General features: G+C 36.4%; 8 protein-coding genes and 2 long non-coding RNA genes across 11 annotated transcripts; 7 read left to right on the top strand and 3 right to left on the bottom strand.

The window, feature by feature from the left end:
• Positions 1-7,890: 7,890 nt before the first annotated feature.
• LOC123871039 lies at positions 7,891-9,711 on the top strand. Its single transcript, XR_006797197.1, has 3 exons — positions 7,891-8,308; positions 8,426-8,545; positions 9,220-9,711. It is a non-coding gene; the product is annotated as an uncharacterized LOC123871039 (long non-coding RNA).
• Positions 9,712-15,796: 6,085 nt separating this feature from the next.
• On the top strand, positions 15,797-20,961 carry LOC123870979 (acyl-coenzyme A diphosphatase NUDT19-like). Its single transcript, XM_045914499.1, has 5 exons — positions 15,797-16,196; positions 18,777-18,921; positions 19,918-20,115; positions 20,444-20,651; positions 20,747-20,961. Exons 1-5 carry the CDS (start codon positions 15,886-15,888, stop codon positions 20,959-20,961), a joined length of 1,077 nt encoding a protein of 358 aa, XP_045770455.1. The 5' UTR covers positions 15,797-15,885.
• An 83-nt stretch (positions 20,962-21,044) lies between these two features.
• On the top strand, positions 21,045-23,673 carry LOC123870914 (STE20/SPS1-related proline-alanine-rich protein kinase). The gene has a single exon (XM_045914414.1). It carries the CDS (start codon positions 21,045-21,047, stop codon positions 22,512-22,514), a length of 1,470 nt encoding a protein of 489 aa, XP_045770370.1. The 3' UTR covers positions 22,515-23,673.
• A 13,920-nt stretch (positions 23,674-37,593) lies between these two features.
• On the bottom strand, positions 37,594-46,374 carry LOC123870886 (FERM domain-containing protein 5). The gene is made up of 12 exons (XM_045914379.1): positions 46,044-46,374; positions 45,642-45,746; positions 44,364-44,406; positions 44,076-44,252; positions 42,813-42,913; positions 42,536-42,676; positions 41,514-41,666; positions 40,809-40,897; positions 40,052-40,187; positions 39,749-39,830; positions 39,053-39,223; positions 37,594-38,550 (listed from the first exon to the last, which is right to left on the bottom strand). The coding sequence occupies exons 1-12, from the start codon at positions 46,131-46,133 to the stop codon at positions 38,207-38,209; spliced, it is 1,632 nt and encodes a 543-aa protein (XP_045770335.1). The 5' UTR covers positions 46,134-46,374; the 3' UTR covers positions 37,594-38,206.
• A 933-nt stretch (positions 46,375-47,307) lies between these two features.
• Positions 47,308-49,723, top strand: LOC123870938 (elongation factor 1-alpha). Of its 2 annotated transcripts, none has more exons than XM_045914449.1 (2): positions 47,308-47,442; positions 48,073-49,723. In XM_045914449.1, the coding sequence occupies exon 2, from the start codon at positions 48,084-48,086 to the stop codon at positions 49,473-49,475; it is 1,392 nt and encodes a 463-aa protein (XP_045770405.1). In that variant the 5' UTR covers positions 47,308-47,442; positions 48,073-48,083; the 3' UTR covers positions 49,476-49,723. The 2 variants fall into 2 exon arrangements, with proteins under 2 accessions (XP_045770405.1, XP_045770414.1); XM_045914458.1 differs by having other exon boundaries at positions 47,366-47,516.
• A 3,006-nt stretch (positions 49,724-52,729) lies between these two features.
• LOC123871010 (adenylate kinase isoenzyme 6 homolog) lies at positions 52,730-53,968 on the top strand. The gene is made up of 4 exons (XM_045914532.1): positions 52,730-52,910; positions 53,011-53,162; positions 53,361-53,506; positions 53,766-53,968. Exons 1-4 carry the CDS (start codon positions 52,868-52,870, stop codon positions 53,953-53,955), a joined length of 531 nt encoding a protein of 176 aa, XP_045770488.1. The 5' UTR covers positions 52,730-52,867; the 3' UTR covers positions 53,956-53,968.
• A 745-nt stretch (positions 53,969-54,713) lies between these two features.
• LOC123870922 (protein disulfide-isomerase A3) lies at positions 54,714-62,683 on the bottom strand. Its single transcript, XM_045914427.1, has 9 exons — positions 62,417-62,683; positions 62,129-62,337; positions 61,187-61,415; positions 58,592-58,699; positions 58,318-58,450; positions 57,685-57,845; positions 56,011-56,242; positions 55,489-55,626; positions 54,714-55,244 (listed from the first exon to the last, which is right to left on the bottom strand). Exons 1-9 carry the CDS (start codon positions 62,563-62,565, stop codon positions 55,140-55,142), a joined length of 1,464 nt encoding a protein of 487 aa, XP_045770383.1. The 5' UTR covers positions 62,566-62,683; the 3' UTR covers positions 54,714-55,139.
• Positions 62,684-63,030: 347 nt separating this feature from the next.
• On the top strand, positions 63,031-114,554 carry LOC123871028 (glucose-6-phosphate 1-epimerase). Its single transcript, XM_045914568.1, has 8 exons — positions 63,031-63,121; positions 64,771-64,822; positions 105,995-106,053; positions 106,886-107,042; positions 109,328-109,508; positions 110,008-110,164; positions 110,548-110,699; positions 111,229-114,554. Exons 1-8 carry the CDS (start codon positions 63,055-63,057, stop codon positions 111,235-111,237), a joined length of 834 nt encoding a protein of 277 aa, XP_045770524.1. The 5' UTR covers positions 63,031-63,054; the 3' UTR covers positions 111,238-114,554.
• On the top strand, positions 68,467-87,184 carry LOC123871062. Its single transcript, XR_006797207.1, has 3 exons — positions 68,467-68,479; positions 84,228-84,230; positions 87,110-87,184. It is a non-coding gene; the product is annotated as an uncharacterized LOC123871062 (long non-coding RNA).
• A 578-nt stretch (positions 114,555-115,132) lies between the features above and the next one.
• Positions 115,133-120,364, bottom strand: LOC123870969 (28S ribosomal protein S31, mitochondrial). Its single transcript, XM_045914489.1, has 6 exons — positions 120,246-120,364; positions 119,878-120,158; positions 119,456-119,579; positions 118,385-118,564; positions 117,731-117,951; positions 115,133-115,452 (listed from the first exon to the last, which is right to left on the bottom strand). The coding sequence occupies exons 1-6, from the start codon at positions 120,254-120,256 to the stop codon at positions 115,184-115,186; spliced, it is 1,086 nt and encodes a 361-aa protein (XP_045770445.1). The 5' UTR covers positions 120,257-120,364; the 3' UTR covers positions 115,133-115,183.
• Positions 120,365-121,896: the final 1,532 nt, after the last annotated feature.

The following is a 121,896-nucleotide window of genomic DNA, read 5'->3' on the forward strand; positions in this document are numbered from 1 at the left end:
TAACGAGTATTAAAAATACCTAGTATTGAGAAGTGATAGTCGCACTACAATTTCAGGTAAATCGTAAATAATCCGATAACAATTGCTAAGCAAACAAGCGTTACGTCCGTTCTCGGAGAGGCCTCGGCCGATACTAATTTCCTAGTTCAATTTACTATTGCTTGTTGCACGGTTTTGTAGTGTGTTTCAAGATTATTTTTTGGAAACAAATATTAATTAAATTTAATTTTTTTTTCTGTTTATATTGCAAATATGTTCTTCTTTAATGAGTACTTAGTTTTATTTATAAATGAAGAAAAATAACCCACCTAAATGACAGTTTTATGTGTCTGTAGTTTTATGAAATTATGACTTTTTTGTTTGAATTTTTATAATGTAAAAAATGCCAAACGAAAGATTTGGTTCTGTCATCTTATTAGTTCAGGACCTTTTCTTTGGTAAATATATCTCTTTGTGAGAATCGACCAAGTAACTTTTGATGTAGTGAACGTCAAAGATGACACGAAATCCAAAATTCAGTAATAGTCTTTTGGTATTTTAGGCAATAAAAGATAAACTATGAATAAATTGCAAAATGTTGTCTGTCAATTTAATAAAACAGGAAATATTCTACAAAGTAGTATATACATGTTTTACATAAATGCAGTGTTTAATAAAATATAGGGGGGCAAAATGGCTTAAGAATAGCTCATGCCGGTTCAACACTCTTATATACCTATTACCTACCAATACAAAATATTGTACTAGGGTTTTTTTCACCCACGAGTTTTATCCAAAACGCAGCGACTATGGAGAAAATGTAATTGACTCTGACGTACTTAACTTTAAGTAAAAGTTTTGGCATTTAAAACTTTACTGTGAAAGATTAAAAATACATTCGGCTATACCTATTCCATGTAGTTTACAGCCTGATTTGGGATTTAACTTGCATGATCTGGCGGCCCTCTAGATTTGAGACCTGGGGCGAACCATACTCTCTGTCTAACCCTGAATCCGCCAATGTTTAGAGGGATATTGTGTTTTGCACGCAGTGTTCACGAATCACGGGCAGAATTCACAGCCACGATTTACGCGCGAGTGTAGAGCGGTCTTAATAAATAATATACCAGTAGGTACAAAATACTGTACTGAGGCTTTTTCTTTCACCCATGAGTCTTATCTTGAACGCAGCGATTGTGGGGAAAATGTAATCGGATTACTCACGTACTTAACTTCACGTAAAAGCTTTGGCATTTAACGCTGTACCGTGAAAGATAAACACAGCCTACTAGTTGCACGAAAAAGTTTCTTTCAGTAAAATTTCGTATATAAATGAGCTTATAACGCTGTAAAAACGAAGCACGTGGAATCATTTCGGTGTCAGTCTGTATTTCATCTGATGACTGCTACGGCTGGATTTTACATCATCATTATAATCAGCATCATGATCAACCCATTGCCAGCCCACTACTGAGAATGGGTCTCAGAATGAGAAGAGTTTAGGCCATAGTCTGCCACGCGGGCCTAGTGCGGATGCAGACTTCTCACACATTTGAGAACATGATTATTGACGGCTTCCTTCTGGGAAAGACTAAGACACAGTACTAACTCCATCTTATGTGCTGTTAACGAAGATCTGAGTAATCCTTTTTCTAAAAATTGGTCAAACCTGCATCGGTGCGACAACAACAGCTTTATTTAGATTAGTTTATATTATGTATATCTACATTAAGCTGTATATTATTTTGTGTTTTTTCTTTTTCTTTTTGTTTGAGGGTTGTCTTGTGACTTATATTGCCTGAAATAAAAAAAAATATTATTATTATTATTATTAACAGAGACAAGTAAAAGTCTTAGATCCAGCTTAACTTTCACTAGAAAATCCTAGGATTTGCCCTCGTTCGGGCTTTAACAATTGTTGAGATTAGAATCATATTGAAATCTAATATAAACCTTGGAAGTTATAATTGAGTGCAAATACAAACGCAGATCACTTTGTTTCAAGCGATTTTAGACAAGAGACAAAGCACCCAATTCATTTCATGAAAAGTCTCAGAAACCGTTTTAAAGAAACCACTGTAAATAATGAGCTACTTACAATAAGAGTGCTTATAACTAAGGCTCTTACGGCTTGAGAGTTCTTGAGGCCGGCAATTTAGAAAAATACTCTTGTTAGTAGGTATAGCAGGTATAATAATTTATTCATCATGGATGGATGTAGAAAGTAATACCTAAGTACTCGTAATTCTTACTTGACAGTAACGTATCGCCAAAATATTACGGATAGATAGAATAATAGGAACCAGACGTGAAACAACAAAACCAAAAAACTGGTCTAACGAACTGGGCACACGAAGGGTTCCGTATCATCGTAGGTACCTAAGTGTAATTATTTTTTAATTCACATGGCGGCCAAATTTTTATTATTAGTAATTATAATGGCAATAGAAATTATCTCTGTGAAGACTTCAACTGTACCTATTACAGTCCATAAGACACAGCCCGCTACCAAACAGGCAGACAGACAAACGGACGGACAGTGGAGGCTTAATGTTAGGGTCCCGCGTTGGCAACCTTTGGAATAGACAGAATCCTTAAAACGATTGGGATTCTTCTGTGTATGAAACTTTTATTCCTAAATCACATACTAAGGAATTTTTTAAGTATTTTTATAGCTTGTCGAACTAGAGCACTCCCAAGTTTTTCCTTTGCTTAAGTCGTAAGCACTCTTGTTACAAGGAGATTCTTATAAGCGCTGTTTTAAACGGTGCCTCTCAATTTTTACTACTATCATTAGGCACTGGCTTGCTTGGTTTCCGCTTTTATTTTCCACTTTTAAGTGGCCTAATACTGAAACGAATCTTAAAACATAAGACCGTTCTAAACGCTGACTGTTTTTAAACATTTTTAAGGTTCCGTACCTCAAAATGAAAAACGGAACCCTTATAGGATGACTTTGTTGTCTGTCTGTCTGTCCATCTGTCGCGTCTGTTAAAAAAACTTCCGGTTGACTTAGAATCATGAAATTTGGCAGATAGGTAGCTCTTAAGTGCCCACGCACTCGAACTGAACTGCTCGTCGCGGCAGCGCCCCGCACGATATTACGCGCGTCGCGGCTGGAGAGAATATCAGTTCGAGTGCGTGGGCACCTTTATAGCACAAGTAGGAAAAATCCGAAAACCGTAAAGTGGTTACATTAAAAATATATATGTTTATGAACAAATAGTTATTATTATTAGTATTTTCAATTTTCAAAGTAAAATAACTTAAGGGCTTCACCGGTACACATTCTGAAACAGATTTTTATTTTTATGCATATTACCTACTTTTTTTTTTTTTTGGTATAGACAACATCAAAATCAGGGAGACAGCATCAAGACCAGGAGCCGCAGCAGAAATGGTTGAAACTTGTAATCCGCGTAAGTATGGCTCTTTTATCAAGAGTTACTTACATTTTTGTTCCGTTTGCCGTGGAGACCCTGTGGCCATGGAGACTGCTAAAATTTTTACGAGACGCGGTTAGTTGCCTCATCTGGTGATCTCGAGACATTCTACGCGGGCATGATTTGAAGGTACAGTAATTAGATGAGGCTAGCTTTTAATTTTATTGTAATATTTTCAACTTCAGAACCATACAAAAATGTATAAACAATCCAATTAAGTATGTATTTCTAAAAATTCATACCTAAACATAAGCAATAGAATACGTCACTGATAGGCTACTAATAGGTAGGTACCTACACGACGGAGTTATAGGAAACAGTAATTTGGGCATAACTTGACACAGATTCAGATTGACGAAGGTTTCTATTCTATGTTATTTTGATGATAGAAATACCTACTTGTTATATCGCAAATGGAAATTTTATTGATCAGTGAATTTGAAAATTGATTATGCATATTAAACATGTTGGTGACTGATAATAATTGGGTACCTTAAATAACTTTTTGTAAGTACTTAATAGGTACATAACAAAACTTTAAAAGCTTTTTTTTTCAGATGCAAGTTATCCTGGTGGTAAGTGATGATCCAGTCTAAGATGGTAGCGGGCTAACCGCGAAGGGCTATGGAAGTTTTATTAAGCCCATACCCCATTGGTTTTTAGGGTTCCGTACCTCAAAAGGAAAAACGGAACCCTTATAGGATCACTTTGTTGTCTGTCTGTCAAGAAACCTATAAGGTACTTCCCGTTGTCCTAGAATCATGAAATTTAGCAGGTAGGTAGGTCTTATAGCACAGATACTGAATCTGAAAACCACGAATTTGTGGTTACATCATTTAAAAAATGTGTTTCAATTTTCATAGTAAGATAACTATACCAAGTGGGGTATCATATGAAAGGGCTTTACATGTACATCCTAAAAAAGATTTTTATTTATTTTTATGTATAATAGGTTTTGATTTATCGTGCAAAATGTTCGAAATAATACCCGTGTACGAAACCCTCAGTGCGCGAATCTGACTCGAACTTGGCCGGTTTTTTTTATACGTCCATGGTTAACCATGGACGTATAAAAAAAACCGTTAATGGACGTGTAAAAACGTATACGTGTAAACGTAAAATAGTAGAAATAACTCGTTTATCTCTACTGAGCTGCGTAGAGAAATATTGTGCGTTTTAAAATTTTTGACCCGAATTTTATACACCTGTGTATGCAATGTGCACCAATTCGCGCCCCGTTGAACGATTTCCATGCCGCCTACCTGTCGGAAATGACGGCTCAGAGTTGTTTCATCAATATACCGAGTACTTTAACTGCAATTGTTAAATTAGCTTATGTAGCTACCAGAATTTTACCGAATTTCACGGTGAAGCAAAATATTGTGGTATTATATAAGTAATACACGTCTTATAGGTAGATATACTTCCACATATTAAATGTACCCCAGATCACTCCGAGCATAGCTGCTCTCTCCCTGCCTGCAAAATTCCGTCAAAATCAGTTCAACCGTTTCAAAGACTAGTCCAAAATGAGAACAGGAAAATGAGTGTTTGTACTTCACATAGAAACCCATAAAGACGATTGTTTTCAAATTCAGACAGATTTCATCATCATTATCATCTCAGCCCATGGTGAGCTGAGCACGGCTTAGAATGAGAAGGATTTAGGCCATGATAGTCCGCTATGCTGACCAAGTGCGGATTTGCTGACTTCGGACACCTTTGAGAAGTTGCAAACATTATGGAGATATCTTAAAAATGCCGGTTTCCTCGTGATGTTTTCCTTCACTGTTAGAGGAAGTGATATTTAATTGCTTAAAAAAAAGCAGATTTAATGCAATGTTATTTGTTGGAATAGATCTAACTATAGATAAATAAATAAATCATACAGCATACCTACATCAGTGATCGCACATGGAATGAATGCCTCGCCGGAAATTGCGATCGTGAGCGATTACGTCACACCTGGAAATGACGTAGCAGCTATGTATACAGAAATCCATACTAATGTTATAAATGCAAAAGCTTTTAACAATAACCTCTTCGAAATTCCCCACATTAAATCAAACCATCACTGATATTTCGTAGATAAGACGAAATTAGCTTACTTACTTACCTACTTAGGAAAGCGCGTGCGACGCATATTATTTGGTATTCCCAAGTTTTAATTTGGAATTTATAAAATGATATTGACGGGATCATTATAAAATACTTAAACCCAATCAGATAAACACAACTGTTAAATGCTAGGTATACCATAAATCATAATATAATAATATATACTGTCCGTAGTCGGGTAATAAACAGAGTGGTCCAACATCCCAGAACCGGCAGAGTTACTTTACTTCTGAAAAACGAAATGTGTGGGATAGCGTTCCTGTAGTGTTAGTAGGTACTTTTAAAGTACTATGTAAAAGTGGATAAGTACCTATTATCACTTGTATTGCATGAATTAATTAATTAATTAAAATGCAGATTTTTTGAGTAGGTATTATAATATTATAAAATAACTCAGATTATAAGATTAAAATATATTATTTCCGCCGGCAGGAAGGTCTGGCAGGAAGTAGGTATTAAATATTAATTATTACCAATATTCTGTAAAATATACAAAAAATATGCACTCAGACTTCAAAAAAACTGAGTAGGTAGGTAATGTTTTTACGTTTTTATAGCTGTAAAGCTGATTCCTATAAATTGGCAGTCAAGTGTCGGCACAAGCTAGCAGACATCCGTATGTGAAGTACACACACACTAACACTTCACACACATTAATTTAATTCAATATATTTGTTATCTTAAATATTTGCACACTAATAATTTAGTAGAAAGTTAAGGCCTCTATTCATGAATTTCAATCTTATTGTACCAACTTTCTTGCAAATAAATTATCTTATCTTCTCTATCTCACACAATGTGTTTTCCAGTAAATAAGTAACGTCTGGTGGTCGTGGGATATGCTCCAGAGACTTTTGATGTCTCTGGGAACTGGAAATTAAGTAGGTATGTCAAGTGGCGGTCAGGCTCAGGTTGTGACAGCAATTTGTCTGCCTCGTCTCCCTCATGCCTGGCCGAACAGATAAGGAGTTTATGAAGTTTCTCTATTAATTTTCATCAACTACCTAACCTGAAAGTAAGTAATTGCCTATAGTTACGTAGGTACATTAATTAAACTCGCATTATTTGCCTGATTCATTCGAAATTATCAATTTTTTTTCTTTTAATATTAGGTTTACTTATGATATATTATTTAGTCAAAAACAGTAAAGTAATAATCGACATTTAGAATTACGCCTAGTTCTTCAAAAGAAAACATATTTTACATAAAGACATTTGAAGTAATTATAAAGTAAAGTGTGACATGCAGTTGTTAATTTTTTAAATTTGTAGTTTTGTAGGTATATAGTTTATTTACGCTCGAAGTTGCCTCAATATTTGCCCTAAAATAGAGATTTTTTCAACTTTTAAAATAACTACAGTTTTAGTACAATAATTATTGTAGGGCATAGACAATGGAGATATAAATCGATATATGGCTTAGTTATAAATCTAGACAAAGAATAAAATAATAGGCATACTTAATACGTTTGTATGGAGAAGCGCGTAAAGAAGTGTAGATTGACTACCAATCACAGCAATTTATTTTTAAAGTTGTGACTTCACCTACATAGATACCTATTTACTGATCTAGATCGACTCCTCGATCTACGAAACTTACCTAAACAACTGGGGCCTACTTGATTATAACATCGGTGTAAATGGGTCGTCATTTCCATGTCACTTTCATGACACTTGGGTACTGAACGGTGAACCTATTAAAAGGCGAGGGAGCAATATAAAGGCTCAGGAGCTCGAGGAAAATATTCCGAGGTTTAATAGAATAGCCTTTGTAGGGTCCGTCACCTAGTTTTTGACGTGACAACGTCTTATAATTCGATACAGCCGGCTGCACGCACGAAAAAACATGACGCATGCGGCGTTACCTCGCCGCAGGCGAGGTAACGCCGCGATCGGCCTTTGTTGTCACGTTCAACTATCGTCAGTAAACCGACTTTACAGACAACCAATTTTTTTAGTATAATTTAATAGTTTAGAGACTACAATCGTGACTTTGAATTAATTTTACATGTGGCGGTTGCTCACACCGAGACCGCTGCCGCGCGTGAGGTGGGACCACACCTCGCGCCATCCCTTCTTGCCCCGCGCTCCGCACCGGACCGCGGCGCGGCGCGCGCGCATCGTGTCTCGACTCTCGAGTAGTCTCTCGCCATACCACCAAATACTACGGGAGTTTCCAGAAATCACGCGGAAGATGTGGCGGTTGCTCACACCGAGACCGCTGCCGCGCGTGAGGTGGGACCACACCTCGCGCCATCCCTTCTTGCCCCGCGCTCCGCACCGGACCGCGGCGCGGCGCGCGCGCATCGTGTCTCGACTCTCGAGTAGTCTCTCGCCGTACCCAGGCCCGTGACACCTTTAGTTCTTTCTTAGCCGCAAAGCGCTAGTATCGCAACAAGCTGCAGCCATATTCTTTTTTCTAGTCGATGGCCATATACATAGACTCTGTGGCATACTATTCTCTCGTTAGAGAGTAGTATGTACCTTGCTCTGTGGTATATATACTGGGAAGCCATATTGTTTATTGTTGTTGTCTCCAAAGGTTAATAATTAATTATGGGAATTGTGGTGATCCCAATTAATTCCTGTAAATATAGGACTCAGTGCTTTGCCGAAGGCTCAATTGTTGAACAGACACGTATGCCAGAAACACTTCGATAGACATCAGTTCGACAGTATGGGGTGGTATGGGTACCCGACGTACGCATGGTTATCTCTACTTGTTTACTGAAAAGGAAAATACTTCACGGAATTCCTGAGCTCATTAGGTAAGTTGATTTCATGTTAAAGATGTATTAAGCACTAGGCATTCCCTAACATAGTTTTTACTTAGTGCTTTCATACCATATTTCATGTGAATAAACTGTGTAAAATTCTTTTTTCAGCTGAACATGATTTCAGTGATCACAATTTTATTATGCTTTACAACCAACTTCAGATCAACAGAATTCAACATTCAGAAGATTCAACAGTATCCACTCAAAGTACAATAATAATAATTAGTGGTGAGTTAGTACAAAATTATCTGTTCTGTGTCTAGTAACTATTTTATTTATTCTTTGCTAACATTGCCTTAATTATGGCTAAAGTCTTATATGCAATACAAATATTGATGTGATGGTCTCCACGGAACCACTACTTTAACACTGTACTGATGTCCATACAGTAGATTTTATCCATACTTCCATACTAATATTATAAATGCGAAAGTGTGTCTGTCTGTCTGTCTGCTACCTTTTCATAGCCTAACAGTTTAACCTATATTGACGAAATTTGGTACAGAGTTAGCCTATATTCTGGGAATCAACATAGGCTACGTTTTATCCCAGAAAATCAAAGAGTTCCCACGGGATTCCATAAAACCCATCATCCTCTTAGCCGATTTGTATGAGATTTGGTACTGAGGTAGCTTGCATCTAGTAATTGACATAGGCAACTTTTTATCCCTAAAAATCAAACACTTCCCACTGGATCTTTAAAAATCCTCCTAGTCCTCTAGTTTTAGTTTAGTTTATAGCTGTATTTTTTAATCAATCGGTTATATTATTATTAGACCAATTTTAATATGTAGGTACCAACTATCAGTCGTCTCATTAAGAATCCATGTAGTTTTTCATACATAATTTCTTGTTTATATAATTTAATTTTTCATTAATAAAATAATATTATTCCTTTACAGCCAATTTGACAACCAAGTGCAGGTATTTTATTAAAAGAATAAAAGAAATGTTTATCAAAGAAAACAAGAAGCAAAGGCTATTTTCAGAAGGATCCTCAAAGATGACTTTTGGTAAATATATAAAGTGTATAGATTAAGAAGCAAGAAATATAAAACTGAATTTGATAAGTTGTTTTATTTTACACCTAAATATATGCAAAAAAAATAAAATTATAGAGGTACCCCGTTTCAACATTGTCATGGGACATCACTATGCTATCGATATCGACATCGACACAAGGTCGGATTGTGTCCCAACACTTTTTGCGACACTAGCGCTATGCGGCTACAACGGAACTAACCGTTTACTTTTGCACTGTCCTATCTGTCTTTAGACTGTATATAGTGATCTGTGGCCGTACCTACCTACCTACACGCGCTTGTTCCGCGTGCGCTTGCGTTTGCCTATTGTGACCGTTACTCATTGTAAATATAAATAATAATAAAAGTAAATTGTGTGTGTCAATATTTTACCACATACAATTTGCTTTACATACTAATTACTCTTGCCGCTTGCGTTATTGAATATAGAGTAAACTGAAACTTTGAACTTTTATTCAGAGCTTGCTGGAATATTCTCACTAGCCCTCAGGCTATGAGAGCAACACCCGCGAGTAACAGGCACCGATCTGATCAATGAGGCTGCCCCACAACCCGCGCCCACCTATATTGCAATTCTAGCGTGCATTTCCTTAATAAACTGAAACTTTAGCTATTACTAAGAGCCTTCTCAAATTTCCCCAACAGCTTTCCAGCTATGAGAGCAACACCGAGCAACAGGAAACAGTCTGATCAATGATACTGTCCCGCAACCCGCGGCCTCCTATATTGCACGAATAACGTGTATTCCCCTAGTAAACTGAAACTTTTAGCAATCACTAAGAGCCTTCTCAAATGTTCCCACCAGCTCTCTGGCTATGAGAGCAACACCGAGCAACAGGCGCTGGTCTGATCAATGAGACTGCCCCGCAACCCGCGCCCGCCTGCGCCACACTTGTTGCGCGCATTTCCTAAATAAAATTGAAAATATGAACACTATATAATAATTATATTATAGCTTTATTGGAAAATCTATAAAATAAGTTTGTTTTCTTCTACTGTTATTTTCGGCGTAACTACTGAAATGTGTCCGAAGTGAAGTGCCGGACAGGACGTTGGGACACGTAAATATTATTTTGACAAACCCAACGTCCGATGCAGCAAAACATTTGTACAGGATAGCCCGTAGAAATATAAGTCTTAGAAGTAATTTTTAATAGTATGTAGATAATAATTATAGTTTTAAGTGTTAGAATAAGATAGAATGGACCTACCAGAGCCACATGGTCGCACTAGTGGCCCAGCTCTTTAAATGAGAAAAAAAAACCACTGAATAAATAAATGTGTAAAACTTTAATGAACTCATTAACTAGTATTTATTATAACATGTAGCTACTATAAGTACTAAGTATAACATACCCTAATCTGAAGATTAGGGTAAATGTTTATTATAACCACGGTAAATGTGTCTACTTTCTAGTAAATTGTGAGGTACCTATCTGAGTTATATAATCATGGGTTTTTATTATGGTTTTTGGTATTAGATAACTAGATAATATTATTTATTAAATGTAATAATTACGTTATCTACTATTTAATTGGGTATTTATTTTATGCCCATTTCAATGAATCATCATGTGTTTGTGTAGGTAATGATAGTAAATTATAATTAATAACAAAAGCACAGATTTTTATATAAAAGGCAACGATTTATCGTTTTCATTCAGTCATTTCTTTGCTGTTGAGAGCAATCTCGTCTTAATTACTTTCTTATAATTTCCAGTATTTTATAAATATGGCGAGAGTGTGGGTACTATCGTGTCTACTTGTTTTGTGTTTGACAGTAGAATTACACGCATCGCCCGGCTGGTCCAGCCTAAATGGTAAGAATAGGTACCATAAATTTTCATTACTAAACCTACCTATCCCCATATTATCCCGGTCACATTAACAGCCAACAACGATGTTCAACGGCTCGAGCGTCAATGCCCAACAACGCCATAATTATCACGATAATCAACGCGTTAGTTAAGCTGACCGCCAAACTGCACAAATATATTATTATTTATATTTATTTATAATATTACTTCCACTTCAATTTTTTCATGTTTTCATCACCCATCATCGGCTCACTACTGAGCACGGGTGTCCTCTAAGAATGAAAAGGGTTTGGTCATAGTTCACAACGCTGCTGCTCAAGTGCGGATTGGCATACTCCACTTGTTAACCGACTTCGAAAAAAGGAGGAGGTTCTCAATTCGTCGGAATCTTTTTTTAGTAGACCGATATTAGTAGATATACGCTCAATAACATTGATTTACTGGAGTTGTATGAATTTTATTGAAAACTAGCTGTGCCCGCGACTTCGTTCGCGTGGAATGGCTTTCAGCGCACTTTATATAGCCACGGACGCTCAGGCGCGAGGCGTGTAGTACGTACTCTGTACGTTAAAAATGTTCGCCGTGATTCTTTAAATTGACATAACTTTTTTATTTATGAACCGATTGACATGAAATAAACACTAAATGTTAAGTGAAGCTTACTACAATATATTAGTGAAAACCGCATCTAAATCGAATAAGCCGTTTCTGATATTAGCGTGCACAAACACACAGACAAACAGACAAAAAAATTAATTACAATTTCGAGTTCGGCATCGATATAATAACAACCCCTGCTACTTTTTTTTATATATTTCCATTGTACAGACACCACTTTTCTACAAATTTATTATATGTAATAGATTACTTGGATGAAGTTGTTAATTGTGTAAAACAGTTAGTAGTGTAAGGTTACTTTTAAAAATTGAATTGAATTGTCAACAATAATATAAAATTGTTAAGTTATCTAATGAAGGTAGTTTGATAAAATCTATATTTGGCTCATTCGATGTCATATGATCTGTTGCTAGGAGGGCAACAAGATTGAACTTGCATAAATACGGGTGTTTTGAAGGTTTTAGTTTAGTCTCCATCAGAGATTCGATTTATTTTATTTTAGATTAAAACTCTCGGATAACCTCTACACATTGAACCTGTGTTTTTTGTGTAGGTTTTGGGAGGACATTCTAATATTTAAATAATACCTGCTTTTCTGAGTGACGCCAATAGTAGGTATATTGTGACGGGCAACTACGGATCCCTACACTGCTCGTGGCTCGACAAGCACTTGATTTGGTTTTTCATTTTTTATTTAAGGTTTTGAACATTCTTGCACTTCAAGTAGAGGGTCTGGCGTTTGCAAACGTGCATCAGAATGTCCGTACAATCAGCGCATTATCCCATTTGATAATTTTGACATAGACTACGTAAGTACTACCTTCCATTAAAATAGTAATAGTATGTGCTGCATCTATTGGTTGAGTACCCACTTAATAAGCTATGCTGATGCAGCCATTATAAGTACGGACAGAATGTCTCTCAGGTACCTACCGAAGAAACTTTCTGTAACGATTCGACTTTTACGTATATTATTTCTGCAACGATTCGACTTTTGTTACGACGCAATTCAGATCGCACAGCGCTGTGGCCACCCCGTGACCTAAGATTTATCAAACGAAATTCTATAAAAACCTAGCTCTTAAATTCCTCAAATCCAGTGACCAAGCCATAGTCTAGTTTTATTTTATTCAATAAAGTAACTAGTACCTAATCAAAGTAAAGTGGCGTTCATGAAACTGGGAATCAGCATAGCTTATTAGCTAGTAATTTAGATATGGCCGGTCAACTACTGAGCACTGGTCTCCATAGTGTACCATGTTGGCCCAGTGCGGCAGTGGGGAGTGGCGGAGTTCGCTTATCTTTTGAAAACATTGTAGAGAACTCTCAGGCATGCAAATTTCCTCACGATGTTTTTCTTCACTTAGTGAATGATATATTTAATTGCTTAGTAACGTACCTTCGTTAACTCCCAAAAAGGGTGCGTGCCTGGGATCGAGCCTCCGACCTCCCAAAATAAAGTAGGTAACAGATATAACGAAACCTGACCTTAGACTACTAGTGTCCTACTAGTGGGCGCTAACATAAATAATACGGACATATTATAGACTAGCTGTGCCCGCGACTTCGTTCGCGTGGAATAGTGACTTTTCGGGCAGCATATACTCTGTACGTTAAAAATGTTCGCCGTGATTCTTTAAATTAACATAACTTTTTTATTTATGAACCGATTGACATGAAATAAACACTAAATGTTAAGTGAAGCTTATTACAATATATTAGTGAAAACCGTATCTAAATCGAATAAGCCGTTTCTGATATTAGCGTGCACAAACACACAGACAAACAGACAAAAAAATTAATTACAATTTCGGGTTCGGCATCGATATAATAACAACCCCTGCTACTTTTTTTTATATATTTCCATTGTACAGACACCACTTTTCTACAATTTTATTATATGTATAGATATATGTAATATAGACTAGGAACATAGGACGCTTGAGCAAAAGTGACTTTGTTCTACAACGATAAGTGATGTGGTACATCAGTCAACCTTTTGCTTTACGCAATGAACTGGAACGTACACAGAAAGTACCTACAGAACTCATTCGCATGAATGAGACAACGACTCATGTTTTCCACTGCCATCCAGACCTTTTTCTGCCTGTTAGCATCAACTGGTAGGTACCTGTAAGCATAGGTATACAAAACGAACACGATGTATCTCGCAAGATTCCTCAATGAAATCATCATATTATCTAGGTACTAATTATGTATTGAAACCAACTTGCCTGAACTCTGTATTTATTTTATTTTTGCAGGACTGCGACCAGGAGGGGTCGTCATACGGCTTGATAGGGCATTTTGGAACAAATCAGTATGTTTGCTGCAAAAGAGGTAGCTGGTTGATTAATTGATTGATGCTGAGATTAATATTTTTTTTTAAGTACAAGTAATTATCTACAATAATATAGGTAGGTACATACTAAGATACTTATTAAATATAAAATTAAATTTTTGTTTTATATTTTTTGTCCCTTCCCGTGTGACCATATTGCTCGTTTCCTATTCAAAATTAGCAGGAAATTCCTCTTAAATCAGATGGACCAGACATTAGGTAGGGATAGTTGATGTTCTATTCCACGATGACCGCTAAACCTTGGTTGTAGTAGTGAGTGTAGCGATAAGCGTTTACACATTTGTGGTAGTTAACGTAAAACACGTCACGGTCAAAAGTCGAAACTGAACGCCATCGCACACTACAACAAGTAGTAGGTACCACGTATGCACATACAAACATAGCCAAATTATGATTCTGATCACTGATCGATTTCTACGCGGCATCGTACCGGAACGCTAAAGGTGCCCACGCACTCGAACTGAACTGCAACTGCGGGGCGCTGACGCGACGCGCAGTTCAGCTGCAGTTCAGTTCAAGTGCGTGGGCACCTTAAATCGCTTGGCGGCACGACTTGACCGGTAGGCTCCCGTCAGGGTTGTATTCTCTGAGTAGGTACCTATTACCTACCTATCCTATCCTAGCTTTTACAATTAAGTAAGGCTTGTGGGTTATGCACAAAAAGAATAGATGTTAATGAAAGAATCCTGTGGAAAAACTCTATAAGTAGTACATAATACTTAATAAGTCCATAAATAAGACTTTAAATGTTTTTCTGTTATTCTTTATGTATGTTCCCCGATTACTCCAAGACCCCTGGACCAATTTGGATTTTTTTTTGTTTGAAAGGGTATACTGTGCAGGTGGTCTCATATAAATTTGGTGAAGATCTGATTAATATCTTCGGAGATGGAGAACAGAACTCTTCAATGGATAAGAGCAAATTGCTCGCGATCAGTGTAAACAGTATGGTATTAACTGGAAAACTTTAAACTAAAAATTATTTTTTACTTTTTAATGTTTGTGGTTTTTGAAGTCGGTTTTATTTTTCTTTTTACACGTTTACAATATTACCTATAAATAATGTTACCCGTGATGACTGTATAATTCTTTGGTCCTAGAGCTGGATCTTGATTGTTTACTCTGTACTGTGACCTGTGTGAAATATAGTCTGTGGTTGAGTTTTCGACCGTGTTGGTGTTGGCTGGCGGGCGTGCTCTGCCTTTTTGGAGTGTTTTTTTTTGTTGAAAATGACTGGAAAGCGCTCTAAGGGGGTGCCGTGCGTATGTCGGCGAGCGTCGGCACAGACGGGGTCCATACTTGTATAGTTTAACTAACTTGTTACAAATAACTACAAACTTGACATTGGCTAGTCTTTGTAAAGCCTGACGAGAGAGGAAAAAAAAGGAGTCTGTGGTTAATGTCATCCATTTGTCATTGGCCGTTGTCAAGTTGTCAACCATTAGTCGTTTGTCATGTCAAGTGTCAAACGTGATGTCAATTTTTTTTATTACCTACACTTGATTCATTTCGTTATCACTTGGTTTCATCCAAATTTGATTAATTAAAATAGACTAAAGCAAAAACAAACCTATCTACCGCATTAGATAAGGTAAGAGATATTTGGTACAGTAATCTCGAGAACTCAATACGTAAGTTTCGGCCTTGTATAATAACCCCTAGACCGCTAAACTGAAACTTTTTTACTGTTCTATTTGGTGATAAAACGAAAGTGACATTGGTGGAATCATGAAAAGAGCAATCGGAAAGTGCTGGCGTGAATCAGCATCGTTGATAGTGCTTGCTAAGCGTAATGTGGACGTTTCATCGAGTAGGAACGCAGGGGGCAGTAACTATGATATTTTATTGCAGACTCGGACACATAACGCTTCGTTCTCGAACGGTGTAGTGTTTCCGGGCGGTGTGAGTGAGGAGGCGGATGCGAGTGAGCATTGGTTGCACCTCCTCAGCTCTTTCGGCTTCGGCCAGAACGATTTCGAGGCTCTACATCGTTCTAGAGCACTTGCATCACCTATATTTGCCAGTAACCCCATCCGAAGGTAAGGACTGCTTATAAAATTTATAAGGTACAACTAACCACTAAGTTTCTTGCTTGTTCTTTTTGATAGGAGAGATAATATGAACCAGTGCAAAATGGTAGATTCACTACCATAATTTTATTATTTAGAAATACCTTACGTGCAATAATAGTTACTTTCTGTAACTTAATATTTAAAGTATCTTAAATTACATCATCAGAATTCGATATATCAATTTTTGTCTTTCAAGCAAAAAGTTCAATTGTGATTATGTCATACAATTCATTGTAATTCAATATTTATACACTCAAAATTATAACATATAAGTGTTCTGTAAACCTTTAAGACTTGGTCAAACAAGCATAATGGAAATGGTAATGGTGCACAACGAGAATGTGTCCAATGCTTTAATAAAACCTTAGTCGGCTATCAGAATCTAGATGCCCACAAATTTCTCTACGTAAGTTTCTGTTTTTTAAAATTCAGTGGGAACCCTTTGATTCCAGAATAAAATAATATTTATCTTATTCCTTTATATCTATCCATATCCATCTCTGAGATACAAGCTATCTCAGTACCAAACCAAAGAGATGATGCTGCGATGCTGCGACTTGTTACCATGGATTTAGGTTTAAAAATAACACAGATGGATAAACACACTTTCCCATTTATAATATTAGTATGGATAAAATATGATAAAATTTCTGAAAATATGCGGCCAACCTTACTATGCTTATAGATGCCTCTACAGTGTGATGTTTCATACAGCATCTTGCATCATAAAACATGTATGTGAAATCTGTTCACTAACATAGTGTCGCTAGTCGCTACACCTGCAGGCACACCTATTATTTTGCTTTTAATATATTATTTTTCACTTTTGTTAAATAAATGTTTTCTATTCTGAAAATTAAATAGAATACTATATTGTTCTTATGGTTATTGTAATAAAATACGAATATAAATAATAAACACAAGTTGGGTAGCGACACTATGTTAGTGAACAGACTTTACACATGTTTGACATTCTGCTATTATGCTTGCTATTGCTGTTGTACTCTATGTCTGTTCAGAGGTACCACCATAGTTTAATTTTTATGAGCCAATTTGTAGGAAACTTTTACATAAGGGAAATACCCCCCAGTATTTCCCTTAAGTAAAAGTTTGTTGTTTGTTTGAGAGTGCAAATAAAACTTGGCCGATAGGATTCATATCTAGATATCTTGGTATCTAATATCTGTGAAGATAATTTATGATGTAAGTTGGTAGAGAAATTGATAATGCATTTGCTTGGTTTATTGCGATGTTTTAGCTGGGAAAAGAAATATTTCATACACCCAATATTATATTATTATGATGGTCGTAGTTATGTGCGAAACCCTAAAAGAACGAGTCCCGACTCGCACTTGACCGATTTATATTCAATTACTATGTACTTAGCACCAACAACTTCCATACAATTTTACAAGAATCTACTCAGCTATATGCTATGCCCTTGGCATAGAGTAAAAATAAGACTTACTCTGGAGTTAACATACAAGTACAGTAACAAATGTTTGAGCTGTTAGTGTAAGTTTTCAGTAGACAAATAATTCCAGAGACAAACAATTACGAGACACAAGCTGATAGTTTGTTAAGCTTCAAAATTAATTTGCAACATTGTGCAATTTAAAACAGTGGCATGTTACATTGATTTAATAGATTTTTTACCGGCAATGCAATCAAGCGGCCAACTGTGGAGCAAATCAATTTGTCTCCTACATTTAAGTGATTATTCGCCTTAACCTTGACCTTGTGCTGGCCTTTTCAAATACCTTAGATGTGAAACAAGATTTGTATTTAAAAATAAACCAATCTGCTAAAATATACATTTTAATTGATAACGATCGACAAGGCGCTTTGTAATTAAACACTTTTAATTTTAATAAAATTCACTTTATTTAGGTGAAAACTAACAAATATATAGAATTAAGTAGTAGTAGTAGAACTAAGTCATCCTTATAAAACAACGAGTTACATTGGGGGGCCACTGCAAGGGGTGCGAAAGGAAACTAATTTTATTGCTAAAATTTACATATACATACTAACTATTACATAAAATTGTTCTAATGGCTCCTATAGCTTCTATAACTAATTGTGCTGTTGGTGCCCAGTCCTCGCGATTTCTGCCGCGTCAGGTTTCAGTTTCCGCAGTGACTGGGTATGCTAAGCAGGCACGCCTAGTATTGCGGCCTGGCTATGCTTGCTTAACAAACGTCTTACCGTGACCTGAAAACAATAATACTAATAAAAACAACAATACTTAATAATAATAATTTTTTTCAGCCCTAGCACAGACTACGGTCTATTTGGGCTGCAAATTGCAAACACCGGTCTCAGTTTTTATTAAGTATTTAATTAAATTAAATAAATTAGGAACATACAGTTTGTTCCTCCTTCCAAGTCCAAGTACTATATACTACTTGGATAAGTATAATTTAATAGTTATCAGTCTTAGAATAAACGCGATAATTTTGTTTGTAATCAACTTACATGTGGTTACGTCACAAAATAATTGAAAATTGTTATTTTTTGGTAACTGGTTTTTAACTTTGTCAACAGACACATAGCATTGAGGATAAGTGCAATAAGGGAGACTTTTGAGGAGCTCGGCCTCCTTATATGCAGCTCCAAACATAAAGCAGACAGAAGTGGCAAATGGGCAGATGTATTAGCTGATGTTGATGTCAAATATTGGCAGAGTCGGGTAAGAAATATTAGTAACGTAACATTAATCAACCAATTATTATTAGAAATAGAAAGATAAAAGATTTTTTAATAAACATTTACAAGTGCTTTTGAATTATCAACTGAATCTACTTTTGACTGGCTCGTTTTTTTAAGGTTCGGTCTCAGAAGGTTGGAAAGGTCAACAGGGCTGTATTGCTAAGCCTCCACTGCCGTCCGTCCGTCCGTCTGTCTGTCTATCAGCGGGATTGTATCTCATGGACCATTATAGGTAGAGAGTTGAAAAAATGAAAAGTGCATAATCTTGTACAGTGATACAAAACCCTTTAGTATGCGAGTCCAGCTCACATTTGACCGGTTTTAGTGAATTAATTATGTATAGGTATTTAAATTTTTGTGTAATTCTAAACGCCATACTCCAAACTGGCACATGAGCTCGTTCACACAGGCTGCGTGAGCGTTGACGTAGCGCGTACCATTGCGTTGTAATGTATGGAACTGTGTAAAACATGGCATACCGCTTGCGTGGCGTGAACGTTCACGTGGACGTAACGTAATGCGCGCAGTTACGCCTACGGGTTCACGCGCGTCACTACGGACGTATCACGTGTACGTGCTGCATACGCGATTGGTATAAATCGGCCAAAAGGTTTGACAGTTCTAATCTTAAATAACTTTGTCCACCCTTTTCTTATTAAATTGGGAGGAAAAAGTTGTTAATACACTAAAATTTACTTGGTACTGACTAAGTACCATTGATGATGTAGTTCAAATAAATAAAAGGTGACTGACTGATTGACTGATCTATCAACACACAGATCAAACTACGGGACAGATCTGCCTGAAATTTGGTATGCAGATAGCTATAATGGTGTAGAATGTAGACGTTTGCTAAAAAAAATTGAAAATTCAACCCCTAAGGGGCTAAAATAGGGGGTTGATGCAAATGGGGGGAGAGGTGTAGACCATGTATTCTAAGATGCAAGTATAAGCTAGTAAATGATAAATTTTGCAGGTGAGTAAAGATCCTGCTGAGCTTTTCAACCTCTGCAAGCAGTACAGCTGTTATCCGGACATATGGGCGCTTCACTACTGGAGCAACTGGCTGACTCCCTCTAAGGCACGGGTGCGGTTCGACACTGCGTTCTTTGTGACCGCCTTGAAGGAACAACCGACTGGGATTCAAGCCAACAGCGAAGTAGTGAAAGCTGAGGTAGGGTAGTATCAAAATATCCCTCTTTGCTTAAAAAAAAATACACCAGCCAGAAATGAATCTTTTTATTCTTACGGTTTAAGAAATGTGGTTCTACCTGACCTAATTAGAATCAGAATCACCAGATTTAATTTTTTTTAACTGTTCAACTGCTAATCACACTCGCACACGAAGGGTTCCATACCATTGTACAGGAAATGTCAAACCAGTATAATTAAAATAAAAAACCGGTATCAAAAAACATGTCTCGAATCTTGGTATCATCAAAATATATTATGTTATTCTTGCTCTGTTTTCTTTTGCACCTAAAAAATTGTATTTTTTACAGTGGGAAACTCCATTGAATATTTTGGCAAGAAATAGTAGAAAGGAAGTGCAATTGTACCCACCACAGGGCTATGAGTTCCATCGACTGTCCAAATTCAATGACATAGAGGAATTGGTACAATTTGCAAAGGAAATAAGCTGCAAGGGTAATGAACTCTTCTACCCTGTTCATGTGCAAGCAAAGGATGGTGCTATACATCTTTTGCCAGGTAACAATTGCTATAGTTGCTAAAGAATAGTTCCTTAAAAAAATAAACTTTTTTATTAGTATTTTTACACTGAAAGTTGCGTTTTGTCGTTCCAGGCGACTACAGCTACCCATCAAATGTAGACCTCGATGACGTGTCGGTGCTAAAAGAAGAAAAGACTATACTAGAACTAAGAGACACTAAGCAAACACTTCACCGCTTCGAAATATCGAAAGAAGAAGTGGTATTAGTTACACAAAATTATACACCCAAAAACCATATCACCATGGACAATCAAGTCGTGCCTCTTAATGTTGTTACAATACATTAAAAAGTCCTATCGCATCGGTGTTTGCCTTAATAGGATATAAATTGTAATAGTTTTTAGTGTAAAATCGTAGGGGGTAGGGCGAGATGGCGAGCTCGGGGCACTCGTGGCCCAACAGCCAGGACGAGTACGAGCTGCTGGAGGTGATCGGCGTGGGCGCCACGGCCGTGGTGCACGCCGCCTTCTGCCGCGCGCGCGGTGAGAAGTGCGCCATCAAGCGTATCAACCTCGAGAAGTGGAACACCTCCATGGACGAGCTGCTCAAGGAGATCCAGGCCATGTCCAGCTGCAACCACGAGAACGTCGTCACCTACTACACCAGCTTCGTGGTGAGGGAGGAGCTGTGGCTCGTGCTGCGCCTGCTGGAGGGCGGCAGCCTGCTGGACATCATCAAGCACAAGCTGCGCGCCGCCAACTGCAAGCACGGCGTGTTCGACGAGGCCACCATCGCCACCGTGCTCAAGGAGGTGCTGCGCGGCCTCGAGTACTTCCACCAGAACGGCCAGATCCACCGCGACATCAAGGCCGGCAACATCCTGCTGGGCGACGACGGCACCGTGCAGATCGCGGACTTCGGCGTGTCGGCCTGGCTCGCCACCGGCCGCGACCTGTCGCGCCAGAAGGTGCGCCACACCTTCGTGGGCACGCCGTGCTGGATGGCGCCCGAGGTCATGGAGCAGAACCACGGCTACGACTTCAAGGCCGACATCTGGTCCTTCGGCATCACGGCCATCGAGATGGCGACCGGCACGGCGCCCTACCACAAGTACCCGCCCATGAAGGTGCTCATGCTCACGCTGCAAAACGACCCGCCCACGCTCGACACGGGCGCCGAGGAGAAGGACCAGTACAAGGCGTACGGCAAGACGTTCCGCAAGATGATCGCCGAGTGCCTGCAGAAGGACCCCACCAAGCGGCCCTCGGCCACCGAGCTGCTCAAGCACTCGTTCTTCAAGAAGGCCAAGGACCGCAAGTACCTCGTGCAGACGCTAGTGAGCATCGGGCCCAGCATGGAGACGCGCGTGCACAAGGCCAGCAAGCGCCAGCCCGGCACGTCGGGCCGCCTGCACCGCATGGAGACGGGCGAGTGGGTGTGGGAGAGCGACGAGGACGAGGACGAGGACGACGGCGACGCGGGCCGCGAGCGCCCCATGAACACGCTGCTGCGCGCCGCCTCCTCCGACAGCGACAGCGACGCCGAGCCGCGCGCCGGCTTCCGCATCGGCGGCGCCGAGCCCGAGGACGCGCCGCAGATCGACCTCGTGCTGCGCATGCGCAACGCGCGCAACGAGCTCAACGACATCCGCTTCGAGTTTGCGCCCGGCAAGGACTCCGCCGACGGCATCGCCACCGAGCTGGTGGGCGCGGGACTGGTGGCGGGCGCGGACGGTGAAGCCATCGCCACGCAGCTGCAGGTGCTGGTGGACGCGCAGCTGTTCCCGGGCGACGCGCCCGCGCCGCGCTCCGTCACCTTTCGCCTGGCGTCCGCCGACCCCGCGTTGCCGGCCGACGAGAAGGGGCTCGTCGGCTACGCGCAGCTCTCCATCGTAGACTGAGCGCGCCGGCGACCCCCGCATGGACAATAAATATTATGAGTAGCTAATGTTAACGCTGTGTAATCGAATTTAGATTAGGTAGAAAGCGTAGGTTTCCCAAGTTGACGATAATGACGCAAAGAGAACACAAATGTGAAATCACTGCATATTTTGTGGGTTTGGCGCCCATTTTCGGGAACCTATGGCATAAACTATTTTAGTCGCCTGGTGGGCAGCTCGCGAGCCACTACAATGTAGAGCACAAACTAGGGTCATATGTTACTACAGCGAGTAGGCTCGCTTAGGTCGCATGCGGACTGGCTTTCGGTCGAAATCATCTAGAGTCTAGACTAACACCCATATTCACAATCATTACTGTGTCACGTCCATTTTCTGTAATCTGATTCGTGGAGACCACACTTGCGTTCGAGCGCACTCTGAGACCTCATAGTAATGATTGTGAATACGGATGTCAATTGATTCGTTCCGTCAATTCGTGTGATTGTAGCCAACTCTTACATAGGGAGACCAAAAAACTATTTTCAATTCCTACATGCCCCATCGCTGGAGAAAACTGATTTTCAACAACTCGACGAATTTTATGTGCAATTAGTTACGTCCTTGTTGAAAACTGATCCTTCCCGTTGGCTTACAATAGGGATGATGCCTAATAGTCAAATCAGCAACTTTTTATCACCATCGGAACGCTCGCTTAGTATGGGAGGTTGTATGAAATACATTCACGTGATGTCATAAACATTTAACGTACTTTTTTAGTTAAAACAATTATTTAAAAAGGTTTGCAAACTTTAAACTAACAATAGATGTAGATCTTACGAATTTTGGAAGACCTATTTATTAATTATGTACTAAGAAATAATTTTCGACATAGGCACCATCCCAATTGTCATCACTTGAAAAGTTGACTCGTCACGCTTCTCGAGGAGAACCGTTCATATAATTTTGGTACGCTATCGTGCGCTATAATGATCCATAGCTTCGTAATTCTAAGTGCTATTTTATCGTATTACGCTGTGTTCTAAGTACCCACATAGTTTATGGGTAAATGACCTAATCCTTTGAATATTGAACTACCGTCGAAAAACAGAAGGGTTCTGTTACTTGTCTGTTACATATCCTTGATCTGTCAACTCCATGTATATTAAATGTTAATTTTCATTATTAAGAGCGTTGAAGCATGAGCCTGGAACACAAGTTTAGGTATTTACCCGAGGTTCTTTGTTTGTTTCCGTGAACGGACGTACCCAGCGCAGTTTAGTTTATAACAAACCGTTTTGATCCTAGACGATTTTCAAACAGATTATTTTTTCAATATTTTTAAGTATGTGGTGTTAGTTTGTCGTTTTTTTCAAAACAATGATGTTTTTTAAAACAGTGTATTGTCTTTATAGATTAAGTACGAGTGAATAAAACTTATAATTGTAGTCAGTACTTAATACTAATCTTTTATATACTTGTTTAAGTATAAGAGAGTCAAGAAATTATACAAAATTCAACTTTCCTTATACATATTTACGAAAATATGGTTCCCTTATCATGCACAGTATAAATAGTTACACCTACTATAATAATTTTCACACATATATTTATAAAGGCTAAAATAAATGTGAAATCCGTCTAAAATTTAAACAGTCTTAAATATTTAATTTGCAAAATTATCAAAAATATAATGCAATGCTAATACTCATAAAGACATTGAGCATTTTTTATTTATTTATGGTCCTTTACAATCTTTTCAAATTTTATTGTTAGTACTAAATCGTATTTACCGTAAGCGCAAGACAATGGACAGTACAATGAAAGGGATTAACAGGTACAAAAATGCAGATGTTACACTTGAGTAGGTATTTATTCATCAAAAATAAGTGCATTGCTACACGAGTAAGCTAGGGATACAAAAACAAAATAAGATAAAGTTCAAAACTAAAAGTACAAAAACCCACCTACTACTTTTAAAGACTTCACCGCAGATGATTGATTTATATTTGAATATGTATAAATTATTATATACATGTATTCGAAATTTTCATAGTAACTGCTATGATTTGATATCAAACTCGATCCATCTATTTCAAGTTTATTTTTTCTCGATATACATTTCTTTTTCATGTCATGTGTAGGTAAACCAATTTCAATATACTTTTTGGGTTTTGTAGGTTATATCTCTTACATTCGTTTTAATTATGATAAGTTCTTTTATGACATATCGGAAAATTTTATGACATATGACAATATAGCCTCTAACACACGGAATGGTAAAGCGAAGCGAAAGAGAGATCTCATTTATCAAAATTTAATGTGCAGTTTGGCAGTAATAAGTGAATCGATGAGCCAATAAACAAACAAATACGCAACCCAACACGTGACAGGTTGTGATGGCAATCAGGGTGAGGACGCCCCGCACACCCACACATTCCCTGGGCTAATCCGGTGCGGGATAGCGCGGGTGACGTGCGGGTGTGCAGAACGTCCCCCGCCTCATACCTCGATTGCCATCTTGACCTGTCACGTACTATACATAGCTCCCGAAAACTCAGTCCTCTCTTAGTTGGATAAAGTATTGTTTTATACTGTATACTATAATATTATAAATGCGAAAGTGTGTCTGTCTGTCTGTCTGTCTGTCTGTCTGTCTGTCTGCTACGCTTTCATGGCTCAACCGCTGAACCGATTTTGATGAAATTTGGTACCAACTTAGGATATTTTCCGGGAAAGGACATAGGCTACTTTTTATCCCGGAAAAACAAACAATTCCCCCGGGATAGCACGCTGTATTTCACGCATTTGTCGTTCAATAACGCCGCAACAGAGCTACGGTTTGATGGCATTTTTTGCACAGACATAATTGAAGACATAACAAGTGATACAAAATACTTTTTTTCCAAAATAAACAAACAGTTCCCAAGGGACAGCACGCTATTTTTCACGCATTTGTCCTACAATAACGCCGCAACAGAGCTACGGATTGACGGCATTTTTTTGCGTAAACATAGTTGAAGACCTTGCAAGTGATATATGCTACTTTTTCCAGAAAAAACAAACAGTTCCCACGGGATAGCATACTATTTTCTCGTATATTTGTCGTTCAATAACGCCACAACAGAGCTATTCATTAACGTCAATTTTTTGGATTGACATAGTGGAGGATCTAAAAAGTGAAATAAGCAACTTTTCTCTCTAAAAATCAAACAGTTCCTGCAGGATAGCATGCTATCGTTCAGACATTCGTCATTCATTAACGCCGCAACAGAGCTACAGATTGACGCTTTTTTTGCAAAGACATAGCTGAGAACCTAATAAGTAATAAATGCAACTTTTTTTTCCCGAAAAATATTATATGAACACTTCTCGCGGGATAGCATACTATTTTTCACGCATTTGTCATTTAATAACGCCACAACAGAGCTATGAATTGACGTCATTTTTTTAGGGTTCAAGCAAAAACGGAACCCATATAGGATCACTTTGTTGTCTGTCTGTCTGTCTGTCTTTCCGTCGTGTCTGTCAAGAAACCTATAGGGTACTTCCCGTTGACCTAGAATCATGAAATTTGGCAGGTAGGTAGGTCTTACAGCACAAGTACAGGAATAAATCTGAAAACTGCGAATTAAAAAAAAAATGTTTCAATTTTCAAACTAAGGCAACTATACCAAGTGGGGTATCATATGAAAGGACTTTACCTGTACATTCTAAAACAGGTTTTTATTTATTTTTATGCATAATAGTTTTTGACTTATCGTGCAAAATGTTGGAAAAAATAGCCGAGTACGGAACTCTTAGTGCGCGAGTGTGACTCGCACTTGGCCGGTTGTTTTGCATAGACATAGTCGAGGAAAAAGTATTATAGACTACTTTTCCTTTCAAAAAAAACAAATATCCGCAGGATAGCATGCTAAAACACATGATAAAATAACTTAGGCATTGCATAAAATATTGTAACAAACCTCAATTATTATTAAAACCTTGGATCACGCGAGCGTGCCGCGGGTAATAGCTAGTTCAAAAATAAAACCATCATAAAGATCCACGAGGGATGACCACGTGCAAATGATAGTAATTATCCTATTGTTTCAGGTGTTATGGTAGAGTGTACAATGTATACAACCAAAATCTAAATACAAAATACCGTACTAATGCTGTAAAAGACAATAAACTAATGCTATTATGCAAATGAAAAAAAAGAATTCATAATGGAATACAAGAAACCGCGCTAATGCCATAAAAGGACGATGAATCATCAAAATTTTATTTAGCGGCAAGGACAAATAGCAAGGCTATTGGGATATAGCATTGTCAGCCGGTAATAACTGTAAAACTATAAGCCTTTAAGAATATTTGATTCTGAAAAATTATAATTCTAGTCAATAACTAATTATACAAAGTTCAACTTTCCGTTTATTTAAAAACATGGTTTTCCTTATCACAAACGGTATAATGAAACCTTGAGTATTGAGTTTTACATATTTATAAAAGCTCTTGAAATAAATGTGAAACCCATGTAAAATTTAAACAGTTAAAAATTTATTTTTTAGAAATTATTAAAAATATAGATCAATGCCACTGCTCTGATAGGCATTGATCTATTCTCTACCGAAATCGCGTTTTACAATTTTTTTCAAATTTTGAAAATTAAATTGTTCCCTTTCAATGACAGGGAACAATAGATACCAATGCAGCTATTTGCTCGAGGCAATACTTATTTATTAACTAGCTGATGCCCGCAGCTTCACCCGCGTGGATTTAGGTTTCTAAAAATCCCGTGGGAACTTTTGATTTTCCAGGACAAAAGTAGCCTATCCGTAATAGCCCGTCCCCGGGATGCAACGCATTTCTGTACCACGTAAAAAACATCTAAACGGATGATCCTTTAAAAATCCCGAGGGATCACCAGGATTTAGGAATGCAATTCCTTACAGCATCATATAAACACAATTTAAAAATATACAAAAAGTTTTAATGTATCTTTAAGAAAAAATAGCGAGTATTAAAAATACCTAGTATTGAGAAGTGATAGTCGCACTACAATTTCAGGTAAATCGTAAATAATCCGATAACAATTGCTAAGCAAACAAGCGTTACGTCCGTTCTCGGAGAGGCCTCGGCCGATACTAATTTCCTAGTTCAATTTACTATTGCTTGTTGCACGGTTTTGTAGTGTGTTTCAAGATTATTTTTTGGAAACAAATATTAATTAAATTTAAATTTTTTTTTCTGTTTATATTGCAAATATGTTCTTCTTTAATGAGTACTTAGTTTTATTTATAAATGAAGAAAAATAACCCACCTAAATGACAGTTTTATGTGTCTGTAGTTTTATGAAATTATGACTTTTTTGTTTGAATTTTTATAATGTAAAAAATGCCAAACGAAAGATTTGGTTCTGTCATCTTATTAGTTCAGGACCTTTTCTTTGGTAAATATATCTCTTTGTGAGAATCGACCAAGTAACTTTTGATGTAGTGAACGTCAAAGATGACACGAAATCCAAAATTCAGTAATAGTCTTTTGGTATTTTAGGCAATAAAAGATAAACTATGAATAAATTGCAAAATGTTGTCTGTCAATTTAATAAAACAGGAAATATTCTACAAAGTAGTATATACATGTTTTACATAAATGCAGTGTTTAATAAAATATAGGGGGGCAAAATGGCTTAAGAATAACTCATGCCGGTTCAACACTCTTCTCAGCTGACAAAAACATCCTGCGGGCCAGAACTCTATCCATCGTCCTAATCTAAAGTTACGCCCGATAGTTTACACTGTTCAGTGTACATTTTAATATCCAGATACCTAAAAGTCGCGCCTATAATATAATAGCATATATTTCATAGCACAACAATATCGCGCACCATACATTACTATGAACACGTTCACACTTCACTGTGCGATATATTATCAACGTGTCCATAATTATGTATGTTGCGCGATATTGTTGTGATATGCAAGCAAATAAACACTTCTTATTCTTATTCTTATGAACCATATGCTATTATATTATAGCGTAGTCTGAAAAGAGCTTTTCTTGTTTGATTTTACGTCACCACAGCGTAATATTCGAGATATCGTTGATTCAGGATCAGAGTTGAGAAAGAGAGAGAGAGGGAGAGTTCTTTAACTCTAGTTCACTCCGCTAAAACCTATGAGGCGAATTGCAAATTGACGGTAGTTCAACATACAAATATAATAAAATTATTTTTAAGGGCGTAAGGAATTCTTTTAATGTTAATATTATTTATAGTTCAAGCTGATAAGAAATTTTTAATTGTAAGTACGAATCTGAATTTATAAGTTTTTTATTATACTTCGTGTTTATGCGCCGCTCTATAATTGAAAGTGAAACACTGTAAATGATGTATTCGTAATTTTTTATTTATCGTCGCTCAAACTATTATACTGGAATTAGGGTTAGGCTCGACTGTTTTGTATGTATGATGCGATTAAAGTAAGAATATGAAAGTCAATCGTTCTGTCAACTGTTTCTTGAAAAGTATGCGAGAAAAATAATTTGCCCATTCAAGAATCATTTTAGTCTGTGGACAGGGTTAGTGTTACAAAATCAGATTGAAAATACATTGGTAGCTTACGGCCGAAATTTAAATTCCATATCATTATTATTAGGTAATTTAATATCAATCCTATTTTTAATCTGCCAATAAGTTATCTTTTTTGACAAAAAACAAAGTTGCTAATTATCCTATCGACAGATTACAGATAGAATTGATTAATAATTTCGGTTGTAAATCGTCACAACATTTATTCTTAGTTTAAGGCTGCCTTGGAATTAAAAATTGTTAAAGCGCTTTTTGTATGCAATCCTTAAGTGCCTTTTCATACGTTCCGGTTGGATACGCCGGGTTAATTACCCCGCTAAAGCGATCACGCCTATTCATTTCTTTACCAGATAAAGGCAACCGGAATGTATGAAAAGACATTAAGATTTAAGTACTTTTCCTTAGAAATAAATCAAGAATTTTGATGGCATTGTACGATCTGGAGACAAATGAATTTTGAATTTGTATAACATCCGTTTTCTATACTCAATCTATCTGTAATCTGTGGGTAAGTTACTTAGCAACGTTATTATTTATTTAAAAAAAACTGTATGGTCTTTTACGACAAATAACAATATTGCTAAGTAACTCTTATTTAGAGGCTACATATAGATTGAAAATTCAAAGTGGAAAGTATTATATGCAAATACTGATTGAAAAGTTGTGAGTAGTGATTTCGGAGGTCGATTGTGGTAAAATGACAACTACAGTATGACGCTCGCAATCACCTCTGATTGGCTGACACACCCTCGCTATTTGCTACAAGAATACCATAAATTCAGCCAATCACAACAATTATTACAATCGCAATTCGAACTCTGATTGGCTGAAACTTTCTTACTTATGGATTACAATGCAATGTTGAAGCAAAAATATCATCCGGAAATTCAGTCAATCCCAATTGAAATCGTAGCATGCTGCTTTCTGTAATCGACCAATGGGACATGATCCAAATGATGTTAATACGTAAAACCGCACTGAAATCTGTTTAGAATTTGTAAGGGTATACATAGACAAACATAGCGATTGTTTTATACTAGTTAGAGATGTAAAGAACCAGTCGAATAGAACATTCTCACATTTGTAACGCTACAATGAGTTTTGGAAACGTTTACTAGCTTTAGTTCCACACTTAGTCGCTTGGAGCGCTGAGTAATTTATTTAAATATTGTTAGACTTCGTCCGCATGGAATTGTGTTTATAAATCCCATGGGTAGATTTTCCGGGACAAAAAGTAGCCTATACCCGACTCCGGGATAAATACCAAATTTCTTCAAAATCGGGGTTAAATGGATGTGGCTCGAAAAGGTAACACACAGAAGATAGAAACACTTCGCAATATTTGCGTGGAATTTACTCAAGTCTGTCAGTAAACGCTCGAAAAACTTGTAATAGCCCTACTGAGATAGGAAGGTGGTTATCAAATAAGGTTCCGTTAGGTATTGAAGTCCTTAGTGCGTGCCATATTTAGATTTTCTAAATATGAATAAAAAAGAATTTATGTACTACAAACTAATAAAAATAATTATACTTACCTACCTAAGGAGTTGTTTAAACAATGCCGGCTATCAGTTTCGTAAGTTAATTTTGGCAAAAGTTATATAACATTTTATACCAAACTATTGTGGCTAATTCTGTTGTACTAAACTAAAATGATAGGCCTAAATCTAGTGCCATCCTTTTTCGCAGGGAGCATTGTGAAAGGGACAACAACATGTATATTTTAGACAATTGGCGTAGATTTTGATGTTTTTCTCTAGATTAAATTTAGAGTATCGGCACCTTTTTCTTTTTCAAATTGATGGAAAATGAATTTTAAATTAAATAGGTACCTACTCTTAATTTTAGTGGAACTCTACTATAAACACTATGCTCAAGATGACACCTGCAGTCATGATTTTGAGTTTAAAATCAAATTGAGTTTCTTGAATCTGTCTTTTTCTTATTAAATGGTAAGAAAAAGATGTGAATGATCTATAGTTTAGTTACAAGCAGAATTAGTACTGGTGTCATTTTAGTTTAGAGATTGGGTACTACAGAATTAGCCACAATTTTATAGTAAAAATAAATATTGAGTATAATAGAATTATTCAATTTATATTATTTTCATACCATATTATTATTACCTAAGTTGTGTGAATAAGCTACTTACTAAAATTGAAAAGTTTTACACTGAGACTAATTTATCAAATTGCAAAAAATATAGCTTATAGCTAATTATGTTATACAATGTTATAAAACTTTTGTGAAGCACCATGAAATGATAAAAGTATACTGGTGCGGTGTAATTATTATTTAACCCTGTTTAATCAATGAGCCTAAAACTTAGCATTTTAAAGTTTTAATTAGAGAAAGCGCAACATTACAGTGTTACTGCAAGCAGATGTATGAATATATTAATTAAATATTTTTACGTTGTTATTTGTTTGTTGCTTATTATGGAATTATTTTTTGAAATAATAAAATATTAAATCCGATATTTGCTTTTTTTTATTGCTCTTTAGAATGATCGTATATTTGTACTGACCGCACAACTAATTTGTAAAGAGTTTCTCATGCTTTGATGAGCATGTCACTAACTTTTTTTATATTTTCAAAAAATTAATGCGTAACGTACGGTCCGAACAAGTATGCGTTCATCTTAATCCATAGTTTGACGCATAGAGAGTGTTAACTAAAAGAAAAGAAAATTAAGATTATATTTTTTATTTAGTAATTACAATTTGTGCTTAATTCAATATTACAAAGGTATCACTACGAGTTGTTATGTGTGAATACCTACAAAAAATTACAAAAGCGGGATGGCATAATATCCTTGGACTGTAATGTGTCGAGGCGGCGAACACCGAGCGGGCTCACTTCGCTCGCATACTGCCACTTTTCCAGCAGTAATAGCGATGGAGAAGAACATTTGCTCGACCATGGTCGAGGTTGAAGTGAACTGGAGTTCAAGTTACATATTAGTCCATATTACTATTTACAACTCTATTTAAATATTATAAGGACAATGTTTGAAAAATCTGCGAGAAAAGTGCTCATGCATGCTCATGCTCAAGCATGCTCATGCTCAAGAAGTTAGTTAGCGCTCTCTGGTACGTAATCCCATACAAATAATACGAGGCAAAAATCTCAGTAGGCGATAACCATTTGAAGCCACAGACAAAACTGTTTTTAATAGAATTGCGAATGTTTTTTTAAAAACGTTTTCCGATTGAATTTCGAATATTTCTTGAAAACGTGTTTGTGACTCAATGGTTAACGCCCACTGAGATTATTGTCGAGAACGCGCTATACAAATTTTTTTCCGCGGATAAAGTAGGTTCCGCTCGGTCTGCGCTGACTCTAAGAACGATCATACAAAAAGTCTAAAACAATTTGGCCTCTGCTTCTACACTGCAGTCAGTCCTTACAAAAATACGGTCACACGAGTTCTGCTACCTCATTACAAACTAGACTAGAAATATCTTACAATAGTCTAGAATTAACTTTTATTAGGAGTAAACGTAATAAAAAAATAAAATTTAAACAGGTACAAATTAATTAAATACATAATGTTGATCCACTGAGAGAGCATGGCAGCACTGAGAAAGTTACGCCAATTCACTTGTACACAATGTCTTTAGAATTCTTACGTAGGTTCTTTGATGCGTATTCGAACGCAACGCATACCTACTCAGTACGTAGGTAATATGCTAAACGCAGCGTTAATGTTACGCAACGTACCTACACTCTTGTGCTCTCCAAACCACATCAATCTCAATAGTATTCGACTTTTACGTTTGTCCTTTCATGCAAGCGTTGCGTTTATACGCAGCAATGAATCCCGAGCTTTACTAATAAAAATTTGTACGCAAAAAAATTCAATTGTGTATTTTTTATGAGAAAATCTTCGTTTATAGGTAAATTAACAAGTCATGATGGTGGTTGGCAAGTTGTCCTTTTAATAACGTTGACTTCGCAAATTAACTGCTTGATTATTTATTAGTATTTCAATTTAGCTAGATACTTGATATTTTAAAAGCGGCTATCCATCACCTATGGAGCATTAGATAGATAGATAAAATCTTTATTGCACACAAAAACATGAAAAGGAACACAAGACAAAAGGAAGAAACAGAAAAAAACTATTGTGTGCAAAGGCGGCCTTATTGCTTAAAGCATTTTGAGGTAAGTACGTCTTATGATCCGCATGACAACTCTACACAACTTAAAAGAAGTGTTAAAATATGCATGTTTGAGATTACCTCGAAAAATGAGTTTTGTTCGCCGTGCGACTTGTCCTAAGGTAATGTGTGATTTGCATTATGCACTATTGCTGACAAAGAAACTTAATTTTCTAATTCTGTACAGTATAAACAATCAACTCGTCACCTAAACTTCTAATTTGTGCAAAAATACATAAATAACTATTTAGCGTAAAGCTCTTAGTAAATACTTAAAGGAATAGCGATTTCTATATAGGTACCTATCGTCGTGCATTATTGAGCGAAGCTTCTGTTAACTCTTTTGTGGCTTAGGGCTTTAGGCTATAGCACCAACTCAATTTGAAACTTTAAAAGCGAGGATCGTTATAGGTTTGAGTAGGTACAAAGAGGTGGTCTAAAATTGTAGTACAACGTTACATTCGCATCGAGCGCGTTAAGCCAGGTCCAGATATGTCCGATCTGTAACGTGGGACGTACAATATCAAGCTTCGTACTCTTATCAACAGTTTACAGATAGAAAGATTTTCGGCCAATAATATCAAGTTTACCGTAGTCTATCTTGGAATACAAGCGACTGAATTGGGGAGTGACGTACTTTTTTACAGCTTTCATAGCTATTTCGGTACTCTTTACAACTTCCATAGCTGTTTCGGTAGTCTTTACAGCTTTCGTAGCTAATTTGATAGTCTTTACAGCTTTCATAGCTGTTTCGGTAGTCTTTACAGCTTTCATAGCTGTTTCGGTAGTCTTTACAGATTTCATAGCTAGCTGTTTCGATAGTCTCTACAGTTTTCGTAGCTAACTCGATAGTTTTTACAGCTGTTTCGGTAGTCATTTACATAGGTACCCTACTTCATTTATAATTGGGTTTATGAATAAACAAACATAACATTTATTTAAAACACACATTTATCTGGATCTCACGATGTCCTCATTCATTTTTTTTTTTGCTAAAAGAACAATATAATATATTACACGGTTTACCTACTTAATAATCTCGGAAAAACTCGAGATTCACAACATACGGTTTCCTTATAATTCTAATTTTATTTATAATATAATTAAATGCTCCGGATTGAGGTATATCTTATGTTTGTAAAATTATGTGTAGATTTTTAAAGATAGGTACACATAATTAGTCCAAAAAGCTAAAACTGCATTCAAAATGTTATCAAGTTTCGTAAAACCTGAGAGTCGAAATCTCGTTCTCTTAGTCGAGATGTATGCGGAAGGGTCTGGGAACTCATCGCATTATAATCCCAAGAGAACTCCTACCATCATATGGTTAATGGAAATGAGCCACGACCCTCAGCAATGAGGAATACGACTATATAGAGAGTCTCTATAAGAGACTCCGACCCGCCACAAAAGCTTCGATGAAATAAAGAAATATACAGGTACATACATATACCAGTAGTGTGTACGGAATAAAATTCTGAATTACACTAGATAATAATTAGAAGGGGTAAGTCCCATATGTTCTATAGAACTTGACGTCATCGAACACAATGAGACAATTTTATCCTAAATTGTTCCAGAGAACAATTATTGAGATTTTTCTTTCTTTAATTATTATTTATTTTACCTACTATAGAACAAAGTAAACAAACTTTATTTTTTCGTGGCGGAATGTCATCAAAATCATTTTTTGGTTCGATTACGGAACCCTAACAATGATCCTGAGAAGTTTGTTATGATGAGTCAAAGAAAAGCCTGTTCGAGCTGAAATGCTAGTATGTAGTTCCACGGAACAAATTAGGATGAAATTGTCTCATTTTGTCCGATGACGTCAAGTTATGGAACAAATGGGACTTACCCTAGAAGAACTATATACAAAGTGACTAGGCAGAAAGCGTCTTAGGCTAACGTGTTAGTAACACACCCTAATAAAGGCAATAACAATTAGTGCTTAAAATGTAATCAACATTGTGTTAAAAATTTCAAACCAAGGAAAACAATATAACAACAAATATATTTATATTTTAGTTCAATTCCGTTTCCCAATTAACAGAATTATTCTTTTATATAATATAGAAGACTAGTTGCGTATGAATTGATTTAGATTTTTCTCTTTTCTAATGTCGATTTGTTAGAACTAAGTACATCGATTTATCGATCGCTTTTTTAAACGATCAAAGTATGTTTAAATAAAAAAAAACGTACGTATCGATCTCTAACATTCTAGATAGGTATTCATATTTCAAAAAAATCTGCAATAATATTAAAAAAAATTGAGATACGCCACAAAACAACCCTTAAATATTCATAACACACTTTAAATATAATTATTTTAACGACGATTCAGTATTATTCAATAAGTCAAACAAATTAAAAATGAGATGTTTGTTGACAAAAAAAAATTGAGATTCATATAAAAATGTGTTAAGCTTAATAATTAAATATTTTTAGCTGTTGTATTTACTAAGTTTATTTTGTACATTTTCGAGGACATTACATTCTTAAGTACAAGATACACGTAATATTTTTAACCGAGTTCAAAAAAGGAGGAGGTTCTCAATTCGTCGGAATCTTTTTTTTTAGTTCAACAAAAAGGCTACAAGATATCTAGAACCGCATTTTAAACCAATGCAATAATTTTTGTTATTAAGTACAGTTTGCAAAAGTAGTAGATATAGGTAATTATAATCAGCTTAGACAAAGTGCGCCATGTTTGTGACAAGTTATATAAGTACAAAATCTATTAAGAAAAAGAATCGCTTCGACTTTATTTTGTTTACAGCTGGACCAAAAAGATAGGTGGTTAAACATTGCATTGTAAAACTTACCTTATTCAGATAACGTTAAAGCTTAAATCGCCTAAATGACTCCCAATCGTGATTTAGAGGATTTTTTGCGTCCCTAAGCTCATCTTGTAATAATTATTATTCATCAAAGATACCCTATACAGGTTGTACGTAAGAACTTTATCTAACTTTTTTTCTAATATCCTTCCTTGTCATTTGTATAGAATTTGTGCGAGAAAACCCTATGCTAGGTCGATTAAATTAAAATAGGGTGTTTAGATTAAACGCACGAATTCGTGCAATAGCTTCGCGAACAGTGTGGTTAATTTACATCTCACCAACCTAAACTAAACTGGACCTAAATTTCCTAGGTTCAAAGTCAAAAATTCAATACCCCAAATTTTAATTTTGCAAGGTTTCCGCTTAGAGCGCTGGGTGTAGATCTATGGACAAACTAGAGCTTTACAACAAGTTAATTAAGGTCCATTTTACTTTGAGGATAAAGTGTTTCAACGCTTGAATCCTGTCAATGTTGGTGAGGTGTAAAATCAAATCTTATATTAAACCCCTGTAGATCATTAAAGGCATTTCCACACCAACTGAACATTTGACTCGAGAGGCTACCGCGCAAGTTCGAGCGCTTGATGTAGACACACAAGTAATGCTATCCTATGTGTTCTCACCTTAATAACATGAAATAACAATTGAAATAAATATAAATATATAAGTATAATCACAAGGAGATGTGCATAGTAGAGAATTGGATACATGACATTTCTAATGCAATTGAAGTTAAGATAAAGTGTTTTTGAGCTCTAAAAGACTAAACAGAACTTGTATTAATGTAAAAGTCATAAATTAATGTTACTTTACTAATGTAGAATACTCCTAACTTTATTTGAAAGTTGAAACGTATTAAAAACGCATGCACCCAATAATTTTCAAAGCTTAAAATTCATTGTACGTAAAAAGCGCGGGCACAAAATATATCTTTACAATAAATAAAGGTATGTTACTATTTAATAATCTCATTAATAATAATAATAAATGCTATTAAATGCGAATTGGAGAAAATCCTTAAAACGTGTCCAAAAGTTTTGACACTTCGGAATTGACGCTATATAGTAGGCGTACAATCTGAAAAAGGACTCACCATATTTTGGTTTAAATTTCAACTGTAAAAGTATGATTTACCGTAAAAACCCATACTTTTCTCATAACAGTTGACATATAGAGCAAAATATGGCGAATTCTTTCTCAAAGTGTACGCATTATACCTATTTTACATTACATTATAATACAGAAGCTACTACAATCCATCGTTTAGTTCACAATCATTTTCTGGTATAAAATAGTAATTGTTTCTTAAACAGATTTTTAATACTATCCAAGTAAGAATAGGAAAGCCTGACGTCTAATAAAAAATTATATAATATAAATATAATAAAAATCTTAACACTCAAAAGTTAATAATATAAAAAAATATGTATGTATATATGTATATCGTATTTAAATTTTAATATCACTACATTGGAAAATAAAAATTAATCAAAAACTATGTTAAAATATTTGATCTTTTTAAATCTTAAAATATCATTAAATTATTGTAAAATAAAAATATAATACTTGATCTTTCTTTTTGCACACTATTTATGCAAAGGTACAGACGGCAACTTAAATTAAAATAAATTAAGGAATGGCACAAATAAACAACTGTCAGATTCATTCTTATTTGAATACCATTGTACATGAAAACAGTTGCAACTTCCAACGAGATTCAACAAGATTCCAAGTCAAAAGACTTGTTCGGTCTGATGAATAAAAATTGCTACACTTCGGATTGGCTCATCTTGTAATAGTAATTATATTCATCAAAGATACTCTATAGTCTATACAGATTATACATAAGGAGTGTATGTAACCTTTTTGTACTGTACTTTACGATTTGTATAGAATTGTGCGAGAGCTCTATGCTAGGTCAATCAAATCAAAATAGGCATTGAGACTGTTGCATATTATCAGAAAATGTCTGTCATATGGAACATAAATAAATCATTGGCTTATCAAGGTTTCACAGATTAGTTCAAAAGCAAATGCCAATACGAAGGAGCAACTTTTATTCACAAAACGACACTAACAATGTAGGCACAATCACGTGCCTTATCACGAATCAACGTTGTGACGATCCAATCAGAAAAGTTCAATGACCTTCTTCTTCAGGTACTCCTTTAGCGGCGTGTAGTAGTGATGCCGGAGCGAGACTAGTTCCGGCTTGCGCTTTATGTGGCGCAGTACCGGCCAGTCGGTCTCGAAGAGCAAGAGCGCTGCGAGAGCGAGAGAGAGCCATACGAACAGGAAGGATGGCACGAAGGTGCGTAGTAAGCTGAAGGGGCGGGGCGGAGGCTGCAGCGCGGGCGGGCGCCAGTCGTCCGCGGCGTGCGACGCTTGCGACGCGTACGTCGCGTGTGTGGTCGCGGCAGACTCGCATGACGAGTGCGAGAATGGGTCCCGCGTGCTGTACTCGGGTAACGCCGCTGAGGGACAATGTACTTATTTAGCCGATGCACCATCAAAACTATCGATCGAAAAACTATCGATCAAAAAAAATTACTAGTGAAAAAATATTATCGGTCAATTAAAACTACAGACCGAACAAATATGACGCTTATGGATCGTATTCGTCATCTGAGTGAAGTAAACGCATACTGAATTCGCGCCGTCCAGTTAAATTTCGATAGCGCAGGCGGATTTTGTACGCGCAACGTAGAATAATTTGTTAGATACTCTTTGAATAGCGGTTAGGAGTGATAACGAAGCGAGACAATTTCATGCTTGCATTTATGGGGCCAGTCGGTCTTGAAGAGTATTTACTATACCCGATTTACTCCCAGTTTTAGTGACTCCTCAGTGACAACCCTGAGATGGTCACAAAGCCTCAGTGAGCCCACTTAACAGACATCCACCGTCACAGACCTCGTCGTCGGAAACTGAGACACTTTCCTCGTACAAATTACTATTGTCAAATCGTCATAATACCTGATGGTTTGGGCTCCTCAGTGACAGCCCTGAGGTGGTCGCAGCAAGCCAGCGCGATGTCCACAGTGGGGCCACTCAGCAGACATCCACCGTCACAGGCCTCATTGTCGGGAATCATGCCACTTTCCTCTAAGGGCGCACTGTGCGTCGACCTAGGAAGACTGCTATAGCCTGAAATTTCGGAAAAAGGAAAAATTTCGTTTTGTGAAAATTTCAGCTCTCTAGCTATTACGGTTCACGAGATACAGCCCGCAGACAGACAGATGGACATGCGGACGGGCGGACAGCGGAGTCTTAGTGATAGGGACCCGTTGGCACCCTTCGGTTACTGAACCAAAGAGATAAGTTAATTTCGTCTATTTTGAGGTAGTGTGCTCAAAAACTTTTCGATCTTGTCCCGCCTTCACCTTTGTACCACCGTATCGGACGACGTCGAACGAGTTTCCATCCTTATGTCGTCGATATTCGATCTACACGCATGAAACGTTTTGCCTCATCATTCCTCATACGCATGGCTAAGGTTTGGAATACTCTTCCGCGATACCAATTATAATCCGGGTATCTTTAAAACAAGAGTGAATAGGGATTTTCTAAACGCGTCCCATCTTAGGCCACCTAATCACTTTACATCAGGTGTGATTGTGGTTAAGCATGTGCCTATAAAGAATTAAAAAAAAGCTAAAAAGGATATTGTACCAAAATCTCCGGTCATAGGCGTAGAGGGCGTGGCGGGAACGCTGGACGCTTTTCTCTTCCCGCCCGCACTGGATCCCTCTTCCTAAAAAAAATGGCAATTATATATGTATTGATGTAAAGTAACGATTCAGTTTAAGGTAGAAGCATTCTTAACTTGGAAGAAATCATTATCATCATCATCATCGCCGGCTCACTAGCACGGGTCTCCTCTCAGGTTTTTGGCCATAGTCACACAGACATAGCCAAATGGTATTCGTGAAGTAGGACATCTGTAGTAAGTATGAGTATGTAGTGACGTCAAACCTGTGAATCTCTCGGCGCTAATAGTCCGTCCCTCTCCAGTATCTCTCGCTCGGTCCTGCCGAAGTATTTGAACTTAGTCCCCCACGAGAACAGACCGCCGCCCGAGTATACACACGCGTCCGACGATGACGGTAGTCTGTGAAACAAATTGATATTATCAACAGTTGCTTGATAAGGTGTCAAGCCACCAACTCGCCCAGTTTGTTGGAAGGTGGCATTCCTGATTTGACACTCCTCTTTAGCAGGCCTGGCGCACTCCGCATTTTAGGTACATAGCTATCAGTACCCGGCGGGACGCGACCGGTCCGGACAGCCGCGCAAGAAAAGATGAGAAAAGATAAGAGCTAGCGATAGAAAGAGAGGCAACTTCTGGGTAAATATAGCGGTAGTTAATAAAGCGGTGTGCGACCTGAATTGCACTTTGTTATGCATAGATAAAGTTAATGACCTGGAAAGTGACATAGGCTACTTTTTATTCCGGAAAATTACAGAGTTCCCACAGGATTTCAAAAACTTGAATCCACGCGGATGAAGTCGCGGGCATCAACTAGTTATAGTCCGTACAAAATGGGAACTCACACGCCTTTTTAACAGTATGCGTCAACTGTCATGTCAAAAGAACGGTTCACCTTTAAAATAAGGACTAAAAACGTCCTTTTGACATGACAGTGGACACAAAGTTAAAATGGCCAGTGAGTTCTTATTTTGTAAGCATTATATACATAATGTTCAGAACACATGTGGCTGCAATACGTACGTAAAGAATAGCATCTGTTCTATCGCACAGCACCACACGTGTCGGCACGCAGCCCCGCTCGGACATTTGAATCCCACCGTATGCTTTTTCTGCAAAATAACATTGAAAATTGCAACTACTCTCGTTATTGTTAAAATTTCTGTGTACAAAAATTCAGTACCACTGGTAATATAATATAATTCGGTATTAGGAGCGCTATGTGTTGATTTAAAGAAAGAACTTCAGGTTTAAAACAACACGGTTAAGGTCCATTTTACTTTGAGGCTAGTGTTTCGACGCTCGAATTCTATCAATCTTGATGACATGCAAAATCTTATACTAAGGATTCTGAGACAAACAGCAAGTACTGAAGGTAAGACAAAGAGTGAAAAGACATCTTTTAGGTAAGCACCCTCAAACGTAAAAAACCATTGTTTTGCAAATGTATTTTTGTCTCAGCCTCTATTGTAGTCTCTACTGTGTGTAAATAAAAACCATAGATATTATAAAACTTCAGATATATGAAGCTCATACAATTGTATTTTAAAATGTGAAGACAAATTCGTACATTTATAGGCGTGACAAATATGCGTAACGACTAGCAACACAGACTACATAGATATTCATGTAGACTTAACACACCTTTCGAAAAAAAGGCTTTAGAAAATAGCTGGTCCGTTACTGATAAAAACTAACAAAAAATTAGAATCGTAATAATAAACTCACTTCTGGATAATTCAAATGCACAATGAACATCCGCCCTTCAAAATTGATCTTATGAACTTCCGACCATTTGAAGTGATGCGTCTTTCTACTGCCTTGGAACGTCAGAATGCCGCTGTGGTTGATGCCGAGATACAGTTGGTTACTTCTGTGATCCTATAACAGTATAACACCATACTATAATTGCGAAAAATTACAAAACATCAAAACCATACAAAATCTCATCTCATCATCTCGGGATCTTTAAAGTACACACTCAAACTCAAGTCATTTATTCAAAGTAGGTACTATTTGTACTCCTTTTGATGGTCAGAATTGTTAGATTTGTAAGATTGATACAGTGGTGATAACTATTTATTTACGTATACTCAAAACTAAAGCTACGAGGGTTCCAAACGCGCCCAGATCTGAGAAGAGCCCATAAAAAACTTGAATCCCCGTGGACCAAGTCGCAGACATCGTCTATTTGGTACAGAAATAGCTTTCATCCTGGACTACCTAATATTAAAAAAATTCTCTTGCTCGCCAGTCGTCTCTGGCAGAGACCAAGAGTGGCCATATTTATTTATTATATTCGATTCATAGCTACGCCTGCCTATAATAAGAATAAGCACTTCGTTTAGTAAAAGTTCGAAGGCTACTTTCCATCACGGAAAATCGAAGAGGCCCCGCAGGATTTTTAGGACCCACGCTAAAGACGTCGCGGGCATCATCTAGTTTTTTTTTTTAAATAATAAAATAGCGATCAAATGAGCAGGCGGGTCGCCTGATGTTAAGAGATTACCGCCGCCCATGAACATTTGCAGCACCAGAGGCCAATGCGTTGCCGGTCTTTCAGGAATTTGTTGGTCCACTCCTTGAATAACCCTATGGTGTAATCTAGTGTCTAGTTATATCCAAGTACTGACTTTAACCGATAGGCTAAATTTTAATTCTTAGTAGAGTACTGCTGTCAGTATTTTAAGTGTAAAAAAAATGTAAGTTCATCATAAAAAGACAGAAATCATAAATGATAAAGTACTAACTTTGACAGGATGCGGGTCAACCCCATAGGTGTCGAGTTGACAGGCGATTTTCAGAAATGTCTGCTCCGCCTCCTGTGTGGTCATGCCCTTAACGCCGCCCGTACCGCCCGGCGTGCCCTCCACTGGCTCTCGGTGTAACTCCTGTACACCAACAACAACAACAATATTTGAATGATATAGAATAATTGTATACACTGGATGAAATGAATTTTTAAAACTAAGTTGTCATACAATTGTGTCTGTGGTTGTGTGTAGTTTTCCCTGTATTTAACCTTACCTGTATCCTAGCTTCAATGGCGTCAGTTTGTCTCAATAAAAGCCTCATTTCTGTCACATAGTTTCCGACGTGTATGCTCGGGTCATAGTCACCAAGCTCAACTGAAACAATTACACTGTGGAGATTAAACTATAATTGAAAATGTTACACTATTATCATGATCAATACATCGTAAGCTCATTACTGAGCACAGTTCTCCTCTCAGAATGAGAAGAATTTAGCCCTGATTCGCACGAGCGTTAAAAAAGCATTGCGTTCAAACCCGGCGTTGCTCTGACAATAATGCGCGATAAAAAAGCGTTGACGTGTGAACAGATACTTGGGAATGCATTTCTTCTATTTTAACGTGCAAATTAGCCCTTAGGGTCAAAGTCCTAACACTGACCCTTTGAGAACATTATTGAGAACTCTCAGGCATTTTCTCAGTATGTTTTCCTTCGCCGTTAAATCTCTTAATATTTAATTGCTTCAAGAACACTTAACTCGGAAAAGTTAAAAACTCAAGATCCCTTGACCAGAATTGAACCCCTGACCTCCCGAATAGAAAGCTGAAGTCCAAACCACTAGGCTATCATCGCTTTAAATGTCATCTAATTATTGTACAAATCATGCCCGGTTGTGTTACGAATACCGGCTGCATTTTCGTGCTCAACTGCCGGCTGATCCTTTACGCAAAAAGAGCCGGCCTTTTTGTCACCAGATGAGGCAATCAACTGTTGTGAAATGTTTCATAAATTTTTTCAGCACTAAGTCTTCATGGTCTCAGGGTTAAATAATACTTTATTAGTACCTATTAGTAATAAATAAATTGAATATGTTTTCTTTTAATGCAAACTTATGATTGCACAATATTATTAATCAATGTTTTGAATGAGTTATTGTCACACAATTGCATAATATTTTTTAATCAATACCATGATTCATTTAACATTTATAGTTTACACCACAGCTTGTAACTGCTTATGGTTGCATAATTTGCATAAAAAGTCAGCCTAGCTATTCAGCACTTTATAAAAAATATTTGGTAACTGTCCCACCCACATTACAAAATACCAAACCACTAAATACAACCAATTACCAAATATTTATTACCCCTAACTAGTTATTACTGTTATTTATTAGTAATTATTTACCTATTATAAAGTATCCTTTTTTTATCCTTTTAGGATATGCTGAGTAATCGATTAATTATTATTATTTCCCCATAATAATTATTTACAACACCTCTAGCCGAGACAACAGAAATCTTTTTACTGTACTTACTTTGAATGATAAGAGCACCAAGCATGGCAGCTTCATTGGAAGTGCAATATAATCTGCCATGCAGAAGATCCCTTTTCAGCTGCAAATATATCTGGAACCTAGTCACATCCTCCTTTAACAGCAGAGGGTTTGGTGGGTAGAATTTGACTCGAAAACTAAACAGTATTGGCGAAGCATCTGTAATTTTTAAGTCAAATATATAATTATGTCCAATATACATTTAGATATTAATCACAATATAGGTTTTTATCTTCAATAATATAATAAAATTGAGATTATATTATTTACCTTTAACTTGTTTCAGTATTAACTTAGCTAAATGCAACCAATGCTGAAAAAGTAAAAACAAAGTTAATTTAAACATCTTTCATCTACTACTGATTCCATATCAATACAAATAAGAACAAAAGTAGAGTTGTTTGAATAACAAAATTTCAAAGAAGCAAACCCTGAACAAAACAGAGAAGACAATTCAAAAAGCACTTTTAAAAATATTGTTCATCTTTTATACTTTAGAACTGGTTTTAATAATTATTTCTGGGCTGTTTAAATATTATGAACTTTGCAAGCTTTTACTTTTGTTCAACAGCTCCTCAAATATAGTAAGGAACTTTTTAATCCTTCCGCAATCAGTTCTTGCTATCAAACCATCAGGTGTTTCTGATTTAAGGATGGTAAAATTCTAATTTGCTAGACATAATTGTTTAGACCTTTTAAGTTTTTTTTATTTTATACACTTTTAACCCTTTTGCTCATTTTTGGGTGGAATAGATGTTATTAAGGGCTGATTTAATGTGGGTGCAAGATCCTGAAGTACTTTGTCATTAATCAAATAGATAGAAAAGCGAAGAATAACTCCTGTCCAATAAGCATGTACAGAATGTTGTCAACATGATACTTAATTGTTATAATGTTACTCTTATAGTACTGTCAAGTAGTTCCAAGTACCACATTGGATCATATTACAATCAAAGATTCTTATCTTTGATTGTAATATGACATTATCACATGCAGATTGTTATCCAATAATTATTAATAATCCTTATTAATTTTTTGATCCATCCATCCATCCATCAGCCTGTAAGCGTCCACTGCTGACATAGGCCTTTCCAAGAGCGCGCCATTTTTTGATGCTAATATTTAATGACTATAGTATAGTGTGAACAAAACATGTGTATGACAGCGCATTGTACAAAAACCGATCTCTGACAGGGTTATGTATTTAATCCTTAGCCTATGTTCTGGCAAACCGCCATGTTGTACTCGTAACTTCAGATTGGACTTTATTTTGAATACATACAGTAACCTGCAGGAATATTGCAAATCAAATTTTAGAAAGAGATTTCGGCTTTGTGGTCAATCATGTCTATGTGATGTTTTGTTGGTATCAATGACAGAGGCAATGCTCTACAAAACCACTATCTCTTTCTGAAGTTTGATGTGCAATATTTACCACTGGATACTGTAATTAGTGTAATCTTAGATAAAAGTGGAATAATTTGGCAAGGGTGAATAATTCATTAATAAATAAAATAAAATAAATAAAATATGATAAGTTTCACTAACCCTCTGACCTCCAGCATCAACATAACGCAGTCCAAAGTAATCTGTCTCAGTAAGATTCAATTGTTGACATACATGTTCCAGTAAAAATTTGCCTTTATAGCTCGGCTGGAAATATAAATTAAAGTGGAAAAAACCAGACTGAGGGTAACACACGAAAAATATATCTAGTCGAGAACTTTTAGTATCATAACTTTTAAAATAGATATTTCAGACTTTCATGCAATAGAAGAGGACTTAAGATTTTTGCAATATAATCCATATTTATTCTTAGTTACTTATTTAAAAGGTAAAACAAGGTAAACACTATGGTATTGAAAAGAAAAATCAAGATAATATTAAGTACGATCAATTTTTGGTCATAGCGCTCTCAAGGTATAAGGGCGTATTATGTTAAATACTTACGTGGAATTCACATTCTAATATTTCAGTATCTTCTAATAGCCGTACAGTACATTTGTAAACAATATTACTATCGCCTCGACTTTTAAACATGCTGAAAACACTGGAATTGGTATTTCGTTTTTAGTTTGCGCAGTGACTGTAGAACTGTTTTAATGTTAGCTAATCATTTTAAAATGACCCCGAAAAGGTTCAAACTAATCATTTACGGCTATTTCTTGACTTCTTTGTTCTATTTTAAGAGAAGAAAAGTCGAAAAGTATTATAAAATTTAATTTTTTCTTCGAATATTTTCAATTCTGAATATTTTCAACAATTTTCAATTTGTCACAATTTGACAATTTGACTCACAGCACAGACCAATAAGTTTTGACCACAGACTTGCAGTCTACCACAGATAATGGATACTACGTCTATGGACAAAAAGAGTTTTGAAAAGATATTTTGTAGGATGTATGGTTACGAGTACTGAAAAATAACTAATCATTCATTCTTGTCATTCAACCATTCAAAAGGCATATGAGTCCCTTTTGGAAGTGTGATTAATAAAATTACAAAATTATTAAAATGCAGTAAAATGCCGAGTTACTGTGTTTTTAATAAATATCTTATTTGAATCAAATAAATCTTTTTATTATAATTTAATGAGACCAACATAGCATTTTTGAACGCTAGCCAGGCTATGACGTCATAGATTGCTATAAAACAAAAGTGTTGTCTACTGTAAAGACAATAGGACAATACTAGGGAAATTTTTAACACGCATTGCTTGCAATAAAAAGCAGAAATCACATTATTGTAACTCACGTTTATGTTCCGTGTATCAGTTATATCTGCCTTCATAATAGTTACACTATTCAAAGCATGATAATTGATTATCAAATTCAAAACATCACGCTCGTTTCGTGCCACATAAATACCTACTATTGACGTTGCCAATTCCTAGATATGAGTTCGGTCTTACCTGCGTTCGCTATATGTAACTCAAAGTCATATAATATTTTTAATTACTAATATTAAAAAAAAATGAATTGGCTGATATATTATAAACGTACTGTTCAAAGTAAGCAATACTCGTAATTTTGCATCAACTCAGGCCTTCACCCTCATATCAGAAGATCCTTAAACCCCGTGTTAATATTTATAAAATCTGTCTGATTTTGTCATTAGCTTTGACTATCTTTTTTTCAGGCAGAGATACTAGAAAAGATTTTCAAAAATTTACAGGAGTGGAGCAGAGTTGGATAATTTAAAAGTAAAATAAAGGGAAATTAAGAATTGAGTGTAGCGACACTAATTACAGGAAGTGACTGTGAACCTTTCCTTCCAGCTCCAGGCAAAAGAAAAACCATTTCTCGTCCATTCTGTTGGAGTCTTTCTCGGATATTACACGCTATCCGTGGTGAGTGTCAAGAAGAGTTGTGAAGTGCCAAATCCCAAGTGAATTGTATTTCCTCTCTAACTTAAGAAAATTGTGTTAGTATCAAGATTTGTTTTAACCTCCATTTAAATATGCCCCTCGATTAGTAATCTATCGTAAATATGGTGTAAATTTGACATACGGAAAAGTTCTCTTTGTTTCATCCTTGATTTCGAAGCAGTACCTAATCTTGAAAGTGCATTCAATTATTACTTTTACAACCGGTATTTTTATTGTTGTTCTATCTTTAAATTTGTTCTTCCTACTTGCTTACGCGTCATACATCGTTGCCGGCACATGTCACCACGTGGTAGTGATTCACCACAAGACTAATCTTGTGACGTTTACAATTTTTCACGCAAGAATATCTGTTTTCTAGTATTAACCCTTAAATTTTTCTCGTATTAAAAAGATTTATTTCACCTTGCTCGTAATGGCCGACATCCATTGTGAAATGTCAAGATAGGGCGAGGCGGCCATGCGGCCGCCATATTGCCGGTAACATAAATTCGCGCATGAGACTACGACCTTGTAGAAGTGCAACACAAGTCCCGGTGTTTCGTTCGGTCATAACAATCATTATTCTAATTGATTGTGTTTCTTCTTTTCTAGACTAACCAAAAATGGGCAAGGAAAAGATTCATATCAACATTGTCGTCATCGGACACGTCGACTCCGGCAAGTCCACCACCACAGGACATTTGATTTACAAATGTGGTGGTATCGACAAACGTACCATCGAGAAGTTCGAGAAGGAAGCCCAGGAAATGGGCAAGGGTTCCTTCAAGTATGCCTGGGTGTTGGACAAACTGAAGGCTGAGCGCGAGCGTGGTATCACCATCGATATCGCCCTGTGGAAGTTCGAGACCGCCAAATACTACGTCACCATTATCGACGCTCCCGGACACAGAGATTTCATCAAGAACATGATCACAGGAACCTCGCAGGCTGATTGCGCCGTGCTGATCGTCGCCGCTGGTACTGGTGAGTTCGAGGCTGGTATCTCCAAGAATGGCCAGACCCGCGAGCACGCCCTGCTCGCATTCACCCTCGGCGTGAAGCAGCTGATCGTGGGAGTCAACAAAATGGACTCAACTGAGCCCCCATACAGTGAACCCCGTTTCGAGGAAATCAAGAAAGAAGTGTCCTCTTACATCAAGAAAATTGGTTACAACCCTCTCGCTGTACCTTTCGTACCCATTTCTGGCTGGCACGGAGACAACATGCTGGAGCCATCCACAAAAATGCCCTGGTTCAAGGGATGGGCAGTGGAGCGCAAGGAGGGTAAGGCTGAAGGCAAGTGCCTCATCGAAGCCTTGGATGCTATCCTGCCCCCAGCGCGTCCCACAGACAAGGCCCTGCGACTTCCCCTCCAGGACGTCTACAAAATCGGTGGTATCGGTACAGTGCCAGTCGGAAGAGTGGAAACTGGTGTCCTTAAGCCCGGTACCATTGTTGTCTTTGCTCCTGCCAACATCACCACTGAAGTCAAGTCAGTGGAGATGCACCACGAAGCCCTCTCTGAGGCTGTTCCCGGAGACAATGTTGGTTTCAACGTAAAGAACGTCTCCGTCAAGGAATTGCGTCGTGGTTACGTCGCTGGTGACTCCAAAAACAACCCACCTAAGGGAGCTGCTGACTTCACAGCACAAGTCATTGTGCTCAACCACCCTGGTCAAATCTCCAACGGTTACACACCCGTATTGGATTGCCACACAGCCCATATTGCCTGCAAATTCGCTGAAATCAAAGAGAAAGTGGACCGTCGTTCTGGTAAATCCACTGAAGATAATCCCAAATCCATCAAATCTGGCGATGCTGCCATTGTCAACCTTGTACCTTCCAAACCTCTGTGTGTGGAAGCCTTCCAGGAATTCCCTCCTCTGGGACGTTTTGCCGTACGTGACATGAGGCAAACTGTTGCTGTGGGAGTCATCAAGTCTGTCAACTTCAAGGAAGCTGGTGGTGGCAAGGTCACCAAAGCTGCCGAGAAGGCCACCAAGGGCAAAAAGTAGCTAGTGCTGTTAACAGCTCAATTCTTTATGCAACTGCGATACTTCATTCACCGAAAGGTGTTCAGAAGGAAAAAAGGGCTACAAACTCATTCCTTTTCTATATTTTTTACAAGGCTTATACTGTAACATTTATTTATAATTTATAAGGTTATAATATATTCTAAATATTTTGTTATGACTACAACTAAAATGTAAATTCATAGAATAAAAGGTAGCCTCCAGTAATAATAAAATTGGTTTTATTTAAACTTTGTATTTATTGCACAACCTTACATAAAATATTAATTTACCTAATAGATTGGTGGTATAAGGTTCTAAGGAATTTCAGATCATTAATAAATTTTCATCAAAATCAGTTCAGTATAAAGTTAATTTGTTAGTAATATCTAGCTTCTTTCAGAGATCTTTCAAAAATGTTATCAAAATTGGTTAAGTGTAAAGAAATAAATGTACATAGGTTGGTATATAAACCCATGTATAAACCTAATTGGGATGCCAACCACTAAAAATAAGGTATTGATTTTTCTATTTCATATAGATGACTGTGCTCATGAATAGAAAGTGTAGGTATGAAATTAAGAGGAGTGGGGAGTATATGGCAAAGAGTATATTGTAATGGTTATATGGAGTTTTTCTTTATGAAGAAAAAAACAAGCTCTGAATCTATTTGAACTTAAAGAATTTCTAGTCATAATTCTTTTCAAATCAATGAATTATTATTGTAATATACAGCAAAAAATACTATTACAAAAGTGAAATGAAATTAAAATTTATTTATCAAATTTAAGTACCTACATGTGTTTCGTGGAGTCCTGGCCCCTAAACTAGGACAGCCCATATTATTGGGGCCAAGTGTAGGCACTCTTTTTTTTTTTTAATCTGTACCTACTCTTTCAGAAAATCAGATGTAAGTACTTATACCTACTTACCGAAAAAAAGTTAGCAATTTTACTTACATTATGAGCTTAGTTTTTGTAATAAGTACCTACCTAGGTTAAGTCTGGGTTTGAATATAGATGCTAGAGTTCTTTTTCTAGATAAGTACTACAATAATTATTGTACCTATTATAGGTACTAGCATATTAAGCACTATAATTTGAAAACATTAATTTTACTAGGCGTTATGAACTACCTAGCATCTATTATTAAATATTTATTTTATATTAGGTAAGTTTTGCTGCCAGCAATTATCTACCTACTGGAGATGTGGATTATAGGTTACTTTAAACAAAAATAAAAATTCCAGTCAGGTACATAATATTATGTTAAGTCAATAAATATCACTTTTAATCAAGATCATTGCAACTTGCTAACTACAACAGTAAATCAGTAACTAATTACATAATTGTTTTGTACAAATTCTCTTAGTTTCATAGGGCTACCGAATTTCAGTAGACTCTTTCATGGCTTCTTCTTGTTCAAATATCATGTTAGCCCATTCTTCTGCTTGTAAATGTCTCTTTCTATTAATATAAGGGGCATAATACAACTTGTTAACTACAACAACTCCTGAGGTTATTGAAACGGCCATCAACACTTTTACCAAAGGACTAGATGATTTGAGCCAGGCCTGTAGAATACCCATTTCTATTGCGAAATAGGACTTTCTGTGTTATTATCACGATCTTTTTTCTTTTTTGGGAAATGCTCATCAAATAGAGGCCGCCAGATATAAACACCACTAAAGACACCTAATACAGTGACCAAAACAATTTGACCTCTTGTTATTCCACGGGGTTTGTATATTTTCATATTCTGCAATAATATTTAAATTAATAACGAGTTATTTTACTCGAGCATTAATTTTAAAACATTTTAATTTAGATTGTATAACCTAAAATTAATAATTATTTAATTAATTTTTTTTTTCTCTCTCGTCTGGCTTTACAAAGATTAGCCAATGTCAAGTTTGTAGTTATTTGTAACCAAGTTTGTAACAAGTTAGTGGACCCCGTCTGTGCCGGCGCTCGCCGACATATGCACGGCACCCCCTTTCGCGCTTTCCAGTTAGTTTTAACAACAAAAAAAAAACAATCCAAAAAGGCAGAACGAACACGCCCGCCAGCAAACACCAACACAGACGAAGTCATGGTCATGTTATGCACTAGAGTTCCCACTTGCCTATCGATAGTCCATGATTAGAGTTTGACTCTCGACTTTTTTCCAAACTTTTTAGTGGGCAACCCTAAAACGTCGATTGACGTCATCCATTTCTTATATAAGTAAGATAGTTTAATTTTGATACTTGGTTTAAATTCATAAAAGATATTAATATTAATTATGTTTTCTAAAACCATGTCTCTTATTAGCACATAGCTTTTATTATATTACGATTGTAAGCGATACGATATTACATCATTGGTTATGATTTCTGATTTTAACACAAAAAATGTTTCCTTGTTGATAATAAAACTGGATGATGTATCAGGGACGTCAAAGTGTCTGGGAATCGAACCCCCAATCCCTTGATGAGTTTTAAAATCGTAGAAGTTTGTAAAACTGGATATCTGTGAAAAGATTTCTAATCTGTAAATTAACATTTAAAAATTAAATAATTGCAAGTATCAAATTAAGTTATTCAAATTTTTTCACTATAAGTTTGGGGATGCTCTCCGAATTTTTTTAAATTTGCCGGGCGATTTCAGTCTCATCTTTCATTAGCCAGACTCTACTCTTTGGATAGTCTATCGATATTGGACTATCGATAGGCAAGTCTAATGTGCACTACCAAAGACTACCAACTACCATTTACTCTTGCACTACTGTGACTGTTGTGTTGTGTACTTTAGTTACGTGGTTTACAATATGATTGTTTAATAAAATAACAGCTAATTATTATTTATTTGAAGAATTTTTTCCAATACTAACCGTATTAAATAAATCATTATATTACGTTAAATCTTAATATCAATAATTATTACTATTATTTACGCGAAAGGAGGAAAACCAGTTTTTAAACTCCAACCTACTTACTTGTGTTTTATACACAGTGTTTGGCTTGCCTGCCAAGTGCCAATAGGATCGAATGGTGTTATTTGCTGTTTGTCGCAAGCATGTGGAGCCGTCATTAAAGACTATTGGTCCAATTTTTATTTAATAATCTGTTATAGTCCGCGCCATAGACGGTGGAAGAAAATAAAAAAATGATGTAAAATGTCAAAATGTCATTTAAAACTATTTTTGAATGTTTGTTTTCTGTGGTTTGTTTTGAAGTTTTGAATTCAATGTCAAAAAGTCTGTCAAATGGTCAAAAAGGTTTTTACTTTTTGGTTTGTATTTGAAATTTGAATTTTAGCAACTCCAAGTTTCAACCAGAAAAATAGATACTTTATAAATCTGGAGTGAATCTATCTCTACTATTGTAATACTAAGTATTTGCTGAGTGATTTTAAATGGCAGCAAGACAGAGAAATTTGCCAAATATACTAATAACTGGTATTTTTTTTTAATTATAACCTCTATTAATGAAAGTATTTCATACTTTTTAACACGTTCTTCTTTTTATCTCGTAAAATGAAACTTTATTTTAACTCAGGCACTCCAGGCGTAGGCAAATCAACGATTTCTAAAATACTATCCGAAAGAACTAAGTTTCCATGGAGAGAAGTATCAAAACTTGCAGAAGAATACAATTGTTTAGATGAGTATGATCCTGAATACCAGTGCCCTTTTTTGAATGAAGATAAGGTAACACAATCTTAATTTACAAAATACTTATTTTACGGCTTGCCTATCTTTTCTCTATTATTTGTATAATTTATTGGGTTTCAGATTATAGAAGTATACCTAAAATTATTAACATCCAAACATTCAAACTAATATTATGAAGAAATACATAATACTTACCATTTAAAGTAAATAACATCTAAACACTTTTTTTCTCAGTTACTGGACATTATGGAAGGTATGATGGTGAAGGGAGGCAACATTGTTGACTATCATGGCTGCGAGTTCTTCCCCGAGAGGTGGTTTGATGGTGTCTTTGTCATAAGAACTAATAACACCACTTTATATGACAGATTGTCTGCCAGGTAACTAGTATATCAAGGTTCCATACATTTACTTCTAATAATTTCAGCAGCAAGATCAGGGAGTATCAAAGAAATACGTATCAATATTGTGATAGCCAGTGGTTAATAAGTTGGCCTCCTGTTCGGGGCTCCAGGGTTAAATCCCGGGCATGCACCTCTCTAACTTAGAACTAAATTCTTTTAACACGTTAATTTAATATCTGTTTCTGTCATTACTTACTTTCATAACAGCTCATTATCTGCTACTTCTTTGTTATAGAGGCTACACAGGAAAGAAATTAGAGGACAACATACAATGTGAAATATTTGAGACATTACTGGAGGAGGCACAGTCATCATACAAGCCGGAGATAGTCCAGGAGCTGCAGAACAACACTGAAGATCAGTTGCACACTAATGTTGAAACTATTGTACAGTGGATAGAGAGGTGGAAGGAAAATAATATATAGATTTTTAAATTAATTTGTTGTTATTTATTCTGAAATCCCCCTAGCTTTGGTAGGTTTTGATATTTGTAGTTTCTTTTGTGTATAGAATACAAAGAATATTTTTATATAATACATATCTGTCCATGCGTTTAACCCTAGAGCGCCACATAGGAACAAAATATACGTATTGAACACAACACTTCTTTCCATTGCAGTCATAAAAAATGCATATTCTCACAATTAATCTTATTTATTAAAATGAATGAGTGTTCATTGCGTATGTTAGCGCATCCAATTGAGTTGAAACTTTGAACCATTGTTGTTGGCACTCATGGGAATGTTTGGCAATACCATCCACACCTGTCATTGGCTAATGAATATTTCTTTGATGGAAATGGTTTTAATAGGTAGATGTTTACGACAAAAGCTCTGGGGCATCTAGTTTTGTCTTTGCCTAGGGTACAGGGTTCCTTCTGGTATAGTCCGTATGAAGACTTAAGATTTTCTAGGCAAATTCAGGGTTGTATGTGCTTTACTCATTACTGTGTAAAAGTTCCTAATAAGTGATATGCAGTCACAGTTAGGGATATTAAATCATAGGGCCTGCGCAGACGAGGGATCTGCAGGGACAAAAATTGATCACATAAGCATTGCATCGCATAACACACATAATGGACTAAATAGTATAGCAAAAACGTAGTCAGAGATTTTTGTCCTCCACGCACAATAGTTCCTTCGTCCACGCAAGCCCTTAAAAGTAGTTCAAATAAAACACACTTTTATAAATAATTCCTAGTTTATTTCTTGTTACCACTGACATATTATAAGAAATGCATTTAAAAATTACTGTATTTAGTTCATTACTTATGGGTTTTATATAATATGAAAAAAGCTTGGTTGGTGTTAAGTTGTAAAAACAATATTTTCTCACTCTCTCATACAACAATGACTACCAAGTACCAGTATGACCCTTTTGTTGATAATTCTCAAATAAATGGAAAACTCACTCATAAATAAATGGAATGACACCAAGAAAAGCTTTTAAAATTATTCGGAGTACATTGATGATAGGTACTCCAAAGCATTCTCACTCTTGTACTACATTGTAGTCTTATACAAAATAGATTTTAATATGTGTGAGTGAACACACATCCATACACACGTTTCATTCACACACAGATCTTTCATGGAAAGTTTGCATCACTCTACAGTTCATCCTTCTTTGCATTTCCTTTCCTGTCAAAGCCTTTAAGGTCACTTGAGGCATTTTCGGATATGTATTTGATGAAGTCTTCAGCTGCACGCCCACCCTGTAATTACAAAAAAAATGGATAAAAAAGTGACAAGTGCCCTTGTTGTATTTAGCCATTTAGAAAGTGTACAATAGCATCCAATTTGAATAAATTACTGACTTTGCCATATTTCCCTTCCAAGTTACCCCACTTCCATCTTAGACTGCATCATCACTTACCATCAGGTGAGATAGCAGTCAAGGGATAACTTGTGTCAAAATAAAAAATATAGTCATCTACCCCAAAATGCCTGGTGACTCACATTATATCTGACGGGTTTCTTGTTGGAATCCTTAGGCTTCCAGTAGATGGTGGGGAAGCCAGACACTTCGTAGAGAGACTTGGGCCAGTCGTTGGTGGTGGCGTCCATTTTGATGATGTCTACCTCCTCATCCTTAAGCTGTAAACGTAAAATCACAAAATTTAATTTCTTGGAAAATACACACATTTATTTCTAGCCAAATGCCAAAGTAAATGACTGTGTGGATGCAGGCTTTTTAGAAATCTTCTGGAAACTCAATCTTTTCCACAGTAAAAAGTAGCACATATCTGTCACCGAGATGACAAATTTCATCCAATGCCAAACTATTTCTATGCCAAATTTCGTCAAAATCAGTTTAGCGCAATGGGCCATGAAAAAGTAACGACACTTTCGCATTTCTGGCAGTGTCCACACCACGGCGCGTAGAACTCGATCAGAGCATCCCTACTGCTGTTTATCACCAGCTGTATGAAGTTCTTGCCCAGTCACCTTAACTGTCATTCTTCCCTACAATATACACACCTTCTCCCCAAGCTCGTCCCACACAGGCGCGAGTTTCTGGCAGTGTCCACACCAGGGCGCGTAGAACTCGATCAGAGCATCCCTGCCGCTGTCTGTCACCAGCTCCTTGAAGTTCTTGCCCACAGCAACCTTGACCGGTCCATCATTCTTCTCAGGTAATGGCTCAGATTTGATGAAGGGCTCTAGTTTACCGTCTACGAGGTCCTTGGCGAAAGTGACTAGGTTTTCTATGCTGTAATGCAAAATCATGATTTTTCCCTTTATTTGTGCTGTAAGACCTACTTTCTTGCCAAATTTCATGATTCTAGGTTGGGAAGTACCCAGTAGGTTTTCTTGGCAGACACGACAGACAACAAAGTGATCCTATAAGGATTCCATTTTCCTTTTGAGGTATGTAACCTTAAAAAAAAACATAAATTAACAACCATGCAATTTAGCCTTCAGTAAAACGCTTTATATTAACGTAAAATTGAAAAGTTAAACTTCAAATGTAAATTATGTTGAAGGCTAGTAGCTAGGTAGGTTGGTAGAAAGCTAGGTAGTTTGAAATTGATTGGGACTAAAAATAAGGCCATTATTTATGATAATTTTTCCCTAATCATGAACTGGTTTCTAGATTGCTCCAACAATAAAAATAAGTGAAGCATGAATACCTACATTGTTTCGGTTGATAAGGAAAAGGAATAATTTTGTTTTCTGTGTCTACAAAAATGATAAGCTGGTAACAGAATGTTAGTAGGAATTTCTTAGATATTTTATGGGATTTCTAAGGTTACATAGCTCTTTAAAAATTTGTTGCCTTAATGGAGACTACATACCATCAATATATCATCAATACAAAAAAAAAAAGACGCACGAGATTTGAAGGCTTGTTTATACAAAGATTGCTTGAGGATGTCAGTTTGCATGATAAGCATGCACTGTAAGAAGTTCACTACAGTTATGAAACATCACATAACCTCAAAGCTTCACTTATATCGCCAGGCATCTAATGTAAGCTATGAAACGACTAGGTATGTGACATGGGCCGTCATGACAAAGAGTTTTAAATAGAATTATAATATTTTTAAATCTATGATTTCAGTCACCCCTAGTGCTCATATACCTAATATTTGACAGATTCCAATTCAGGATCAAACCTAAAGCTAACTCTAGTTGACTCTGGATAAGGTCTCAAATCATCAGACAAATGAAATATATTGATGCTTTATCGATGGATAGCTTTAATTCAGCATTACCTCTATCATAATTAGCACATCTCAAAAACTTGTTGTTGTACATTCTTTGCTTCCGATTTTCACTAAACAAAACTGGCTTATGAATGTCTGACAGCGGAACAAAGACGTACATGTCGATACGTGATAGTTTAGCTCGGGGTAAAGTAGTTGAGTTTGTGAATGAAGTCATTGGCCCGTAAATGAAGTCATTGGGGTTAGAATGAATTTGTCGAGCTAATTACCTGAACTCAGCGCTCATGACGTATTTATTACCATCGAGGTCCTTGCCAGCGACGAAGGGTTTGTAGCTCTTAGCGAAATCGATCAGCAGTCGTTGAGATCATTTTTAAGTTGTTGTGAGTTTGTAAATGAAGCCATTAAGTCCGTGAATGAAGCCGTTGAGTTAGTGAATGAAGTCACGAAGCCACGTGAATGAAGTCGTCGTCGAGTTAATTACCTGAACTCGGCGCTCATGACGTATTTGTTTCCATCCAGGTCTTTGCCAGCCACAACGGGTTTGTCGCCCTTTGCGAAGTCGATGCCGTAGTCGTTGAGCTCGTGGACGAAGTCGTCCTTGTCACTGATCGCGAACGTCACTTCCGACAGCTCCTTGGCTACCTGTGGAATAATATTTCGATGATTTGTACAAAATATACCAAATTAATTGTTACTCTATTTGGTGTCAAAAAAAAACTGGCTTGATTTTTAGGACGTAACCAGAAGTTCTTCAGTAATCCGAAAGCCTACGAGGGCTTCAGTAGAGCCAATCAGAAATGATTCAAGTTATGAAGAACTTGAATCATTTCTGACTGGCTCTATTGCATAAATAAAATATCAGCACCATAATCAATTGAAAGTTGAAAAATCAAAAAGTATACCACTGTTATTTACACTTTTTGAGTGCCAATTGTTGAATTTAACAAATACATAAACTTAAAACTCAAGCTACGAGGGTTCCAAGCGCGCCCTAGTCTAAGAAGAAGACTGCAATTTTAATTTTTTTGGGGCCCCATGATATAACATTATGCCAGAACCTAATCTGTTTTCCTAACATTTTGCATGTGAAATAGAACACAGTAGATTTAAATACCTTCAACACACGGTTTCTCCAGTAGTTGGTGCCCTTAGGGTTCTTGACGTAGTCCACGTCATAATAGGCCACAACCAGGGGGTTTGTGAAGTCGTTGATGTTCTCCTTTTGACGGAAGCCGACTAGGCCATGGCTGCAAACAAGAAAGAAGTTTTTAGTTAAATTCCAAAACAAAAGTGTGTATTCTAATAAGTTTTCCTAAAAGTAAATAAATCCCAGGCATTTTCGAGGAAAAATGCTACGAATAAACTCCTCTTAATATATGAATACTCACTAGTTCTCCTTGATGAAGGCTTTCAGAGACCCGTCGCCGCTATACACGACTGAGGAGTCTTCAAACTTGTTTTGCATGCGCTTGGGACGGTACAGCACCACATTGTTTCTGTGAACAAAGATCATATACATGGAACAAGATACATTTTGCAAACAAAGATTACACATGGTTGAAAGTCGCAATAACTGCATGGGCATACATGCGACGACTTCAATATAAATTCTAAGGGTCACCGGGCAGCTAGTTGACTGCTTGCAATGACTCTAAGAGGTAGTAACGAAACTGATTTTCACCAAAAATATAAAAAGTGTTGATTATTCACAGAAGTGTACAGAGAATGAAATGGTATTAAATTAGGTTGGCCGCGAAAGGAGCAGGAACTCAAAATCTTAATTAACAAAATATACTAAAATTAACTATCATATCCGAATTAAACTAAGAAATCTAAATGATAGGCGCAGTTTCCGGATTTTTTTCAGATCAAAGAATTCTATTAAATCATTTTTCCAAGTTGCAAAATTTTTAATAGAGGGCTTTAAGCAACTATAAAGGCTTGGAAATACAAAATGCGCGACGGAAACGTGTCCAATGCGGCACCTAAAAGTTGGGATACAATTTTTTTGTTTTTACTTTTACTAATTTTTGGTACAAATAATTTAAAAAAAAATTGACAAACTTTACATAGTTTGTTTTAGATCAAATCGTACAAACGTACGCGCGCGTTTCATGTGACATCCTTTCTGCGCACTTCCGTTCGCTGGTTAAACTACAGATTGAGCTTGTCATGTCGTGTGATTTGTTACAAATCAACTGCGTTCATAAACACGACATTATAATAAGTACCTCTTTTGTTGATAGTGTAGATATTTGCGGCTAGGCTAGATATTCGTGACTAGCTACTACAATAGCTATAATGTCATTATTCTATGCAATTATAATAGCAAACAGCTACTAAGTAATAATTTCAATGTAGAATCACGCCAATACTATTTTGAAGTTGTTTAATTTGTTTTTATTTGTATATTTGGTCTTCCATACTAATAAAGTAATCATAAAATATAATATATTCCTAAACAACACAATATTATCGGCATAGCGAAAGTTTCTGGTTATCGATTAAAAATGCATATAATAATAGCGGAAAATTGCAGCAATTATTGTAAACAATTTCAAGCATAATGAAGCCTATCCGCAACGGCGAAGTGGCGCAACTAATGTTTTCATAGACAAACAATATTCGCTTTCAACTTGATTGCTGGTTTCACGAAAATAAATTCCTAGTTATACAGAGAGCATAAACCCTAAGAGATTGTAATACAAGGACCTCTTAATTTATAAAATATTTATAAAAATCCTTTCTTAACAGATGTCAATATCATATTAGCTATCTTCATGCCAAGCCTGATCCCTCCAGTTGATTGATCTGATCAGTCAGTCGATCATCTTTTACTTTAATATATTTGCACTGTCATAGTGTAAGTAGTATATTAAAATTAAATGTAAAATTCAAGTCCAAGGACATAACTACAGACACTGATAATAATTTACATTTGTGCAAATATTTAAAATGTTGGCAAAAATAAATTTACTTAAAATTTATCTGTTACTGGGCACTTTATATGATATAATAATTAACACTTGTATATAATTAACATAAAATACTACTTATCAACCAATACTAATTGAACACATTTAGTTTAAATTTTATTGTAACTTTTTATCTGCAGGAAAAGTGTTTATGACTTTACTAATGAAATTGTTGCATACTGATAACATGCTATATATGTATTATATATTATTTGGTCTTCTAATTTTTAGCTAAAAATCCTTGACTATTATTGCTTGAATTTGCTTTGAAACTGCTCAGACTATTAGAGTATAGCTATTTATAAAAATTCGATTATAATAGAGTAGATAACTCTATTATAATCGAATTTTTAATTAAACAAAGCAAATTGACCTTTACTGGGTTGTCAGATTTTCCAAAAAATACATAGTGTTGGGAGAAATAGATAACTGACCAATCACCAACTCATGATGAGGACTTATATGTGGGATAAAATAAAAATTCATACAAACTGACTCCTATGTTAGTAGGTTATTCTTATTAGTAATAACTTACTGTTAACTAAGTTTAAAACTATGAGTCATGAGTTCAATTGGTATCCTGGACTACTTATGAAAAACTTTTCATCATACAAAGTTTGTTGTAACCCTGACTCTTGAGTGTCATGCATACACACACACACAGACACGCGCGCATGCACATATTTTTTTAAATTGCAGGATAGGTTTGTGTTGAAGCGCGCCTGCCTAGAAGATGCCTATTAACTCTTGCCTTAAAGGTACTTAAGTTATTTGTGGCAAGAAACACAGACGCTGGAAGGGCAATTCCACACCTTAGCGGTTCACATCAGAAGCATATATCTGTCTTACCTGTAAATTTCCTTTTTCTTTTGTATAAAATGAGCCATCTACATCTATTAACACAGATGTATACTAAGCTAAGAGACAGTTGGTTTCTTTATAAGTATGATATGAAGAAGTACATTATAATATGCAGAAGTTACAAGCATATTGCAACTAGTAACTTACTTGTATCCAGCCTTTTTCAGCACCTCCTCTGCAGAAGAGTGTGCAAAGGTGACTTCCTCCCTCATCTTGTCGGCAGTCTTGAGGAATTCTCCTTTGAGGTCTGTCTCCTTTTCAAAGAAGCCAATGACCACTACTTCATCCTTAGCAATCATTGCCTCGAAGCTGGCCACGGTGAGTAGTTCCCTGGAGCTTGGGCCAACTTGAGCACGCATGAATTTGACAATGCCATCTGTGGAAAGGTATTCATGTTAATGGTTTCTCTACCCTTATGCCATGGAAGCAGTGAAACAAATGTGTGGATGAGTATGTGACTTCACCGGCACACATGAACATTAATTCACACATGAATGTTAAATATTTACATTAGAAATGATGGAATATATTTTATTTATCAGTAGAGATATATTTTTTAAAAGCGAAAAAAAAATCAAGAGTTATTTTTGTACATCTAAATATGTAATTATTTTAAACTAGCTGACGCCCGCGACTTCGTCCGCATGGATTTAGGTTTTTCGAAATCCCGTGGGAACTTTTTGATTTTCCGGGATAAAAAGTAGCCTATGTGCTAATCCAGGATATTATCTATCTCCATTCTGAATTTTAGCCAAATCCGTCCAGTGGTTTTTGCGTGAAGGAGTAATAAACATACACACACACACATACAAACTTTCGCCTTTATAATATTAAGTGTGATAAGTAAGTAATAAAAAATTGCTACTTAAGGTTTGCAATCAACTTTTTCCTAACATTTTTTGGTCACTTGGACCATCATAAGATTTTATATCGTAAAACAAGGTCTGTATTTTTAAGTAATGCAAATTGTAAATACAAAATAACAATGGAAGTTAAAAGTGCCATTGTTTCACTTATCAACATCACATGCACAGTGCAGTCTAGTTACTATGTATACTTATTACAAAAAGTGTAATAATTATGACTTACTGGATTCTCTTGGACCATTGTATTCTTGTGCGAGTTCTCCTTTTCTGAATATTTTGAGTGTTGGATATCCAGACACCGAGTACTTCTCGCAAGTGCTTTTTCCACCCTCAGTACAGTCCACTTTGACCAATGCCACAGGAGGATCATCAGTCTTCAAAACGCCGGCAGCAGACGCGTATTCAGGTTTCAATCTCTTACAATGACCACACCTTTAGAAAAATCAAATTTTAACACATTACTTTTAATTTAAAGTACATATAAAGGTTGTTCACCTCAAATCTAACTTACCATGGTGCGTAAAACATGACAAGAGCTGTATCATGTTGGGCTATCGCACTAGCGAAGTCAGAGTCTGTAAGATCAAGTACATCCTCTTCGGTGGCCTTACATACGTAAATAACAGCTAAATATAAAACTAATTTAAGTGATCCTAGCATTTTAGAACTTTCACTGGGCTTCTATTTAATGCGTGCGCTATACTTCGCCGATCGAGTGAAGCTATTCGAGGAAGACAAGAACCGGAAAAATACACGTATAAGCCGCACTTGACATTTGTCGAGAACAGCGTTGGCTGATTCTGATTGGTTGATAATAGATGCATTCATAATAATTTTCAATTTACAGTTACGTTCTATAAAGGAAAGACAAAATAAATAGTTAACAAGATTCTAGTAATTCTATCTTTTTCAGTATTTTTTACTGTATAAAATACACGTGTTTAAATTAGGTACCATGTTTTAATTTTATTTGCAGTTTAAAAAGTGATAACCGATAACTATTTACTTGAAAATGACACCTAGCTACCGATTTATTGGCGCAACACTATAGACGTCAAGCACGCTCAAGCATTTTTGATTGTCAACGCCACTCAGTCAAAGCCTTTGTCAAATTGTTAGTTGTCAGTTAGCTTTGCTGTCAATTGGAAAATGGCAGCGACGAGTGTTGTCGTTCTCGACAGAGGCAACAATACAACTTGTACCGTAAATCTTTTCGGTAAGTTTAATTTTAAGATGAATTTCCGTAAACTATTATCAAGATAAAAGATATAGGTAAAAGTTCTTTGTAAAGTTTATGATAATTCGAGAAAAAAAGAGCCGCATAACCTGTAAAAGTTTTTTTGTTATTATTTTTGTAATGATGCGCGGAACTTTTAAAATTGTTATTATCCCAAAAATAATGTTGTTTTAACTTTATATTCAATTACTAAACTCTAAATGACGAGATGAATGCCCAAGTTACCTAAATTTTGCTGATCGTATCGAATATAATAGGAGGTACAAGTTTTTTTTTTCAATGAATAGACTAAGAAGTTGTCTGACTCCGGCGCGACCTTGGTTATTGGATTGTAGGAAGTCAACTGTATACTTGCTTCTAAATTGTAAGTGGTTATTTTGATGTACTCACAAAAAATGTTCATAAGCTGTCTAGCAACATTAATAAATAATTAGGAAGTGATTTGTATTAACATTGTTCAAAATTAAAAACTTCATTATCAAGAGTTATTTAGTTTCCATAAAAGTGTTTATAAAGATTTTATCTTACAAAATCAAAATTTATGTCAAATTATTCACTGAGCTGGCTGAGTTTCTTGCCAGCTGTTGAGATTTATGCCGGCTCTTCTCATTAGAATCTTCTGTCTGAACCAATGGTAGAGTCTTGACTTAATATCTTAAGTGGCATAAGTTGTCCTACATGAAAAAAAAAATTGTTGATTAAACTTATTTCTAGACAAGAAAGACTACATACATACTTAATTTTTAATTTCATCATTTATTATTGACTAGTTTTTCCCCACCATTTCGTTGTTTCATATGTGATATAAACAGCCTAATTACAGCACTTAGGGATAATGTAGCTATCTGTCACATTTAGTTCAAGATTTTTCAGAATCATTAGTTCTGGAGGTTACCCCTACGTCCAAACTTACAAACTTAAATTCTTTTAATGTTACTATAGATTTCTCAATGATTTATTATTGATATAATATTATTGATTGCCTCAATGTTGTAGTACTTCAAAAGGCCCTGGGGACTAGAGTAATGAAAGAAGTTATTAAAATAAAAAAATATTTATAAAATATTGATATAGAAATATGAAATATTTACTTAATTTACTTTACTTCTCACAAAAAATAATAAAATATTTTTTAAGTTAAATCATAAAGTATTAAAATATATATTCCTTAATTTTCATCAAACAAATCTCGTAATTCTCGTAATTCATCAAACAAATCTCGTAATCCTCGTAATTCATCAAACAAATTTCGTTTAAGGATTCTGTACCTAATAACCTGTGATAATAACCGTTATAGGATCATATCGTTATCTGTTTGCCTGTTTTTAGAGTTCCGTACCTCAAAAGGAAAAAAGAAACCCTTATAGGATCACTTCATTGTTTGTCTGTCAAATATTAAAATGTGTTTCAATTTTCAAAGTAAGACAACTATACCAAGTGGGTGTAATATGAAAGGGCTTTATATGTAAATTCTAAAACAGATTTTTATTTATTTTTATGCATAATAGTTTTTGATTTATCGTGCAGAATGTCAGAAAAAATACCCGAGTACGGAACCCTCGGTGCGCGAGTTTGACTCGCACTTGGCCGGGTTTTAAAAATAATATAATATTTATTTTGTTCTACAGGTGCTACAGTGGTATCATGGCGGGTTAACAATCAAGAACAGTTATTTGTAAGGTAAGTGATATATCTAAACAATTTGTTAGTGTATTTTAGTTACTTGATGAGCAATAAGTATAAAGCTCAAACTCATTGTGATCCAAGCGACGCTACGTGTCTTTTCTAAGATATTTCAAAGTAAATATTGAGCCTTTGCACTATGTTATGATAATAATGTAATTGTAGGCAAAATCTGCAGCGTCGATGCGCGCAGGCAGACTCACGAAGATGTTGTGAAATGCTTATATTAAAAATAATACCTGGTTGAGTTTGTTGTGGATTTCTCAAACCAGGGTGCTGTTGCAACGCTAATGAGTATAGTTTTAAGTTGACGTACGTTAATAATGAACACCATTATCTCACTTCCATATCCCATGTAAAATTCAAACTACATCCTACCTTGAAATAAATCTTGAATCTCTGAATCTCACGCCAACCTGGCCGTTGGATCAGGCCTAATGCATTTGCAGAATTCGAGGGTTAGCGTCACTGACTGTCCGCCAATGTGCCTTGAGCCTCAGTATTAAACACGACATAATATATAATTTAATTAACAACACACACATTTAACGTAATTTCTCAAAAGACGTGCTACATGAATTAAAAGATTTCTTATTCATTTAAGATAACAAGTTTATTTACTTTGAGTCTCCACCAATGTGCCTCTAGAGAGTTTAGCATCAGTTTTTAATATTACATAATTTTTATTAGTACCTAACACATAAATTGAGCGTAGTTTCTGAATTGCATCTTGAATGTAAAGACAAGATAGGTACCTAGTAGTTTAAAAGTTTTACCTACTTAATAAACTTTTAAAGGCTCTGTGAAGACGAATTATTTATGAAAACGAGAAACCGGTACGAACGCTAAGCGTTTGTTGGGCGTATAACTAAAGGTTTTTAAATAGATAAGAGTGACTAGGCATCTTCCAGAAGCTCGCTCCGTTTTAGACTAAATACTTTATCGTTTTTCGAGGCGCGATTGTAGTCAAAAGTAATAAAAATGTTTCATTCAACAACAGATCTACGAGTTTTGGTTTACGGCTAAATTGTGAAAAGTTGACGCAATTTATGAGACAATTTGTCCAAGACGATATCCAAGAAGGATGGAGGAGGAGTGATACTCTTTTGCACAGAGGTTCCCTATACCGAGAAGTACATCCGGCCTTATTCCTTGTCTACAAAGAATAAGACCCGATTTAAAGGCTGAAACCTATAGAGCGTACTTTGACTTTGTAAAATAAGCCATAAATCCGTCTTGTTTTAACTTGTTTAAGGCTGAGTAAAGTCAAAGTGCGCTCTATAGATCTCAGCCTTAGAAGGGATGGGGATTAAAGAGCTTATACTTTCGCCGAGCTAAGCCGCGGGTGATCGCTGAAAAATCCAAAAAAACCTTCAAGCTAGAATTGAGTGGCAGAATGAAGAGTGGTAACGCAATTAAACTTCTAAGTACATAATGTGTTTGTTGGAAGTTAGAACTGGCGATCGCGTGACGATTTGGCCTGCACCCTGTAATGTATAAATTAACATCCCATCAATATTCCGCTGGAGGAAATGAGATGTGCCGAGCCGTAATCACCGTCTCTCGCGTAATTGACGGATATGTCAAATAACCATGCCGTAAATCTTTGTACCTGAAAATATTGGAGGTATAAAATGTTGCCGTAATAGAATATCATCAGTCAGAGAGTGGACTGAAATCCAAAAGGCCATAGCTTCAAACTCCACCCGTTGCATTATTGTAGTACCTATCTATCGCAAGTCCAGAACCTACTCGTAACACCAGCTTGCTAAGCTATTGGTTTCCGTCTTTCACTTCCCTTTAATACATTTTTTAACTGCCGCCTCTATGAATTCGGAAGTATTTATTAAAAATTAAATAGACATTGCTTCACCGTAGTCACATCAAATAGTATGTAGTGTAGTCAAATCAAATAAGTCATGATGCAGCCTAAGCTTGAGCGCGCCTAGAAAGTGCCTATTCACCCTTCTTTCGAAGGTTCTCATATTAAAATTGATCTTATTTTAGCAAATATCAGTTCCAACCTTTTCAAAGTTCTATAGTGTTTCCATCTTACGTAAAGTAGATTTTCAATGCAATGAAATAACACAAACAGTAACTAGTCTCGTAGTTTGTTTGTGTTAATAAAGGAGATTATAAAAAAAATCTCCGACCGTGAATACCTACATCCGTGTAGAAACGAGCGCCTTCCGCTAATGAGGCTGCGTCAATTAGTTTGGGGTCCGAGTCTTCTGAACCAGCGGATCGAAGGTTCCTAATTTGAATTATGAATGCTGCTCTTCATTTGTTCTCGGGTTCGACGTTTAGTTTGCTAAGTTGCAATTTAAAACGTAGTTGTAGTTCTACTTGCTTAGAAACAAGCGGTCATTGCGAATGAAGTTGCGTAGATAAGTTAGGAGTCTGAGCCTTAGCCTTCTGGACCAGTGCAAGTGGATCGAAGATTTCCAATTTGAATAATGAACGTTCCCCTTCATCTGTTATTGCGTTTTCCTTTTGGCTTGCTAAGTTGCAATTTAAAACGAAGTTGTAGAGTTAGACAAGTGGTAATAGCGGATGAGGATGAGTCGATTAGTTAGGGGCCAAAGCCTCCTGGACCATCGGAATGAAAGTTCCCAATTTGAATAATGAACTCTTCTTACATCTGCGTTATTCCACTTAAGTTACTTTAGTTAGCTAAAGTCGCAAATTTAAAAATAATAGAAACCATTTTACTAATGAATACTTTCTGGACGTAATGAATACTTTTTGGACCAGTAGAATGAAGTTTCCCAATTTGAATAACGAACTCACTCGATGTTCGGCTCACTAAAGTTGCAATTTTAATCAAAGTCTCTACGACTAACATTGGGTAGACACGAGCGGCTTCTGCTAAAGAGGTCGTCTTCTGGACCAAACGAATGAAGGTTCCTAATTTGAATAATGATCTCCTAATTCTCCTCTTCATCTGATATTCTGATTAAGATTTGATTCAGTAAACTTGCAATTTTAACCAATATAGTAGGGTTTTACTGAGACTTATAGAACTTTGACGATCTCCTTGCTGCGGTCTTTTAAGTCAGAGGTTCTAGATTCGATTTTTGGTAGGGGCAATTTGGGAATTTATAATTTCTGAATTGTCTCTGGTCTGGTAGGGGGCTTCAGCCGTGGCTAGTTAGGTCACCACCCTATCGGCAAAGCCGTGCCGCCGAGCTATTTTGCTTCGGTGCGATGCCGTGTAGAAACCGACAAGTTTGCCTGAAACTGCCATACACCATCCAAGTTAGCCCGTTTCCATCTTTTAAAAAAATAGGGCTCATTAAAATAATCATGAGACATCTACCAACAATAGGACGTCAAGTGGATTTGCTATGTAGTAGCGGGAAGCCAATTAGAGGTACAACTGCCAAACCTCTTCCAAATTAGGGCGCTCCATATTAGACTGCATAATCACTTATCATCCTTTACCATCAAACACAATCCTGTAATTGGATTTTTTTTATTCATGCTTGGGTCCTGTATTAAGAAGCCAGGTGTTAGTTTGCCACAAATAGAACTGTCCATACAAGATACAAGATACAAGATTTTTATTTGCAGAAACATTTTTTGTTTACAGTTAGGTGTTATTAAATACATTGTAGAAATGTTTCACCTTACATAATCAGGCATGCAAAATTTGTACAAGGTCATTCATATTTAAGTTACAGAGTCATTCATATTAAAGATTCATTTATTTAAACTACTATTCTTTGAATGTCAAAAATTCATCTACTGTGTAGAAGCACCTTTCTATTAGCCACCGTTTAAGCCTTAATTGAAATAAGTTTAATGGAAGTTCTCTAAACGCCTTTGGTATTTTATTGTAAACTATGATTGATTTTATTGCGCAGTTTTTTAATAGAATGGCACTTTTACAGCCTGGCATTCTTTTTTTTGTGGGATCCCTAAGTAGAACTTTACTTTTATCTCCTAAATTTTCAAAAAAATGCGGGTTCTTTTTTACGAAAATCCCTACTTCTAAAATATAAAGGCATGGTAGTGTCAATAGCTTTCGTCCCTTAAATAACGGCCTACATGATTGGAGAGGTCCTACTCCACATACAGCTCTCACACATTTTTTCTGTGCTATAAAAAGTATTTTTAAATGTGTGGAACAACCCCATACTACTATTCCGTACCTCAATATTGAGCCAACGTAAGCATGATATGCAATAAGCGCGGATTTTTCACTCACTGTCCGTCTTAACTGTCTCAAAGCAAATGCGAACCTATTTACTCGTTTACATGTATTTTGGATGTGAGGTTTCCATAAACAATGCTGATCAAGGGTTATTCCTAAAAATTTCACCTCAGCACATTGCTGCAGATTTTCACCTTGGTAGTTTATTTTTAAACTTTTGTTTTTAGTTTGATAATTTGAGAATTGTACATATTTTGTTTTCGTTAAATTTATTTGTAATTTGTTGATTTGGAGCCAATTTACAATTTTATTTACCGTTAAATTTATTTCATTTTCATAGTCATTTTTCTGTTTATCGTAAGGAATAGCAATAGATATGTCATCTGCAAATAGTATACATTTATAGTCAGTTATATTGGGCAGGTCATTTATATAGAGTAAAAATAATAAAGGGCCCAAAACACTGCCTTGAGGTACCCCAGATTTGTTATATTGAAAATCAGATTTATATGTTTTTGTTTCGAATTTTTCATCTATTCTAGTCACTTCAACGCACTGTTTTCTGTTATGTAAATAGCTTTTTATCCAATCCAATGCCACACCTCTGATACCATATTTTTCTATTTTATTTATTAGTATATTATGGTCAACAAGATCAAACGCTTTACTAAGGTCAAAAAATATTACTGTAGTTGGTTTTTTTCTATCTATATTAGTTGTTATTGTACTCATTAATGTATAAACAGCACTAGTTGTTGATTTGGATTTTAAGAATCCATTTTGTTCATCTGTTATAATATTGAATTTATTTATGAAAGATGTCATTCTACTATGCATAATTTTTTCATAAACTTTCGAAATTATTGGAATTAGGGTGATAGGTCTATAGTTATCCATGTCTTTTGGGTTATTTTTCTTATGTATTGGCTTGACAATTGATATTTTTAATTTTTCGGGAAAAGTGCCTTGACTAAGAGATAAATTTATTAAATGAGTAAGTACATGTGCTTAGTAAAAACTGGTCAAGTGCGTGCCAGTACATGAATAAGATAGGGTTCCGTAGTATGTTTATAAAAAAAGTCTTACCGTAAACTAAAAACAAGAATGATTAAAAACAAAAAAATATTTTTTGTGTGAATTTTTTCTCTCACTATGAATGACTTTATTTGAAACATGTGTAGATTAAAAACTTATAACACCCTTGACAAGTGAAGGTTACAGTAACTAGAAAAGAGCTGATAACTTTCATACGGCTGAACCGATTTTCTTGGATTATAGCTAAGAACACTCTCGATCGGCTTCACCTTTCAAACAAAAAAAACCAAATTAAAATCAGTTAATTCGTTAGGAGCTACGATGCCACAGACAGATACACAGATACACACGTCAAACTTATAACACCCCTCTTTTTGGGTCGGGGGTTAAAAACCACACTAGTTACACGTTATCTTGGTCGGCTATAGCTAGTTATTACTGGTCTGACTAATAATAATAATAGTCTCCATAATTTTGCTTGTTTCATTACTTGTTTATTAAGTTCATACTATGTACTAATTAATATTCAAGAATTTATCAGATTTTTTTAATTTTAATTTGTTTGACTTACACAGCCTGGAACATAACTCACATAACATTTTGGAACCCAGTGTCTCGTAAACAGCGGTTTTTCGAAAAACTGATTAAAAAAATACTATTTCAACAAAGTCCCTCTTGAGGGGATATGCCAAAGTATGTAGCAGTAACAATTTTCTATAGCTGTTTTTTTGTTTCTAAACTATGCCAAATTTCATTTAGTTTATTTTAAAAATGGCTGTGACACATAGACGGATTGACAGACGGAAGGACACTGTAAGGATTCTTTGTTTTGCCACGGAATCCTAATAAAAGAGATTCCTAGAATTTCTGAGTAGGTAATCGAGATAATTGTCTTATGAAATGACGTAATAAATTAAGCGACGGACACAGTTTTATTATCCAACTTGAAATTACCGCGTTGCAAATATCGAATTATTAAAGGTTGCAAATAACATGCCGAACGATCGAGCTCACTTACTTTTAATGCCATATAAAATTAAGTATATCTGTCGTAATACCATTAACAGAGTAATTAGATTTTTTTATGTAATAAATAGCAAACGAGCAGGCGGGGTCACAAGTTAAGTGATTACCGCCACCCATGAACATTTGCAGTACCCGGAGGAACCGCCAGGGCATTGCCGGCCTTTAAAAAAACACACATACAAAAAAATGAACTTACATGCGAGGTAATAAGCACAGTAATAGGTTCCATAGAACTTTTTTTTAATGGTTGTTCTTCCAAATGTCTGAGTTCTGTAGAATGTATAAAGTTAAGGCTAATCCTTATCCTATCAGATAACTCTTATTGCAAAATAGTTTAACTATTAAGTTTTCTTCTTCTGCAACTGCTATAATTTTTTGTTTAGAAAAAAGTGTAAATCGCTCTTGTTTGAACTGTGTTTTAAGTCTAAACAAAGCTAAAATATGTTTCATCAACCTCAGTTCTCTTTCTTAGTTAAACTAATTATTTTCTCGTTTTAATTCGCTCTACCTATATTTCTCAGACTTAGGTTAAGTAAACGACTAGAGATTGCATCTTTATCATTTATATTACGACTAGCTTATATTCGCGACTTCGTCCGCGTGGATGACACAAATTTCAAACCCCATATTTTACCCCTTTGCGGTTTAAATTTTCAACAAAATCCTTTCTTAGCAGATTTCTCGTCATAACACCTATCTGTATGTCTTTCAGCCCAATCCGTCCAATAGTTTAAGGTTTGCGATAGAACAGTCAGTCAGTCACCTTTTATATATTGATCGGTTAACACAAACAGAAACAAGGCTGACGCATTTGAGTTGTGCTTAGTGAGTACTTAGTACCTATTTAATAATTCTAGATTCTATTTATAAACACAAGTTCCAAAATTCACCACGTCACAAGATTTATGTGCTGATAAGGATTGTGGCAATGTCCACCGTCATCTATTGGAAACAATAGCGAAGCCCAACCTACTTGATCATTATTTATAGACTTGCTCAGTTCAATCCTTTTCTATATCTGCAGACGAATTTGTATCAAGATTGCAATTTTGATAATGCCTCGAGCAAACAAAATTAGCAAAACATAGTTGCGCTAACCTATTTGTATAGGTTTTTAATTAACCATGTAAGTTTAGAATGATATTCTGATACTTACTTACCTTTAAGGAGAGATAAGGAGAGTCTGACATATCATATCAGCATAAAATTGAAACACATAGCTATCTAGAAATTTCAGATTTTGCATGTAGGTTTTCTTTAAAACGTGGACCTCCACTAAGAAAGGATTTCTCGAAATTATACCCGAAGGAAGCCGTGACGGGTCAGCTAGTTACGCATTGTACGCGACAGGTTAAAATGGCAATCAGGGTAAGAGGCGGGGGGACGAACCGCACAGTTCATTTTGAATTCTTATCGCCCATTTATTGATAAAACTTTTAAACCCATCTTTATTGAAAAGCACTTTAAGAGGATACTTGTCAACAAGCCCCCGTCGATTTCCTACGTATGATATTATTGTTCTTATCTCTATTTGCCCTGGTTCGTGCATTCTCGGTTCCTAGATCGGTACATTTGTGATATCCAATTCAAATTGCTGTGATTGGCTGAATTTACCATGTTCTTGCTGCGACAGTGAGTTTGAGCCACTAGCGGAACAATGTTAGCCGGTCAGAAATGATTGCAATTAGTCAACCTGTTTGACGTCCGTGTTCTGTTTTCGATTACAAAAAAGCAAAAATTGTTGTTGCAATCATCAATTTTAGCAAATAGTGAAAGAGAGTCGGCCAATCAGAGGTCACAACTACCGCCACACTTTCTGTCAAACTTTGGCAGTAGGCCTGCCGAGTAATGAAAACAAATTTTTCATTCTGTCTAGGTGTAGGGTAGGTGTAGGGTTGCCACCTGCCTCTTTTAGATTTACAGGCTACCACCATCAAAAATACGGGGTTTAGATTTGTTTACGGGAGACATTGTTTCTTATATATTGTTGTATTATTGTATTGTTTATTATTGTATTTGAAGAAATAGGCGGTGGTTCTCTCTGAAAGCTTATTTAGATATTTCAGTTTATTTGTATGTTTTGTATTTTTTCTCTGTATGTTGCCGGGTCTTGATCGGTGAACTGTGTTTGCAATGTGGTTTTAAATAAAAGATTATTTATTTATTTCAATAGCTTTTAAAAACTCTTCATTTTGTAAAACAAAATGCATGTTAACTTAAAATTACATTTAACTTGTAATTCCACCTTCAAAGTATCAATACCATGGCCGTAGCCAGGAATTGATTTCGGGAGAGGTTTTATCAGGGCCGGAACTGAATCCTGTCATGAGGAAAAATACGTTCGCTCAACTTTATGGGCTAATTACCTGGTTAGTTGAATTTCGCCTTTCAATTTGATAGTGGAATAAAATACAACAATGAAAAAGCGCAGCGCAGTGAGCGTAAGTGTTTTTGGTTCAATACAGAAAAAAATAAGTGAAAGGGAAACGAGTTTAGCCATAGCAAGATACTTCTTTACCAAAATTTTGATACTTACTATTCAGAGGTAACTTGCACCCCAGAAACGAACATAAGCTTTTTATCCCGGAAAATCCCCCACGGAATTTTTAAAAACCTAAATTCATGCAGACGAAATTGCGGGGCATACACCAAGTAATACAAATTCAAAACGCGAGTGAAGCGAGCGCGAAATGTTTGATATATTTCCAAAAAAAATTGGTAAGCAAATGCAAGAAATAGTGTAAGTATTATTTTAGGTTTAGGTTTTTGACGGTCTCCCAGACGCAGTGGCCATTTCTAAATTTCTGGTCTGGTGGAAGGCTTGGGTCATGGCTAGTTATATGGTTAGTATGGCCCTACCGGCCAAGAAATTAGACTGCACTATTACCACTAGGAGAGATTAAAGTCAAGGGCTAACTTGTATAAAAAAAGGCTTAGATCCTAAAACCAACCTCCGCCTCTTTGGCTACGGCCATGATCAAAATCGAGTGGGTTTCGGCTACGCAGGTATTATTCTACGCATTGTCGCACAAGGAAAATATGTATTCTTTCTACTGGACATAACGTCAGCGTTTGGTTTCGCAAGCCAGCCCGGCTGAATTTGTAAAAAACCGGCCAAGTGCGAGTCAGACTCACGCACCGAGGGTTCCGTATTCGGGTATTTTTTTTCGACATTTTACACAAGAAATCAAAACTGTTATGCATTAAAAAAAATATGCATAAAAATAAATAAAAATCTGTCTTAGAATGTACTGGTAAAGTCCTTTCATATAATAACCCACTTGATTTAATATTTAGTTACTTTGAAAATTGAAAATACTAATATTTGTTCATGAACACATGACAGACGAAGAGACGGACAGACGGACAGATGGACAGACAGACAGACGGACAGACGGAAAGACAGACAGACGGACAGACAGACAGACAGCGAATTGATCCTATTTCCTTTTTGCTTTTAAAGGTACGGAACCCTAAAAATATTTAGTTTTATTTGCCTCATATTTTATTTTCATAATTACGGGTTTCTGTATCCTGAAATACCAACCAGTAACCAGTAAAATACGGGGCCTCTGGCAACCCTACTCGGAAATCACTGTCACATTCAAGTTAATGTCAAATATTTTGTTTTCGATTACAGAAAGCTGCATCAATCATTATTAAAATATTTTATTTGTTGTGATTGGCTGAATTTTTGAGTTTCAGCCAATAAACAGACTGTTTGCCAATTAAACGTCATAACAATATAAATGCCAGAAAGTTTAACCAAATAAAACAAACTTAATGAGAACTTAGTGAGAATGCAAACGGCACACAATTTATAATACATATTATGTTAGTCGTATATAATAGATATTATAGTAGTCGTTCACTTTGGTAATAGTCAGATTGTCATCAGTAAAGTTGATATTGGTTGATGTATCGTAAATTAGGTATTGTTTCGGTGACAAATATTTTTATAATCTATTTATCTTTGAACAGAATGGAATAGAATGAAATGGAATGGAATACAATGATTAATTTTTATTCCTGTAAACTTTTAGGTAAACTTCAAAGTGTTTTTGAATGGTCAGAAAAATTTACCACTGGTTCGGAATGCCGTTCCTACGTTTCTAGGGTTTCGTACCTCAAAACGAAAAACAGAACTCTTATAGGATCACTTTGTTGTCTATCTCTCTGTCTGTCGAGTGTGTCAAGAAAACCTCTAGGGTACTTCCCGTTGACTCAAAACCATGTTTGGCAGGTAACCTCACTGCGTAATTTTGGCTAGTTTTTTTAATCGATAAATAAGGTTTGCGACATTGTTCAATAAAAAATTTGGATTCCAACTCCTCAATCCTGATGTTGCAGGGGACCTGACTACTAAAGCTAATGGGATTTAAAAAGTGTTGATTATTAATTGATATTGAAGGTATCTATACCAAGTAAATACTTTGTCGTTGACCTCAACCCTGATGCTGTAAGAAATTGCATTCCTAAATCCTGGTGATCCCTCGGGATTTGAAATGGATCATCCGTTTAAATGTTCTTACGTGATACAGAAACAAGTTGCATCCCGGGGACGGGCTATTACGGAGAGGCAACTTTTGTTCTGGGAAATGAAAGGATCGGGATTTTCAAAAACCTAAATCCACGCGAGCAAAGCTGTGGGCATTAGCTAGTTGTAAATATATTTAAAAGCTACTATAAGATAATAAATAAGGTACTTATTTCCTTATATTTTTATTGTATGGCAGCGCGCGGTTTTAAATTATAAATTGCACGTCCTGTCCTTTTCTGTAATACATTTTTTTCTCAATATCTATCGCTTTATCTCATAGCAAGAGTCCGTAAGACATAATACAGTGAATATAGGCAAAATATACAATTTTTGCAGTTTCCACGTCAGTACCTGTCGAATTTTTCTAACAGTGTAAGCAGCAGAGTTGAGTTTACCATCAAGTGTTGATATGTGGGTGTTCCATAGAAGCTTTGCATCTAACGTTATACCGAGAAACACGGGGTTCTCCTTTATTTTCAACATATGATTATTAATCAATGAATTTATGTCATTTAAGGTCCTGGTATTGGGCAGTGTGAATTGAACACACTTAGATTTCTTTGCATTTGGAATTGATTTGGAAGTAAATTGTTAGCAATAAATCAGAGAGTGACCTGTGATATGGCATTACATATAGTATACATTGTCAAAAATTATAATATTAAAGCTGTGCGTATTGCGTGAGGAATTGCGTATTGCGTGAGGAATAGGTGCAACTTGCAGGGTTTGATGCATGCGCTATTGCCAGCAAACATGAGACATATTTTTATCTACAGGCAACGTCTGAGTAGGTAACGCATACGTCTAACGCAAGTTCAAATGTACCAGTGTATTTAGTTAGACCTATCGACAAGTTTAGAGTCGGGTGTAGTTTAAATGTGGCCCGTGTGTTTAGACCAGTTTAGACTGTCAGTTCCGCCCCCCGTCACCGTCGGGGGTTGGTCGTCCCCCGCACCTCACCACCCCTCTTGCAGAAATCGAGACAGCACGAAATTTTCAAGATTTCTGGGTGTAATTTCTGGTTTTCGTAGTTCCAACATAATTATAACAATATAAAATATATAACGATAATTTTTTTACTGCATGATATTCATTAAATTTTCTAGGTCTGTGGTTTTTCCAAATTTCATTAAATTGCTTCGTTGTCTAGAAAAACGAGCACAAAGTTGGGCCTTTTTTTTAAAAAAAAATACAAATCTTTGAACCCCTGTAATTTTAAAACTACATATTTTTAGAAAAATCTAAAACACCACAGACACAGATATTAGTTTCTAGACTATGTCTGCAAAATTTCATGGACTTTGGTTGCTTAATATTCAAATGAAATGGGAACTACGATTGTATGGAGTAAGTGACGGAGAGAGCTCTGTTAAAGTTACAAAATATTTTATTCTTCTTTACTCTTTTATTTTGTTTTCTAGTCCTCTTTACCCCGTGTTTTTTTTTATATTATCTAAATACGAAAAAAACCCATATTTGTATCAACATTACTAAGAGATTTCTTACCTTTGTACACATAAAATTATCTATTTACATATTCTCCTTCCTCCACATTTAATTTTAGTCTATGTAATGTCCGTGTTATTTATAGTGTAAACAAATTAAGGTTCAAATACCTATGTGACCTTCCGGATCCCTTTCACCTCTTGAGTTGAGGCTTGTATCAGAATTTTTAAGATACGAAAACCAAATTACTTTTTCAATACATGCAACATCGTTTAGCTAGTCCATTCAAAGTTATCCTATCGATAATTGCAAATGAGATCTTTCCATTCAATCGCAATTAATTCCGAATCAATTTGGAGTCACGTATTGCGCGGATGCAATTTGGAGTGGCGACAAAAACTCGTCTCGGCCGCGGGTGCCTAACAAACGAGCGCCTGCTAATGATTCTAGTTATGTGTCTAGGGTTGGAAGTCCTCGAGTATGGGGCTTAATGGTACTTTTTATGTGGGTAAATAATACATTTTCTCTTAAAGGTGAGAATTATGGTATCTTTGTTACTTTCAAGGTGTACGTCAGAACTAGGCAATATGATGGATGTAACAAGGTGTAAGATGGCTCTACACTACTCTACAGTATAAAATTGATCCATTATTGAGTTTTGTAAAATGGATAAAACTACCTAGTTTAATAAAACCATATCGTTGATTTACTACTTTAGAAAGGAAAAACACCGGTTTTTCTAAAGTAATAGACAAATCATTTGTTTTATACGCCTCTTTCAAAGGCTCTCATGGCAATATAAGACTACCACCTGCACTGGTGCGGTAAGCAGAATCTGCTGAGTAACCGGAAAGAAACTCAGATAGAATTAAACAGCAAGCAGATCCTGGTGAAATAATGGATTATGCTTGAAATGACGGAAAAAGAACATCAATATGCGAAAAATTTAATGTTCATGATTACAAGCACCTACTTACTTAATATTTGCACGTCCATATTGCAAAACATGTTCGGCTTCGCAAAATATCTTTGTAAACACTGTAACCCATGTTTAGAGCAAATAAATTATTATATTATTATTACAAAAAGAAAGTCGTAGTAATGTTTCCTAATCAAATGTGGGGGAACACAGAGTGGACCTTATAAATAGTTAATTAAGTAATAGGAAAATGTCACAGCGTAGGAAGTCTGTAAAAGGAACGAAAATCTTGCGGAGATGGCGAATTCAATTAATTGCAATGTAGCAAAGATTCATTCTAACGATTTAATTAATTACATATTTGAACTTCTTTTGGTATTATTGGGAGGCACTTATTAGCAGACTACGGTTGAGACACTTATCCGCATTTGAGCTAAATCAACAAACGATAAGGTATTTTGCCACCAAAAAAACTAGTTATAATAATGTGATATAATAGAGTTCTAACTTTACTGTTATAGTAAATCTTTTAACACCAACTCAAACGTTCATGCGCACACAAAATGTATAAATCATTGATTTCGTCTTAATATTGTTTAATTCATAAGTTCTCTTTATATCAACGCAAAAAATATGATAAGATCAGCTGATCAGATGGTCTTCTTTATTATTGTAGAGTTAGCAAGAATTATTTCAATATCAATGCTATCTTGTAAGTTGTGCGTAGTTGATACAACGTCTTAAGAAAAAAAATATGAAAAAAAACGTATTTCTGAAACATTTCCCAAACTGGTGTTGGTGTCAATTAGTTTAATTAAATTTGTGCACAAATCTCTAAATTGATAGGTGGATTGTGGAACATTAGTGGCATTCTTTTAGAGGTTTTTTGTACAGCAGCACCATCAATTGCGGAAAAAATGGAAAAGTTTTATAATTTTATCGTCAGAATATAGATGTCCTTGATACGGTAATGAGAGAACTTCTTTGGGTTTATTATCTTCAGACTGTTCTAGATGAATGATGGCCGGTTAATTTTTTTCTCCAATTCACCATTACGTCGCATTATAAAATTAAATCACCTAGGAGCTAGCGTATCAGGGCTCGTGTCATTGGCAAAAACTATGCCGCTTTCCGTTTTAATATTAAACATAGTTGGTGAGCTTTTTGTGCGGATGCCGGAGGGACGTGACGCGCCGCTTGACCCTTTCACGCCGGGATTGCGGCGTGAAATGATTCTGAAGAAACTAATGGATGGATTCGATATGCTTCAGAGTTCGTAATTTTGAACGCAGCGCCTAGTTTGGTGCGAAATATTTTTTGCGACGTCTTGTCGCTTTTATTTTGTGAATTTGATGATTGCTGAATCTGTTGTGATTTGCCATTGCTGGGTTTTGATTTTAGGAAGCAAATGTATTAAGATAAAATAGCATTTGATCAAGTTTGGATCCCTCGTGGTTTTAGTTTTAACTTTGCATAGGTTTCGATATGAATGTTTAGGTATCACAATCACATAAAATACATATATTTATTATCTTACATATTCAACAAATTGACAATCAAACATTGTACAATGGAATGTACAATGGCACGTACCTAACTATTTTGGATATAAATAATTTTGATGTTGAAGTTTTTAGATAGGTAGCTGCGAAATTCTGGATTCTCTTTCGTTTGACGATGCTTCGTTATAATCAATACATTTTTTTACTATTCAGAAATTTCAGACTAAATTCTTCCAATTTCAGACTAAAATTTTGTAATTTCCATTCCAAAAAAATTTAATTGTAAGCAGAAATACACTTATTTATATAAATTTAACATTCTAATGAGCGAGCTTAAATCCGCAACATCGCTAAGCCACTAGCAACAGACACACAATTTATTAGCGCAGCGTAGCTAGCGGGTAGCTCGCCCCATCTTGTTTTTGTGGTCGCGTCTGCAGCCCCGAGTCGCCACTTTCTTCCCACCCCCTCCCTCCGATGACAAATGGCCTTCCCCCCGCTAATGCCCAGATAATTTTATGCGGCGATGCAGGGCTGGGATGACCGTGTGATTACTAGTGAGCTATCGAGCACTTGAGTAACTATGATAAAATTCAAAATTTATTTATTTCTAATAGGACCACTAGGCTACGTCTGTGTCTGTGACGTTACCACCTGAACCGGTGATTTGACAAGTGTAAATTAAAAATTTATAACACCCCCGACAAGTAAAGGTTACAGTAACTAGAAAAGAGCTGATAACTTTCAAACGACTGAACTGATTTTCTTGGATTATAGCTAAGAACACTCTCGATCAAGCCAGCTTTCAAACAAAAAAAAATTAAAATCGGTTCATTCGTTTACGAGCTACGATGCCACAGACAGATACACAGATACACGCGTCATACTTATAACACCTCTCTTTTTGGGTCGGGGGTTAAAAGTTGGCATAAATTGGACTACAAATTGGTAGACTGCTTGGGATGTTCACAGTTGGACATAAATGGATATAGAATAAACAAGTGTAAATTAAAAATTTATAACACCCCCGACAAAGTATCTGAGTTTTCCAAAACATCATTTTCAAATAAATAATTATGTATCAAGGCAACGTCCATCTTGACAGCTTGACATATTTTGTCAATTGACATAATATTATGAACCTAACGGTTATGTAACCTTCTTTTCTACAAGAAAACTAGAAAAGAGCTGATAACTCTTAAACGGCTGCACCAATTTTTTTGGATTATAGCTAAGAACACTCTCGATCAAGCCACCTTTCAAACAAAAAAAAGTTAATTAAAATCAGTTCATTCGTTTAGGCGCTACGATGCCACAGACAGATACACAGATACACAGATACACAGATACACAGATACACAGATACACAGATACACAGACACACAGATACACAGATACACACGTCAAACTTATAACACCCCTCTTTTTGGGTCGGGGGTTAAATACACACGTCAAACTTATAACACCCCTCTTTTTGGGTCGGGGGTTAAAAAGAGAGTAGATGTAGTAAAAGAGAGAGAGAGATGTAATAAAATAATTTACTACACTATGTTGTGGACTGAAAGCTCAGCCGGTTGCTTCCACGCAACTTTGTGTTTAAGGAATTCATTCTACTTAATAAGTGTGTTTTTATAGACAGTTGTAATGGTAAATCTAAAAATTCAATAAAACCATATTACCGTACCACCATACCGAACCATATTAAGTTTTATTATAAACATAAATGCAAACGTGACAAGGCCGTCTCTGGTGCCCTAAATTTTTTATGATCGGTTTATATCCTCCTCCTAATATTTATTTTAATAAAAACTTTGTCATCTCTAGTCAAGAGTCATGAAAATCAGAAAAAAAAATACCACTCTTATTGATTGATTTATTCCTTGATTGTTTGACAGTGTGAAAGGCTTTTATAATAAAAAGAGCTGATGGATTGATAGGCTAATGTAACATTTATTATTTATACTTGCTTTTAGGCTCCGAATTTATTTTCTCATATCATGATAATATTGTTTTATTTCGTGCTCCCCAAGAAGTATATCTTTTAGCAATTTAAATTGCGATGAATTGAATTGCAGCTTGCACAATATTCATGTTTGCGGTTCTTTGTATCTTGATAAACGTGCCCGATTAAGATCACAGTTTTAAGGAATCGATTATGATAATGGGTAGCAACTTGTAACAGAAACCGTGGGCATCTGCTTGCCGATCCAGTATTCATACTCGCATCTGATAATAATGGTTTGATGGAGGCATTCGATTAAGGTAAGCTAAGATGAAGAACGTGTTAAAAATTTAAGTCTTAGTAAAATATGGAGACCATATTGGATTACCATTTGAAATATCATTTCTAGCCCCATAATTTTTGAGACCTTTTGTCTGTTTCGAGCGGAGTGGATACCTAATGATGATGCCTAATGAGCATCCAGCACTGGCTGAATTCGATATTCTTGTTGAAATTTTCTATTCTAGAACGTAATGCAAGTGCAGCCAATAAAGAGAATTACAATTAATAGCTTTATTGCGGTTTGATTTCGTAGGTGCTGATCACTGACTAAGATAAGTCTTAATAAGTCGAATATAGACCTCATAACGTAGATCGATATCATATCGCATCTCAAGTGGCCACTTCATTATATTTGCGGTCTCTTGCCCGTCTCCAGCAAAGCAGACAATGAACTGATGGAAGTGTTCAATGGAGATCTTAAAGAATCGAATATGATATCTAGATCATTCGATATATCGTATCTCTATCGGTTACTCTATCGATCGACGCGCGTCAATGGTCCCAAGCTTCACATTATTCACCTCTTCACGGATCAGTGGTCGCTGAAACGGGTTTATCGCGTCATTAGATGGGAAATCATTTCTATCATCAGATGCCTTATTTGGCTCTGTTATGGCGTAATCTGTTTTAATTGTACGGCGGTTACCGTTTCTTCTTGATATTGGATGCATGTGTGATTAGATTAATTGAATTACAAGAGAATATGTCATGTGTGACGAATATTCCGATTATACAATGTAGCTGACTCTAAAAAGGTGCGAACTTAGTGGTCATCCTGTTTATGGGGCCACGCGTAGGTATCTATTAAAAAAATAACAACAAGTACTCTAGATCGATAAGTGCGTAGAAGACAACATTGCCTTAAATCTTTGGGATAAACAAGTAAGGGTATTTCCGCACTGCACCCCAATACAACACATGGAAATTAAGTAAGTGCGTAAGTTCATACAGTTTCCATGGCATAGAATTTTGCGGGAAAAAATTCCCGGTGAAATTTCGCAGTGCGATGTTACCCTAAAGTATTAGGTATACTATAATTCTAATTTAACAATTTTTTGTTGCCTATTCTGTTACTTGTTGACGTCAATATTTGGGGCCATTTTGGGCATCCTTCTATTTTAAGATGGAATTATTGGAAAAGTGGTTGTTTTCAATTTTTTTTCAAATACCATCATTTTAACCAAACCCCTATGACATGGGCCTATAAACCTGGCTCACCTTCACCTTTGGCTTTACCGTTTCTTATCATAGCTTCAGTGAAATAATAAAATTAGAATGGAGCGTTCTTGCAGATAACTATAACCTCAACAGTAGCAACGGAACCACAAAAGCAACAAAACGGACTAGGAATGTCCATCGACCTCAGTCACACATCATTGCCCCTGAATAGCCACCCGTCATAATATTGCCTTCCAGTTGATTTTGACTCTACGAGAGGATATCTATATCGTATAATTATGTATAATTTGTATTGAGAAATTGTTTTCGAACCGCGCGGGACTCATTGAATAAATTTTTGAAGTAAAACTTCTTAAGGCGCAGCCTAAAGAGATTGCTTGAGATTTACTCTGGTTTTTTTTAGAACTGAAAAAACTGATCAGCTGTTTTGAGGCTGCCATCATAATAGAGGTGTTAAATATGGTTAGACTACTATATCTTAATATTAAATAAATAAATAAATAGTCATTTATTTCAGGCAATTTAAACCCAATCGAAACATAACTCTAAATACAAATGTATAATCTTTTAAAAGCAATAAAATGAAAGTAATAAAATAATAAAGTAAAATAAAATAAAACCAAGTAATTTAAATAGAATTACGAAGAAATTAAAATAAGAAATTAATGCTAGTTACGGAAAGATATTTAATATTTTTTTCTATTTATAAATATAATAAGTAAAAAAGACAGGTTAGGAAGACACAAAAATTTAGATTTTCTATGATTCCTTAATGAACTAGTAACTATGTAGTTTTCCTCAGAACTAATATTTACCCTAGAACATTAGCATAGCGATAACAATCGAACTAATGCTGTAATTACCTTATCATTATCAGCAATTGAAAAGATGAACTATGCAACTGATTACATAATTAATAAAATCTTCACTTCGTTACGGTAGGTATCTACCTACCATTAAATATAACATTGTATATTGCCTCATCATAATTATCTCAACCGCATTTTAGATTATAAATTGAGCAATTAGTGCTGCAGAAAGAGTTGGAGGTCCTTTTTGGGCTAATTAGAGCGTGCAGTTCTATCAATGCGATCTTGTGCTTGGTTTTGTTTAGTTGCTCTCTTCAAATATTCATCTTATATTGTAGAAAAAAAAATTATAAGTAGCCCTTATCGAATACCTACAATATACTATTATTTATTTATAGAGTTCCGTATCTCAAGAAAAAGAACCCTTAAAGGATCACTTCGTTGTCGTGTCTGTCTAGACTCGTCAAGGATGGATACTCCCGTTGACCTAGAATTATGAGATTTAGCAGGTAGCAATGTCTAGCACAAGAAAATGGGAAATTTCGAAAACCGTGGTCACATATCACAAAAAAACCGGCCAAGTGCGAGTCGAACTCGCTCACAAAGGGTTCCGTATTATCGTATAAGAAATAGCATTTTTAATTTATTTTGTTATGTAACAGTAAGGTGATCTTAAAGTTGACTATAGTAGTCTACTCTAAACTAAGGGGCCTAGACTAAGGGTTAAATATACAAGGCAGAAATCTTTTTTTTTTCGGTTTTTGTACACTGTGAAGTTATACGCCTCGTGTTCAGATTGGACAACTTGTTTTGAGCGCAACATACAACGATACAACCTCGCCGCACTATTTCCCGCCAAAAAGCGTCTTGTCTGATTGAAGCGTCTTGCGACGCGAATCACGTCGCAAGTTTTTGCAAAGTTCGAAGCGAGTTTACAATTTTGACAATGCGACGCGTCCTTTCGTTTCGCAGGTTTGAATTTCGGCTATAGCATCATCATCATCTCAACCTATCGTCGGCCCACTACTGAGTACAGATCTCTCTGAATGAAAAGGGTTTTCGAAATAGTCCAGCACGCTGGGCATGTTTGACGTTTGGATAGGCAGAGTTCACACATCTTTGAGAACAGTGTAGAGAACTCTTAGTTATGCAGGTTTTCTCACGATGATTTTCTTCAGCATTAAATCAAGTGATTCTGAAGAGTTAGAAACACGATCCCCGGAGTACGTCAGTAGTAGGTATAATAAATCAATGCGTTCCGGTACGATGCCTGTAGAAACCAAAGAGGTATGAGTTTAATAAAAATTGCCATACCTTCCCCTTCCAGGTTAGTCCGCTTCCATCTTAGACTGCATCGTCACTTACCACCAGGAGAGCTTGCAGTCAAGGGCTAACTTGTTTCTGAATTTTAAAAAAATCAATGCCTGCAGATTGGGAGTGCGATGTCTTAACCCTTGTGTGTCTTAACCTCACTAGGTTACTCGTATCACTGATTGGCATGCGTTTTGCTTTTCCCTTATTCTGTGGTTTTGAAATCGTGCTCATCCCAACAAAAATTTTATTAGAAAATTTTATAGAACATTCGACTGAACGTTCTATGAATCAAAATTATTTTAATAAAAATAAGATAAAACGCAAAAGGAATGCCAGTAGCATCATCGCTGACCTCCGCGTCACACGCCACTGCTCTTGAATAGCCACCTCATATCTCCTTCCACTTGACTTCGATTCAACTGAGGACGCTGAACGTTAGCGAGGCGAATTATCGCGAACTTCCTCGCTTTTAAAGCTTAGTGACAAGCTGAAACGGCGTTTTGAGAGACGATGAACTGTTATTTTTTTAGTATATAAACTAAAATTAATTTTTATTTATTTCCTACCAAATTTTTTAAATTGACACATATCGAAAGGACATGCACAAGGACAGTTACTTTTTAACCCCCGACCCAAAAAGAGGGGTGTTATAAGTTTGACGTGTGTATCTGTGTATCTGTGTGTCTGTGTATCTGTGTATCTGTCTGTGGCATCGTAGCGCCTAAACGAATGAACCGATTTTAATTTAGTTTTTTTTGTTTGAAAGGTGGCTTGATCGAGAGTGTTCTTAGCTATAATCTAAAAGAATTGGTTCAGCCGTTTAAGAGTTATCAGCTCTTTTCTAGTTTTCTTGTAGAAAAGAAGGTTAGATAACCGTTAGGTTCATAATATTATGTCAATAGACAAATAAATGTCAAGCTGTCAAGATGGACAGAATGGACGGAAGCTGAAAGTTTCTCTGCGTATGGTCCCCAACACAGGGAATAGCGATCAGCGACTATGAAATCTGGATCATGGTGGGTTAGGGAGATAACCGGTAAAAAGGTTTTATAAAATAACGGAGTTCTGGCCCTCGCTGGCTCTTAGTCCATTATATCTATGACTTCACTTTTAAGTTTACGTAAACGCGTACGGCGTAAATTGTTTTAATGCGCTGGGTAATCTTTGATCATTTAGGTACTTGTTTTTATAATCGTTATTTAGCTTTAAGATAATGAAACATTAAGCGTTATTTCAAATCAAGTTATAATAGTAACGACCGACTGGCAGAGCGCAACCTTGGTCTCGCCCAAACCCGACAAATCATTCATACACATGTTCCAAAATCTAATGAATAAGATTTTGTCTGTTATGTAATTAACTTCTAAATAAATGCCATATTACTACAAAAAAGAAAGCGTTATGCTAATGTCACCGTTGCACGTGTTTATGTCGCCCATGTCCAATACAACACATGTTCTGATGTTCCTTTTTTTTGCTTTCCCGTGACACCCAAGACATTGATTGTTCCCTCATTCCCTGTTTCACGCTTTATGACTCCTACACACGTCCCAACTTCAAACTAACTTTTGAACTCCAAGTTTTCTTTGTTTGTCAGAGATTAATTATATTATTAGTAAGTAATGCAACTATCAGCCGGCTTTTTTCTCTGACTCTACAAGGCAAGTTGGTCTGGTTCAGCCACAAAGTTTTTTTATTGAGAATTTCGGATGTTGCGAGCGTGGTTTGCGGCTGTATGCCAGAATTACTACTACATCATCTGTATAGTTATTGGTTGGCAAAGACTCAGCTCCTGACAATATTACTAGCTGACCTCTTCGGCTTCGCTCACGTAAGAATTGCTGAAAATCCTTCTTTAGTGTGAAATTTCAAAGTTTCTAGACCAAGTACAGCGACTTGAGCTGTACTTGACTTACACTACTTACGTTGATATGCCAGTTAGTCAATTTATCTTTACGACCCCGTTCGCGTGGACTACGCAAACCCCCATTTTACACCCTTAGGAGTTGATTCACAAACCCTTTCTTAGCAAATTTATTCGTCATAACTCATAATAGGTATCTGAATGCCATAGCCCGATCCCTCCAGTAGTTTGACCTGTGCGTAGATAGATCAGTGGTTAGTCAGTCAGATTTTCCTTTTATTTATTAAGATACGAGTATGTGCGAGTAATTGGAATTTGATAGTCTGTAGATACTATTTTATAGGAGAATGACTATCAAATGAAATATTAGACTCGCCGATCCAAAGGGCCAATTTGTGCTTTAGTAATCCTCCTACTCACAATATTCATTGTTTGATTGCCCACTGACTGATTTACTACCATTTACATCTCGCTAACTTAGTTGTGATTTATTCCATCTCTCAATTTTGTGGTTACCGCGCGTCGTCTCTAGCTAATTACCGTGCATGAATATGATTTATGGCGTTACGTATACACTCACTGACTGAACATACCTATTTGTGTTTTGACCTTTGACTATTTCGGAATAAATACTTAAAAGCAATGCTTAAGATTAATGTGAGCAAAGTATTTTAAAATATTCGTTAGTGTAGTCAAATTAAATAATTTTGAACATTGTGTTGTCTTAGCGTTATTCCTTCTATCTTTCTTTAACTTTTTAAAACAAATAGCGATTCTAATACTAATACTAAATGTTTTGATGATACTAACTCAAGTATTTTTATTAGATTATGTTATTCCAACGGTAAAAAAAAATTAGTTGGCTATTCTTAAAATTAACTGAAGCATTTTTACATATTTTGTTACTTCAAATTGATAAATTTTGAACACTATTACATAATGAACGTTAATCTCAGCTCTCGCATCTCTGGATGTGGTAACGTACACCATTTTCTTACCTTATTATCATCCTACGCCTAGGTTGCGTGGTTATTATAATTTTCGTCAGTTCGTGATAGCTAGCTCATTTTGTTTGGGCGTGTAATTATGTATGTACGTTCAAGTAGAAGATGCCATCGGATCTAATCACGCGATACTCGACTCTGTGCTTGAGATGATTAAGTTAATCGTGGCAACCGTTTTTTTTTTATTTCATGCCGAAGTGACGAACACGCGATTGGTTTCTAAAGCTTTGTATGACATCACCAGAATTTGTCTCGTGCGTCCTTACATGGTTGCATCGCATATGATCTATTGGTTTCTACTTGTGAACAGCTGACATCGGTAATGACGTGTAAATACCCAAACTTTTCCATAAATGGTCAGTGTAAATTAAGTTGGTACACGTGTATTAATAACTAAGTGGAAGTTAAAATCTTTTCATTCAAGAAGGATTGGATATTTTATATAGCCTCTTTTGACTTAGATAATTTTACCTTTGATATTTAATTTATCAATTAATATAATATTTTCTGTTGTTCATCTTCCTCTTTTAAACCACTTTAAATCCTATAAACTTTTACTCTGAAGGCACCTTAAGTCTTTATTTCCTTTTTTTGCGTATAATGCAATTTAATAGAAATACAATGCTTAAATCTATAGTTAAATGCGAATAAATATACATAGTACTTATCAATCTTTTTGATACTTTTATTATTAAAAAGATAGGATTTCGGTACCACTGGCGCAAACCCGGTGAAGACTCTCAAAGATTGAGAATATTTAGCTGTTATAGTATACCAATAACTTATACAGCTACCGGCAGTAAATATTGCACTAGCTTAGAAAGAGATTTTTGCTTCATAGAGCGTTGTCTCATGTGACGTTTCTTCGGTCTTAGCGATAAAGACAACGCTCTACGAAACCGTTATCTCTTTCTAGAGTTCGATGTGCAATATTTTCTGCCGGGTACTGTAGTTAGTGTACCAATCTTGCATCTTACTAATAAGTAAGTAAAATTGATATATTAACTACATATAAATTAAATGTGAAAAGTATCATTTAAATGTGTATGTATGTTTGCTTGTTAGTTTGTCCTTCAAAGGAGAAACGGATTTTTTGCATAGATACATGTAGTTAAAGACCTGAAGAGCTAATAAAGGCTAAAATATGCCTTTTATGCTAAAAAATTAAAGATTATTAAATTACGAAAATCTAAATATACCTACGCGGACGAAATTGCGGGGATCGTCTATTTAAACAAATATTTATCTTCCGCAAAGCAAATGTTCCGTCAGTAACATCTCAAATATCTGAAATTGCTCTACATAATTATAGATACTTGTACAGACTTTAGCATCTCCGCAACGCATGCCCAAGGTTGTAATCAGCTTATCAAGCGGGCGTTAAGTCGAGCCGGGGAGGGCCTTATTAATCGCCTGTCCGGAGCATCTGCGGTCCAACCGCTGACCCCTGTCGAGTGTCGACCGGCTTTGTTGCCTCCTAGATGTTTGTCTCTGTCCGCTCCTATCTTTCGCCTATTTGTTATTACTGGTTGACGTGGTTGCACACCGTGCTTACAATGATAGAGTAAAAGACCAGTGATCTCGTTAATCTTTCTTCACTATCATTGACATAGGTATATGCCATATGTCTTTTTATTGATTCTGGAAAACGACACATACCTATTTCAGTCTACATAATTTGATTCTCCTTGTTACTTGACTATGGGAAAGCCAAGAGGTTATGATTTTAGAAGTCTATGTACGTGTGTAAGTTTGTATTTATGTGTGACATTTGGTGACATTGCTTACAAACAGAATAGAAAGATCATTTCAAATTAACTTGAATCGTTAAGTAAATCCACTACTGGTTCGAATGCTCTTACCACCGTGAAAAACCAGAAAGAAACTCAGCGGATGCTCTTTTCAAAATTTCACAATATCAATTAATAAATTGTACATTTAATTAAATGCTGTTCCGCGCGTTGCTGGAGCAAATCAAACGCTCTTTTATCATGTAGGTAAGCAAGCTTAGTTACAGTATGCTACCAAAGGTTATAAGCTTTGTGCTTAATTGGATTGATAGTTGGTTTAGTTTTCGACCTAATAATATTCTATTATTCCGAATTACGTCCTTGTTGTTTTATATCTGGTAATTGTGAGCTCGGTCAGTAGGAATCTAAAAGGAAGGTTTTGCTCGAGGAAATCTTTTGTTCCCATAATGGACATCCGTGTATCGTTAGTGGATAACCGCAAGAAGTGGTAATTTCATAAGCCCTTTTTTTATATACCGTTAAAATGGATATTTTCTGTGGGTCAGAACTCGTATTATCTTTCTTTTTATTATATCCATATGTATTTGGGCTACGACAGGATTTAAATCAGAGTGGATACTTGGGATTTATTTTTGGTATTATTGATAAAATGAAATGGAGTTTCTTGTCGTCTCCTCTCATTAGAATCTACGTTCCGAACATGTTAGACTTGACATAGCATAATTTCCCAAGTTCGTCAATATGAAATGAAAATACTTATTTGAATTTTAATCTCTTGATTTTATTCCTAAATTTTTGGCTGTCTTTATGGCTGGATAGTGAAACATCTCTATAAGTATATAAATAAGACTTTAAAGCTTAGCGTACCTACTCTTAAATTTCATCTAAGTATCTTCTTCATAGTCCAAGATTCTGATTCAAATCTAACCTTAATTTTGTTTGACCTGAAGCTCACTATGAAATAAATAAGTAGATATAATTTATCAAGTTTTGTCTCGTTAGATGTACAGATAATTCTGTACATAGTAATTTGGCTTATAAATACGATGTAGATGTATGATTAGAGACAAGCATTTCAAAATCTGTGTGCCCGAGCACGTGCGGCTGTTTTGGCGCCTACGCTGCTGGATAGAGTCGGAAACTCGAAACACTTTCAAAATTCAATCTACGGCCATGGCTACATCGAAGGTTACCAATGTGATATGTAACCTTTGTGTTAGGAAGTTGGTTTATTTTCCATATACCAATTATTCTCTGTACCTAACACAATCTTAATTGAGACTTGTGGTCTAGTTGCTGAGGGACGTAGTGGCTTGTCCTTATTTCTTTCTATAAATATTTGAGCTCTTTTTGTTGAATATTCTCTCCATCTAAAATAATTTATCTTAATAAATTATGCCTAATCTTCTCGGGTTCCGTACCTCAAAAGAAAAAACGGAACCCTTATAGGATCACTTTGTTGTCTGTCTGTCGTGTCTGTCACGAAAACCTGTAGAGTACCTACTTCCTGTTGACCTAGAATCATGAAATTTGGCAAGTGAGCAGGTCTTAAAGCACAAGTAAAGGAAAAAATCCGAAAACCGCGATTTGTGGTTACATCACACAAAAAAATAATTAAGATGAGTTTTATTACTAAAGCGCCATCTATATGATATTTACTAAATCTCATATAGATGCCGCTGTTGTTATTATTTTGCAGTATTGCATATACAAATGTTAAAATATTTGGTACGACGATGGTACGGAACTCTTCTTATGCGAGTCCGACTCGCACTTGACCGGTTTATATATTTAAATTATGTAACATAATAAATAGTACACAATATTATGTGTTGTTGGTCCTTGCTAGAAGAATTCTGTTATAGTACCATCAATGTACAATAAGTAACTCGAAATAAAGAATTGAGGCATTGCAACGCATGCTGGGCATTAGGTAGCTGGTATAAATTAATATAAATAAAATTATTCAGTCGTTCACATCGGAATATACTTCAATGGTCGTTCAACTGATTTCATCTTCCACGCTTAATTCTTTAAACCTTAAATTTTATTTTTTTGATATGTTAGTGTTAAGAAATCTAGTAGAAGATGATTTTTTTCTGTAATTATAATTAAATTTTACAGTTTTTCATTCAAATAATAATCCATTAACAAAATAATTTCCCGCGTAGGTAGGTACTAGGTAAATTAAAATGTAAGATTTTAAGAGTGTTTTTATTTGTTTGTTACATGAATACGACTTGATCTTTTTAATATAAAATTGCGAGTATCTTTCGTGTTCTCTTTTAATAAATAATCGTTAACGAGTCGGAATTCATTAACGAAAAAAATGTTTTATAGCAATTATATTCGCATTTTAAAATTACATACCTACGCTTTAAGGTTATTTGTCCAGGTAATTGTAAATTTTTATCATCATAAAATGTAATGATATCCCTTGAATCTAAACCTAATTGCACCCTCCAGCCTACAATGTCGGGTGTCGCATCATATTTTTACGAGCACTTTTTGTTTGTTTCTGCAGTAGCAACCTTTATTACCTAGTTCTTTTTTTATTTAAACCAGTTTATGGGCTCTTTTTAATATGTCAAAGTAACATGTTTTAAGCCATTAACTCTGGAGTACTTTAACCAAGTTTAACTGCGCTTCTTGTATCGTAACGTGGTATCGGGAACATAAAATTTATTAGATCAAACGCCTTTCAACATATCAACCGTACTTTATTTTAATATTCGTTAAACTTCCAATGCAGTTTTTAAGGTACTTAATATGAATTTGAGTCGGAAGTTTAATCTTTATTCCTGTCTGCAATCCAATCCGCCTCATTTTCTTGATGTATTTCTTTTAGTTAGTAAAGGCGTGCCTGTAAAAGAGACTTGTGAAGTATTTTACTGACTTTTTTGATTGCGTTATGATGACTACGAGTACCTACTTTTGTTTATTATCCCACGGATCTCTATATGTACCTACTAAATCTTAAGAGGGCTCTCTTCGTCACTCGTTTCCACTCGTTTCATACAATCGTAGTTCCAATTTCATTTGAATACTAAGCAATCAAAGTCCATGAAATTTTGCAGACATATTCTAGAAACTAATATATGTCTGTGGTTTTCCAGATTTCTGTTAAAATATTCGGTTTCAAAGTTACGCGGTCTTAAAAATTTCATACAAATCTTTGAGCCTCTGTAATTTTAAAACTACATATTTTTAGAAAAATCTAAAACACCACAGACACAGATATTAGTTTCTAGAATATGTCTGCAAAATTTCATGGACTTTGGTTGCTTAATATTCAAATGAAATGGGAACTACGATTGTATGAAACGAGTGGAAACGAGTGACGGAGAGAGCCCTGTTAAATTCGTGACACCAGATAAAAGCTTTCAGTTTCACCAAAAAAACTGTCATTTCGCTGTTCACGATATTGACTGCAAAGCCTCGATTTTTCACAATTTTTTTAAAGACAAGTACATCCATATTCATTATTACTAACTCTCATGTTGTATTTTTGTTTCTAATAAAATTGTGCAAAAGCTTACAAGAATTTCCGGATTCTTGTATAGATATTTGACTTTTATCCATTCAATCCGGTAAATCAGATCAACTTTCAATTGTGATTTGATATTGAGTTTCTTCATTAATACTATCTTGATGACAGAATATTAAGTCTCACCTGACGCCACGATTTGTCACAATTTTATAAAAACAATCATATCTATAACTATAATCATTTTTAATATTGTCGTGCCTACTGTATTTTCATTCGACTGCGGCGAAGCCCAAAAGGAGGGAATGTGTTTGACCTGTACATATATTTTTTACGCTCGTTCCTATGTCCGCTCGTAACTACTCAACGGCTTTGCCGATTTTGATAAATGATACAACATTAGATTCGTCTTGAAGACGCGAGAGCCGCTGGGTATATACAATTCTTGAAAAATCATAATGGTGGATTTTATGCGCTTTAATGTGCGGGCTGAAAAAGATCAGTGCAAACCGCAGTCGGAATTGTTTTGAAAACTTTTAAATTAGGTACTTGTTTTCTAATTGTGAGAAGAACTTTCTAGACATTCCGGATTCTTGTATGGAATTATATCTCACGGGTGGGACAGTAGCTGCGTGCACTTGAACGCGTTTTTCTTAAACAAATTAGCCACACTTCATTACGCGGCCAAAGTTGAATTTGAGACTAATTGGAAGCAATGACTCCACAATTTGAAAGACTTGCACTAGTGTGCGAAATTCGATGATCTTACATTATTTTTCTCATGTTCACACGTAGGTACTACTTGAAAGTTATCCTATTCATATGTCAAGTTTATTGATTGCGATAGTTAGGTTATTAGCTCTTCGTATTTTCTTGCTTCCATCGTACCTACCTATGTCATTTGTTTTATTAATTCTAATCAAGTGTCGTAATATCCAACTGCCGCCTGTGCTAATTGGGAGATTTTCCAAGAACTCAATTGTCTCGTGCTCAAAACCACAAATCTTATAGGTACACTAGCTTATGCCCGCGATTTCTTCCGCGTGTCTACACAAATTTCAAACCGCCATTTCTTAGGGTTCGAATTTTCAAAAATCCTTTCTTAGCGAATGTCTACGTCATAACAGCTATCAGCATGCCTTCCAGCCCGATCCGTCTAGTAGTTTGAGCTGGGCGTTGATAGATCAGTCAGTCAGTTTTTCCATATAAGTATTTTATGTAAGTTAAGTAATAGATGATGCTTGCGATTTCATCCGCGTGAATTACATTTTTTGAACCTTGGGAATTTTTTGATTTTTCCAAGATAAAAAGTAACCTATATTCGTCTCCGTGTTTTGCACTTATGACCCAAAGCATTATGTTGAGCCGTACACCTATTCTAGGTGTAGGTAATGTGTGGTGTCAAATGTTACGTCTCTATGAATGAACATAATTTCTTTCTTTCTTACCTAAGTACTAAGTTTCGCCAATATGGAAGTGGATAGTCTGTGGAAATGTACCTAATAGACATATACACTTTCGCATTTATAATATAGTACCTATAGAATTGTATTTTGTACGGCTGACCATGACTTCCATAAGCTATCTTTTATCTTAGTGGAAGTTTCAAAATGGTTAAAAAAACATTAATTGGTGCACCTAGACCTACTTACTTATGTATTCTACTTATTGCAAATTGCCAGCTTAGCCTGATGATATACATCTTCGACATTTATAATTGCTCCGATAACCTAATTCCGTTCTTTGTACCCCAGCCCATTTGATAAAACTTACAACTACAGGTAATTGACTCTGCAATTTTATTGAGAGTGGAATTTTTCGAATTTTATAACTTCCCGCCATCGTACCGACGCGAATGGATATGGGCCGGTCGGTATATTAATGAATACCACTCATGGATAACAGGTTCTATTCATTACTCTCAGTGTAATTACATTGTGAGCTTATCTTTCAATAGCCAAGCTACTGGATGTAACGGACCAGCTAAAAATACAAATTGGCGTGGCAATTGCGTACGCCCTTTGGTAGGCAGGTAGGTAGGTACCTACGCATTGCTAATTTGCTTGGTTGGTTATAATTATATTCCGTTTTATATTTATGAGCTTCTTATTATGATTGAGAGCCTTTACGGGTGTTAAATTGTATATTTATTTTATGTTTATTTTTGGCATCGCCATTTTGGGCAAACCCAAAGTAGTTTAGCGTTTCGTTATGGTGCTGTTTAGAAGCAAAATCTTATATGAGTATTTTAGCTACCAATTATCCGTCATAATCTGTATTATTAGTTGCCATAACTTGAAATTGTAGATGAATTTCACAAAACTTTGCTGATAAAGTGATAACAATGTTGATAAGTGAGTTCATTAATAGCCATTAGATAGAATAAAGAAAAGCATTACCATTCTGCATCAGTTAAGACCACCGTCTGTCGTGGTGATCATGGACTACGGCGACCGATGGCAGGAAATACGCTATTGGTAACGCCAAGTATCAAGAATAGGCAGCTATTCGTCTATCAAGACTAGTTATTCGCGGTATACGCATAGTGCAGTATATTACGAGAATTTAGCTGGTAAACAAGCCGGTAGAAGCCTATCATTGCATTACATGGCTAGGTTTACGGTATACGTCAATTGTCGGTAGGTACCTACGTCGTTGTATGGGGTAAAGAAAATGTATCCACCATAAATCTTCTTGACCTTATCCCACGTTACGTAGGGTCGGCACAACATGTCTTCTTCTTTCACTCTCTTCTATCATCCATCAACGTATCATCCACCGCTGTTTCCACCATACTCGTATCTTATCATCAGAAGCTAGTAGCAGCATCTCACGAGAACATAGTTCATGTCAATGTTGAGAAGCGCATCTGTGTTCGCCATTAAGTGGATTCACAACTTCTGTACATATCGGGTATTGGTAAATGAACCATCACATAACAAGAATATTCATTCGTAGTATACGTATTACCCGAAGATGGCACTTAAGGGGACGGTATATTCCAGGTATAATTTCAAATCTAGAGATGGCGATACACATTGTATCGGCATCTCTCTTAGACGCCCCTGAACCGGTTGCGCATCGCCACAGTGTAGATTATTATTTTCACATCGCTCCTGCATTTAATCATTACGTCACCCCACTTCAGTGTTTACGATGGAGTAAAAAGTCAAGTTATGTATAAGTTTAAAATTCAAAGTTATAGTGATAAAAAATATTTATTATGAAATAATTAAAAATTTATTTAAAAAAATTAATCTGTAGGTATCATCAGAATCGATTACATTCGACTTCGCTGGGTTACTTTATTGTAATATATAACATTGCGTATCTATAAAAAATATTTGTACAAGTTAAATATTGTTTTATATACTACTAGAGGATCCCTGCGGCTTCGCCTGCGTTGATTTCGGTTTTTTTGAATCCCGTAGGAACTCTTCATTTTTCCGGGATAAAAAGTAGCCTATGTCCTTCTCCGGGATGTGTCCCAAGTCTGTACCAAATTTCATTAAAATCGGTTCAGTGGTTGGGCCGTGAAAACGTAGCAGACAGACACACTTTCGCATTTATAATATTAGTAAAGTATGGATTTTAATGCACACTGTTGCCAAGTTACTATCATTAGTTAGTAAACAGTCACTGATAAAAAAAAAAACAATATTATAATGTACTTTTATTGTTTTGTCAACAACGAGAAATAATGAATGAGATCTATTTACAATCATGCTAATAGGTGTCTTTTTCAACCTGTATGCTTATTATAGTAGGAGATTTAACATTTCACCAACTTTCATAGAATGAGATCACACACACAGAGTAACATTAAATTAAAATGGGCCTAAATAACCTTGACTTAAGGTCCTAAATTCAATTACACCGATTTTAATTTCTGGTTCTGTCTGACTGGCTATACATGAATGGATTAATTTGAGCTATAAAACAAGGCGGTTAAGGTCTATTTTACGTTAACGTTCTCATTATAAACCCCTATCTGCCAGTTTTGGTCATTACTGTGGTGACCATTACATTTGGCCTTGAAAGAAGATACTTCACATGGATAAAAGATTATAGCATGGACAAGTCCAAGTTTCTGAAATTTTCACTTATTGATAATGATAATACTATCATTCCTAATTACTTACATTTATAGGTAAATCTTATATTTTCTATATCTTATTGCTATTATAGATGCTGAGATTATAGAAATTACACTCAACTGAAATTCAATGAAAATATAGTTAGCACGGACATTACACAAGTAACTATTTATTGCATTTCACTAATTACCGAGATCGTAAAATCCTATTTTTTCATATTATCAAAACGTTTACAGTAAAAAAATATCACACGCGCTAGGCGTGCAAAAACACCTGAAAGAGATTATATGCACCTGCAGCCATAACAGGATAACATTATAATATATTTCGTGTTGTATAAAAAGCTGTTTTGTTTATAATCCTTGTTTTTGTTTATTCAATATGGTTACAGTCAAACCGGCCCGCTCGGAGCTAATAGCCATAAAAGTTAACTAATTAGGTGAAATATTCCAAAAGAGCATAAGTAGGTATGTACACATTCAATACGCTAACTTAACTGTTTACGTTAAGGTTCAAAGTCAAAGCGCTGGAGAAATGTTTTTATATGATACTGAACAAAGTCAAGACAGAGATTAAAATATTTTATAGCTTTTTTGTTATATTCAGATTCGGGCCATTGATTCAAATTTTGAATTTGTAGTAATTATGTTCTCTAATTCAGAAGCTGAGCTCTTTTTCTGGATGCCTATCATTAGGCATCCAGAAAAAGAGGTCATTACCTTTTCGCTAAAAGACAATTCTACGTTGACTGACATGAAAGCAAAGTGCCTAGTAAGCCAATAGACAATTCAGCTAGATGACATCAAAGCAGATTACCCAGTCAGCAGAGAGTCAACTTAGCTGTACGCCATAAAAACAGAATGCACAAGTAGCAAAACGTCTGGAATTGTGAATAGTCTGTATGATTAGAACACCTCATTAGCCAGACGTCAAATTACATAGTTGGATGACATAAACGCTGAATGAGATAGTATCTAAAACGTCTGGAAAAGTAAATAGTCTAAATGGTCTGTTGCTTGCTCCCTTTTTAATTTTTAACCAACTTCCAAAAAGAAGGTGGTTCTCAATTCAGCCTGTTTTTTTACCCCATTGCGGCAAAGCCTAAAGGAAGAGTTATGATTTTAGCAGTCTGTATATGTATGTGTGTGTGTTTGTATCCAGATTCTGTGTGTTCCACCGTAGCGCCGAAACTACTGGGCTGATTTTGATGAATGAGGTGTAAATCGATTTGTCGTAAAGATCCGGGTAACATAGGCTACATTTTATACGAAAAAAAATTGACCTAACGGATGTAATATGAAAAAAGTGGGGGTGAAAATGTACTACCACTAACTAACAATTGTGCCAGGACTGGTCCTGATGGGATTTTGAAGTTTGAAAAGGTGCAGTTGGTTCTCTTTATAACGTAGACCCGCACTAAGACAGGATTTTGAGAAATTTGATCTGTAAATTGACCAAATTATCATACAACAATACTACTTCTCACGAACCTATAAAAGCTACGAACAAACGATTTCAGTAGTTACATTTTATTACTGTTCTTACCTTTCGATTCAAAACAAGAAAAATTGATACACTGATTTGGCATTCCAAAACGAAGCAACTCTCGTCCTAATAACAATTTAATGTATACTTTAAGAATAACTGCATAAGGTAAGTTTTACAACGAATATTTTAACATAGATATTTTAATGTTAGTATACGTGAGTGAAAACACAAAAGCCACAAAGATCCTTTGTATTGACAAAGGCAAACACAATAGGATCTTTCATTTCTTGTAAATTGAACTAGTTTTATGAGAAAAAGTATTAAGTACGTATGAAATTTTGTTTTGCACATTTTCAACTTTTAAGCTGTGACAATAAGGTCTAAGTTGAAGGAATATTTAATAGTATGATTATTTTTTTGATCTATAAAACATTTATGACACTGCAATTTTTGGTCAAACTTATTATTGACTACTTAGTGACGTATATACATAAAAAAACCAGCCAAGTGCGAGTCAGACTCGCGCACCAAGTTTCCGTATCCATACTCAGGTATTTTTCCGACATTTTGCAAGATAAATCAAAAACTATTATGCTTAAAAATAAATTAAAATCAGTTTTAGAATGTTCAGGTAAAACCCTTTTATATGATACCCCACTTGGTATAGTTATCTTACTTTGAAAATTGAAACACATTGTTTTTTAATGAACCCATAAATTTATGGTTTTTGCCAAATTTCATGATTCTAGGTCAACGGGAAGTACCCTATAGGTATTCCTGACAGACACAACACACACGGACAAAACAGACTGACAGGCGGACAGATAGACAGACATACAGTTAGATAGACAGACAAACAGACAGCAAATTGATCCTATAAGCGTTCCGCTTTTCTTTTTGAGGTACGGAACCCTAATAAATGATATCATTGCATAGCAAGTGAAGAAACTAAAAATTATAACACCTTGGATAAACATCTCGGACTTGAAAGTGGATGTCATTTTCATAATAATCATGATCATCATCATCATCATTATGAGCCTGTGGATGTCCACTGTTGGACATGGGCCTTCCCTAAAGAGCGCCAGCCGCTTTATATCATCAGTCCATCGTGCTGGAGGACGTCCTACACTACGCTTGCTTATACGCGGTCTCCTCTCATCTTATTTTCATAATAATTAGTACTTTCCCCTAAAAACCTTTAAATTGATATCAATAAAGTTTTTTTCCATCTTATCTTCTAATACTTATGCATTTTACAAGTTTGGTTTTTGATCTTTGAGCTACCGGAATAGAGCACTCAGATTAATTAATTTTTATTTTCAAATTATAAGTCCTGGTCTATAATGACCTAATATTAGCTTCACTACACTGCAATGTACTGTTTACTGCATTCTTTTTAAAATAATTACTTTTTTAATGTAATAAATGCACAATATAAACTTATCTTAAAATCTAGAAAAATCCTAAATAAAAATACTTTATAACATAGTACTGAATTTACTACTCTATGGCATTCTGTACAATTACAGTATGACAAAATGCTTATGAAACCCGAAACAGGTCCTGCCGCGCTGAGGCGACGGGTATGACTGACAAGATAACGTAATTACGGCCCATAAGACTCAACAATAGGGTCGAAAATTCTTTGTACTCGCTCTGTACGCGATTTGAAGAGAATAAGCGAGGAAGCGTGAAATCAAATAATTTAGAATATAATTTGAAATATAGCACTTACTGTGAAATGATCGGACCGAATTATTTATTTGATTGTTTTACACCTATGGTGAAAGTTACGTCTTTAAGAGCTTTGTCATTAAAGAGAAAAACCCAAAAGTCTAAGGTTTTAGACCAAACTTCTGATTTTTTTTCTATCGAGGAAAGTTTGTCCAATCATGTTTTAATCGGACCAAATCCAAGGGGATATAATGAAAAATATCATATATTAATTTCAAATTTTTCGATCCATGCGTTCCTAACTTATTTCCATTTTAGTAAACTTTAGTATCGACGAAAACGGAGACCGCCGCGTTAACAGCATCTCCCAGAACATAGCTTATAATGGTGCCGCCAGACGCTTGCGACAAACACTAACATAACATGTGGACGGCTGTTTGATATTCTTGCTAACGCTTGGAAGCGCTGCGATTAGCATGCAAGGCATCTGTGGTGTTTGCTAATGCTTGCTGTATGCTGTTTGTCGCAAGCGTCTGGCGGCACCATAACGATGCTGAGAGAGCATCTCTGTTCGGGATTCGGTGGGTTCACAACTTCTGTACCTATATATCGGGCATTGGTACATCGCTTAGGTGGTGCAAATGTTTCTACCATAAATGTAACAACAAATACCAAGAATAACCATTCCCAGTGTACGTATCACAGAAGCTTACAGTAACAAGCATCTCACGAGAACATAGCTCATAACAATGTTGAGAAGTACATCTCTGCTCGGCATTAGATGGGCACATGAAAGCGCGAAACAATAGGCTGAGAGTCGCTGTGACATTGTTTCGATGCGCGGTTTTTGCGATACTCGTCATAACGGATGAACGCCTGCGCCTGCGATGATTAACTACTGTCAACCTTCAAATTGATCAATCACTAAGCAACATTAAGTAGTAATTATAAATATGCAGTGTTCCAATAACTGTGACTTTTGCATCAGATATCCAATTGTAATTCTAAAATGAACGATTAATTTTTCATCTGATTCAATTTAGAAAATGAGTTTTAACACGTTTTAATGCACTCGCTTTCTTGTCGGTATGTTGGTTTGTCTGTCTGTTCGGTTCAAATTTTGCTATCTATAATAATAATAATTAACAATAAGCTTAGTCTTCTTACAATCTTATAAAGTTCAACAAGCCCTAGATTGCCATCCTCCGATAGAAGATATTTAAGAGTATCATCGTAGTGTTTTTTAGGGTTCCGTACCTCCCGTACCTCAAAAAGAAAAAAGGACCCTTATAGGGTCACTTTGTTGTCTATTCTGTCCGTTCGTCTGTCATGAAAACCTATAGGGTACTTCCCGTTGACCTAGAATCATGAAATTTGGCCGGTAGGTAGGTCTTATAGCATACGTAAAAGTAATAATCCAAAAACCGTGAATTTGTTTTTTTTTTTTTTTAAAGAATACTAGCAATTTTTTAATCATGACTAACATTCCCCTTTCCCCTCCAACTAAGCGTAAAGCTTGTGCTAGGAGTGGGTACGACAATAGTGCAACGGCTGGGGTTTGAACCGCCGACCTTTCGGAATTCAGTCCACTCCTATAACCGTTGAGCTATTGAGGCTCAACATTGTGGTAACATCACAAAAAAAAATATTTACGAAAAAAATAATTTACTAAATCATATTAACTTGCAGTGTTCTTACGATGGTACGGGCGAGCCCACTTGCACTTGACTGGTTTTTTATTATTCGATTATCCTAACTGGATATCTACTGTGCCGCTGGCAATAAGGCAATGCCGATACGTATTTCGTTTATCGGAATTAATTCAGGAAACACAAAGGCTAATTAAAACTTAAAACACTTTGTCGATAATTGCAGCAAAGGAATCGATCCGCATAGCTACATTTTCTATAGCCATTGTTTCCAAAGGAGATGGCGGGGACGGAACGAGTTCGGGCGGTGAGGTAAAAACTCGGCCGATGCCGAAGGGAATGTATCAGTCGACCGCCGCCCTCCGCCCTCCCCTCTGGAAGGAATTCCAGCTGGAATCCCTAATTAAAACTTTATCTAGTCCCGCCTATTTTCTGGAATTCCCGTACCTTAAAAAGCTTAAAATCGCGAATCGCGATCGATCATCTTCGACTGTACATGATTTTTACAAAATCATGGATGCAGTATTGTTATCATTTTCGTCCATTGTAGGTATACCTATTCATATACATATTTTCATACGTACCTCGCGTTCGATTGCGAAAAATCTACAAATATCCTATCCAACTATTTATATTACAAATACGAAATTGGGTCTGTTGGTTTGTCCTTCAATAACGATTCAACAAGGCAAGGGATCGACGTAATTTTTTGCATCAATTTACCTAAAGACCTGGTGAGTACTAGTACATTGGCTACTTTATCTCGGAAAATCAAAGAGTTCCCCAAGAATTAAAAAAAATTCCACACGGATGCAGTCACGGGCATCACCGAGTCATCGATAAAGATGAGTGTCTTAAAATAATAATAATCAGAACAAAATATATAGGCACTTAATAATACATATAAAAATAATTGAATTATAAGTAAAAAACTCCATCAGCATAGTAACCAACACAATGAATCATAAATTACAGGTTGCATTATAATATCAAGATGGGTGCACCGATATACACATAATATAATAATAAGCACACGCACTTGACATTACGTTAGGAGTAATTCACTTTGCTAACGACACTGTAGCTGTTGCCTGCAGTTAACGAGTACACACTTACAGAATATTAATCACACTATAGATAATGTGGCCATACGTCTCGCTTACGGACAGACTATCCCCTTTTTAACACGCTTGAAAAAGCATAAGGGATGAAAAACTCTCAATTTAACGCGGATTTGACTTTTTTTGATGATTTCAATAGTAGAATTCGGTTAGAACTTAGATCATTGTAATGATTTTTATGATATATCCTCATAGTTTCCCGGGGAACAGTAAAAATTCTCACTATACAAAAACTGTTCTGCCTGGCGCTACATTATTCATTGGAGCTTTCAAAAATTTCGCGCTCGATACTCAAGCGATTTAGTTCTTATAGGTAATATGTACGAGTATTTGTGTCGTTTCACTTTTTTTGAAGCATGAAAATAATTTCATGTCTTGTAACTTCGCATTTCAAGTTTGATTATTTTAGGTCATATATTTTATTGAAGCACGCGACTTCATCCGCGTGGATTTAGGTTAGTAAGAATCCCGTGGAAACTCTGCTCCGGGTTAAAGAGTAGCCTATGTTAAGGTTTTAGGTGGTTTAACCATGCAAAAAATCACATTGATCTGTTGCTCCGTTGCGACATGATTGGAGGACCAACCAACCAAGGATAAATCAATAAACACACAGTCGCATTGAGAATATGTGTAGTGATTAGGTATTTCTCAATCTTCATCTTTTCAATGTCCCACTTTGAGCAGCTAAAATATGGCCATATTAGATAACTATAAATGACATTATGCTTAATTAAAAAAAAAAAAAACGCTTTATTAAGCACCTCTTACTAACAAATTTTATTATGAGAAGGACAAAAGCGTTTGTTACGATGTAATTCCAGATAACTAGGAATTTAAGCTAAAAAAGTAGCACATATTTTTTAATTGTCATAGCGCCTGTCATTTTTTGTCCTTTTCACCTTTACTCTCAAGTTCTGTTGCATATCTCTATTATATTAATATTTATGTTTACATTTTTTATAGTGCAGTTATTATGGCTAATTATTATTTATCTTTATAGTACCTATAATCTTTTTGAACACGCTTTTTTAACGCTCAAAGATTGGTTCAGGTGATAATGACGAATATCTTGCCTTTTGTGAAATTTGTTAATTTAAGTTGCACAATAACTTGAGTGAATAAAAAAACTTGAATAATTCTTAAAAGGCTTTCAATGGGATGCGTCTCGCACTACTTAGCATATGAATTTTGTAGTTTTTCGCATATAATTCGATTGAATATAGAGAAAATATAAATCTCTTACCAACAATAAAATCTACTTTTAGTAGACCTTAATTAATATTTGCTTTGTTATTAGTACATGTACCTATTGCTCAATTTACCAATAACTTATAGAGTTAACAATAACGTAGGTGTTAAGAGATTTATTTATCGCAGCCATATTGTTGCAGTTATCTATTGGTATTTACTTATTTCTCACCAATTGCAGTCTGTAGTCTGTACATGAATCGACACTTAATTTAATCTTGAAACTTAAGCAGAAATTATTCGAACTCGTCGGATGAGTCAGCTAAAGCCATGTCCTTAAATATCTTTAAGTACAAGTTATGCCTTTGTTACTTATTTGCTTCAGCAAAAATGTAAACGAGTAAAAACTACTACGTTATCATAAGTCGTGACTGCGAATGGATTCTGTTAATTAAAAGGTATGCAGCGAGTAATGGTTGTAAAAATTGGTCAGATTATCCCGCAATACGAATATGCGAGTTTCGTACGGTGACATCTGCCGAGAATCGACGTCGCCTGTCCGTTCGTCACAAGCTCCGAAATGCTAAAAATGGCATAAATAATTTATACGCGGCTTGCTGGGCTCCGTTTTTGTCGCGTCGCCGACCTGACCACTGATGCATTTATAATATAAGGGTGCTTTTTGCAGAGTCCCTCAGCCGCGTTGGAATGCAACCGCTAAAATTGATCTTGTTCCAAACGTGAGCTGGAAAGTAAATAGTATTGCTGGTGTCTTTGCACGACAGTTGAACTGTCGCGGCTCGCATGGCATTGTCTTCATCTCCACACGTCGATATACTTAAGTCTGAATGTTTTTTTCATTCATGGTAAAATTACGCTTATCTACAATTACATCTGGTGGAAAGCAATGACGAGGTCAAGTTGGAACTAAGAGCTACTTGCCTAGAAGATGCCTGTTCATCCATGCTTTAAAAATATCAGATTATGCATGAGTATAGATGCAACTTCATTTCTCTCAGAGTCACTCCACTCAGCTCTATTAAGATTTAAGCATAATACCATTGACTTAATGCATAATACTGAAAATTATTAGTTCATACCGAATAAATTACACTCAGTCGGAAATCAAATCGGTGGAGCTTTTTTTAACTTAATTTCTGAGTCAGTAGTTTCCTTTATTTGAATGATCAGCATACCGGTTCTTGCTTTTGAGCATAACAGGAAACTTATAAGTATTTTACGCTTGCAAATCTATTACCATGTAATTGGGTAGATATATTGAATCAATCCTTATTTTCTGAAAACCTCTTCCTTTTCTACCTTGTCTTCAACATTTTCAACTGCGGTAAGAGATTAAGATTTACTACAAAATATTACGAATTTCAATATAATATTTTTATGTTTGAAGCCTTGCCATAAACTTTTGCGAAACAGTATTTTCTCATCTTAGCCCTAATTGAAACTGCTTTGTAAGAAAATTTAGCAAGCTTAAACTTTTTCCTCGGTTAGAACTTTGTGGTATTCCGACAATCTTCTTTGAACCCTTTTGCAACGGGAATGAATGACTGATACTTTATAAAGTTTTCTTGTTTAAAATCGACGTAGCTAAAATTTTTATTTCTTTTTGTTTCAGTAAACAGGCTGTGTTCGATGGCAAGAGGGCGATACGAGGAGGAATACCGTTTGTGTTTCGTAAGTGTTAATATTTTATTTATTTTCAACTTTAGTCATCATCCCGGTAACCTATCGCCGGACTACCACACACTCACAGCACAGACCTCCTCTCAGAATGAGAAGGTCTTAGGCCATAGTCCGCCACGCTGGCCAACTGCGGATTTGCAGACTTCACACATCTTTGAAAACATTATGGAGAACTATCAGGAACGTAGGTGTCCTCACGATTTTTTCCTTCACCATTAAAGGAAGTATAATATTTGATTGCATGAAACGCACGTAACTTAGAAAAGTTAGAGGTATGTACCCGGGATCGAGCTCCTGATCTCCCGAATATGGGGTGCCTTAATCATTTGGCTATCACGTACTCGTACTTTACCAAAGTTGTAAACTACAACTTTCAGCATATATGCCTTAATATTATCAGTAATCACTGTCAAATATCAGTTATTGCGCATTTGAATATATATCAGAAATCTTTTCAGAGGATATCAGGAACTTTTTCAGAGTCAGCTAATTTAATGTGATAACAAAAGCGTCTTTTTGCTCTGACAAAAATAGCAAACCAAACTTAATTGACCAAAAGCTTTGTTTGCCAAAATTACTAAAGTAATATGGTCAATTAGACCAAAATTTTTGCTTGTCACTAAGCAAAATTATTAACAGCAATAAGACCAATCATTTGTTAAAGAATCGTGGCAAACAATCACAAATTAGCGTTTAAATTCTTCATTTTGCAAATTAATTGGATTTAAAAGATTCAAATAAGCCAGGTCAAATTAGTATCCATTTGGAAAGGATTGAATTGATTCCTCCTGTAATTCAAAATTACCTTTACGTAAATCCGCAGCTCAGTTCGGACAATGGGCGTTCGGGCCGCAGCACGGGTTCGCGCGGGTCGCGCGCTGGCACGTGGAGAAGATGCCAGAGAGACTGCCAAGCGGCGACGTGGAGGCAGTCTTCAGCCTTATGGATGACGAGTTCACGCACTCCATGTGGCATTTTCAGTTAGTATCTTTACGTAAATCCGCAGCTTAGTTCTGCCGGGCGCTGGCACGTGGAGAAGATGCCAGAGAGACTGCCAAGCGGCGACGTGGAGGCAGTCTTCAGCCTTATGGATGACGAGTTCACGCACTCCATGTGGCATTTTCAGTTAGTATCTTTACGTAAATCCGCAGCTTAGTTCTGCCGGGCGCTGGCACGTGGAGAAGATGCCAGAGAGACTGCCAAGCGGCGACGTGGAGGCTGTCTTCAGCCTTATGGATGACGAGTTCACGCACTCCATGTGGCATTTTCAGTTAGTATCTTTACGTAAATCCGCAGCTTAGTTCTGCCGGGCGCTGGCACGTGGAGAAGATGCCAGAGAGACTGCCAAGCGGCGACGTGGAGGCAGTCTTCAGCCTTATGGATGACGAGTTCACGCACTCCATGTGGCATTTTCAGTTAGTATCTTTACGTAAATCCGCAGCTTAGTTCTGCCGGGCGCTGGCACGTGGAGAAGATGCCAGAGAGACTGCCAAGCGGCGACGTGGAGGCAGTCTTCAGCCTTATGGATGACGAGTTCACGCACTCCATGTGGCATTTTCAGTTAGTATCTTTACGTAAATCCGCAGCTTAGTTCTGCCGGGCGCTGGCACGTGGAGAAGATGCCAGAGAGACTGCCAAGCGGCGACGTGGAGGCAGTCTTCAGCCTTATGGATGACGAGTTCACGCACTCCATGTGGCATTTTCAGTTAGTATCTTTACGTAAATCCGCAGCTTAGTTCTGCCGGGCGCTGGCACGTGGAGAAGATGCCAGAGAGACTGCCAAGCGGCGACGTGGAGGCTGTCTTCAGCCTTATGGATGACGAGTTCACGCACTCCATGTGGCATTTTCAGTTAGTATCTTTACGTAAATCCGCAGCTTAGTTCTGCCGGGCGCTGGCACGTGGAGAAGATGCCAGAGAGACTGCCAAGCGGCGACGTGGAGGCAGTCTTCAGCCTTATGGATGACGAGTTCACGCACTCCATGTGGCATTTTCAGTTAGTATCTTTACGTAAATCCGCAGCTTAGTTCTGCCGGGCGCTGGCACGTGGAGAAGATGCCAGAGAGACTGCCAAGCGGCGACGTGGAGGCAGTCTTCAGCCTTATGGATGACGAGTTCACGCACTCCATGTGGCATTTTCAGTTAGTATCTTTACGTAAATCCGCAGCTTAGTTCTGCCGGGCGCTGGCACGTGGAGAAGATGCCAGAGAGACTGCCAAGCGGCGACGTGGAGGCAGTCTTCAGCCTTATGGATGACGAGTTCACGCACTCCATGTGGCATTTTCAGTTAGTATCTTTACGTAAATCCGCAGCTTAGTTCTGCCGGGCGCTGGCACGTGGAGAAGATGCCAGAGAGACTGCCAAGCGGCGACGTGGAGGCAGTCTTCAGCCTTATGGATGACGAGTTCACGCACTCCATGTGGCATTTTCAGTTAGTATCTTTACGTAAATCCGCAGCTTAGTTCTGCCGGGCGCTGGCACGTGGAGAAGATGCCAGAGAGACTGCCAAGCGGCGACGTGGAGGCAGTCTTCAGCCTTATGGATGACGAGTTCACGCACTCCATGTGGCATTTTCAGTTAGTATCTTTACGTAAATCCGCAGCTTAGTTCTGCCGGGCGCTGGCACGTGGAGAAGATGCCAGAGAGACTGCCAAGCGGCGACGTGGAGGCAGTATTCAGCCTTATGGATGACGAGTTCACGCACTCCATGTGGCATTTTCAGTTAGTATCTTTACGTAAATCCGCAGCTTAGTTCTGCCGGGCGCTGGCACGTGGAGAAGATGCCAGAGAGACTGCCAAGCGGCGACGTGGAGGCAGTCTTCAGCCTTATGGATGACGAGTTCACGCACTCCATGTGGCATTTTCAGTTAGTATCTTTACGTAAATCCGCAGCTTAGTTCTGCCGGGCGCTGGCACGTGGAGAAAATGCCAGAGAGACTGCCAAGCGGCGACATCGAAGCATTTTTCAGCCTCACAGATGACGAATCCACTTATTCTATGTGGCATTTTCAGTTAGTACTTTTACGTAAATCCGCAGCTGAGATCGGTCGCGCGCTGGCACGTGGAGAAAATGCCAGAGAAACTGCCAAGCGGCGATGTCGAAGCATTATTCAGCCTCATAGATGACGAATTCATTCATTTGGGCTTTTGGTTAAAATAAAGAAATGCGTTTCAGGATTTTTGAAAATTTTACCTCCTCACCAATTTTTAAAAATTCCGAGTGAAGCTGTGGCATGTCACTTAGTAATTAATAATTAATTTTGCAGATTCAGATTGACATACAGACTTATCTTACGAGAGAAGGAGCTGCACTTCAATATAGGCGTGTACAACCCGAGCAAGGAGCTGACGTTCAGTTGCCAGCTACTGCTGCACACTTACTTCAAAGTGCCCGACGTGCGGCGCTGCCAGATCACCGGCATGCACGGCTGTATGTTCATTGACAAGGTGAGGAATTGTACTTCACACGTGCTTTGATTGTCACTGATTTGCGGATTTTTTCACTGGCTTTACGGCTTTGGATTCTAACCCTTTTGAACCTAATCGCAAATTCTGCTGATTTTTACACAGAATCGCTTAGCTTTAGAATCCTATAGCACATACGATATTTTTAGCATCGGCGAGCGTATTCTCGGAATCCCGCAGACTTTTACACGGAATCGCTTAGCTTTAGAGCCCTAGCACACACGATATTTTTAGCAACAGCGATCAGCGATTCTGTAACTGCGTCGATGCTGCATCGCTGTACGAAAATGGACTTGATCGCAGCGATCAGAGATTGTATGTGTGAGGAATTGAGCGTTCAAACGCGGCATAAAGCATCCGAAAAACAACTAACACTAAAAGTACTGACTACTTTGACCCTTCGAGGTATATACTCGTATTTTTGTCATAGTCTTAGAATTGTATGTTGTTTTATTATGTATAATTTTTGTTCGTACTCCAGACCCGGGAAGGCGCGGTGTACCAGGAGACGCGGGAGGTGGTGACCATCAACGAGTGGACGGACCGCATCTACCAGAACACGATGCAGGAGCACATCATCACCAACGTGGTCAGCGGACGCAAGATGAGGATACAGAAGTACAACTTCCCCGACACTGGTGAGCCCTGCCTTTAGTTTAGAACGGTTTAGAACCGCCCACAGAATCACACACTCAAACTAAAAATTCCTTAAATTCTATAGTTCTCGTACAACTCCACCTACGGGCAGTCACAGCGTGCATCGACAACAACAGTCGTACAGTAAAATATAATAACAAAACAATAAAATATAATAAAAACCCCTAACCCGGTGGTTACGCATACGTCCACGCTTTACCCAAGCGGTATGCCATGTTTCATACATTACAACGCAATGGTACGCGCTACGCAACGCTTAAGCAGCCTGTGTGAACGAGCTATAATGCCGCCATTTTCGATTTATTTATTTATTGGCACGAGTTACATTCGTTGAAGTATATGAATGGTCCGGTCCTGTTCGCAGTGATCTGGAACCCCTGGGCGGAGTTCGCGAAGGAGATCCCTGACTTCGGCGACGACGAGTTCCCCAACATGGTGTGCGTGGAGGCCGGACGCGTCGCCGCGCCCATCGTGCTGCTGCCCGGCACAGCCTTCGAGGCCAGCCAGATACTGCAGGTGGGGAATAACTCTCAGATATGTTTTCTTCTCCTTTTTAGTGTTCTTCAAAGGAGCTCCTAGGATAACTTCGTTGTCTGACTGTCAAACCCCATCAAGGGAATCAAAACCTACAGGGTACTTCCCGTTGACTTGGAATCATGAAAAGTGGGTAGCAATGTCTTATAGCGCAAGTAAAGGGAAAAATCCGAAAACCATGAATTTGTGGTTACATCACAAAAAAATGTGTTATATTTTGTACGATGGTACGGACGCCGTGTGCGAAGTCCTCCAATTCGCACTTAGTCAGCGTGGTAGACTATGGCCCAAAATCCATCTCACTCCAATAATCATGCCAATATTCGAGACCAAATACTACCTACGTATTTATTTAACAAGATGATTGAAAATAGACTTTTTTAAGAGCAAAAAATTAAAACGTTTATTTTCAATCTCTCAGAGGAGAGGAGACCCGTGCTCTGTAGTGTGTCGGCGATGGGTTGATCACGATGATGATGATGAGTTGATTTGATCGTTTTTCCATTTCCAGGTGATGTAGGGAGCAGGCGTCTCCCCCCGCAGCCGTCCACACTGTGAAGTCAATTCCAGTGAATATTCTAACGTTTATGACAATATTGGTACTGATTCTGAACGCAACTAAATTTTAGAGTATTCGCCTCTTTTTCTTACCAATGTAATAAGAAAAGGACAGACGAACCTAATTTAATTTAGAACTGTCAAACTTCCTGACAGTGGCGTGCCAGTCGTGAGCCTATTGTTTAAATGCACTAAAATTTTGAGTGTTTAAATTTAAAATTCATTTTCCGTCCTTTTTTAGCAATATTAAAAAGAACAAGATGTAGATACTCTAAAATTTAGAGAAAAGCATCAGAATCGACGCTATTGTGTCTCCAACATATCTCTAGGAGATGCAATTAATCTGAATCTTCATATCCTTGTCTGTCTTCTTTGTTACTCTTTACAGTTCAATTAACTGATTTGATTGGCTAAAATTGCTATAAATTCAATATTGCGGATTCTTGGGATCCTTTATTTGGATATCGAATGAAAAGGGCTAAGTGAGTATTATCCCAGAATACATAATACTACCTTTCAGGTACAAAAGGCTCGCTCTGAAATAACTTTCAAATAAACAGTGACTTTTGCAACGCAATAAAGTGCATTTTAGCTCACATAGCACTGTGGCCTAAAATTTAACAAGCGCCTCTCTTTCTATTACGTAAATACTATCTCTCTTGTATGAGATAAGACTCGAGAGCCGTGGAAGGGGCGCGTCGCCGTAGATGTATTTCACGGAACGTTTTACGAACGAATAGTTTTGTTGACGCCAATATCCTTTGACTAAAAGGTTAATTTTCACCCAGAAAAGTTGTATTTGTGAGTAATAGCAATAAAGAAGGCGTAAAAAAACAGTGCGGTAATCTTTAAGCGCAGTTGAAGTAAAACTTCTTTGACGTTGAAACAGATACTACGATTTTTGCCTCTATCATTTGTATGGGATTACGTAACAGAGAGAGCAATAATTATTATTTATACTATCTTCTTTCCGCGGGTAGAGTATAGTAGTTTTAATAGTCAGCTGTAGTGAATAAAAAATCGAGCTTTTATGCTATGACATTAGCCAACTACAATACTGACTTCCTACTTAAAAACCTCAATTAAATATGGCGGCCTCAAAACAGTTGTTTGGTTTGTCAAACATTTAGAATACGCGCGTTATTCCCCGTCGCGTCCGATATAAGATCAGTTTTACTTTAAAGTACCACCTAAAGAAGTTTTACGTCACTGTATGATACTTAAAACATTATTACTTACTAAGCGAAGTTCAAAATAAATTATGAATTAAAACATTTTATTCCTAATAAACATTCCTTAACTATAATAATAATGAATACAAATACGTAACACACAAATAAGACATTTTTTTTACAAATTAGCCATTTTTTGTCAAAATAGACGTATGAGTTTGACTAGGAACGAAGAATTCTGTAACTGAATAATGAATTTGGAAGTTAGTTATATCAAAATCCTGCTTTCTTGGAATTTTCCAAACTGTAACTTCAATTGATATGGACAGTAGGTTCATTCTTTAATTTTCTTGTTGTAATAAAATAAAATTGGTCGTCTCTAAGACTTTCTTCGTCTTCCTATCTTTATTCTTTGTAGTTATAAAGACGTGTTTCTATTAGTAATGTTCCTGTTTTATGTATGTAACAAAACTATTTTAAGAATTACATTCCGGTGTTACAATTTACTGATAATACATAATAATTTACTCTAGAAGTCTATACTATTAATTTTAATTTTGCCGAAATGTTTAATATGACTTTTGTCTATAATCTACAAAAAGTAACAATTTTAGTAAAAGGGTTGGTGTAAAATTAAGTAAGGCATTTTCAAAATCGGTTATTTAGGTACTGTCGATAGAGTAAAATTACACTATTAATTTTTATCATGTTTGTATCAAATCGATTACTTTTTAATTTCTAATATGGAATCGATATCATGATCATCTGTCAAATAATCGATTTTGCACATATCACTGACCATACTTAAATACTATTATTTAATTGATTGGCTTGGTACATGAAATAAAAAAAGCATGATAATATATATGATTCTAGTACTTATTGCTGTAATAATCGAATTGTTGTATGTAACTTTATTCTATCGATTTAAACTATTTTTTTTTTGCAAAGTTTGTACCTTTCGTCATTTTTGTGTAAAATATACTGTCTTTTAACTTGTTTTGACATTATATAATTAAATATTAATAATACTTACCGCTCACTCGCATCACAAAATACTCATGACAATATTTTTGTTTAGTAACTTATTTTTATAAATGTTAGCTGTTAATGCAATGCTTTATAATAATAATTTATGAATAGTTATGTAATAGAAAAATGATTTTGATTACAACGATTTCACTTTGCCTTTGTCGAAAGTCAATTACACTCTTGCCTCTTTTTCGGGATTTCTGAATTAAATGTGAATATAAGTAAATAATAGTTTTAGGCTTGATAAAATTACAGCAAATAATTTCTCCTAGTAAGAGTTTTGCGGATTACGTCAGTTTCCGTAACATTTTTCGTTACCGATTTTGATTTACAATGTTTTTCACTAGGGGCCCTGTTTTAGATGCATAAAGAAACTCTGTATTCGGAAAACCAAATTCGGTTAAAAACAATCTCTTACTAGAGGTACAGAAATGAATACATTTTCTTTTACTGACTAATATTTTGAACACATTTTTTTTCTTTAAAAAAAAGGTGATCCTTATCGATTCGAGTTTATATTACGCGCCTAAAATACCACTGTAACCGAATGTCATTAGTCAGAAATAAATAATAATTAATGTACATACAGCCGCATAATTTGTACAAATTGACATTATTTTTTTATGTACACTATATTTTGTACTTTTTTTATTTGGAAACGTTTTGGAGGCTTTTAAAGTATACGACAAATAATATAAGAGTATGTACTTAGATGTAATAAGTTCCTTGTTCTTTTTAAGAATAAAATGCAATTTAATGGGTACTTGTAATAGTTGTAATGTTTTGTAAGGTTTTCCACAATAATTGTTGAACGATGTTATAATATAAATAATGATCTAAAATGTACTATGTTCTCGCTAAACCAGTTATATGGTAATCATAAAACTGACATGATTATATAATATTTATAGTTTCATCCAAATATGTATTATAAAATAATAATCGATTCAGTGACATCAAATTTTAAAACCTCTCGTAACATTATTGATATTAATACCGGTGATTTTGAACATCGAAAATTATTAGTAAAAACTGTACTTCCATAGGTGCAATAAAGTGAAGTAATTAGAAAATACCTACGTGTTTTTTTTTTGTTGACCCCCGTCACTTACCTATAAGTTAGGATAGCCATCTGTTTTATAACGATTTTTAGTAGTGTGTATATCGGTTTCACTAGACGATTTAGGTAGAGTGTGGGTTGCGAGTGACGTAAAAATCAAAGAATTCAACATCGCTGTCACAGGAGCAGTCTGTCATATATCTGATCTGCTTTTGCTTGGTTTCAGTACTTTTAAAGTAAATTCTTGAAATTCACGAAAACGTGTGGCTCATGCTTGTGTTTAAGTACGGTACCTACACTAAATGTGTTAGGTTACGACGTAACCACAAGTAAAGTTCACTCTCATCCGTAAATTACAAAAACTATCCTAAAAATATTAAAATTAAAGGACGAGATGTTGAAGATTCCTTAACCAAGTGCATATTATTGTAATGCAATCACTTACGTCCGTCAGTTACGATATAATCTTGCACTAGGGTTTTCGGCTGAGCATTACATGGCTGTCATGTATAGAGGCACTCGATAACGAATTTTGTTTTCGAAAATCTATATAAATTCGTACTAGAGGTTAGAATACAAAAAGAAACAAGTAGTACAGCTTAAACTCATTTAATCTATAATCTAACAATAATAACTTATAACATCTATACAGTGGCTTCACTAGTTTCAGTACTAGGTTTCGTCTCCCAAACACCCATTTCCTTCAGCATATCCTGTTTCGATTCGAAGTACTCTTTGTACCACATGATGTGATCTATCTTTTCCTTCACTGTATAAAAGGCGTTCTTGGAAAGGCCTACGCAGACTAGTTCCATGAAATGTCGTATCGGTCCCTTGGTGGGACACCAGCCTTCTAGGTGTGTGTCTATGAATATGTGTTCAGAAAAGTGGACATTCTTCTCTTCATCCATTCCTGTAATACAAGAGATATAAATATATAAAAGAAAAAGCTGACTGACTGACTGACTGGGATATTAACGCAACTACTGGACAGATCGGGCTGTTTGGTATGCAGATAGCTATTATGACGCAGGCAATATGCAATCCACGCGGACGAAGTCGCAGACATAAGCTAGTAGTAAATAAATCAACGGGATTTGGGAATAGACAAAACCAAACTCTTATTATAAAACAGGCTGTTTCTAATCAGTCATTTTACGGTTGCAGATATGCTGCAAAGAAAAAAAGGAACCGTTAAAGAATCACTTTGATGTCTGTCTATCTGTCGCGTCTGTCACGACCCGTCGAGGAAATTAAAAACTATAGGGCACTTCAATTTGACCTAGAATCATAAAATTTGGAAGGTAGCAAAGTCGTTATAGTACAAGCACCTACAGAGAAAAGTCTGAAAACCGTAAATTTGTGGTTACATCACAAAAGAAATGGCAAAAAAAAATTTTTTGGGGACCACCACTTTTTTTCATGCAACATCCGTTAGGTCTACTTTTTTCGTATAAAATGTAGCCTATGTCACCCGGACCTTCACGACGAATCGATTGACATCTCATTCATCAAAATCGGCCCAGTAGTTTAGGCGCTACGGTGGAACACACAGAATCTGGATACAAACATACACATACATACATGCCCTTCCTATTGGCTTTGCTACAGTGGGGTAAAAAAGTGTTACATGTTGTATTATTATAGGGAACTTTTTAAAACCGGTCAAGGTTTTATTCAAAGTTTTTTATCTTGAATAGTTCATGGTATCAAATTGGTAGAGCGGTTAGTAAAGCTATTTATATGCAACGATAGATGGCAGCACGAGTATACTGTTTCACGCTTAAGTATCCTAGGTTTGGAACATCTAAGAGGTTTGTTTGGTCTCAATACTGTGGCCACTGCTTCCCCGCCGCTGGCTGACGGGCGCTCGCCGGAACATCGCCGGCGGGCTCGACCTCGCCGAGCCGCGGGCGTTAGCCTCAAGGACATCCCACGCCGCCGCAGTAGCCGATCGCTCGCGAACATCCGCGGGCTCGATCGCACTGCCGTGCGGCCACTACCGGACATGACAATCCGGAATTGACACCCAGACCAGTGGTCCAACCCCGTGCCCCGCCCGCAGTCGCAGGCGGCGTAGCCACCACTGAAGAGGGCCATCGCCCTGACCAGTCACCCCGGGACCCGAAAGGGTCCGCGTGGACGACCTCGAGATGAATACTGTGGACGGATTTTGTTGAAATTTAGAGATTTTTGGACAATCATACTTCTTTAAACGAAGGACATGATTATAATTAAAATTGATGGTAAATATTGTGACATACATTTTTTTTTCTCGTCTGGCTTTACAGAGATTTACATATAATAAAAAAAAGAATTTGTACTGTGGTTCACGATGAATATTAAATGACTATGACTAATTAAAATTGTCAATTTCTGCCCTCACAATAATTATGTGGACAATACTCTATCCGAATCCGATGCCAGCAGAATTAAAGAAACTGAAAATCAATGTACATAGTGCATACATTTTGAGAACTCATTTGCCATATTTGCTGTGTCAACTGTCAATTGTCATGTCAAAAGTACGAATTTAGCTCATAATTTAAAAACGAATCGTAGTTTTGACATGACAGTTGACACATAGAGCAAAGTGGCGAGTGAGTTATCAATATTTATGCGTAACAGACATAGAGATAGTATATAAACAATTCATCCAAGGTAACAGACGTCAACTTAAATTAGGGTTCCCTATTTCCAGAAAAAAGGGAACCTTTATAGTTTACTAGAGGATGCCCGCGACTTCGTCCGCGTGGATTTAGATTTTTATAGATCCTGTGGGAACTGTTTGATTTTCCCGGATAAAAATTTGCCCATGTATATGGACGCAAGCTACTTCGGTACCAAATTTCATACAAATCGGTTAAGTAGATGGGTCTTTAGGAATTCCGTGGGAACTCTTTGATTTTTCCGGGATAAAAAGTAGCCTATGTCCGCCCCCCGAATATAAACCAAATTTCGTCAGAATCGGTTACATTGTTGGACCGTGAAAAGGTAGCAGACAGACAGACAGACAAACTTTCTCATTTATAATATTAAGTATGGATAGGTTCACTTCATTATCTGTGTCTATTGAATAGTCTACTTTTTATCCCGGAGTATTAAAAGATTCTCAAGGGATTGTAACTAAAATCCTAAATCTGAAGTCCCTGGCATCAGCTAGTGAAAAGGTATTCAAAATATTTGGTCACCTTGTTCATTATCAATAGGGAATTTCCACACTTTGCCTTGCTCAGTCCACATTATCATCTTCTGGTAGTAGTTGGCTGGAGGCTGCGACGTTGCTAACATCAGCTCCCTTTGGTTGAGTTGCTCCCATACATCTAGCCTTGTCCCATAGTTTGCTCCCTTTGCTTTGAAAATACCTAGAGGCTCCCCATTGAAAATGTTGATGGTATTAGCTTGAGGTAAGCTGTAATAAACAAAAGGCTGTTTAATATGTGTTTATTAGGGTTCCGTGACACAAAAGGAAAAACGAAAACCCTTATCGGATCACTTTGTTGTCTGTCTGTCTGTTGTGTCTGTCAAGAAAACTATAGGGTATGTCCCGTTGACCTAGAATCATGTTTGGCAGGTAGGTGGGTCTTAATAGCACACTTAATGGGAAAAATCCGAAAACCATAAATTTCTAAAAAAATGTGTTCATGAACAAACACTTAGTTTTCTAAATCACATGTAGATGGCGCTATCCGTCACTAACTTGCAGTGTTGCTCATAAAATGTCCGATGGTACTGAACCCTTCGTGTGCGAATCCAACTCGCACTTATCCGATTTTTTTTCTAAAAGAAGCATATTACAATTTATTAATTGTACAACAATATTGAGATTGAACATAAGTTTTCACCTTTTCCTTTGTGTTGGTCTTTGTTCCTCTTGCGGTTGTCTTCTCTGGTCGTACCTAGTTCTCTGTGTCTCTGCTCTGGACTTCTCTGCTAAACGTTTCACTTGTTGGCCCCTCGTCTCCCGAGCCACGGGCTCCTCGCTGTCCTGTGATCTGTCCACTTTCATGCCTACTATCAAATCACTGGAAAATAATTGGTCTCTTTAGAAAAATGGCATGAAATCAGTAAGACTTACTGTTAATAATTAGCTTATTAAAAATTGAAACGAAAACTCATGATTCTGACTAAGGTTTATTATCTTATCTATACTAATGTTCTAATTTTTCAATCATACTTTAATAATAATTATAATATAAGCCTTTATTTACTGAATTGAATTACATTAATGCTATATGTACATAATATTATATCAAACAAATAAATAATATTTAAGTTTTTGATACTGGTGTTTTATTTGTTTTTCCTTTTCCCTTCATTCAGTGTGTGAGTGCGTCCACCTGCAACTCAGTGTCCACTCGCTGCTCAAATAAAAACAGATTTTTATTTATTTAATCATAATCAATTATTTATTTTACCAAATTGTGGATAAATAACAGATTTTTATGCATAATAGTTTATTATTACCGTGCAAAATGTCAGAAAATACCCGAATACGGAACCCTCGGTGTGCGAGTCTGACTCACACTTAGCCGGTTTTTTTACTGGAAAATGAAAGAGTTCCTGCAGAATTTTTAAAACAAGCAAGACCATACATAAACAAAGTCACAGGTATCATCTAATATGGGTCTTGGGTAATTTTTTATGAAAAGTATCTCAGCCAATTTACATAATTAAAAAATGCTGCTAAAAATATTTTCCCACAGAAATTGTTAAAAAATTGAAGTATATTTGTTGTTTATTGCCTTGTGACTTCATTGATCGCCTTTCATACAACGTGACATTAATAAATAAATTATTATTAACTATGTTAAAATTTTTAATAATGAATTCTTCTAGCCCCTATACAAAACGTCACATTATTTTATTTACATAGTCCAAGACTCTATTCTAAGTAGTCATGTAACAATTTATACCTGAGTGTAGTAGAGGTTTGGTTGATTTTGCCTAGAACTCTAGAAAGCAATTCTGCTTCTGTCTGTTTGACGTTGCCTCCAATCACCTGAGCCACCTCGGATGCAGCTTTTGTGATGTTTTCCTCTGAAATAAATAAATGGAACATCTAGCATTACAACTTTTTACATAATAATTTTTTTCCAAATAAAAATAAAAACAGATTTCAATAACCACAAACTCTCTCTATTAACAAATATTTGTGAAAGAAAAGGTTGATCCTGTGGAATTTGTTACATTGTGGCTACCAATCTCTAAATTGACAGGCCTAAATCTAGTGCTATCCATTTAAGATGGAACATTATAACAATACATTTGAACCTGATATTTTAGTTTAAAGGTTGTCACCAAGGGAATTAAGGAAATGTATGGAGATATTGCTTACCAATTTTCTCCATTTTCACTTCAATTACGTCTGGTTTTGGCCGTTTTGGTCTCTCTGGCGCAGTGGTGAACTTCTCACGGTACTCACTATCAGACATCTTGGGCTCAGCCATCATTAGTTTCAGAAGAGCTTGAATCTTTTCGGTACTAGACTCTGTTCCAGCCTCTTTCTTTTCATCTTTCTGATCTTTTTGTTTGATCTCCGGCATCTTAGCGTCGTGTTCTGGAGGTTTATCGGATAAACATCGCACGAAAAGTTTAAGATCACGCTTAATTCTTAACCTGTAATAATGGTTGGTTTTATGGCTTAATGAGTCGTCTGTAAAACAGTTAAATGATTTTTAGGTTAGAGCCAAATATGTACTTTACCTGGAAAGCATCTTAGTTTCAATAACTTTTCATGAATCTTAAAAATTACTAATTTAAATTTGTATAGGTAATTTTCGATGTTTACAAAATGAAAACCATAGACATGTAGAACCATTGACTATGTGTAGAATAGAACTTGTGATTGTCAAAATCAATATGACATTGACAGCAGCACCATTTGTTTATGGTTATGTATGAGTTGTTTATCTGTGGTGCACGTTTTTCTAAACATGAATTCTAGTCTTTTGAACTCTGAAGTAGTTTGCCGGAAGACCTTCTATATTCATTAATTATCACAAATTAAAATCCTAAATTAAATGTTTATAGAGGGTTCAAAAGCAGTTTCCTAGCAGATACATATTTATTTTAGGAGCAGAAATTGGTAGATAGGTATTATAGATCTACCCACAATCATGAATTAATCATTTATTTAAGATTCTGGTTTTTTCATCTGGTTGTAAGACTGAAATCAAAATGGATAAGTAGGTACCTACTGTTCTGATGCAAGTCGGACATTGCCGTCCTGCTTCCCAAAGTCTTCTAACTTCTAATTACGAGTTTAGTAGAAGTAGAAGGAACAGAAGTTATATTGCTAAGCCCTACACCACATGAGTAAAAAATTAACTCATGTTGATATAGAGCTGCATCTTTTCAGGCTGAAGTGAAATTGGAACTGCGATTGTATGGAGCGAGTGACGGAGAGACCCCTCTTAAGGAAAAGCAGGGAAGGCATATAATCAATGAAAAAAAAAAGCTTGTCGGACCATTGGCGTTTTATTGATGGACTGAATAGTATTTTAAGAAAATGATACACTTATATATTATGTACAAAAGATGTGTATTATAATATGGCGCCATCAATGGCTTCGCCATGTATAGGTCTACCATTTAACTGAAACGGATCCTGAGGTAGATGCGCGTTGCGGGAGTGGTGACGGCTACTGAACTCTTAGAGCTGTCACACATTGATACACCGGTGACCACAAGTGGCAACCACAAATCGCGGAGGAGATTTTTCAAACATTTTGTATGGCATCGGCGCAAAGTGGACGTTCGAACCAGTTATCCCCGTAGCTTGTTACAAGCTACAGTAGTAGTCAGTGCTCGCTACTTGTGGCAGTGTTTACATTCGACCAATCACCGGCTTCCCCCCGCCGCCCACCAGTTCGGTCTTGCTGCAAGAATCGTACAGATTGTACCTAAGTAGACACGATGGATAAAATCAAGAATACGCAAACCAACACGTTAGAGCCCTGTCAAATACTGAGGGGAATTGGACGATGGATTCTAGCCACTAGTAGCTGCAACTGGTGGTCACATCTAGCCACCTGTGGCTGCGACTGGTGGCATGCGTCTGGTGGCTTAACCTTACCACTAGTGGTCGTGTTTAGTGGCCGCCACTAATAACCCAGCGGATGGCAGCACTCACGTAACCGTCCGTCCCTCATCGCACTGTTACTTCAGAAACCATCTCAGTTAAACACACACAGAAATACATTGAATATGTTAAACGGTAGGCCTATAGGTAGGTTCCCACTATATTTTTTTACAATCCCGTAAGTATTAAAAAATCTAGGTAACAAAATTATCAATGTCAATTTCGTTGACTTCAGGCGTTAAGCCTAAGCACCAAGCTTAATAGGTATTGAAA

The sequence above is a fragment of the Maniola jurtina genome, chromosome 2 (genome assembly GCF_905333055.1).
Source record: "Maniola jurtina chromosome 2, ilManJurt1.1, whole genome shotgun sequence".
Classification (NCBI taxonomy): Eukaryota; Metazoa; Arthropoda; class Insecta; order Lepidoptera; family Nymphalidae; genus Maniola; species Maniola jurtina.

What these genes read in the sequence shown, in the direction of transcription:
- LOC123870979 (XM_045914499.1), top strand. Translation starts at nt 15,886, where the DNA reads ATGAAAAGAGCAATCGGAAAGTGCTGGCGTGAATCAGCATCGTTGATA. An exon ending in GCCAGTAACCCCATCCGAAG is followed by an intron (nt 16,197 to 18,776) that starts GTAAGGACTGCT and finishes CTTTGTCAACAG; the next exon opens with ACACATAGCATTGAGGATAA. An exon ending in GCGAAGTAGTGAAAGCTGAG is followed by an intron (nt 20,116 to 20,443) that starts GTAGGGTAGTAT and finishes TATTTTTTACAG; the next exon opens with TGGGAAACTCCATTGAATAT.
- LOC123870914 (XM_045914414.1), top strand. Translation starts at nt 21,045, where the DNA reads ATGGCGAGCTCGGGGCACTCGTGGCCCAACAGCCAGGACGAGTACGAG.
- LOC123870886 (XM_045914379.1), bottom strand. Translation starts at nt 46,133, where the DNA reads ATGTTTAAAAGTCGAGGCGATAGTAATATTGTTTACAAATGTACTGTA. An exon ending in TTGACCCGCATCCTGTCAAA is followed by an intron (nt 41,667 to 42,535) that starts GTTAGTACTTTA and finishes ATACTGTTATAG; the next exon opens with GATCACAGAAGTAACCAACT. An exon ending in TGAGGAGCCCAAACCATCAG is followed by an intron (nt 38,551 to 39,052) that starts GTATTATGACGA and finishes ATTGTCCCTCAG; the next exon opens with CGGCGTTACCCGAGTACAGC.
- LOC123870938 (XM_045914449.1), top strand. Translation starts at nt 48,084, where the DNA reads ATGGGCAAGGAAAAGATTCATATCAACATTGTCGTCATCGGACACGTC.
- LOC123871010 (XM_045914532.1), top strand. Translation starts at nt 52,868, where the DNA reads ATGGCAGCAAGACAGAGAAATTTGCCAAATATACTAATAACTG. An exon ending in CTTTTTTGAATGAAGATAAG is followed by an intron (nt 53,163 to 53,360) that starts GTAACACAATCT and finishes TTTTTTTCTCAG; the next exon opens with TTACTGGACATTATGGAAGG. An exon ending in TATGACAGATTGTCTGCCAG is followed by an intron (nt 53,507 to 53,765) that starts GTAACTAGTATA and finishes TCTTTGTTATAG; the next exon opens with AGGCTACACAGGAAAGAAAT.
- LOC123870922 (XM_045914427.1), bottom strand. Translation starts at nt 62,565, where the DNA reads ATGCTAGGATCACTTAAATTAGTTTTATATTTAGCTGTTATTTACGTA. An exon ending in GTCATGAGCGCCGAGTTCAG is followed by an intron (nt 56,243 to 57,684) that starts GTAATTAACTCG and finishes TTTGCATTACAG; the next exon opens with CATAGAAAACCTAGTCACTT. An exon ending in AGAAACCCGTCAGATATAAT is followed by an intron (nt 55,245 to 55,488) that starts GTGAGTCACCAG and finishes TTGTAATTACAG; the next exon opens with GGTGGGCGTGCAGCTGAAGA.
- LOC123871028 (XM_045914568.1), top strand. Translation starts at nt 63,055, where the DNA reads ATGGCAGCGACGAGTGTTGTCGTTCTCGACAGAGGCAACAATACAACT. An exon ending in TTGTACCGTAAATCTTTTCG is followed by an intron (nt 63,122 to 64,770) that starts GTAAGTTTAATT and finishes TTTGTTCTACAG; the next exon opens with GTGCTACAGTGGTATCATGG. An exon ending in GTACAACTTCCCCGACACTG is followed by an intron (nt 110,165 to 110,547) that starts GTGAGCCCTGCC and finishes TCCTGTTCGCAG; the next exon opens with TGATCTGGAACCCCTGGGCG.
- LOC123870969 (XM_045914489.1), bottom strand. An exon ending in CAAACCTCTACTACACTCAG is followed by an intron (nt 118,565 to 119,455) that starts GTATAAATTGTT and finishes ATTATTTTCCAG; the next exon opens with TGATTTGATAGTAGGCATGA. An exon ending in AGACCAACACAAAGGAAAAG is followed by an intron (nt 117,952 to 118,384) that starts GTGAAAACTTAT and finishes TGTTTATTACAG; the next exon opens with CTTACCTCAAGCTAATACCA.